This window comes from Serinus canaria, chromosome 4, assembly GCF_022539315.1.
Source record: "Serinus canaria isolate serCan28SL12 chromosome 4, serCan2020, whole genome shotgun sequence".
Lineage (NCBI taxonomy): Eukaryota > Metazoa > Chordata > Aves > Passeriformes > Fringillidae > Serinus > Serinus canaria.
In genome coordinates this window covers 44,104,039-44,248,217 of record NC_066317.1, presented here as the reverse complement: position 1 = coordinate 44,248,217, position 144,179 = coordinate 44,104,039, and the positions used below count along the sequence as shown (strand labels likewise).

General features: G+C 38.1%; 4 protein-coding genes across 14 annotated transcripts in view; 3 read left to right on the top strand and 1 right to left on the bottom strand.

The window, feature by feature from the left end:
- Positions 1 to 1,300, bottom strand: part of NMU (neuromedin U) — a 12,864-nt gene extending 11,564 nt beyond the window's left edge. The window contains exon 1 of the mRNA XM_050973856.1: positions 1,159 to 1,300. Coding sequence (XP_050829813.1) covers positions 1,159 to 1,300 — 142 coding nt within the window. The remainder of the gene's footprint in view (positions 1 to 1,158) is intronic.
- Positions 1,301 to 54,384: 53,084 nt separating this feature from the next.
- EXOC1L (exocyst complex component 1 like) lies at positions 54,385 to 61,731 on the top strand. The gene is made up of 3 exons (XM_030239228.2): positions 54,385 to 54,505; positions 58,038 to 58,168; positions 59,194 to 61,731. The coding sequence occupies exons 1-3, from the start codon at positions 54,385 to 54,387 to the stop codon at positions 59,455 to 59,457; spliced, it is 516 nt and encodes a 171-aa protein (XP_030095088.1). The 3' UTR covers positions 59,458 to 61,731.
- A 3,357-nt stretch (positions 61,732 to 65,088) lies between these two features.
- On the top strand, positions 65,089 to 91,495 carry EXOC1 (exocyst complex component 1). 5 transcript variants are annotated; one of them, XM_050973631.1, is made up of 20 exons: positions 65,089 to 65,110; positions 66,989 to 67,122; positions 67,967 to 68,097; positions 68,950 to 69,109; positions 70,797 to 70,984; positions 71,608 to 71,835; positions 72,091 to 72,223; positions 72,401 to 72,510; positions 73,063 to 73,116; positions 77,306 to 77,455; positions 78,548 to 78,653; positions 81,497 to 81,541; positions 82,674 to 82,837; positions 84,540 to 84,650; positions 85,117 to 85,193; positions 85,675 to 85,903; positions 86,912 to 87,095; positions 88,277 to 88,476; positions 89,862 to 90,056; positions 90,836 to 91,495. In XM_050973631.1, exons 2-20 carry the CDS (start codon positions 66,999 to 67,001, stop codon positions 90,986 to 90,988), a joined length of 2,742 nt encoding a protein of 913 aa, XP_050829588.1. In that variant the 5' UTR covers positions 65,089 to 65,110; positions 66,989 to 66,998; the 3' UTR covers positions 90,989 to 91,495. The 5 variants fall into 5 exon arrangements, with proteins under 5 accessions (XP_050829588.1, XP_050829587.1, XP_050829589.1 ...); XM_050973630.1 differs by lacking the exon at positions 65,089 to 65,110 and adding an exon at positions 65,129 to 65,309; XM_050973632.1 differs by lacking the exons at positions 65,089 to 65,110; positions 81,497 to 81,541 and adding an exon at positions 65,130 to 65,309.
- Positions 91,496 to 92,372: 877 nt separating this feature from the next.
- CEP135 (centrosomal protein 135) lies at positions 92,373 to 127,466 on the top strand. Of its 7 annotated transcripts, none has more exons than XM_050973843.1 (28): positions 92,373 to 92,496; positions 92,980 to 93,103; positions 96,294 to 96,361; positions 97,971 to 98,135; positions 99,102 to 99,292; positions 99,816 to 99,983; positions 101,373 to 101,514; positions 101,925 to 102,009; positions 102,969 to 103,097; positions 104,215 to 104,430; positions 104,997 to 105,062; positions 106,037 to 106,187; positions 107,128 to 107,321; positions 107,787 to 107,930; positions 108,445 to 108,588; positions 110,842 to 110,919; positions 111,081 to 111,232; positions 112,987 to 113,102; positions 113,173 to 113,327; positions 113,786 to 113,841; positions 114,819 to 114,987; positions 116,925 to 117,035; positions 118,762 to 118,947; positions 119,828 to 120,037; positions 120,990 to 121,192; positions 124,527 to 124,631; positions 124,991 to 125,137; positions 126,076 to 127,466. In XM_050973843.1, the coding sequence occupies exons 4-28, from the start codon at positions 98,023 to 98,025 to the stop codon at positions 126,158 to 126,160; spliced, it is 3,516 nt and encodes a 1,171-aa protein (XP_050829800.1). In that variant the 5' UTR covers positions 92,373 to 92,496; positions 92,980 to 93,103; positions 96,294 to 96,361; positions 97,971 to 98,022; the 3' UTR covers positions 126,161 to 127,466. The 7 variants fall into 7 exon arrangements, with proteins under 7 accessions (XP_050829800.1, XP_050829799.1, XP_018781872.1 ...); XM_050973842.1 differs by having other exon boundaries at positions 96,294 to 96,737; XM_018926327.3 differs by having other exon boundaries at positions 96,294 to 96,889; positions 126,876 to 127,466.
- Positions 127,467 to 144,179: the final 16,713 nt, after the last annotated feature.

Sequence of the window (144,179 nt, the reverse complement as noted above, 5' to 3'; positions counted from 1 at the left end):
CTCCATCAGCCCATCCAGAACAGGGCTGCAGTACCTACAGGACTTCATTCATTTCCACAACAGCACACACAGTGAAACGTTAAGGTTTTTGTAATATTCACAACATAACCAGAGGGGGAAGGGGCAAAAAAAAAAAAAAAAAAGAAGGCAAGACAGAGAAGAGAGAGAGAGAGAGAGAGAGAGGAGACAGAGAAGAGAGAGAGAAAGAAAGAAGCATGTGCTATTGACGAAAAGAGTCCTATTCAAAGGGAACACAGAGGAGGAAATCATTCTACAAAATCAACATTGTTCACAGCACATTTGCTCTCCTAACCTTCAATTCTGCCATCTTTAAGAAATTCAGCTTCTTTCAAGGCAGTAGAATGCCAGATGCACAGCCAGGGACTCGCATTTTACATCTTCTCTACCCTCTACTGCATCCCCAAACAAGCTCCTGGCAATCATTTGTGTAGGAACAGTGATGAAATACTGTGTGCCACTACCCTCCATTGTGCTCCTCTTCCTTCCCTCCCCTCTTCCACATCTTCAGAACTTATTTTTAACATATTAAGTATGCTGCCATTAAATTTCCTTCGTTATTGATATTAAAAAAAAAAACAAAACAAAGCAGAAAAAAACCCTCACAACTCGAGCAAATCACACAAAATACAAACAAAATAGAAATGGTCCTTACACAGCATTTTGTAAGGTTTTTTTACAAGGTGCAAGCAGCTAATCTATCTGAGGTGGGAAAACAGAGTCGAAAAGAGATTCTGGTTTGTTAAAAAGTCCGCTAGATGTTTCACAAGAGCCTCCTGCTACAAAAATAGCAACTTTCAGGATTCCTCACCTGATAAATATTGCTACAGGTTGGAATGACTGCCAGAGGGTCCTAATCTGCCCTGTAATTTTGTGACACACGTTGTTTCATGTATTTTCTTACCTTTTAAAATCAGAGTAAATGATACTTAAAATGAAATCTCTTTTAACAAAAGCTTCTTCCCCAAGTTGCTGGAGTGTTTTGCCCGGACAGAGTAATCCTGCCGGGATCCGGGAAGAAGCCCCCCGGACCAAGCCCCGGAGCCGTGCCCGCAAGGCTGGCCGGCTGCGGGCCCCTGCTCCGCGACAATGGGCAGAGCTGGCGGCGCAGGAAGGGATTGCGGGCGGGACCGTGCTCACCTTTGCAAGCAGAAATCGAGGAAGCGAGGAGGACGAAGAGGAGGAGGAGCGGGGACGCGGGCAGCGCCGCGCCGTCTCCTCCCTTCCTCGGGCTGCGCTCGGGGGTGGCCGCGGGGCGCTGGTGGTGCCACAGGTGTCCCATGTCGGCCGAGCTGCTGCCGGCGCCGCTCTGCCAGCCGCTCTTCTGGGCATGTCCTCGCTCTCTGCCCCAACTTTTTAAATCCCCCCGACACGTGGGGCTCCGCAGCCCGGCTCGGGAGGGCTGCCCCGCTCCCCCCGGGCCGGCGGCTGGTGACTCAGCCCGCTCCGCCCCGGCCCTGGGGCGGGGGTGTCCCTGCTCGGCACAGAGGCGAGGCACTGGCCAGGCTCCAGGTCCTTTGTTAAACCCCCCCTTAACAAAAAATTCCATGTTTTAGTCCCCCGGAGCCCTGCAGGAGCTGCGGTGGCTGGCGTGGCAGGCAGCGCTCCCTCACGGCGCTGCCGCGGACGCTCGGAGCGATGAGAGGAGGGCGGCCAAGGAGGGGGCTCGGACACTGTCCCGGCCCGGTGTGAGGGGGAGAAGAAGCGTGATTTAAAGCGGGTCGATCCGACCCACTAGCTGATCTGCCCTCAACTAGCCGAAGGTGGAAGTAAATCTCGTCGAGCTTGCGTGTGGGAGAAGCCGTCGGTGGCTCTGGCGATGGGCACCTCTCTGCCTCGGCACCTGCCGACTGGCCACCGAATTTTCTGAAGACTCCCGGCTGCAGAGGTGTGACTGCCTCCAGACTTTTCTGTGCCTTAAATACACACACAGTGCCGCACCACGAAACACAACTCAGCGATAGGGTAATATTTAGCAATTAAAATCCTAATACTGTGCTTAGCAAGGTATTTTACTTGTAACACAGCTGCAGACCTTGGTCCCAGTTGTTATTTATGCCGGTAGATAATGAAAGTAACTACATTCTATGACAGCCAAAAGTACACAGACTGCAGATCTGTTGAGGCACTTGGGCAGTTTAGTCCAGCCATCCCTGAAGCACAACAAGGTTCTGGCTTACCAGCGTGGCTACCCAAAGTCTGCCGTTCCTCCTGCTATCAGATCCAACAAGTGATGATCACCACTGCCAAGAGTGAGCAAGATGCTCAGGCTAGTGCCGACCTGTTCCTCACACCGAGCCCAGCAGCAAGGTCTGACTTTGAAGTATGGCCCCTGTCTGACTGCCTCTGCTTTCTCCCCATTTGCTCCAGGAAGATCCTGCACAACTGAGGTGCTGCTCCGATGCTACAGAGATGGTTTCCAGATGGGAGATCCCAGTTTAGAGTCTACCTCAATGATTTGTTTCCCCTTCTTTTTACATTCACTCTTTTTTCTTTTTTTTTTTTTTTCTCTTGGTTGCTTTTTTCCCTAAGGAAATTAGTACATCACAGTCCAACAATGTGACAACAGCACAATAGTAGAGATTGTCGTTTTCCAAAATAACTTGCAGTTCTTTTTTACCATTTCAGTGGGTTTTGACTGGGGACTAAATAGTATGTGGTGAAGTAAATGTGCCTGACAAGTACCACAGTGGCTGTTACTGTGAAACAAAGGAAAACTTTGATTTATAGCCATAGCATTGGTGTCTGCTCTTTGCCTTCACCTTTACCTTTAGATGTATGTGAAACAAAGTGGGCTCTGCCACCCTGGACACTTTGATAGGCCATCAAATTTGCAAAAGCTTTGCCAAGCAGCATGCTGAGATGCTGTAGAATACTTTTAGCAATAGAAGCATCTTCTTTATCAGATTCAGTAGCAAAGCTTTTCTTTTTATGTCTGGGGACAGAGCTAATCCTCATGTCAATGGAGAGTCAGTTATCAAACCAGTATATAAACTAAAGAAGGCTATATTTTGTATGTATGATTGTATTTATATTTTTTTTAAAAACGGTCTTAATTGAGGGATTGGATTTAGTTCTGGTTTTTCATTAATAAAAGCAGGACACATTTATTTGAAGAAATTATCATAAATGGGGAGTCACCAGTGATGAAAAGTATCTTCCTAATCCATCTTGATTCAACTGCATGAATCAGTGTCCCAAGCTTTAGCCTAAGGAAAGATTTAATTTGTTATGAATTTTAATTATTACAGTCTCGTTAAATATTTAATAGAGGGTGAAATAAAACAAATTACAGTCTATTATGATTTGAGCACTGGATACCTGTAAGTATTCTGCACCTGTTGAATGGTGCAGAATGTTTTAAGAATAGTGAAAAAAAGATACATCTTAAATTAAACTTTCGTTTCAGGTGAAAGGGTTCTGATTTGCCCAGAAGCTCCATTTTTGCACAGTGTGTTTTAGTACTGGAAACTGAAAAATTCTGCTGAGCCCACTTGCACAAAAACCTATCAGGAGACTTTGAAGATTATGAAAAAGTATTTCCAGGTAGAAAATTTCTGGTCTTCCAGAAATTCTCTCCTGCTTGGATTCGTATTGCTTGAAAATCCTTCATCTGAAATGTGAATTTTATTTTCAGTAGACTCCTGCTAATGGTCAAAAGCAGCAGCCATTACACATTCAATGCTATTTGTGCCATGAGTTACAGTGTCTGAATCCTAGCAGGCTACACTCCTCCAGTACTTCCAACCCAGTATGAACTCCATTTCATTTTAGACTATGCCTTTTTGCAAAAGCATCAGTGTAGTTTTGCATTTCCTGATACATGGTTGAGGTAATCTGATTTGGACATAGTTATAATCCTCCTTGTAATATACTAGAAAAAACAATATAACTACTCACAAAAATGTACATTTGCACTAAGGTCAGACTATATATTATACCAAGATAATATTTCTACTGAAATTGGTGCAAATTTTGACAGAGCAAGTTCACCAAGCTTGAATCTGAGTTTATAGGAAGCCTGCATGTTTTATGACAGTCATCTTTATTCAAGGAACTCACTGAAATTCAAGTAAGCATTCTTGTAAACAGGAGAAAAAATACGTCTTTCTCTATTGTATCTGGTTTTGTTTTGTTTAATAGCTTGATGAAATTAATGTTACACTATTGCAGGAACAAAACACATCCTCATTAAACGAATAGCTTGGAGGATGTTTTGGATGCTGTAATTAGCTTCTTTGAAATATTTATGTTCTTCCTAATGTCGCTTGAATAAATGTTAATTATGGCTAGTGGAAAGGAAATCGAAGAGCTGAGTATGTGAAAACATCATCTTCTCTGTGTGTGCAAAGGCAGGGTCAGGAGGTACGTCACTGGATCCACGCGCTGCACACACGCACACGCAGCCTCTCAAGAGGTCAATGCTTGCTGGTTTTTCTACCACTTTAATTTAATAAAGATTATGAGAAATCATCCCTCCTACATCTGAATGCAAGCACTAGGACTGCTTTTATCCATACACCAAAGTATTCCAAACTTACTGGAGGGTGCTTGAAATGGCTCTCTGTGTGCAAGCATGAGGATGTTTCTCACAACTTCAGATGGGTCCATTAATAAGTTGTTAATCCTTCTGTAAAATGGGAAAGTTGTGCACACGGATTTTGTTCTTACTTGTTTATGTTCTAGAGACTTTAATTTTCTGTAGGCAAGTCTCAAAATTAATTAATGGCTGCTCAGATGCTGTGCTTCTTCAAGGTATTCTCTCCTTTTATTGCTAATAATGAATAGAAAGTTTGTGTCAGAACAGAAAAAAGATCCATAAAGAAAAGTCACTGGAGTCTCAGTTCAAGAATAAGCATCTCTAAATGGGCTTTTATTACAGTGTTGGCCTAACACAAAGAGATAATCACTCAGTAGTAGTCTTTAGGGATGTCTCCCTACAAATAGAAAGCAAACAACAAAACCCAAGTCATATTGAGCATGATAGTCTCTGTATTTTCTCAAAAAAATCCTTTTTTATTTTATCTAAGATGATGCCTCAGCTCTTCCTTTATGAATAAGTAAAACATAAATGACCCTCTAATAAACTAAATCTTGCCTGAACTACTGGAAATGAGGACAGAAAACCCAGGCTCTGTGCTAAGAGAGACTCCACTAGGGAACAGTGATGGGACTGATTGCAGCAAGTGTTCAGGGCTCTCTTCGAGAGTTATGGAATATTTTGCATAAAAAATTCCTTGCATAAAAGGGAGATGACTGAACCCTTTAATGACTAAAGAAAATCTGTATGACAGTGACTAAATTCAGGAAAAATGTGATAATCTTTCCAAATGGTGGCTACCTGTGAATTCCCAGAAAAAAGTGTAATTTTTGTGGACTTGAGGTTGCTTTAGACATGGAACAGGCCACAGATGATAAACCTTTCTCCACCAAACTTGCACCTTTTTCCATATTTTCCACCAGCATTCACTATTCTATACAAACATGGGACTGTGAACAGAAGAGATTATTGTTTTATGAAGTCCTGATGATTGTAAAAAAAGTATAAATTTCTGTTCAAAGGAAAGCAATAATTATCTAATATAATTACTATGTAAGAAGTATGGTCACGTGAATGTTTTTGGAAAAGGTTACTCTTCAAGATACTCTCATCTCACTTTTCTCTCCTCAATATTGCTTTCAGAATCTACAGATTTTATTAACAAAAAAGACCTTAAGCAAGAAAATAGAGGAGTGAAGGTAGATGAGTAATGACACTTAGAAAACGTAATTTTGTCTTCCACACCCCTGTGAGATGAGTTGGTTTTGCACTGCGATCATTTTTCTTGTTGTGGGAGAAAACCCCATATCATGACCTCACAATGGCTTTGTGTAATTTTTTCACAATATGCACATAAATCCAACAGAAAGGAAGGAATCCTGAAAATTTGGTTTATAAGGTTCATATTTTGCCAAAAGTTTTGAATTGTCATTGGCTTCAGAAAAAAAATATATATATAATCCAGGGCTAAATTTGGTACACTGTCTAAACCCTAGGACTTCACCAAAAGTTTCCTCCCAGCTTCCTAGTGAGGTACAACTAGTGCCAGCTGCAGGAAATTTCTTTGCAAGGATGCAACAAGTAAGCACTTGCTTGAAAATTTGAATGAAAAGACCATAAGGAATAATGGAATAATTTGGAACAATGGACTAAAATCCTCTGAGTGTCTTCCAGTTTGAATCATTCAGCAAGTCTCAGCCCAAACTGTGAAGCAATGGGATCCCAGTGGTCTGTTGGCTCATGTCAGATTTACTTAGAAATTGTATTTATTAATAGAGCAGAAAACTGAAGAAAATTCATAGATATTGTTACGTTAAAATAATCATAAACAAAACCCCAATTCTACCAATCCCTTCATTCTCATCCCAGCACCACAAAGCTGCTCTTACTGTGGGTTAATCAGCAAGGCACCTTATTGTGCAGGATATTATTTCTGTACAGAGCCTGCAACAATTTTTTTTTTCATTGTACCAGCCACTGAATGCAGAAGAATGCCAAAACCCATCAGTAGAGTCTTTGCCCTCAAAACTCAAGAAATTTCTCATTTCTTAGTTTTAGGTTTTTGGAGTCTATCATAAGGAGGATTTTGTAAGGTGTCTAACCTCTCTAATCTGAGACACCATGATCAGAACTTTTCAACAGTTTTACAATAATAATCTGCAACTTAGGAAACACTAAAACCTTTTAGACACACCACGTTCTTTATTATCTTAAAAATGGAATAGTTTTCTGTGCTGATTGATCAAATATATCACTGATAATCAGTTCAGCATCCTTGTCCACTCCTTCCAGATTTTGTTGAAAACCCTCTCATTATAAATTTGGCTGGTCATAGTCCATGATGGGTCACCCAGTTACTTCCAGGAAAAACTGAAGTTAGCATTATAAAAATGCTACTTATCAGGAAGAAACATTTGGAAATGATGAATAATACAGGTTATTACTACTGCTATGAGTGGCAGCTCTCCCCATAACAGCAAATAAAATCCAACTCTCTGCACTCTCCATCTCAGATGACAGCCCTGGAGTGAGTAGAATCATTATTTCTTATTCTTATAATGGAAGTGAGCCCACAAGGGCTATAAAAAGTACTGTAACTCAATATTTTAACATACTGTAATAGGTTAAAAATGGATTAATGCTAGGAGAAAGACATGGTTTTGGTTTTGGAGGATTTTTAAATACACTTAGAAATTTAGGACAAAGTAGTTGTAATTGTCTTTAAGGAGGAGCATGCTACTGTCATATTCTTCAGGGGAAAATCAGTCTACACTTATGAGATTTTCATTCCCAAATTCTTTTAATTCTGATTTCATATTGCTGTCTTCCCAGACAAAAGTACTCTTCAAATTTACACATCATTTATGAAAAACCTCCAGTTTTACTGATGACATGAGATTTTAAAAAAACTATTATTTGTTTCTGTTGGTGAATATGATCATTGAACTCTGCAGAAATTAAGTGTGACAGAAAAACTCCAATAAAATTACAAAGTTGGGAGGTCCAATAAAAAATAATAAATCAATTCAAGAAATTCATGCTTAAAAATACAGAAATATTTTTCAAATGGGCTGAAATCTGACATCAACTTATGAAAAGAAAAATTATCAGCCTAAAGCACAGCCCCTAAAATGGAAGAAGACTGAAATACATAATACTGCATAATAGGCAAAAATATATACTAGTCAAATTTTGTCTTTTCTTGAGGAGACATGATGAAATTATCAGAAAGGGTTATTTAACAAATATTACAAGAAAGCAGGTTGTGTAGAGGTTAAAAGAGCTAAACCACACTTCTCTCTCCAGAAGATAGTTTATCATTTTTGCATGCATTGGCACAAAGGGGTCATGTACAGGTTATTTTCAGACTTGCCCTGGGCTCAGCATGTTTTTGTAGAATAATATAATGTAGTCCTTCCCAGGTGAAAAAAGAATGCAAAGCACTCTTAAATCAAAATGAGAACTGCATACAACTTTTCTGCAATAAGAAAATCGGGGCAGAAAGCAACCAACTTTTTCAGTCAGGCCCAAATCTACTTTTGATTTACATTCTGGAGATGCCAGCATTAAAGAGACTTCCCTTTGAGATTAAAGTCCTCAGTGTTGTGCTTCTGAGTAACAACCACCATGAAAAGGCCTAAGAATTTCAGTCAGGTTACTCCCAACTAACATATGCAGTCTGAAATCTATTTATACTCATTAAGGAACCAAAATTGCTTTACAACAATTTTTGACATTTAAAGTTAATATCATTTAAGGTTTAAACAAAACAAAGTTGGCCTGAGCGTGAATCACCATGCAAAATCAATGGGATGCTTGAAAACAGAGGTTCAAATAATAACAGCACTCAGTGACACATAATCCTGGGGGTTTTGTCCTTTCTGGACAGTCTTGTAATAACACAGAGAACATGGGCAGCCATCAGCTCCATCAGGGGTGACCATGAGCTGATGCTTCTGAGCTCTGCTTTTGCCAGGCTTGTTTTCACTGTGGCAGATTTTTACTGACAGGTCAGCTGCATCTCATTGCTTCCAGGAGTCATGCTTCAGGAAGTGAACACCTTGAAATGTCACGACCTTTCTCTGACAAGAAAAAATGTCACCAAAGAAAACACATTAGAAGGGAGAGACAGAGACCGGGGATCACAACTAATGAAAACACATTCATTGCACTCTAATAAAATAAGAGACTTTTAAATGGAAATGCAGTTTCTACTTGAATGGCAGGTATAGGGTACATACAGTGGTTTATCAGTCTGTCAGTCCCTTGGGAAAGAGCATCTGCTGCTCTGTTACTCTGGTTTGTCACATGTGAAGCAGAGAACTAATGGAGCTACACTAACTTTAAACTGAGACCCAGCCAATCGTTAATATATTCTGCTCTGGAAATTTTTATTCTGAAGCTACAGCTGCAGTGTGTGTCAAGGTTGGAGAGCTAACATTTCACTAGACATTTTGCTAGACATACATGACCTGACAGCTCCTGGTGTTAGTTCCTTGTGACAAATGCTCTGAATCTAGAGACAGCTTCTGATTTTTGAAAATATTAAAAGGAAAAAAAATTTCAGGTGCTCTGTTGGCATGAACCACACAGTTATGCTAAGGACAGGTTTCAAGGGACTTATATGAAATTACACTAGCTGAAGTTTAGCTCCAGATAATTTTACTGCCTGGTGGCTTAGTGCTGAACTCTCTATATAGTAATCTATGCAGAGTTTTTCTCTGTATTTGTATACAATATTTAATGATGTATATAGAATTTTTGTACCTTTTTTTTTTGGTAGAACATATGTTTTGTAGAATTTTGTACATAGAACATTGCATATACAATATTCTGTGCTGCATATAGAGGTTTTTCTCCATCTTCCTTCCAAATAGCAGCAGAAATTTTGGAGCTGATGCAGCAAAGCAATGATGCATCAGTATTGGCTTTCCTTAGTGGCCAGCATCAGCTCTGACATCTTAAACTGGAATTTAAGCATGTGACTCAAAGCTGAACAAAGTCCTGGGCAGGTGTGTGAGGGCAAGGGCAGCCACTGGGTGAACTGCCCTGTATTATCCTTTTAATTATGCAGTCATCACCATATGCAGGATCGTCAACATGGTAACCCAAACTCAAATGAAAAGTAATGAAAAGTACTATTTTTCACTGATGAAAGTGAGATCCCATAGAAGTTACATGGAAATATTCCCCAGTCTAATTGCCCAGAATACTTCTGTTTTCACTGAAGAATGCAATGCCATGCCCGGCTTCCTTTTCTGCACTATGTTCCTCTGAAACTTTTTGTGCATTTTCCAGTGCCATGGACAAAAATATTTGTGCAGGATAGTACTTCTACAGGAACAGATTCTTAAAGAGATTAACCACTCCTGGCGTCCCCCAAGAAGGAAGGTAAAGCAGAGTATGTATTCCCTACTTTTCCCAAAAACAGAGAGCAGAGCTAGAAATTATTCATCAAAGGCCAACAAGGACAGCCAGCAAGGTTTGAATGCCTTGTCTTGATTTCAAAACGTGGAAGTTTATGCCCTTTCCCTATCAACAACATGAACCACCACACACACTCTACTTTACTTAGCTATAACAGGCAGACAAAAAGGAATAAGGGATCAAAAACTTCCTTCCTCCTTCCTTCCTTCCGTCCTTCCTGCCTTCCTTCCTTCCGTCCTTCCGTCCTGCCTTCCTTCCGTCCTTCCTTCCTGCCTTCCGGCCTTCCTGGTCCTTCCGTCCTTCCTTCCTTCCTTCCGTCCTTCCTTCCGTCCAGTTCCTTCCGTCCTGTCCTTCCGTTCCTCCTCCTGCCTTGACCTTCCGTCCTTCCTTCCTGCCTTCCTGCCTTCCTTCCTTCCTTCCGTCCTTCCTTGCCTGCCTTCCTTCCGGTCCTGCCTGCCTTCCTTCCTGTCCTTCCGTGCCGTCCTTCCTGCCTTCCTTCCTTCCGTCCTGCCTTCCTTCCTTCCTTCCTTCCTGTCCTTCCGTCCTCCTTCCTTCCTTCCTTCCGTCCTTCCTTCCTCCTTCCTTCCTTCCTCCCTTCCTCCCTCCCTCCTCCCTCCTCCCTCCTCCCTCCCCTTCCTCCCTTCCTCCCTTCCTCCCTTCCTCCCTTCCTCCCTTCCTCCCTCCCTCCCTCTGTACACATTCAGGAGGCTCCCACACGGGAATGGGGAGCAGACCCCTCTTTTTGCTGTGCCCAAGAAGGTTTGAAGAGCAGGAGCACTATGACAAACTCCCTGTAACAGATGCCCTGGTTGCCTGTGCAGAATGACTGATCACCAGTGATTGCAATTTCCCCCTTTCAGATGGCATGATTTTATGACTTTCTGTCTTCATCTTCTGGCCTGTTTTGGGATTGAAGTGGTAATTTTTCTGTCTTTTTAAAGTTTGATTGAGAAGTGGGAGTTGGGATATCATCTTCCACGGAAAGTAACACACCCCAGACATTTTGAATTGGTTCAAATCACACTGCACATTTCCAGATTAAAGATCTGAAAAATTGTAAATGCCCCTGTGTGTTAGACAGACTTAGAATCTTTCCTAGCTGAAGGACACTTAGTCTTAATGCTTATTCATATAGGCTTAATTCCACATACTCTGGGTGACTCTTTCTTTCCTCCTTTTTTTAAATCTGAGTTGGTTACTGTCATAAAGCAGCTGTAAAATATTTGTTATGCCTGTGCAATGGGTAGAGTACCTAAAACTAAGAATACTGTTTTATGATACATTTATTGTTTGAAAAGGTCCTTTGATTTTATTTTTCCCCACCTTTTCCCCCTATTGTGGCAGTTTCCCTTTCTGCAGCCCCAAACATACAAGTCTTCTCCTTGGGATTCCTTGATGTGTCTGCAGCTATGTATGATTCTCTGACATGTCCACAACTACAGCCTCTGTACCTGCAATCCATTTCACTTACATGGTAAGTAGAAGATTTAAGAGATTTTCACAGCCTCTATGTCTCTTTCAGCTTACCAGTCCTGATTCATCCTGAATGACAATACACAGAACCACTTAGGAAAAGATCTTTGAGACTGAGACCAGCTGTTAACCCAGCACTAAACTATGTCCCTAATGCCACATCTATATGGCTTTTAAATACCTCCAGGGGTCGTGACTCCACCACTTCCCTGGACAGCCTGTTCCAGTGCTCAGAAACACTTTCAGTGAAGAAACTCTCCCTAATACTGAATCTAACCCCCCCACAATGGGCATTTCATAAACATTTTCACCATCTGAGTACAAACTTTGTTTAGAAAAAGAAGCCTTAGAAATAAGTGTACCCAGGAAGCATGAAAAATTAAGTTAAAGTCTCTAAAAAACCTGTTACTTTCTCACTACCCCAATGACTTCTAAGTATTTCTTCACCTTGCAGTACATCATCTCCATCCCACAAAAAAAAAAAAAAGGTTGAAAAATAATATCCCTGAAGACAGTTGGTACTAAAAGTCAAGCATGAGTTGACATCTCTTCACTAGGCAGATCTAAGTCTTTGAAATGTCTTTTATAAGGGCTGCAACCTTTTCCACTGTGGCTCTCCTTTTCTGAAATGCTTGATGTTGTTCCTCACGTTGTCAAGGAGACAGTGGGATGATTACAGCCCAAACCCAAGGAACCTGAACATAATGCTGTGTTCCAGCCATTTAAAAAGCAGTAGGCTTGTGCTGTAGGAGTTTAAAATGAGCTTTTATACTTCAGCTGTGTTCTCAGATATGTAATACCTGTGGGGAAAAATGGTTGGAAATTGGGGTTATAACAACATGTATTCAAATACTGTTCAAGAAGTGTGAGCTCTTGATTTCAATCACAAGAAACACCACACACACCTATTACAGGCCAGTTCTTTTCTTTCACATTCTCAGGATACTCCTAAGGAAGCAAGCCAGTGAGCTTTTAAAAATAAGAATTTTGTGTCTGATGAATTTTTTTATTGCCAATACTGTAAAAAAGGGGTTTTTTTTAAGTTTTTGTTTATTTTACTAAAACCAGATGAATTTTAAGAAAAGGAAATCACTTTTAGGAAGGAGAAATAGGAGATATCCAATTGGTTTTTTTCCCAAACTTATGATCTTGAATAATTTGACGCATTTCCTTGCTGCGCCATCCAATCATCCCATCCAATCAGGTGGATGTAGGAAAACCTCGGCAATTTGTTCATCTTTTCTGGTGAAATAACTGATAACAGTCTCAAGCTGCATGGGGGGAAATATAGGTTGGATATTAGGAAAAGGTTTTTCATGGAAAGTTCTGGAATGGCCTGCCTGGGGAGGTGGTGGAGTCACCATCCCTGGATGTGTTTAAACAGAGACTGGATGTGGCACTCAGTGCCATGGTTTAGTTGAGGTGTTAGGGCATGGGTTGGACTTGATCTTGAAAGTCTCTTCCAACCTAATCATTCTGTGAATTCTGTGAATAAATGTTTTAGGTGAGTTCTGTTAATAAATGTTTCTGTGAACACGGGTTTTTAGTAAGAGTATTTAGAACAGCAGAGTGTGAAAATCTCTGACTCCAAGAAGGCTGCACTATTACTGAAAAGAAAAACATTATAATAAGAAAAAACTTGAGCCATTAGTCTAAATTTGTGCATGGAGTCAGTGTGGATACTCCAATATCTGTTTTTTTCCATCTTTATACCAGATCCAAATGTAGTCCAGTGTCAAAGCAAAAGTGGGATTTTTTTAATACTGCCAAGTAATCTTGCACTATCACACCAGATCATTTTCAAGGACATCAATTGACATGATGCCAGCTACATGAGACAATGTTCTGGGCTGCAGAAACTTGATTTTAAAAATTGGAACTGAATTACATAGGTACATGGAATGCTAGCAATAGAAACTAAGCATAGTGAGAGATGAAGCATTTGGATTAAAGGAGTAAATTTGTGGCTAAATAACCAATGGAGTCTGACATCAGCAACTGTTTTCTGCATAAGAAAACAGTGGCAGATGAAGTTGCACAGTAAGTCCCCCTCCTTCCCACTGCTAAGAAATTAACTGCTTTTCCTGGTCACCAGGACAAGACCAAGATGTACCAGCTCCTGGGCTGCAGGGATTAGGTCACCACGCTGTTCTCCTGGAACTCTGGTACTTTGGGAGATACTTCATGTCCATTAGCGTGTGAATGGGGACCCTGGAGGAACTCAACCTCACTGCCTAGGTCATGCTGAGAGAAGGTTCTTTAAAGGTGAGTAACTCTGTGTTGCCTGGACAGCGTCTCTTGATCTCCAGCAAACCTTGCTTTTCCTCTCCTTTCTGACCAAATGTCAGAAAATTATATCCTGCAGGCAAGATTTATCCATTGCAAGGCTCCATGCTGGCTTTCAGTTAACTTCCAAGGAAAGGATTGATACATGTGCCTTACCTTGATTAGCTAGGAGAAAATTTATAAATCAGGTTTATGGCAGCACAAGCACTGAAGTGACTGTCAATATGCCTGTCTGCAGGATTTAGCAGTACTAATAGTGGATCTAAATAGAAATAATAACAATTTCCAACCTGCTCTGAATTTTTTTATTTGATGATCTCAACAACACACTTTGAAATTTTAGTAATAACCCATTAACATTTTAAACTATTTAAATTCTTGGTGCTGGAGCTGCAGAACAATAAATAACAGCTCAAAAGAATAATTATGAGTCCTCAGACTAATGTTCTCTTCTTTTATGACACTCAACCAAACTGCTAAATATTTAATGATGTAATGAGTAGGAGTGTAGGATGGGCCAATTGAATCTCTCTTTACTTGGCTGAGATGGCTCTTTTGTTATCCTGTGCATGTGGCATTAGCTGTCATGTATCATTAACCAGGATGGCAGATAACAAGTTTATCTGCACACTGCTACAATAGCCCATTTTCCTACAGCTAAAGGCCAAGTTTCTTTCAGATATTTTCCTCAAGTGAAGAACCAATGTCAGGTTGACTTAAGAACTGTTATTTTCCTCATTTTCTTTGTGATGATATTTTTTTCTCAGCTTGTTACAGGATTTTTCTCCTGGCTAGACAAATACAATTCCTCTTTGAAGGTAACTATTATAAACCACCTCGCTGCAACTCGCTGTGCCACAAGATTTTCAATTTTGCCTCCCTCACTGGTGCAAATGGTTGAATGTACTAATGTATTACTTCAAGCAGCCTAAATATGATACATATGAAGTGGCAACTCTACAAGTGATGCCCAACACTTTGGGCATCCCAAAGTACTTTTACAAATAGTATTCCCTTTGGACCAGCTCTGCTGTAGCTTATCATCTAGCATGTGTCATTTAACTTCCTACTCCTCTTTCCAAGAAAGAGGGGAAGTTAATGCACTCAGGCACAAATTATGCAAAGGTAACACAGCTGTGTACAGCAACAAAATGTTTGATCCTGAGGTGAGAAGGGGCTCTGACACACCTGGAGGAGTGATGCTCCTTGATTGATTCTGACTGGCTTCTCTCTCACACCTACTCCCCTTTGCCCTGGAGAGGGTCAGCAGTTAAAAAAGGAATAGAACTTGAGCACCATCTAATTTATGAGAGGAACATAAGGAATTTTCCATTCTTCAAATATAATCCCACACTGAAATCTGTAAATGAATCCTGACATGTTTTCAACAATGACAAGAATACTCTAAATTACAGATGATGAAATCAACTACAGATTTACACAGACAGAAAAGTGTAATAAAGTCTCATTCATTCCCCTGAAGACCCAGGGAGAATTTGATATACTTTGTGAGAAGGTGTTTCAGGGGCAAACTGTCCATTGAACATCCTGAGATGCTTAATAAACCCTCATCAATTCTATACTTAATAGCTCACCAGTGGAAGTCTGCAATAGACATTAATTCCCACCAAAATTCCAGGCTTTTGGTCATTGTCAGACTGTAAAAGTAATCCTGGACCTGTAATGATGTATCCTCAAACTGTCCCTATAACTTCACAGACAGCCTGGAAAAGCAAGGTTTTGGGAGGGACCCTGGAGGCAGAGGGCAGAGGGCTCTCCTGGGGCTCCAGTTGGACCTGGGCTACAGCTTATGGGCTGCTAGGGGCAGGACAGCTCTGTTAACTGGGGAGGTTGTCTCTCCTGCAGATGCTAAATACATCTGCAGGGCTGATGCCTCTTAAAGAGCTTTTGGCTCAGGACCTGAAGGCCCTGGGCCAGGTTCCCCGGAAAAACTTGGAGAATTTAGCAGAGGCTGCAGCACAATTAGGATAGCAGTGATATAAGGACCTGAGCAGGGATGCAGCTTGGAGGATAATCCTGAAGAGTCCTAGGACTGTTGGGCTGAGGCTGTCCCCACACACCCTGCCCATACAGTTAAAGTGCAACAGTTCTCTGGGAAAGAGTGCCTTGCCTAGGAAACAAAGTGTCTTGGATAACAAAATACAAAAAGCCAGTTTCTGCTGAATTACACCTGGACCTTGAGCCTAACCACAGCATAAAGAATCCAGAGCAAATCATCTGCTGTCAGTTTAGCCCACGCTTGGGTTGGTAATTTATTCTTTTGTTTTTCCTGCTACAGCTCAGAGCAGAGCATGGCCCCCAGCCTGATGAAAAATAAAAATAAGAAAGACGACAAGGACAAAACCAGTTTGGTTCATACCAGAGTAGGAAAGTTGTCCTGAATTATTTGCCCTGCAGCTTTTCCTTCACTACTGCTGTTGCACTCCGGTGTTCACGCTGTGACACTTCCAATAATTTTACATCCAGTAAACAAGTAAAACATAAAAGACCTGTACAATGTGGAACCAGCAGTAAAATGTTTGAGTTTTGAAAAAATGTTTGAGTTTCTCCCAAAATCTGTATTTCAGCACTATTTCCAGCCTGCTGCCTGCTGCTCAGAGGTCCCAGAGGACCTGTTTTACTGCTGCCTTTCCATTTGCCCAGCCTGGGAGCACCTCTCCAAGAAGGACAGCCTGTGGAGCCCTTTGTGGCAGGAGCCCAGATGCAGGAGCAGCTGCCACAGCAGCTGCCCACAAAGTCTTCCCATAGGAATTGCTGTCACTCCTGTCACTGCTCACCCCTCCTCACACCTCACACTTAAGAGCTCTTCGGGCACAAGCTTCTACTCATTACATGAATACTAATTACAGCATTACATGCAAAATTATTGAAGTTGCTGTAATACTTCCCCACTTTCCCAGCTTTGCCCTGGAGCTTAGAAAGCCTCACCATGACAACTCCCATATCTGCCTGCTCAGGGTCTTTCTGACCCAGGATAAAATTGGTTTCTCATAATGAACGCACTCAAGCACAGCCATGGAGCTTTTAGCCTTGTTCAGCAGGGGTTTTTAATATTTTGTTAAAATTAACTGCTCTGTAATCACTATCCTACAGTAAAATTCTAGAGCTCTGGTAAACATTGTCTGAGTAAAAGGGTACAGGTAGCTGTTGGGAGAGTCCCTCCCAAGTACATCCTGGGATTTTGACATCTGAAGTGTTTCAGGATGTGTTTATCCCATGGAGCACTAAAAGTTCTCATCCTGGCTATAGGAGCCTGACTTCTGTGCTAGTGTCCCTGGCCAGCTTTCACTTAGGTCACACCTTTCAGGCAACAGAAATGAAGAATCGGTGCAGGTTTAATTTTCCTTGTGGATTCAAGACACAGCTGAGATACACACCTAATTTCAGGAGCCAGGAAGGACTAAAGTCATGAACTTAAAATACTTAAATGCTTAAAATACTCTTGCAAATCCACAGTTTGGCAGTGCAAGTTCCCAGCTTGAGAGAGGCCAAGGTTGACATGGACCAGGACTACAGGAGGATGCCGTGTAGCAGATGCAGCAAAGCCACACCAGAGACAGCTCGAATCTTCCAGAAGCACACGTCCACAGGAGGCACAAATACACCCCAGAGCCACCAGGCAGGCTGGACATGCTGGTGTGGTTTAGTCCAGGGCCACCTAACCTGTGGACATCTGCTGACCTTACACATACACAGCAAGTGTAGCTACAGCACTGGTCTCTCAGTCTCTCCTAATTGTTATTCCAGGCACGATCCTGTGGGATACATTAATAATAAAAATGGTTTTTTTAAATTACACAAATCTCTCAAGAGGCACCTTCTATTTCTAGAAGCACATTGTAAAAAACTCCTTAAGCTTATTCCTTCAAGAGACTCTTTGAAGGTCTCATCAGGAAAGAGCAGTATTTGAGTTATTTAGCTCTCTTTTTTTCAGTGGTACTATTATTTTTTGAGGGCATGTTAATGGATCCTGAATGTAACTTTTGTCTTGCCCAGGTTCTGGTAGTGGATTTGCCTAAAAACCCATGACATTTCAACTGAATATTCTTTGAGTGAGAATCATGAGGAAAGGGGGTGCAATTCCAACTTCAGTAGCCCTCATTTCATGATATAAAGTAAGACAAAGTAGCTGTCCATGGCAACACATTGTCAAGAGGTTTGCTCACCTTCCTCAAGGGCCAATAATTTTTATAGACTGACTCACAGTGGACAAAAAAAGAATTTTTATTTTCCAGGGTCTGTCCCGCCTCTCATAAAAAACCTTTGGATTTACGTGATTCCTATATCTGGGAAAGCAATTTATCTCACTTTTTATGAGGATACTGGAAAACAGGAAGTTGTGTGTATCTTCCTAGCACAGGCAGGATCTTTATGAACACACCTTTCAGGGTGAAGCCATAGTGCTTGAGGCTATTTTTTATAAAGAGTGAAACTGTGCATACAACCTACAAACATTATGTCAGCACATGCATCCAAATCATATGATGGCTTAAAATTAATGGCTGGAAAAAAAAAAAACTGTTGTCTTTACTCTGAAAAGAAGCTGCTCAGAGTTGTGTGTGCCACTTTTTAAGATAAGCATGAACGTTCCTGATCTGCCTTTGTTCCCATGCTCAAATGCAGAAAGATTTTGGATTACATATTGAGATGTCTCCTGCCTGACCTGCAAGATGTAGGATGCTGTGGTAGCTCCTGCCAGCTCCAAATATGTTTCCTTACAATTTTCCTTGTACTATTATTGAGACTGACAATATTATGACATCAAATTCTTCCCCTGACCCTCTCCAGTTTTCTTTGCATTCTCCCAGAAAACAACACAAGTCTGTGTGGTTCAGAAAGACTCATTTCATACATTGGAAGAAATTGCTTTTCTTTCCAGTTACTGGTATTTTATGACTACTTTCACATAACACAGGTGTTCTGGTAAAAAATCCACTGTTTCCCAGTTGTTCACATTTAAATATCACAGCTTACAATTTCTACATTTACACAGCTACATTTACAGTAACTTTGCAAACTACTTCTAGTCAAATGCTGATCCAACTCAAATATAGCTGAGCTCCACAATGCCCCCCCCCCCCAATTCCAGTGACAATTTGCTCTGGCAGGATGGTAGTCCTGTGATTGCCTGAAGCAGATTCCCACAGTACTGCTTTGAAATAAGTCATAGCATGCAGAGACTGAACCTAAGGATACAATCTGAGGAGAGTCAGCGAAGACAGAGGCTAAAATAAACGAAAAGGCATATTAATCATCATTTACTGTTTTATGTCTGACAGCACACAATAGCAAACAGGATATAATTGCAAACTCATTTTTACCTACCAAGCAGCAAAAACCTCAGAACTCCAGCCCATGTCATTATAGAAATATCAAACTGCATGTAGAACAGCTGAGATGTTAAACTAGCAATGCAAGGTATTTTAAGTAAGTGTTGTGGTTAGGAAAGTATTATGACTCCCTACAGAGATAGGTTAAGCTAGTGCTAGATGGAGTGGGAACAAAGAAAGTGTTCTGAAGCAGAATGGTTCCTAACTTCCCTTTGCACAGTAATTGGACATGCAACCCTGCCACAGTGCAGAGGAGGGAAAATGAGCCTTGCAGGGTACATGGAGATATGTAGACTGGTACAACAGGAGTCCAGGAGTCAGGATTCAGTCAGTTTGTGGCTGCTGGGCTGTGTAAAGCTGCAGATGTTCTCCCTTGGGTACTCATGGACTAAGAGCAGGGGGCCAGGGCAGCCATGCAGCCACATCTTAGCCCACCCTACAAACTCTTCCACCTCCAATGTAAGCACTACTAAAATAGTAGTATTGTGCTGGGCATCACTGGCTTGAGAAATCTGCTGGTTTTTCTGCTGGTTTCAGCTGTGAATCCCTAGGGACCCCTAGCCCAGCTGACCCACAGTGTTTTGGGCAATGACAGCCCAAAGGGATAATTACCCCTTTGCCCTCTGCTGCTCGGTCTGTGTCTGACACTGCATCAGTGATTTAAGTTCCACATTCTGATCAAGCAGATGTCAGCCCTGCTCAGCACACACATCACACCCCACAGCTTGCACCAGGGGCACAAGCACCAGGGTTTGGGCCCAGAAATGAACTGGACAACCTTCCAACCTGGGTGAACTGCTGAGGCAGCAAATGGAGTGGTTCTTAATGGAGGGGAAAAAAAAGTGACTTTTCAAGGAAAAAGCCTGCTGTTCAAGCCCTACCCTCAGCCATGCTGTAAGCTCAGAGAAACACAAACTCTGTCTGAGATGGTCTGCTTTTGCCTTGTGGCATGCATGCACAGCTGCCAGCCATCACCCCTGAGAAACACATGTATGGTCAATCATCTTTCTCCTCTGTTTTAGTACCCATAAGGTCTTCATAATATTAATATGAAGTACTTCAGCATTGATTTCATCCACAAATAATTTGTTGTTAATTTAATAGCTAACTTTCTAGACAAAAATCTGTATTTCAATCCCTATTAAACTTGCATTTTAAAATTGCAATATGCTAATTTGCTAATGTCTGCCTCCTTTTGAATCTTGGGAGCATTGAATACTAACTCACATCTTGAACATTGCAACATGAAACATCATCTACTAATGAAACTGGTAGGAAAAGCCATGGTGAGCAATGGAAGGGAATCACTCCACAGCTGGAGTGATTCCTTCAGGAGGACTTAGGAAAATGTCTCAATGCACTGTTATTATTTGCAATCCTGCACTTATTTTTGTCAATGAGGCAGCACTCACCTAAGAACTAGTACATGCAGCAAACAAACAAGGGCCAGAGCTCAAATACATGGAATCAGGAAGGTAGCAACAGTTTGGGGTTTTTTTTTTTGTTTTTTTTTTTTTTTTTTGGTTTTTTTTTTTTTTTTTTTTGTTTTTTGTTTTTTTTGTTTTGTTTGTTTTTTTGTTTTGGTTTTTTTTCTGTCTGGAATATTTATTTTGGTTGGAAAGGGCTGATTTGTTGCAAGCAAAACACTTGCACTTTGAAAGTTAAAAGTTGCAAAAAAACCCCAAACCATGGCTCAGGGAGAACAAGGAAATTAGGAGCATGGCAATCACATGGTTAATATGAGCCTGGCATCAAGCTGGGTTTTGGGCTTGTAGACATTCAATGTTAATAATCTAATGAATATTATTTTTGTTGCATCTCTCCACCATTCTGCACTTATTAAAAGAAGGAATACATTATTAGCTTTTATGCCAGCCTTTGTTCATTGAGCATATTGTATATGTACAGTGCACAGACACTGTGAAGAGCCTAGGTGTTTTCTCTGAAAACAGTCAGATCCCAGTCTCTTTTCCTCCTTTCCCACAGAAGTATTAGTCCCTGAAGCAGGATGTAGCATCCACAGCATCAGCTTTACCAAAGAGACAGATTTCCATATAAAGCCACAGGAGACTGTACATAGACAGTATCTCTAAAAATCCTGTTCATCAAGTTTGTATTTATTTTTGTGAAAGCAGTCAGGATGACATGAAAACAAAACATTCCCCAGGTTAATGAAATGCTGAGCACTTTAAAACAATTTTCCCATTCCAATAAGGAGCAAAGAAGTTTCTAAACTAATTTTCCTAAATGCATATTGCCAAGCTTCACAAGGGAAAGCTTTTTATTATTTCACTCCTCAATAAAACATTTCATTCAATAAAACAAAATTGCTTTCAACTTAAAAATCCCCACAAATCTGGCTGACAGCAATCTTGGTAACATTCTAAAGGCTTACAAACTGCAGTAGAATAGAGGCCACTGCTTTCAGGGACCGACAACTGGTGCAGAAACAGCACCTTGTGATCCACTTTGTAGCTCACATTGCAGCAGCAGCAGCAGCAGAGCTGGAGGGCTGCAGCTGCTGCCCTGATTCTGCAGGGGCACTGATGGGATGCCTCTGTCTGTGTGCTGATGCCTGGAAGCCTCTCAGGAGAGCACAGAAGGGGTTGGATCTCTGGCAGGTCAGAGCCTGGCTGGGGGCTACTCTTGGCTTTGTAAGACATTTCCTTGACTTCTTGATTTAGGGCATTAGAAGCCAGCTGCATCTCTGACTGTAAATTCTAGTTTCATCTGGCAAGACACATTGGAAAGTGTCAGCCTACTTTGATTTCCCAGATATTTCCATGCCTCAGTCCTATGGCACAAAAACTGAAGTGACTTTAGATCCCATTTGCTGTTATATTTTATGATCATGAGAACACACTCCCCTGTTGTACCATTAATCTGCTTCCTCCATGGCCAAATTTTCTGGTTTTCAGTGTATAATAGTTATAATACTTTTAAAATTATTTTCTTGATACTGAATGGTCTATATCCCTCTGTTAAGTATAAAGCCCTCCTCTTAAACATCTACTTCACAATGCCTTCACACACGCGTACATAAGTTTACAATGGGATCTCCACCAGCTAAAAAAGCATTACAGCTGGTGCTGGTGAAGGTAGTGGGACTAAAAACCTGAAGATGTCAGCAAAAGGAAAGGTGTATGGCATAGAAATAATCTCAAATCTCAGCTATTCTAGGTATATAAAACATTACAAGGAATACCTGCAAGTTGACCATCAGATTCAAATTATTATTCAAGCCTTTTTTTTAAATGGTTCAGGAAGCAATAGGCAATACCTGTGAGGAGAGAGGGGTTGCATGATTAATTTAATTTATACCTTTGGGGAGGGACAAATAGTAAGCAAAGAAGGAGAAGAAGGGAAAATAGTGGTATGTGCTTTTAGACTGTTGTAGAAATGCAGTAAAAGCTAAACCTGCCTGGTTTAGTTGCTGTGTTATTTCTAAAAGGCTACAGTACAAAACTGGATATGATAACTTGCTGGACACTCACAGGTGTGTGTTTACTTAAGAGTATAAATTCTTGTGAATATAATGACAGAGAGATTTTTCTCAGGGTAAAATCTTCATCTACACTGCTGACAAAACATTTCAAGGCAGGTTGTGCAGTTTCACAGGTAAAAGAAGTATTTTATAAGAAATATTTTATAAGGTGATCTAAGAGCTCAATGCTGGGCACAGGAGAGGACCTTATTTGAAAACATGGCTCCTGAAATTGTTACTGGCAACACAACAAATCCTCTAGCAAGAAATTTTTAAGTTTTTAATGGGTAAACAAGGCTTTCACTATTTCCTTAGCTTCATAACTGCATTTAAGTTAGTGGAGTTATGAGGAGTCTCTGGCTTCAACCATCTGCTGCTGCTGAGGAAGATCTGCCCTCACTCAGAAGCTCTGCTTTCACCCTCTGGCTTCCCAACGGAGCTGTCACTTCCCAGAAATGCTGCCTGCTGTCTGATCTGCCTGCAGGGCCTCCTTACCTCTCCCTGCCAGGTCTGCAAAGGCACCTCTGGTGAGCAGAGAACAACACGGTGCTGCCATCGTCTATTAAACCAATTGAGTAAGATCTGACAAGAATAAAGTGTTTAAAATATTCATTAGTTTTTAGAAGCACATATATCTTCTTAATTAGCTTTGTCACTGGATCAAATTAACAAGGTTTTAATGACAGTTAGTAAGTGATACATTCATTAATTTAGGAAATGATTCATTTTCTCTGACTTTTTAAATTCCCTTCTAATAAAATAAATTCTGGCATGAGTTTTTCAATTAGGCCTGTTGTCCTTATTTCACATGCTGTAATACTGCAGCTTGAACACCAGGATAGGGTGAGTACATTCAAGCAAAAAAAGTGATTAATGCTATTAATTCTAAATAATTGTGCGACCCCTGAAGTCAAGTATTTATTTTACAAAAAAAAAAAGGAAAAAAAAAAGTTCAGTTTTGTCTAAAAGTTTATCAGCACATTTACTGTACTTACAACTCTTCCATACCAACCTAAAATATGCTTATGTATCATATTTCTTGCACATTTTACATATGCACAACATCAGCACTATACAAATAAAGAAAGAAAGAGAGAAAGAAAAGAGAAGCATTAATCATAATAAAGAACCATTAGTTCATCATTACCTGGCTCAACCAGCTTCCTGTCCAAATCAATCAAACTGCTCACATTAGTACCAGGCTAGAGCTTAGTAAAACATACTTATTGTGATTATTGTGTGCATTTTATCAGTATTTATGCAGAAACATGGAAGAAGATCAAGCTAGCACTCTTCAAGTAACTTTAAAAACACAAGACTTTCAGTTATGAAATCTCCAGCCTAAGAAATTGCATACAACAGTCTGGTCTGTGAGGCATAGGAACTGCAGGGGTCCATACAGTTTTGCTTTAAAGAAAACAGATTTTTATTTTATCAGATTATATGAAGAGAAAAATAAAGGTACAGTATTACAACAAGCAAATACCAGCCCTATGTATTAAGGTTGCCCTGATTACCCAGAAAATTCATGCTTGCAAAAGATGCTCTCCCTTTCAAATTCTATGGGGTCTTCCATCAGCCTTCAATCAAAATGTAAAACTTTAGCCATAAGTCTTGGCTCCAAAAATTTAGAATGCTTCCCAGATGGCTCTTGTGGTAACATCTTTCCTTCCTTGAGAAACCCTCAATAGTTAAACATCTGTAATGTTTGATTACTGAGATCTTAGAACTGCTTCCAGCTTTCAGTGACTGCTTCAAGTCTCAGCAGACAGATGCAGCCATGGGACACTTCTCTGTGGTTTTGCTTCTGACAGACAAGCAGAATCCTGCCTGCCCACTGCCCAAAGCTGTGCAAGGGCTGCTCCACCGGAAAACCCTAACATGGAAATGAGGGAAGTCCTGTCAGCCAAAGAACCTTTAAACCTGTCAGACTTTCAAGACTGTCAGACTTGGCATTAGCACTGTCACAGCAGCCCTCAGTACTGTGCCTTACAGTGGCTTTAAATGCACCTTCTGGAAAGCAGGTGTATGTAATATGCTCACTGATATGACAGTGACCCTTTGAGCTTCCTGAGATAATGCTTGTTCCTGTCCTAAAGAAAGCAAATAACCCCAGAAACGCTTGGGAGCAAAGCAATCTCCAAGATTACTTAGGGCAATTTCATGCCATAGAAGTGAAAGAAATTCGTGCTTTGCAAACTGCAAAAAGCTGACTTGAAAGCAAAATTTTTTTAACATATTTTTCAGCTCCTGGCAAAATTTGAAGCCTTGTGAGTAGAAACATATTGTTTATGTAGCTTGTTAGAAACCATATGGTACACATTTTAGTTATAGGTCAAGTTTAACTGAGTATATTTGCATCTAGTTATTAAAAAATTCTCCCTACTGTTTCAACAAAAAGTATCCTTTTTAATACTTGATTATGTTACATTTCAGTAGCAAGATCTATAATATCTCTACAGGGAGCAGTGTACTGGAGAGACTCTTTTTCTGAAAAAGGCACTGCAAATCTGTTTGAAAATGAAACACAGTTCTATGCTTGTCAATAAGCCTCCTACTCTGCTCCAAAGCACTGGGGTGAGATTTTGTTTTTGCTGAAATTGAAGTGAATTGCACTTTTTAATTGGGATCTACAGGCCTTTCTGTAATACATAAAGAAATAACAATGAAAAGTGAGCCTGGAGTGCAGCCACACCTTTGGTTGGCTTCTGCTCAGCTTTGTGAGAGGTGTTTGCACATGCCTCAAGACCCCCCAGCTTTGTCTGGACTCTGACCTACTTTGTTGTAGGTTTTTCTGAGCTTTGCAGTAGTGTGTGGTGCAAGGTGTACATGACTGCATTTGTTAAACCTATCTAGTTTAGCAAAATTACAGATTTATAGAGGTGCTGGGATAAAATTCTCTATGTCAATAATTTTATCTATCCCAGTTTTCCCTGTGATCTACCCTTTTCCAAGCCAGCAGCAGTATCTGGAAATTATGCTGTCATATGGCAAATTTAAGGAGATCTGCAAAGGAAGGGCCAATGTACTCATAAGGTGCTTGATTCAATTCTTTTTAATATCCAGAAGCCACAAAAAATTTAATTTTTTAGGGCTTCTGTCCTGCAAAATCCAGACAATTTTTTTCTAAATTAAATTTGACCCAGGGAAAGGAAGAAAATCTCCCTGTAAGGATTAGACAAATATGAAATAACATTGGAAATGACCTGCTAAATACTGTATGACGTCCAATTTCATGATACATCTGCTACTTAACTAGAACTGCATTGCACTGTGAAGGGATGGCAACTCCATCTGATCATTTTCCTGGTGTCATTCTTTACAAATGACATTCTTGGGGCAGTATCTTAGGGTCTTTAAAGCAAAAGGGGATCAGCAAAGATTGGTGAAAAGGCAATCCTCCTCCCATATATATGGTAAAAAGGGAGACTCTGGATGTTACAGTGGCAACTAGAGAAGTGGCAACTTCTGAACTGAAGTAAATTTGTGTTTTGACTTTCATGGCCAGTTGGGTAGGAAGTGGACCAAGCAAATTTGAAGCATCTGCTGTGAAAGAATAGCTCCAGGCATGCATTTGCTGCAAGATTAATTTTGCTTCTCACATTTTGTTTCTCACACACATACTCTCACACACACTTACCCACAGTGTCTCCTGTAATACAGGAATTAAATAATACCCATTTCATCCAATTAGGTATGCAATTGCATCCATTTGGACTTGTGCACATCCTTGAGAATCCAGCCATGAGGTTACATCCAAGAGGCTCCTAACTCCCAACAAGACAACAGCATGCTCAAAGCTGTGCTTGATGGTGCAGCAGGGAGTCTGTGATGATATTGTGTCTTAGGAAGAAAATTAACTCTGTCCTAGCCACAACCAGAATATTGGTGCCATCAAATACACCAAGGCTTTTTCCTCAACTTGGTCTAAGTCACAGGAACAAATTCTGGAAGGCAAAAGATAGGTGGTGTCTTCCACTGCTGAGATCAGGAAGCAGCATGGTATAACTTCAGGCATCAGCTAAGCAAGTCTCATATGAATCAGAGCAAAGTCATCTGTTGGGGTTGCTTGGCCACACCTGCTCTGCCAGAAGGCAGTTCTCTCACCTCCCTTCCCAGCACCATCCAGATGGATCCAGCTGGGTGGGTGCTCTGCCCCTGCTTCCAGCCAGCTGCCTGCAAACTGTGGAAGCCACAAAACTGCACTAGCACTGCTGTGCTGAGGGGGACAGGGGCTCTCCAGCCCAGGATGGGCTGCCACCAGCAGCTCCTGCAGAGGCAGCACATGTCACAGCAATGGGGACGGTGCCCTGGGATGTAAACTCAGGTTCTTACATCAGTTCCTGCAGCAAAGCTCATTAATTGCTAAAGGCTAAATGTGCCCCAAGCCATAATTTTCTCATAAATATGGCCATCAAAAATAGTCCAAAGTGCTCCAGAGTGCCTGCAAGCATTTAGATTCTGTCCTGGTTTCCTGCAAGGACAGGGCTAAGTCTCTGCAGTAGCCTTGAGGGGGCAGAGTCTGGAGCTGTTTGGGCATGTCCAAGACATTGTGCTATTCCACAGCATCTTATGTCATGGCTGGGAGTGGGCAAAAGGGACTTTCTCCCCTCCCAGGTCCCTTTTCCTGGGGAGCAAGCAGCAAATGGAGCAGTGGGGAAACACTGATCCCAGCTGGAGGATCTGTGCATCCTGTGCTCATTTTCCCAATCTGTGAGCAATTTTTTGCCTGTGAATCATCCCCTTTTTGTATATTTTTATCTATAATGTTGCTGTTGCTGTTTGTTTTCTTATCTCATTGCAGTGTCCAGTAAATTGCTTTTACCTCAACCTGTAATCTCTGCCTCTTGTGTCTCCCACCAGAGGGGGGAACCACTGTGGGAGGGATAGGACACTCAATTAGGAATTGCTGATCCTAAACCATGACAGATTCTTTCCAGGTTAAATGTATTCGGTAGCTGGGCATCTGCCAGGGAACAATGATTTGCCTTGGTCAGCTTTAAAGCATAGGTAAATTTCTCCCTATGCAAAGTCAAGCATTTTAAGCATTTCTTCACTTATTCCATCATTTTAAGTGATATATCACCTTGTCTGAATTACTTACAATTACTCATAGTGACAGCATAGAACAATCATTGGAGATATTGGTTTCTCAGTAAAATATTTTGTAAAATATTTCATAAAATGGTCAAATATGTTATTATGTGAAGGTTTACCTCTTATTGTATGCAAATAATGTAGTCAAATGAATATAAATATCTTAGCACAAACACAGTAGCATAAATGTAATGACAAACAAATGTTAGGAATAAAATTGCCTATTTTTTTTAACTTATTGGTTATATCTAGGAAAACAATTATCATACTGATATTTTTGAAAGCAAACCCCCTTTCATTTAGAAACCTATTACATAGCAAATATTTTAAATTTTCAAATAATTACTTGAAGTGCTTTTATAGTTTTTCAAAATGAACAAATGTGGAAATAGAAGAACACCCAGAGAAACACAGAGAAATCAGACAGAATTAGCTCCTGCCTTATCTTAAGGAGAAAAACAGTCTACATCTGCTACAAGTATTTCCACTGCCAGAGAAGTGAGCTTTAGGAGACAGTTTTCATGGTCAGTTGCACTGACTTTTCAGAAACTCATCTTATTTTCACTTCAATTTGTCTGGTTCCAGTTTCTGGTCACTGTGAGGTTTCCCACGGGCAGCTCACACCTGCCAGTCACTGGTTTGCCCAGGTGCAGATCAGCTGTGACATGGATGCCAAGGGAGCAAACCTGGCTCTGCAGGAGGACAGCCCAAGGCAGCCCCTGACTCACAGCTACAAGGGCTCAGCTCATTCCTCCACACCTCTGGGCAATCCTCCTCTCCCATTATTTGAGACAACAGCAGGCAGACCAGGTTTTCCTGCTCTTTAACCATTTCTGCTGCTCCTTCAGTCTTTCAGAATTTTCAGTGTTATTCCCTAACTCAGGTCTTGCTTAGGATTCCTCTGTTTTATACATTTGCAGAGCAATAGTAGCTTTTCTGGCTACTTGTCCAGTAGTTTGCAATGGGATTTCATGGACATTTGGCTTTCTACAATAAAGCTGCAGCACTTCCAAGTTTCCTATTTTGTAGGGTGCTATGCAATAGCCTGTAAAAATGCCCTGCCTACTCTCATATCTATTTGTGTAACTATGCGGCTTTTTTTTCAATTTATTCATTACTCGGTGCTCTTTTCCAACATCTTTAGATTTGGTTGGTATCCTAACTTTTGCTCAGACAATGCTAGTTGTCCTAAAACCTCTGAAGTGAGGACACAATACCATATTCTTATTAAAATAACTCCATATTACAGAAAATATGATCTCCCTTCTATGAACTTCACCCCACAAGAGAACAGAAATATGTGTTAAGCAATTCTTCCCTTGGCAGATTAAAATTAAGAATTGAAGCAATTGCACCTAAAGGGCTCTGGTATCATCACCAGACAATTCAGATAAATAGAATTATTTTTGCTCTTCCCAGATTTGTTCATTTTCACTTTTGTCTTTCAAAAAAGGTTCTCTATTTTGTTCTGACTGTTCCTTAATTCTTACTTTATGATCTTAAACAATACTTCTAGAGGAAGTATTTCTTTTTTAAAAAATATTTGGATTGTGGGTTCAGCATCTTGTAAAATGCACTTGAGTGACTGTTAATGGATATTTTCATTGTTCTGTTCAAACCCTCTTTCCACCTGATTTTGCTAACATTTTTGAGAAACCATTCCTTGTAAATCACCAAGCATGACTGTTCTTTGGGATGTTCATTGCACAGACCATGTCAATATAACACACTTATAGTAGAGACCAGCTAATTATGCACCTTGAGTTTTCTTTATAACTTTGTCCTTAGAGTATTCAAGACCATTTGCTCCAGAAAAGCAGATTGAAGACTTGTGCACTAGTTAATAATTCCTTGCTGGGACTGAAGTGTAACAGCTTAATTTCTTAGCTAGGAAATATAAAAATAGAGTGAGCAATGCTGATACCTAGTGGTGAAGAATGAAATAGAGCCACAGAATTGTAAAGGTTGGAAAAGATTTCTAAGATCATTGTTTCCAGCACCACTAAACCATGCAGCCCTTTTATATGGCAGGGTAGGAAGGAGACAATTAGTGAATTACTCAGGACAAAGGCTATTATTGTCCAAATCTTCCTTTTTTTTCTGTGCATGTTGGCATATGTGTGTATGTTAAAAAAAAAAAAAAAAAAGGAAGATCTCAATAGGAAGAGAATTGCTGGTGAAAGTAGACAAGGATACAAAAAAGTCTGACTGTTGAACAACAGGATTTAAGAAAAGGCCAAAGACTGTTATAATAAATGAGAACGTTTCTCCTCATGAGAAGAAACATTAGTGACAAGCAGATGAATTGAAAAATCGGTGACAAATAGATATAGGACTTTCAGCAAGAGAAACTGCTTGGGAATGAAAAAAACTTAAGGAATTTTGCCACAAAATGGTGGATTTTATTGGAAAAAGGAAAACATTTTGAAAAATCAGTTTTTACCTGTCTAAGTCTCAGAGTGACAAGGACACTTGGAGCAACAATGACATAGGATCCACAAATTTCTAATCTTGTTACTGCCAAGAGATCACACAATCTCACCATTCCTCCAGGAGAGTTTTATGTACAAACAATAAAAAGGGGAAAAACTCAAAATGTGGCTTTTGGTGGGATCCATAAGGCCACCCAAGTCCAGCTTTTCAAATGGAACCTTTGCAAAATCTTCCAATCACTGTCTGCTTGAAGCACTCAGACAGGGATCAGCATGAGTTGAAATCTGAAAGGGATGAGTGCATAGAAAACACTCTCAGACAATTTTCTTCTCACTTGCTTCAGGAGAAATGCAGATGCTGTTCAAAATTAAACAGTGCCCACAGACAGAACTCACCCTGGGAAGGTGCTTCCCACCCCCTCCAGCACTGCTGCAGGCACAGCAAAGCCTGAGCCCTGCGTGCTCAGCTCTTGGGCAGGTGACATGGGGCTGGAGGGACCAGAAGGGGTCTTGGTGTCACACAAGTCAGTGTGAGCCCTGCCACTGAAGTCCTCCAAGAATCCACCAGAAGACCTGTCCAACACAAGGAAGCTTGGTGGGGGAGGAAGCACAAGCAGAAGATGAGATTGGACATGTGCCTTAATGGGCATTTGAAGTTATCTGCATTTAAAACTCCGGAGGCAGATTGTGGAGCAGTTGAGTTATTGACAAATGGTTAATTGCCAATGACAGTGTGGACAGCAACCTTCTATTTTCATTGAGCTATGAAGCCATGAGCCTTTCTTTTTTGATTAACAACCCCATAAATTTATTGTAGCACATGCTACATGAGACAGCATCATTCATCTATTGAGAGCTGAGGCAGGTACAAAATGCAAGATTAAAGGTTTCCTGCTGAGGTCATATATTACAGCAGATTTCCTTCAGGAGCAGCAGTGGTTTCTGCTATTGACATGAATACCTGCCTTTAGTTACAAAATCATTAGGATTTGACAAGTCCAAATTATCATACTGAGGTGATGAAGTGGTTAATGGCTAAATCCTGTGAGAAATTAATACAAACAGACATAAGGAAAATTTTTATGAACAAAACTGTCACCTACTGAAGAATGAGTATGTAAGTACAGTTCTTAGAAAAGAGATATAATTATGAATATAGATTTTTGGTGTGCTTATACAATACCTTTAAAATACATTATTCAATAGACTTGCAATTTTTGTTTAAAATATTTTATTCTGTAGAGTTGCTATTCTTAATTACATTAACTTTCAATAGACTTAGGACAATAGAGAAAAAACAAAGAGAATTTAAATATTTGCTTATAAAATACCTCATCAATTCTAAGGAAAACAAGTCAAGTCAGCGATTGTTTCAGTTCCTGCTCCAATGACACCACTGTCCCACCACCACTGCTTTTAAGAGACCACAAACTGGTTTTTACCTTCTCTCTGCCCGGCTGGCTCCATGAGTGATCAGGCAGCACCATCTGCTGGGCGCTTTTTTCCTCCCTATTTTTCTGAAATAATTTGGCAAGCAGGTGGAGGCAGAGCAGATCAACTGGGGTCTGTGCAAAATCCAGCGTTCTAATCTGTTGCCCCTGGGTCTCTTGGATAGCAACTTCTTTGCATCAATAACCGTGTTCAAGATTTATTAACTAAAAGCTAATTTTTATTCAGTTTCATAGCATTATTTCAAAATATTAAGGTGACCTAAAATAATAGGATTTGCCCTGCTTTCTACAAAGATGTCCAATCACACAGAGTGGTATTTGAAAGTTTATTGCTGTTATAGGTGGAGACAAAATCGGATATTGCCTTCTATAGGTTACAAGATATAGGATCTCAAAGCTAGCCATATATAGGAAGTAAATAAAAAATTAGCAGAGAACTTCCCAGCAGGGCATGCAAATGTTTTGTAACATGTGAGCCTAATCCCAGGCACAAACCTGTTTCCACCATCTCCTTGTTATGACAGCAGCACCAGCTTTCATCTGCCACAGGGAATCCTGTAATCTTGGCACCAGATGTCACCAGCTGCATAATTAAAAATTGCAGCTGTGTGGAAAGAAACCACTCTGCTGCTGGGAACACCACACGTATTTAGTAGTAAAGAGCCTGGCCTCTACTAAATGTGGTTTTGCTGCTCACAAAAGGATATGTTCAGGGTGCACCTACTCCCTTTACAACCCTTTAAATCTTTCATCCATGTTAAGGAGAATAGGCCTGATGTGGTCTAGAGGGGAATAGGATGGGGCACATGGGCATGTACTGGAAAAATGGTCAAAACCAGTGAGCCAGCAAAACATGTAACCTGTTTGCATTTATGAGAAGGATCTAAAAGTGTTTCTGTTTGAGGTACTATGCAAATTGACAAGGAAGATTTTGTCCACACACATCTCTAGGGGCTTGGTTGCTCACCAGGGGTTTACTTTAAGATCAAATAAGCCAGAAGTTATTTCACCTCCTGCTGCTGCTGCTCATTCCCACATCTACATCAACCTCTCCTGCTGGCAAAAGCAATTATGAGGCCAAACTGGTCTGGGGAGATTACTGCTTCCTGCTGCTGCTGGATTGTTTTCAACTTGGATTAAGCCCTCAGTGCAGTTTACTGCACAGCCAACACAAATTTGTGCTCTCACAAGGGAGGCTGCAGAGGCAGGACAAGCAAACTCCTGCACATGGATAATATGCTGGTAACACACAGGTCAACGTGAGAAATTTGGACAGGATGACAGGTATCAGTAACTGCAGCAATGAAGCATCTCCCTCTCTCTAGTCCCTCCTAGTCTCCTTCATCAGTTACACCAAAAATCCCTGCATCTGCTCCAGGAATGAGAGTTTAAAGCTCTTACTTCAAGATATTACTTCTAGTACAAGATGTGCATTTGATTTCATCATATGCATTGATAAAGAGTATTATTTGATTAAATCTTCTGCCTTTACAAAAATAATATTAACAAGTTCAGTCACAAATTGCTGCCAGAACAAATTCCAGTCTTCTGGAATATGCCTGATGTATTCCAGTCTTCTTAAGAAGGAATGAAATATTTTAGCAAAATAAAATAGAAAAATTCCAAAGCCAGGTTTAAACACTTAACATTTATAAAAATAATGCTGGGAACAAATCCTCTTGCCTCAGCCTTGCTGAGTTACTGTAAAATATAAAGCCACATCACACTGGGATTTAAACTACAAGTATACATCAGTAATGTGCTAACATCTAAAAGCAAAACTAAACAGCAAATGTGGTAATGGAATATTAAGCCTTAGGGATGGACGTGATTTATGCTGCTAACCAGATACTTTTCTATCTGAGGTTGCCAAAAGTAAACCCAGAACATGCTCTGCACTTCAAGAAGGCTGAAAGAAGGTCATAAAAAAGAGATGCCAGATTCAGACAAAAATAAGATTGTAAGGAATTAGTTCTGGAACAATGTTTTGAATGCTCTCACAACTTCTGAGATTGGATCCCTTTGTTCAACTTACAACCTATGTTCTAGGAGATGGAAACATCCTAAGATCCTGACAGTGCAGCTCTGTAGGTGAAAGGAGATGCTTGGGGACCAAACAGGAAGATCAACCACCTGTGTAAGCCAAAGGCTGGAAAAAGAACGTGGACTGTGGGAGGTGCTCAGGAAATGCTTTCCCTTCGCATTCATTAACTTGGCTCCTTGTTTCTGATCAGACTTTAGAGATCCCATCATCATACTCCAGGTTTTACAGAGGGAAAAACCTGGTTTGTGTCCAGAACCTTTGCCACCCCTGGCAGCTACTACACAAACCAGGGATGCCTTTGAGAATAGAGAATGAAAAAATTGAAGAGAATGGGAAAAAATTTAAAACTATCTAATGAAATACATCAGCAAATTGAAAGAAGTTTATCAGTAAATAGAGCAGCCATGCTTCTCTAGAGTAGCCATGCTATCTCATTTTGAGAGACATTGGGGTCCATGTACTTTTTGTGCCAAATTTTTGTGGGCATCTCTGGGAAATGGCACCATCCCTTATGCACTCAAAGAAAAAAGAGTGAGAGGCCCTAAGCAGTGCTCTGTGTATGATGTTTTGAAGTGTTTGAGATGTTATGGTAAAAAGACCACACTGACCCAGTAAGAGGAATGGGGGGCATGTGGTGGACTATACTCAGAAAGCAGGGGAAATTATTATTTTCATAAAATTATTACAAAAATAAGATGTGCTGGTATTAATTGAGAGTCCCTCACAAAATCAGTAAAAGATACCAGAGACTTATGTGGTGGCAGAAGTCAGAAATCAGAAAATGGCAGGCTTAATATTAATACAGCCAGTTTTAAAGACTTCTGGATGCAATCAGTGCAGAACAGACTGCTGTCATTTTGCACTGTAAAGAGAGCTAAAATTGTGATTTTTATCTGACAAAAATACGAAAAGTGTTGTCTTGACAACCTTCATTCAGTTTAAAGCTGACTGCTTCTTTTTTGGTAACTTAAGAGGCATAAGAACACTTTAATACCAATATAATTTTCTCTTCCAATAATTTTTACCAGTTTAATCAAAGTGCAATTAAACCAAATTTTAATTCTGTTTGATGTGACTGATATTGGTATCATATTTGAAATTGGATGTACTATACCCATTTTCATTTGTTTGAAACCAGCCAGCAGCGCAGTGCAGCTTAGTATTATAAAGAATTCATAATTATAAATTACTAAGAAAATGTGTCTGGATGTCATGCATTACACTTCTCACCATGATTATTATGCTTTTGTTTGTATGGAGATGTAACTATGGTGATGTTAACACAAAGACATTTTAAAACCCCTGACTGATACAAGAAATAGGCATAAACCAAGCACAATGCAAAATTAAGATTCTTTAAAATATATCTATTGTTTTCCCTGCTTCTCTTCCATGTTTCTATTATGTTGCTCCTTCAATTGATGCATGTTTCACTACCTTGCCTTTTATCTTCAGTTTCCAAATCAGACAGCTCTCACAAAATCAGTCCTGTTTTTAATGCCACAAGTGAATTTATTAGCAGCATCTCTATGGAAGGGACATGGTTAAATTAGAGATGGATTTGGCTCACTACACAGGAATAGTTATCAGCACTCTGCAGTTGCCTATTCATTATGACCTCATTCAAACCCCAGCAGTCAACTAGAAGACACCAGTTGTTAGCAGTGGATTTAGACCTGGTTGTCCATGAAGCTAAATAAAATCCAATGAAAATTAAGAAAGACAAATAGATCATCTTACCTATAATACCAAAAGTATTATACCCAGGTCTGATTGTTTGAACGAAATCAGCTTCTTAAAGAAAATTTTACCTTGGAAAGTTACATATTGTGCAGTGTTTTTCATACAGCAAATATGCAAGTATATGATTGAGAGATATACTGAGATTAGCTCAGTATGCTGAGATTAGCTTGGTTGGTGAGAGCAAGGTGCTAATAACACCAAACTTGTGGGTTCAATCCCCATATAAGCCATTTATTTAGGAGCTGGACTCAATGACCCTTGTGTCACTTCTAACAGAATATTCTGTGTATGCTGTGAACCAGAGATAACTCTCAAGAAATGCGAAGAGTAAGAAACAAAATATCAGTAGATCTCATCCTAAAAAAGCCCCTGTCAGGTTCCTGGGACGTGTTAATTAGGATGATTATAAGAAACCAGATAACATAACATTGTTACATGAAAGTAACACGACATTTAAATTGTGACAGGCCAATATCCAAGCTAGATAAGAAGAATGAGAAAGGCTGGGATTAGTTTGGGCAGTCAGTCACCCATGCCACAAACCATGCTCTTTCTGCTCAAACTTCTCCAAACACATCACTGGGAACAACGTGGCAGCTCACAATGTGTCACTGGCCCTCCAGGCAATGCAGAATCACAGAGACCAGCCACCACCTGCAGAGCAGATGTACCCATGGAGGGCTTGAAAATCAACAATTTTCAGAAGAAAAATACTTAGTTACTCCATTTTAAAGAACACGAGAGAGATGTACAGTATGAAAAGGCCTCTTAAAAATGAGAGAATAATGCCAGGATTAAATTTTGGAAGATTTTGAATGCCCCCTCCCTTTTCAGTCTATTTTGCTGATCTTCTGCCTTATTTAGTTCATTATAATTGCCCTTTTAATGCTTTAACTTTAAAACAAAATTACATGGGTGTCTGACTGATCCCATGCAATAAATTACACATGTAACTCAATTTCTATTCATAGCTTTTATTAACAAAAAAGTGAGAGAGGCATCTCACACACAAGAGGCAGGTTTCATTCGTGAGGATACTCAAATCACAGAACTCAGTTAGAACCTTGCTGGTGAAAGCTTGTGTGTGGGCATTCATTCTCTAAATGAAAGGGAACTTATTCCAGACAGGATGGTGTGTCCATCCTGAGCAGGAGACTGTCCTACATCAAGGAGTCAGTGACCCACACTAACTTATTAACCTGAGCTGGCAGCTAAGGTGCTGCACACCCAGCATGGCCTTGGCCAGGCTGTGCTGAGCCACATTCCCTGAGGAATGTCCTCAAGGCAGGACAACATCAGCCACCCCACTGCAACACCAGAGCCTGTGGGCAGCACCATTCAGTACCAGCAATTCCATCACCTGCACAACCCCACCTTTAGCAGAAAGCACAGGAAGAAGTGCTTACCTGAATATCCTTTATGTCTTATTTTCTTGTAAGTAAGGTATATAACAGGTCATATGTATAGAAAGAAGGAGCCTCTGTCCATGAAGGGGATATAGAGAGTCATGGGAATATCCATCTGGGGTCTCTCTGGTGCTGAAAGAATGCTGTGTGCTCAGAATCTGAAGGGAATTTAGTGACCATCTATAATCCTTTTTTTTATGATGTCTTATTAAAGAACTGCTTTGTTAAGTCATTTGTTATCAGTCATTTCTTCAGAAAGAGCACTGCTCATCTAATTCTCACCTCATGAACTCTGCTGTTGGTATAGATTTAAATATGAGTTTGCACTTATTTAAGTAAAATTATGAATGAATGTACAACTTCAGTTTCAACTTTTGCCAGGAATTCTTTAACTCAAAATTTACCTCCAAATCTAGCACCTGAGTGCACTTTTCACCACCCTTTTTTTTTTTTTTTTTTAATCTCAGGAAAGGAACACCCAGCTACCTTCCCAAAAAAGTACTGTTTTAAAAATTTGAAGCACAAAAAACATTGTCATCGAAAATTCTTGGGGCGCTTACATCGATCTGGAAGCTGCTGCTCAATAACACAGTGGAGCCACAACAGAGCTTTGTGCTGCCTTCCAGAGGAACTCCATGGGCTTGGAAAAACCCCTCAAGCCCTTCATGCTTGATTTGCTCCTCCAATTACAAACTTCTTCCAATTGCAAACTTCTTCCAAGACAGCCTAGCCCAGAGGTGACAGCCACACACCGAGTAATTAAAGAACAGAACCCGAGGAGCAAAGCTTTAATTGCAAGAGCAGGTGGTTCCCCTCTGCCTGTGTGCCCAGCAGCAGGGCATGCCTTCAGTAAGACACAACCTTTACTTTAAAAATGTGCCATCAAGTCTATTAGGGAAAGCATCAATAATTAAAGTTAATGCCTGGAAACTGGCATCAGCTACGGGCATGATGACTCAAGCTCTTGGAGATCCATTCATTACATTCAACTACAAAAGCTAGAAGTTATAAAAAATGCATGAATAAATTCTTTAAGTATTAACACACTACTTCTTTAAATGTTTGCTCTGACCCAGGTGGCGCTGCTCTAACTTTTTCTGCAGCTTCTTTTCACTTAAATGACCTTAGATTATCGTAGCTGTCTCTCAGGATTAAACAAATTACTCTCTTTAAAATATATTATTGAAGGATGCTACTTAGTAAGAAATAGAAAATGGTCTCTGGCATCCTCTCCTCTAACTCATTATAAAATGTTAGATTTCACAGCAAAATTTATAATATTGAATTTAAGTCTTTAGAGCTAGATAATGTCCTTTGCTAAATTCCCTTCTATACTTGGCAAAATTAAGTAAAAACAAGCTAAATACTACAGAAGAGATCCCTGTTTTGTATTTCTAAAACTCACCAAGGTAAAGCAGCAGACACAGTGCCACAATAAAACCTTTGGTAAGAGTGGTAGCACCCAAGTGTCTTCCACATTAAATCAACAGCAATAACAAATAAAAACAACTTTGTGGAAGTTTGGGCATTTCTGATATGGTAGAGTGAAAACTTTTTGTTCTGCAATTCTTGGGTTTGAGTTTCTAGTTGGCATTCCTTTCCTGTTTTGATTAAGTTTGCTCTTAGGGTGGTATTTCAAGATTCCTTGTTGATGGGTTCATTTTGGCACTTTTTTTATCCCTGGTGGGGCTTGGCTGAAGTTTCTAAACTCACAGATTCACGGAGTGTTTTCCATTACTTTCTGCACTTGAATTTTTCTTTTCAGGGCAAGAGGTGTCAGTAGCATTTTCCAGATGAAAGAAGACCCAGATGTTTCAAAGAGATTTTGAAACTTTCTGTTTCTGGCTCTGCAGCCAAATATTCAGAAGTTGCAAGCTACTCATCATTCTTTTTCAAAAAGGTAATCTAGAAAGAATCCAAAATTCCAAAGGGATTTGGATGGAACCAGAAATGTCTTTACAGGTGAGATTAAAAATGTGAGTACAAATTCAATGCTCGTAGTACTTTTGTAAAACAGAATTACATTTTGACTCAGCATGATAACTTTGCTTTACTGGATCTCAGAAGACATCTGAATTTTTTTCATTGAACTTCTGAAGAATTCACATCAGCAATCTACACATCTGAGTAATAAACTCTTAGAACATTTGCTTCAATAAATAACTGTTTATTAAATCTAATTATTCTGTGTACCTTATTTGTTTAAATGCAATAAAAATTATAAGCCAAATAAAATTACAGAGTATAGATATTTAGCATTAAAAATAAACACTGTCTGACCTTCACATGACTAACTGTAGGAAAAAGCCTACACTAGGCCCTTAATTTCTTTAAAGAACATTTGGAGTTGAAAGTGGATTAAGATATATCCTATTTTGACTTCAAATGCATTTTATTCATGGTTTGAAATCCCTTTAAGTGACTCTCCTGCACTCTTACAGACTGCTTTGTCCAGGAGTAAAAGGGCTGCCTTTGGGAGTGAGGGGGTCTGTCAGGATTTAGGGACCAGGACTTTGGTATCTAGAATCAAGAAAGGTACAGCATTTCTGGGCTTTGGCCCAAAGGCCAGAAGATTATCACATTATCATAATGTAGTCAGTATCACAACTCCACGAACAAATTAGCAGCCCATCCTGTCTGTTTTATCTCTTATGAAAAATATCCAATTAAAGTGGTTCTAAAACCTTTCTACGATCAAGTTCCTACGCTCCACTGTCTTTATAAAGAGTTTTTGAGTACTAATGGAAATCTGCTTCTTCTTGCTCTACATTTTGTTTTGATTGCTATAGGTATGACATGACAATTTCATCACCTTAGCCTTCACAGAAAGCTGCTACAGGCACTGATAGTTTTATTTAGTCTATGGAGGAAAAACAATGAGAAGGTGAAGCAAACAATTTCTCCTCAACAATTTGATTTTCTAAATCTCTGATGATAGTTTTGTGGACTTCAGGTATTTCTCTTTCCTGTGGATCTCAAAATATATAGAGTGCTTCAGGCACCATAATCTCCAGGAATGTCTTCAGGATTTGAGTACCATAACATTGGAAAGGATGTTCCTGCAGTGCTTATGGTAGAAAATGAGCCAGGAATGTGTCCTTGCTGCAGAGAAGGTAAGTGGTATCCCAGGCTGTGCTAGTGAAAGAATTGCCTGCAGATCAAGGGGGTAATTCCTTACCCTCTAGTGAGCACTGGGGAGGCTGCCTGTGTACTGTGTCCAGTACTGGGATGCTCAGGACAAAATAGATGTGAACGTACTGGAGTGGGTCCAATGAAGGGCCATGAAGATGATTAAGAGACTGAAGCATTTCTTCTATTGGAAAAGGACTATTTAGCTCACAAAGAGAAAGCTCAGGGGCATTGCATCAATGCAAATAAATGTCTGAAAGGAGGTTGCAAAGAGGACAGAGCCAGGCTCCTCTCAGGGGTGCCCAGTGACAGGACCAGAGGGAGTGGGCACAAACTGAAGTGCAAGACTACCTCTCTGTACATCAGAAAACACTATTTTACTGTGAGGCTGACCAAGCACTAGAGTGGGTTGCCCAGAGGTGTTGTGGAGTTGTTCAGAAGCTGTCTGGGCAATGCCTGGGTAGCTGGCTCTCGGTGGCTATGACTGAGCAGGGGTTGGACAAGGTGACCTCCAGAGGTGCCCCCCATCCCCAACTGTGATTCTGTGATAACAAGCTTGATATGCTTTATGGGGACTTACTATAAAAGAAACCAAATTTGGTCTTTGCCTGAATACGACAGAATTTCCTTTGCAATTTACATTAGCTGTTACTGGACGGGGACCACTATGCAGCAATATTGCAAAAGGAGGAGTTTACAGCAGATGCTGCTGCTTTGAGATCTCTTTAATATATCTGCTGACTGTAATTGCCATTGCTAAAGTGCTGAAGAAGCTTGTCCATGCTTTAAATTTCTTCTACGTCAGTTTATTCATGCAAGAGGTGAAAACCTTCATACTGTAGCTCCAAATCCCAAGAGCTGAGCAAGCTTTTAAACTCTTTTTCTATATTCCATTACCTAGTTCACCTTAAGCAGACAAATTCCTACAGAGTTTAAACTTCAATCTCTTTCCCTATAAACAAAGAACCACAAGCCCTTGCTGACTCTATGGCATTAATAATGCATAAAGATGTAGATGGACATCTACCATGTGAGTGGAAGGCATTTCCCCATCAAAATATGCATAATGAAATTCATAAGGAGCAAAAAAAAAAAACAAAAAAACCCCAGAGGAAACATTTCTTTAAAATGGCTAGACTACCATTCTTGAGCTATGGATATATGAAATACCTGTAAATGCAACAAAAACAGTTATTGTAAAAAGTTACATTTTTCTCAAGGCCGCTTAAACTTTTAAAATGTATCAGTCATCATAAAGAGAGTCACAAAAAAGCTGGAGGGTTTAGCAGATGGTCACTGTCCCTGTATGGATGACTCTAAGCACAGATGCCTTTTAGTGGCTGGGTGGTAGCAGATGAAGAGATGAGTTTTCCTGCTGGATATATCAAGTGAACAACAGAGATCTGCAGACATGAAATCATCCTGATCTTCCACGTGTACAGGTCTAGTCTGTCCTTTGTGGAAAGTGATTTACTCTACTGTGTGGGTCTACAGCTGGCTTTTGAGCTATTAGGAGGCTTTCAAAGCAGGCAAAGCAGCTTCCCTCTGGAAGCTACAGCATTGCAAGACTGGTGAAAGACTGAAGCTGCCTGGAGGAGGAGAGGAGCCACTAAGCATTTTCTGTCTTGACTATGGTGCATTAGTTGTGACTGGACCTATTTCATCTGCAAAGGAAAGCTGTGCAAGTTCTGTCTTCTGGACAGGACTTCTGGATTAACTTCTCCTTTAGTACCCAATTTTCCAAGGTGTATGAGATTTTCTTTCTGTACACAAAGATTTTGGCATTCAGCTCCTAGAATCAGGAAAGATGTCTGTCTTAGAAACAGTTAATACTAATGGGGTGAATCATTAAAAGTATGATCTTTTCATCTCAGGGTACAGGATGATCTCCCACACTCATTCCTATCTCATGATGAAATGGGATGATTCTCACCCTCTGCTCCTTTGAGCACCTCTGTCTCAAACATCACTTTTAAATCTAAAATTAATCCAAAAACTTTGAATCTTAGAGCAAAATACATAAAAACTTCATCTGTTTTAATAATTAGGATACTCTCCAAAACTAAAATTAACATCTTTTTGGTTTTAAAAAAAAAAAAGAAAAGAAAAAAGAGGGGCAAGGAAAAATATATTTTGCTTGTTCTGTGCCTCAAGGGCTCCACTGATCTCTTTTTCCTCAAGCTCTTCCAATTCCTGGATGCAGCTTACTCTTCAGGCTCCCCAGGGTGGTGGTCACATCACCAAGCCTTATAGAGTTCAAGAAGTGTTTGGACAATGCTCTCAGGCACAGGGTGTGACTTCTGGGGTATCCTGTGCAGGGCCAGGAGTTGGACTCAATGATCCTGATGGGTCCCTTCCAGCTCAGGATATTCTGTGATTCTTTCTCCATTCCTCTCCACAGTATTTACATATGGAACAATATGATTTCTTTAACAGCATATTCTGCAGCACAGGAGATTATTGCGAATCACGTACTACTTTCACAGTTCTTTGAAGAACAAGAAACTAGTTTTCAATATTTTGGTTAAATTATTTTTTAAAAAATTCCACAAAACCATGACCATCATGAACCAATACACTTTGCTAAAACTTACAACAATCTTGCCTTTGACATTCTCAGACTGAGTTACATTATTGTACAGTACTTTGAGCATTATTCAAAGCCTCACTTATCTCTGAGAATATTAAATATTGACTTTTATTTGCTTAGCATTGACAAAAGAGTCTGATTAAAAATACTTAACCTTTCATAGCCATCTAGAACCATTATTTGATTCCATTAAATAACTCTGTGAAGTCTCTCCTTGCTTTCCTGTGTATGTCATTAAACACACCAATAACCAAAAGCACTTTTGGGCTATCACTGAAGACCACAAAGTATCCTAGAGATACACTGCAGTGTTCTAACAGTGTCAGTAAGTTCCCCCATTTCTCCATTTTCAATGGAGATAAATCAGGTTACTTACTTCAAAGTTTCCTACAGAGAACATAATCAATTAACTCCAGAACCTGGCATGTCTTGATATAAAACCTACTGCTTTCATTAGAGCAGGAATACACTGGGTAAATAGCATTAGAAAACTACTTAGAGAGAATTCTAACCTCAGGGACTCATCATTTGAATAACAACAACTAGGACACTTGAAAATGCCTTTGGTAAATAGATTAGAAATAAAAAAAAAAAGTCCTGGAGTGGGAAACAAAAATTTTGCTTATTTGTAATCTTAAAAAGAAAAAGAAATCTTCAGCCTTATATCTAAAATGACTTCTATATTAAATTGTCTTGCCCAGCTTGCCATTTCTTTCTGTACAGATGTTCTATTTGTCGATGTACAACAAATATTGCTGTTCAAGGGGCTTCAATCTCATCTGCCTGAGTTTTCCCATTCACCAATATAAATGAAGCTGTGCACACCACCACTCATCAATATACATTCATGTGTGCAAAAGTGCAGATTTCAGTATTTTGACACTATTAATATTATTCTATTATTAATAAAAGGTGCAGCAAGTAATTGTTAAAGCACTGACCTACCTTCTTTGCCTTTGAAAATAAAACCTTAAAGATTTAAGGGCTTTTAAATTATTTTTTTTTAAATTTGAAAGTACATACAAAAAATCTCCCTCTTCAGCTTTCAGAGGCAAAAGACTGAGCTTTGAAATTTTAACTGCTTCAGAATTTTCTGAACAGTACTAAATAGCATTCACCTGGTGCATATCCTTGTCTTATAATAGTGGCTCCAGCTTCACAGATAAAGGACACATACCCAAACCAAAAAACGAAACCGATGCTGAAATATCATCAGTAAATAATTATAAAATGTTGGTAGCAAAATGTAGACATTGGAACATTTCTAAGAAAACCAAGTAGAAGATTCCCTCACTGAGTCTGCATTAAGGGCTATATGGAAAAGAAGACCATGTGAGAACAGTCCACAAAGTCACTGATGTATGCACCTCTCCTGTACAATTACTATCAAACAAAACAACACCAAGACACTTGACTAGAAACTTGCAGTCACATTTACTTCAGCTGTCCCCCAACATATCAATCACACTTTCACATTAAACACATAAATACCAATTTTCACATAAAGCCTTAGCACACAGATTCTAAAAGACTGATTTTTAATTTTTTTTTTTTTTTTTTTTGGTTGAGATATTGGTCTTCAAGGTCTTTCAAAGACCTAAAAAAAGGAAATAGTAAAGTAATTGGAAAAATTCATTTATGTTTTCTTGAGACATGTCAAACATGCTGGCCATCCCCTCAGAAATGTTTACAAAGGACGAAATTTCCCAGTGTAGTGGGTCCCCTAAACCACAGAGAATAGGATAGGATAGGATAGGATAGGATAGGATAGGATAGGATAGGATAGGATAGGATAGGATAGGATAGGATAGGATAGGATAGGATAGGATAGGATAGGATAGGATAGGATAGGATAGGATAGGATAGGATAGGATAGGATAGGATAGGATAGGATAGGATAGGATAGGATAGGATAGGATAGGATAGGATAGGATAGGATAGGATAGGATAGGATAGGATAGGATGCTAAGAAGTCTCTTGTGTGGTTTGAAGGATTTCAAATCTAAATAATCTTTAACATTTTAAAGAGAATTCTATATGGCACACTGGTTTTGCCATGCAGCATAGCATTGATTTTGCTGCAGTGGATATTTATTTCTTAACTGCTTTGGACACAGTTTGATGAGGCTGTGGCTTAATTTGCAAAATATCAGAAAGATGCTTGTCAACATTTTACTTCACAAGGTGAAGAGCCTGAGGAATAACAAACATTTTTTGATGAGATTTTGGTTCTGGTTTTATTTGAAAATGCTGCCTGTTTGGAGAGTGGTGCAATGTTCTTTCCTTTAACTTTCAACAAATTATAGCTTGGAGGTGTGTTTTACTGGATAAATAAAGAAATGTTCTGCTCTTCTTTGGAGTAACTTGTTAAAAAAATCCATGTTTTTATTATAAAAGGGCTCTTTGAAATTTCAGAAATATTAAGAAGTATTTGGTAGAACAGAACACTGATTATACTGCCAGTTCTGTGAAGTTTGCAAAAATTTGGAACTGTAAGCAGTAGGAAGTGGTATCTAGTTGAACAGTCACCTTCATGATGAGTGAGACAGCTGGTGCTGTAGCCTTTTAAAAGAGGCAATATTTTTCAATATTTGCCAAATGCTATAGACCAAGTCTCACACTTACAGAAAAGGTTTATCCTATTCATGTGACTAAACAAAAACCTATTTGCTCTAAAAAGCCTGTTAATTTTGTGTCCACTAAGAAATTTGAATCAAAATTCCTTTGCTCTTTATTTTAATCAAAGAGGATTACTCTATTTATATAAATGTATTAAAACTTAGAGAGCAGAAAAATATCTTGTCCTTCTGTGTCTGTTGTCCTGCTTAATTGTGAGAAAAAAAACTTGATAATGCTGTAGAGAATATCTTTGAACTAGTCTGAAAGCCTAAAAAAAATCCCATAATCAGATATAAATCTCCCATCTTGAATACTCATTGCCCTGATATCAAAAACCTGTTTTCATGCATCCTTAATTATCTCATTTTACCTTTGTTCTCTCTCTTTACCCTCTGCAGAATGCAAAAGAACAGCAAAGACTCAAACCAAATTGCTGCTTCAATATGAGAAATAGTCACAGTTCTCTTAAAGTACTAGCACATTTCACTAGTCTAGTATTGCATTCTGGCACATTTTAGGACTCTAGTATTTATGTCTAATAATATATACTGAAGGGCCAAATTTCCCCAGAGTATACACACTGCCAGTGCTCAATACTGTCATCTGCTCTTCTTTGTACCACAGCAGAGGCTGCCAAGAGCAGCTCCCTCAAGACTGAGAAACTGGTATCAGAGAGATCAGCACTCTCATGCTCAAGGCAGGAATGACAGCTCCAAGTGAAATAGCCTCAAACATGAGAGCTATCAATAATCTTGCACACTCCAAGCAAATGCTCTTTCTCCTTCTAAATTACATTTGCATAAATATAATGGTTATGTATAAGGGGCAGCAGCATTACTGGATTAATTATTTATCAGCAGAAATCTATTTTCCTTACCTACCTGCAGCCTTGCTGGCTTCTTTGCTTGGAGCAACTATTCAGTAAATACTTAAGGTTTTCAAAATCTCTGTTCTGAAACAAGGGGAATGTGCAAGCCTTGGGCCCTGCAAATATGTGGGTTGCATCCCACTTTCCCCACAAACACTAAATATGTTTTAATTAAGTTTAATTAAAAGTTTCTCCAATAGTGATAGGGAAGTATCTGAGAAACAAATTTTTGGTTTCTTCAGAAAAAGTCCTGAGGTACATCTTAATCTATAAAACAGATTCTTTACAAAACACAATATACAGGCTGTGAAATACTTACTATTTGAATGCTTTCTACTACACAAATAAAAACTCAACCAACAGCTACTCCTGAGTTTCAGCTTTTATACAGTAGCTGATCTTTTACCTGTTGAGGTAAATGGAAAGTCCTCCCATGAACTCATGAAAATAGAGGATAAACAAAAGGCAGAAACAAATGGTTTGTTGTGAATAAAAAAAAAAAAATTCCTTCAGGGTCTTTCAGTGACTATTTCAATAAAATATATTGACAAGAAAACCAGAAAAAAAAGGTAGTAAATAATTAGGTGACACAATTTATTGAGAATACAAACTTTTCCAGATTGGCCAAATCTAGAGCTGACAGTGAGTGACAAATAGCTGGCATTTGATGGGCTGCTACATTCAGCTGAGAAGTACTCTCCAACAAGAGAACAAGAAAAATCTTGAGGCAAATGTAGAAAGACTGATCAGAGATATAAGAAGACTGTAAAAAGGTTATGAACTTTCAGTTTGCACATTTATTAGCCAAGGGTAAGGATACAGTATAAGCTACAAAATCACAAACCATTTGAAAACAGAAAGGAACCCTCCACTTCTTCTTACAACACAAGCATGAGAACATATCCAAAGATATTTTCATATAGCAGGTTTAAAATGAAAAAACATGTTTTAATCCAGCATATTAACAGAATTATGGAACTCACGGCCAAAGGATGCTAAGGAGGACAAAAGTATAAATTATTTAAAAATTAAGTTAGATAATTTCATAGAAGATAGGTCTACTGGTGGTTACTAAACATAACAGACTGAACACAATCTCAGGGTTAGAATGTCTCTAAGGCACTGATCACCAGGATCCAGCTGATTTTAGGAAAGACCACTTGCACAGGCCCAGCTTGGATTCTTTTTGTACTGATATTCCGCTTTCTTTACCACTACTCCAGAGTCAAGGCAGGATATTGAGAAGCAGTGAAAACTCTCCCTTTTGGCTAATTATTACTCCTTTTATCAGAGCTACTTTATCTTCTTGGTATCAGAGCTACTCTTCCTGTGTACTCTCACTGTGGAGAATAACTAGACAACAAGGTAAACCAGGTTATCTGTAAAATAATCACTGGCTTTGAGTAACAGAGCTCTTCCAACATGAGACAGCCTAAACTGAACATTGCCCAGGGCACTCCTGTCAGTGTATCTAGCAAAAAGAAAAGCAGTACAAAAAGTTATTATTTGAGCGAAAGAAAAATACTTCAAATTTATGCATGCACTTTGTTTTAAATGAGAACAGTTAATCCAATGGGATTATTCATTTGCTTCAAGGGTAAGCAGCTGGACAGAAGAGGAGCAAAGCAAAGCAATGAAAAACAAAATGCATCAAGGAAAACAGTGGCATACATGTTGCTATGTGTACATTATTTAAAATGTACATTTATAATTTAAACCATTATAATTATCTGCAACTTTCTAGCCTAGAAAACATTTTTACAAAAAGAAATTGCTCAAAAAGGCACACATGCATGCAATCATGATTGCCACACACCCAATAACTCCACTCTTGGGTAATGTTGATATACGTTCAAAAAGCCACACAAAGAGAGCACACCAGAGCAGTATGTGCTGCAGCAGGGGTCCATGCTCCATCAGGGCACTCACTTCTCAAGAAAATGAAACTGGGGGGATGTGGATCCTCTGGTGTCCAATCAGACATTAGTTCTGACCAAACTTCATCCGTGGTCAGGGATTCACAGCAGCCCTCACCAGCTTTGTCTGATGTCCAAGCAGGGAGTAGATTCCCCACAGCCATAATGCAACTCTGCTACAAAATCAACCACCCAGTAGGCAGAAATTCTTTGGAAACCAGGTTTAATTAGTCACAGAATAAATTAATTATTTATTTAGTTCAGTAAAAGGGCTTGGTTCTGAAATGTTATGATGTTTGGCAGACATCATGAAAATTCATTAACCTGTTGCAATCTGCTTGAATCATTGAGGTGGGAGGACGGATATATTTAATACTTTTATTCAGTATTGTTTCCAGGCTATTAGAAAAATTTACCAAAATATCAAAACAAAATCAACAGTCTCTAGCCTGGATCCACTAAACAATGCAACTGAATGAATCTTCTCATTAGGCAATATTCTCTAGTTCCAGCTCAAATTTCAGACAAGAAAAAGTTGTGAAGCACCCTGTAGTTTTATTTTATTGATCTTACACCAATATACAATTTCAGTTTTTGATTTTCTGTTCCGGAGTGAAATATAAGAATTGAATGAAGACCAAGAAAAAAATCATAATGAATCCAAGTTTTCAACACCAAATTTTAAGGAGTTCTCAAGTCATAAAAAGCAGATGTTTGGCCTGGACACCTACTCTGTTTTTCAAATACCCTGCATCAAATCTTCCTCAGTTTATGCACCCAGAGAGTTCCAAGAACATCCATTGGGTAAAGCAAAGAGAGGGTTAGAAATCTTTAAGTGCTGCAGTTTGGTATGCAAGAAATTAGACTTTTTTGACCACTACAGAAGTTGTGGCTCTGATTAGTAGCAGACCAGATAAATGAGATCAAGTTGATCCTGCTATGAGAAAAGCATATCTACTGATCTACTAGTCCGGGGAATACTCCCAATCCATCTTCAAGCCGTTTCTTCCATGTGCAGGACTCCATTAAGTGGACAATGCAGAATAGCCATTTGTCTTCATTTCAACACTCCAGGAAAAGAATGTTAGAAACTTGTTTAAAGTCAGATCACGCAATTTGCAAATGCTCATACATTTGCATTAATGTCATTACATCTGCATTAATGATCCTTGTACTGAGCTCTGTACTTTGTAATTGACCAACTGACCTCTTAGATGACAGCAGCCACCTCTGAAAGCATTTGGAGATGTGTCCACCATTCTCTTATCAGTATTTTCCCACAACAAATTAAATTTACTCTCAAAATTTTGTGTTTTATTTCTTCTCTTGATGTATTTGACATTAAGATTTCTAAGTAACTGACCAGATAAGAACTTCCAAAGATCTATATAGAATAAGATATATTTTAAGCCACAGAACTGTCAACTATGCGCTCACGGCCTAAATACAACATCCATACAAATTACGCAGTTGTATAGATTCCCGACTTTATGAATTTTTAAAAAATGGATTAGATATCCATCAGAAGTTTGCAGTGTTTTAAGAGTGCTTTGCATCACAGTGATGTATTGATTTAAAATATAAATCCACATTAATCTGAAGTAATTGACTATCTACATTAATAATAATGTTCAATTTTCATGAGAGAAGAGAGTGGTTCTTGTGCCAAGACAAATTAAATTTATTACTTGCAACTACAGAGATAGAGATGAAAATCATTATTAAAAAGTATAAAGAGGCTTTTGACAGAATATCTGTTAAAGTTGTTCTGGGTAACTCTGGAAGAAAAAATCCATTTATTAAAAAATTTACAAGAAAATGAGAACATAAAAGGGAACTTTGATTTGTGTAACAACATAATTTACTCCTAATGTATTATCAAGATACTTCTTGACTTCTTGATCAATGTAACTCTCTACTATGTGCTCTCCTCTGTATTTTTTGTAAAACATGCCACAGATGTCAAAACCCTGAGCTAAAATTTCAAAAGCTCACAGCTGTCAGAAGATTAATGTTCATTTGTATGCATAGAAACTCATAGGATTTGTCTTAATTTTTTTTCTGGTTATTTTTCCTTTATTCTTAACTTTCTGGTTTTACCTCCACAAAGAAAACTGTATGATATTGAATGTGTTATATTTGAATAGCAGAGCGCTGAATCCATCATGCCAGGATTTCACGCTGTTAATTAAATGTGGCTGCTTTTAGGAGCTCTGCTGAACAGGAACTGAAAGTCTTATTATTTAACTTAATTTGCTTACAGCCCTAATTTTTAGTTCATATATGTGTAAAATTCAACATGTGTAAATTCTTCATAGAAGCATTGGATACTTCATACTTTTGTGTTTTGTTTCAAAATATGCTTTCAAATTCCATCCATAAAACTGCATCTGGTTACTTTTATATGAAGGATGTGTCTATTTTCTGTTGAAAAGAAAATTTTGGATAAGATGTTGACATTGTATGGGACCATTTATGCCAGTGACACTCATGATTACATTTTGAAAATTATTAAGCAGTATAAAGTCAATATAAACTTGAGGAATTTGAGCATCAGTTAAATAAAATCGAGAATAAACTCTTTTACCTCTTTTCTTCCAAGAAAAGAGTACAGTACTGCTTTTTAAAACCAAGTAATTACATCATGTCATTAGAGACAACAGCCACATTTGGTGTTTAATTTTCTTTACCAGAACTGATAAAATCTTGAATCATTGTCTGTTTGAGCACCCAAATATCCTGGCATTGGTACAAGACTCTTTTAATGGGTTCCCCAAAACAGTCAGGAGAAAAGCAATTCTGCAAGAACATTTTAACCAACTGATGTCTTCTACTTCATGTATTTCTATACTCCTATTTTAAAACTGAGTGTCTCAAGCTGTTTCTTACTGAACACCATTTCTGCATGAAACTCTGCTATCTCTGCTGTACCAAAGAGTTTTCAGGACAACATAGTTAGGTTTATGCTTCACTGCACTATCTATTGGCATAGCTACAAAAACATGGGAATAACTAGCCATAATTAGGAGTCAGATCTTCTATAAATGCCAGTGGGGAAAGAGACCTGAGAAAAAATAATTCGTAAATCACAGGGAAAAAATGATGATTGTTCAGAACTAGTTTTCTGAAGTCAGCTTTGGAAACTGCTCTATACAGCCAGCTCACTGCAAAATGTCATTTGCTAAAATATCGTCTGGGATATCAAAGAAGCGGTCTGGGGACTCAAAGCTGTGAAGAATATTTACAGACAACAAAGTAATTGTTAACAGAGAAAACTGCACCTGGCTGAAACCTCAAACAGAAACAGCAGCTATCAGAAACTAAAGCCTATTATAAATTATATTTTTCAGTCTAGGGATTCTTTGCAGCTCTGAGAAATTATTCTTCATGTTGCATTTTCCTTCCCTTTAGTTCACAACATTGTCAAACAAGGAGCAATGGGAAAGATGCTTCCAGCAAACACTGCTTTGTAGGGCGTGCCAAGAACTGAGAGAAAGATCAAACGTACATCTTCTGGAAGGCTTCAACATGCAGATCACAGTGAAGTCCCACCTAAACACGGTATCTATTCTACTGTGCCTGTAATGACTACTCTGAAGCCCACCAGAATCAAAGACAATTTTGTTATTGAATAATGTGTTTTGGATCAAGCCTCAAATAATCACATTGCATGCATATCCCAATGTCCAATGGTAGACTCAAAGAAGTAGAAGGACCCATCACAAATATTTTTTATAAAGCTGGTGAATAGATTTTTACCATAACACTGTGACTGAGAAACAATGAAGATTAAAGAGATGTATCATTTTCTGATCTGCTGCTACATCTGTTAAAGTTAATATCCTGGGTACCGTAAAGAAAACTGCATTTGGACATGGGGAAAAAATTGCAAGAGAAAACCAGGGGGAAAAAAGGTACATAAGTAATTAATATTTAGCAGAAGGGTCTAAGACACTTCCCTGGTGACTACTTCTCTCTCTCTCTCTATCACTGTGAGCCTGGTTTAGAGGTTGTGTGGCTTTCACAATCATCTGTAATTCATCTATTTGAGCAGCTACATGTAAATCGCAGTTAAATTTAAATGTAAATTTATTTGTGGTCCTTGTAACAATTAGTTTATTTTTTTCTGATTTATAGCTATAAGATCCTCATTTAGGAATGGCATTATCTGAGGTAGGGATGGCTGGCTGTGACCTTGGGTGTCAGATAAGTTGTTCCTAGTCCACAGTTAGTGTATCCTTGCTGGCTGTGTGAGTTATAGCTCAGCTGTTGCCTTTCAGACTGTTAGGATTTGGGCTTATACTATCACAGCTAAGGTGGATCTGAAATCTGCTATGTTGTAACAGAGGATGGGTGAATAAAGAATCAAAAGAATCAAAAGCAATAGTGAATTACAAATTCTTATGTTTGTTGTTAAAACATTGCCTATTAAAATCATCATTGCACCTTTCTACCATTCTGCTCTTTCTATACTCAGAGTTTAATGCAGCATTTGAGAATACAATAAAGGATATTGCAGAAGAATATTAATATATCAAACCTCAGAACACTTTTGTGGAAATCACATTATAATCAAACTGTGAAAAATGAAAATCTGATTCAAGAGAGATCAGACCTATGCACCATTTTTGCCTTAGCTCCATCATGTCCAAGATGCCAGTGATGCCTCACTTGCCCTCTAGGTAGTTACTCTGATACCACCTGAATCTTTAACAATGGAAAAACTGACTGAAAATTATTCCAGAGCTGCAAGTATTTTTCTAAAGGTATTTTTGTCTGTACTTTTGTTTCTTCAGAACTGAAAAAAAATACTGAAGTATCTGAGATGCAACATGAGCTACAGACTAGCAGAGCCAAAATTTGCTTCCTAATGAGGAGTCTGGCACTGAGTATGAGCACTGAAACCTCCAGCCATGGCACTATTAACACTGGTGATGATGAAATGAAGCCTCGGGTATCAGCCTTGCCAATTCTGCCAATGTCTGGCTGACAGAGAGGGACAGTGAACTGCAAGCCAATTTGTACAGCAGTCTCATATTCAAGGCGTGGCCAAGTCATCAAAATTGTGGGCAGGAACCTGGGCATCCTGTGCCTCAGATATCCTCTGGGAAGTCTCCATAAGAAAGCATTTTCCTGATATGCAGATGTCTTGGTTTGGAAGTGAGTATCTTGCTCTTTTCCTAAAATAACACTTTAAAGTAAAGAGAATAAATTTATCCCTAAGCACTGTACTTATAAATCCTGATGCTTAGAGTAACTTTATTCTCCCAAATCAGAGGGAAATTATATATCTAAAAATCACAACTGTGTTTCCAAACATAGTTTGGGACCAAAAGAAAGCATAATAAATCATAACCTAGTTTCTTTCCAATCCTTTTCCACATGCCAACCCAATATGCTTAATATCTGAAGCAGAGGATGATTCTCCCTAATTTTACATCACTTTAACTTGATTCCATTTTGTTTCACATCATCAAAGCACCATGTAGACCTAAGTCACTAACTAATTCTAATATTGCCAATTTTTAAAATATGCTGAGATTCTAAATCTTGTCTTCACTTTAGCACTCAGTTTCATTCCAAGGTAACATTTCTTTCTATGTTGCATTGCGATCACAAAACTGAAAAACTCAGTAAGCTATTCAGCTATACTAAGCTTGAAGATAAGAATTAGAAGAGAATATCCAAACTTTAATAACCAGCCAGAAACTAGTCCAAAATGCAAAACTCCAGCACAGCCTATCATAGATAGTGGAATTAGAAGAGCGCCCAACTCCAGGAATTTCACCCACACAACTGCAGAATGGCAGGAACAACCAAAATTTCTGCAAATACATTTATGTCTGATATGAAAGACCTCACATGTGCAAACATTCTGGGAGTGGTGCCCAGGCTGCCTTTGAGCTCCTCTGGACGTGAGCTCACTTTCTGTTTATAAGGAATGGCATAAGGTAATTTTGTCCTTAACGCTATTAATAGCCAAAAAGCTATTACTAGAGGAACACTGGTGACAGCCATAATGCTATCTAATTCCTTTATAAATTCTCAGCGCTTTCATCTCCTGATAAAAAGAATTGCGTTAACAGCTCTTTTTATTTCTTTTTTTTTTTTTTTTTTTTTTTTTGTAAATTGCCTCAAGTGTGATTGTTTTGCGTCCTTCCCCGTTCGTTATCTCCTCCCCCCGGCTTGGTGACAGCTCAGGCAGGGGACCCGACGGCACCTCCGCCACTTGGCTTGACCAGTACCGGCCCCTGCGCCGGGAGCGCCCCGCCGGCGCACGGGGCGGGGAGATCGGCAGCCCGGCCTCTCCTGGCGCCGGCGGCCGAAGTTTTAACGGCGGCTGCTGGGGGCGGGGGGAAGTGTCCGGGAGGGAGCGGGGTCGGTGCCGGCCATGCCTCCCCCGCGCCCCGCGGTCCCGCGCGGGCGGAGCGCAGCCCCCGCCGTGGTGCCCCGTGGCGGCTGCGGGGCGCGGGGGGCCGGTGTCCGGCGCTGAGCGGCTCCGCGGGTGCGATGTCCTCGCTGGTGAAGGAGGACCTGGCGAAGAGGCTGTTCGGCCCCCGGCGGCAGAGGCTGCACGAGTTCATCGAGGTGGAGGGCGCGGGCGCCCAGCGCTATTACCTGTGCGCCGCAGGTACGGGGCAGCCGCCGGGCGGGGCCGGGCTCCGGGGCTCTGCGGCGGGACGAGGGAGCGGGGGAGGCGAGGGAGCGGCGCCGGGGCTCAGCGCCCCCGGGCCGGAACGGGGCAGCGCCTCGTCCCGCCGCGCCGCTCCCCGGCACCGCACGGAGCCCGGCTGGCTGCTCCCGCACCGCCGGCAGCCCCCGGAACGGCGTTCGGTCCCGCTTGTGAGTCACACCGGCTCCAGGTTTGACACCAGCGGGGAAACACGACATCTGCCCCGCACCTGAGAGCAGTGCTCTGGCCGTGGCAGGGCTGAGAGCGCCCGAACTGCTCTGAAAAGAGCAAACCCTTACAATAGTTCTAGTTAGGGTTTCTACAGATTCTTTGCTAGATTCTACAGATTCTTTCCAAACTCTACGGATTTTTTCCTGCATTAACATTGCAGGAAACATTTGTAAATTTTGTGCACTATCCCTCGGCTTGGTCTAATGTCCTGCATATTGTCCCTATTCCACTTCGAACAAATTAGACTTGTGGTTTAAATAAATCCACATTGGAGTTAGTAATTAGCACAAACTTCGAGTAAAACAAGATTGCTTTAAGTGGTAATTATCTGGCTACTTTCTAAATTTCTTTTCAAGTGAATAATCTATTTCATAGAGGTTTCAGAAAAGCTGGTTTGTGTGTGGTTTTTTAAAATTATTATTTCAAACCACTGAAAAATACTAAAAAGAGAAATGTCATCTATAAGTAGTTAGGTTGAAGTGGATGAATTCTTTCAGTCTGTTTCCTCTTCTCATTCCAAATACATATAATAGGTAGAAATAGTCTGTGTACTTGAGACATAGATGGGGTTGGCATCCAGTATTCTGTGTTCATTAACTTTCTAAAAACATGAAGTCCTTAGAACACATGAGCTGTATTACTGATTATTGGAAACCCTAAGCCAGCTATGTTTCCTGTACTCCTTTAATTTTGGTAGAACAGGCTTTGTCTGTTAGAACTATAAAAGCAGTTTTTAGGAATTAACTCCTGCATATCATAGGGCTTCTAAACAAATAGAAATACCAATCTCATTCATAATTTATGAAACTATCAGTAGAAGTATGATTAGTTCCATGTTGGGGTTCTATAAGCAGTTCACTGTTGTGAAACTTCCAAAAAGGAGAATTAACATTATGCGCCTTTAAAATCTTTCCTAAAAACTTCTTTTTCAGGTAGAGGAGAACAAACCATTAAAGAAAGCCCCTTATCAGATTTACTGATTGGAAGTCTCTAAAGACATAAAGGAAAACTCATGTAGAGTATTAAGAGTAGGATCTCTCCACCATCCAATATTACACTCTCTTAATATATTCAGGCACGGTTGAGTAAGTGGTGAGTAGAGTGGAAACCTGATTCTGAAAGATGGATTGCATCCAGCTGCCAGCAGCTACTGTGTTCTGCTGTGATTCTGTAGAAGCAAAACACATTATCTAAACTCCTATTCCGGCAATGCAACCTCTCTGTGTTTCTGTTTATTTCAAATTACCATTAAAAAAAAAAAAAAATCAGTCAAACTATAGTCAAAACTTGAGAGGTCTCTGCCCTTTGAAACAAAACCCTGTTGTGGGTAACTGAACAATATTTTTTTGCTGCCATATGGCCAGCACTATTTCCTTTCCTTTTCACAACAGCAAGTCCCAGTTCTTGCACGAAGGTGACAGTATCCTTTCACAAAACAGTTTATAAACCCCAGAAGAACACAGAGCTGAAATGCGACCCCATTTAGGGGTTTTCACAACCCAGTATTGGTACACCCAAGAAAGAATGGTGGGGATAACATTTTTGTCCTACAGATACTGGAAAAGGTGTTTAGTCCATGAAAAGCTTTAAGAAATACTTTGTCCACTATGAAGGTACTGCCATAGCTGTGCCCACTTCAAGCAAAGCTTTTAGAGCTTAATAGAGTGACATGGTAAATCTGAGCTCATGCTCTCTATGAAAAAAAATTCTTTGACTCTTTTAACTGAGTGCAAGATCAAGCAGTATGTAAAATGCCGGAAAATAATTTTTGTTTCCTCTTAACTAAAAACAGCACACCCAAGTTTCACCACAGATCTTATGCACTGTGCATAAGATCTGTCCTCTGCCCTTATGTCATAGGATTTCTGTTAGAGGGGTACAGCAGTGGCAATGTGGGGATCTGGGGGTCCTTAGGACATCCCTTTGTATTTTTGAGAGGACTTGGTATTTGGGCTTGCTTTCTTTAGTTTTAACTCTGAGGGACACAACATATTCCCTTACAAGCTGGCAAACCAACAAACAAAATGGGTGAAAGTATTAAGAGAGCTTTCTAAGATTAATATGCTAGATTTGCTTGCAAATGAAAACCATTGTACTTTCTCCATGGAAGATAACACAGTGGTGGTCTTTTGGTCAAAATGATTGAGTAATTATGATTGATAGGACCAAGGAAAAAAATTATTTGTTTTTCTCAGGCAGGGAAGCTATAGGTTGAGAGAAATTATGATCAATTTATATATTTTCCACTGTTTTTCTTTGCAATGAAAAGAAGGAATATCTCCAACATATATATACTTTGTTGTTACTTAATAATCATTTTCTAATAAGCAGGTGAGAATAAGAGCTGTTTTAACAGGAGGAAGGTAAAACTAATGAAGTTTCAAAACAGGGTTTCAAAAATTCGGGCAGTATTTGGAAATAAAAGCATTTTGCTCCTGTGTTCCTAGTCTTGTGCTGTGATGTCAAAAGGCTCCTGCCAGATGTAGGTGAGTTATTGACCTAAGCTATTCCTGAACTATCAGTTAGCTTAGGAATGTGGCCTGCCCTGCAGCCATCAGCAGCTGGATGTGTAGGAGATTGCTCAGGCTCTGGTACTTTTCACACTCGTAATGGTCTGTTGCAGAAATCCAGTCTCCTAGTCAGCACTCAATGTAATCAATTAATAATGGTAGTTATTGCAAAGACCATCTTCATGCTCTTTTTAATCTCATTTTCTGCCTAAGTTGGAAAACAGTAATTTCTATAAATGTAGCACTGGACAATTGGAAGCTTTAAGAAAAAATTTCGATGTAGATTTCATTTACATACTATATAGGGAAATAAGAGTTTTGCTTTAAAAAAGTAATGGCTTCGTAAGAGAACTTCCTTCACAGAATGGAAAGAATAGCAGAAGTCATGTAAATGCAGAACCTAGGTAAAACAGAGGTTTTGTAATTTCCTAACTGCAGCACCCCAAAAAGTCTCCTTCTTGAAGTAAGAAGGATAATGCAGACCCAGTGCCAGAATGAGGATTTCATTGCAGTGCTAGTGAATTCCCATGAAAGGCTTTTGAACAAACAATTCTTTCTTCACAGGGTGGGTAAGGTAAATCCTAAATCTGCTAAAATCTGACAGGTTTCATAGACGACAACTTGGCACTGTTCCTACTACCTGGGCAAAATAAAGCTATAAGTCCAGTATAACCCAATACAGCCCTGCCTGTCAGGGTTTAACTTTGAGAAGTACTTGCTTGCATATCTAAACTCTTTTTTTCTTGCAGTAACTAAGAGTAAAGAAGTAGAAATATGTATGGTTAAACACTGGCGAGTGGACAGAGAGGAGAAATATGAAATAGTTGAAAAGTGGTTTTTGAAAGATCTGGAGATGATTGATGGAAAAGAAGCAGATACAGTAAGTGTCACATTCTGTATTATGTACATAGAAAATAATTTTCTTGTTTTGCAATTTAAAATACAAGTATAATATGCAATTAAAATGCATTATCTGAAAAATAAAATTAAGTTACCAAGGAATTTTGGCTTTATTGCTCGTAAGAGGCTCCACATCGCATTTGCACTCTTGGAGGGGAAGAGGAAGGTGAGATTTTTTTTGTTTGTTAGTTTATTATAATAGCTTTCATCTCTGGTTGAGACCTCAGGCAGAAGATGGGTGTTTTCTAATTTGGTCATCATAACTGGTAATAAAAGTTCTCCATCTGCAGCTTCCAGTGTAACCTGCACTTAATGTAATAGATTTTAGAGTATATTTGAAAACAAAATTTCATTAAAAATTTTTATGGAGACTTTCTTCTGAAGTGTTGTGCTAAAATATTCTTCAGAAATGAATCAGCCTTTTACAGCTGGGATTATCAAAATCTGTCTCATTTTTGATTAAAGAAAAGCCTAACGGAACCTCAAACTCATGGAGTAATTAACACTGCTATAAATATTCATAATAGGTATTCATATCCATAGAATTTAAAAGAATTTATCTGCTGCTAGGATTAATTGTGTCAAAGAGTCAGAAAGCACAAAGAAATACAACTCTGGCAGAAAGGACAATCAATATTCTTCTTCTCCCACAGACATAGACAGCTATAGTCCAAGGCAAGTGCTTTTTGTATACTGTGTTTTAGGCAACATAACAAACTGATTCAGTTCAAAACAAGACTGTGCAATACCAATAAAGTAGAGTGTATTGCATGAGAAAACTTAGAAAGTTTTACTCAGAAAAAAATCCCAATGGCAAAGAACTACAGCTGCTAATTTTCGAAGTTTTAAAAGACCATTTAAGATGAATAGCAGAAGTATCTGAAGTCCTTTAGAGCCCATCCTACTGAGAAAAAGCCCTGTATGTAGCTGGGCAGATAACAACAGATTGCAGTTCTAACTCTGTAATGTGTGTAGTAATTTCATTCTCTCTCAATTTTTTTTTAGGATAATCCATATTTTGATATGCATTTCCAAAAAGTCTACAATATGGAAGCATATAGTTGTGCATCTAAATATACCTTTGCTCGAACGCTAAACAAACTGAATGCCACGTACCTTAAGAAGGACTTCAAGATTGTGAACTTTGATGACACCTACCTAAATGATGATTCAATCTGGTCATCCAGCAATAGAGATTTCTTAGTAGTTATGAGGGTTTGCTTCTATGCTTCCAACCTTTTATGTCTGTCCCTCTGTCGTTTGTCCTAAAGTAGTATTTTCTAACATTCAGGTGATTGACTGGTTGACTTTCATTGACCAGCATTTCATAAACCATCTGATCAAAAAGTTAGTAGGTGATATGCAGTGTCTCCTTTTTAATTTTACATGTAAGTAAAAAGTGGAGCATACTTTTTACATGAATAGTTGATAATTCCTTTATACATATGAAGAGGTCCTCATTCTAGCAAATACTTATACATACTAGAGATTGAAAACATAGAACCAGTAATTATCATGGTCAGCGGGGATTGCTTATGTAAGCAAAGCTCAGCATTTGCTTGTATGTTCATGGAAGTATAAATGATCTTTCATTAATAGCCTGAAATAGTTTTGCAGCATTAAGAGCATTAACAGTTGGTTCATGTCTTGGAAGTAGGAGGAAAAAAAGACATCAGTTGAGTTCTGTATGAGAATGATGCACATTTCCATTTCCAACTGTGCTGAAACACAGAACTCCATTAAAGAGATCACACCTACATCCCTACAAGAATCCAGTTCTCATCCTGATGAATAGGAGTACTGCATTCAGCTACCATGGGACCAACTTTTCACCTATGCAGCTATATTATTTTCCCACAGAACATTTAGTATTCCCTTTGGCCTTCATGCTATTTGTGATACTGTCTTAGAAAACAAATATTCTTGAGCAGCATTGCTTTATTTGTCAGACCTCTCAGAACTTCCGTAACATTAATATGTCCGTTCTTGCCCTTCAGTGTTTATGAGCAGCTATGGTTAGGGAGCAGAAATTGTCTCTAAACTAAAGGATAAGAAAATACTGTGTAAACAGTAGTTGTTGGCTAGTAGAGTTACTTCGTAGGCAAGTGATTGAGTTTTCAAAATAGAATGATGAGAGTTATTTTCAGCAGTTTCTAGCTAAGTGTAAGCATATTCAGTGCACTATTTAAAGGCACATTAGTACTTAGAGCTACATTTACCGTGGGGTGGAGTCTATTTGAGGGGTTTGGAGCAGCTCACAAAATGTAACAGCTGGACTTGTGATAGCAGTATACTATGGTAGAAACAGAGGATAAGTGGCAGCTGTGTTGAGCAGAAGCTGAAGAGGAACAATGTTAATGGTAAGAAGCATGGTGTTCCTGCCCAGTATCTGTCAGTTAGCTGGCACTAAACCACAACCCAAATAAGCTCCATTCAGAGAAGCTTCAGGTCAGAATATCCTGCAGGAGAAAATTGGCTTTTTCCTTTGCAGCCAAGGGAGTTCAGGAAGGCAGGCTGTGGACTAAACTGGGCATGGACCTGGAGCTGAGTGGTGTCAGCTCCCAGAAAATCAGAGGCTGGTTCATGTCCTCTCTCAGCACCTGCTATCTCTAACATGGGATAGCTGTGCAAGGGTACTCTGCTGTACTGTGGCTTAGACTTTGTCTTTCATGTGAACTCCCACCTTGAAAACATTTGTGTAAATGTACTTTGGATTCAAAATTGAAATAACATCAAGTAAGTGAGAATATATTTGAAAACCTGTAAAATGTACAGCTTTCTACTTTTGCAGTGTTGTCCTTTTGTGTATATAGGAAAGCCCATACCTTTGATTAGTTAGATATTTATTCTAGGCTTATATTGCAAATTACATTGGTTCTAACACAAATCTTAGTAATTATTGCTGTACAGTAAGACAGCTGTGAGGGCAGTTTATGTGGGTAACAGAAATCCTCTGGCATTTGTAAGGTCCTAAATTTGCCACCTCAACACTGTTAGAGAGAAGGAATGTAATTTTAGTGATTGTTTGCACAATACAGTTGCTCTTTTGAGAATGTCTTTGGGGTAATCCAGTGCAAATAAATGTATTGTGACATTTGATTATTAGCTACAAGAAGTATTTGCCCAACATCCAGGTTCCACAAAACCATCTTCTATAGAAAGCATAATTCACGCTACTGCTATCTATGATACATTGTCTTGTTTGAATTGTGTATTGATTGTTGAGGTCACAATGTTTTCCACAATATTTACAAATTCTTTGCTTAATAGGCACAAGGAAATGTTTTCTGGGTGGAAAAGCTTTCATCATTCATCTTGTAATTATAATAAAAAACATAGAACTCTAAAAATGAGCACTTCAGAGCATTCTTTTGAAATAAAGTACATATATACTGAATTCTTGCCCAGTAATTGTCTGTATCATTTTAGAAACTGATGATAGCTAAACAGTTACTATAATGTTCAATCATATTTAATGGACTTTCATTGTAGTTTATACATTTTTATTCTTGTACTATATAAACATGTAATGGACTATATTTGAAGACAATAAATCTGCATTTTATGTGGAAGAATATGCAATTAAAATCTCTCTGGCATTTCTTCTGTCTGATAATGTTGTATTTCAGATATTCTTAACTGAGCAGTCTGACTGAACAAAAGGAATGGAAAAACCAGAGACATTGTCTATGACAGTTATTTCAGTTACTATCTAAAGGAAAAATATACTTTAAAACATCTTTGTGTACCTAATCTAGGCACTCCTTACTTTCACACAGTTCTCTACAAGATATCAGCTACCAAGACTGTAATTGCCTGACTGTGCTATGGGAAGTCTGAGGGACACTATCACTTTGTGGTGAGCATAGCAGAGCTGCACCACAGGACACAGAATATGCTAAATTATGAATGGAAAAGACCCAACAGGATAAATAGCCCATCTTTCAGATAATGTGGAATTATTTCCTACATCACATTTCCTGACCTTAGATAAATGGAATGTAGTTTGAAATAAAATATCTGGGGATTCATCTAGTTCTCCTGGAAGAATTCTCCAAAACTGACTAGGAAGGAACTTACAGGAGGAAAGGATTAACACAATTGCATCTGTAGCATTCCTATAAAAGGTTTCAACTACATGATGGAATGATTACTTGAGATGGGGGATATAATGTAGATTTTCTTCAGAAGACAAGTCTGTTCCAGGGAGAAGAAAATACATGGTAGCCTGAAAATGAAGAGTGATCATAAGCAAATGGAAATTCATGCTCACATAACAGATGGAAAGGGAACAGAGGCTGTCATGGAAGACAGGTGATTTCTATATTTTTAAACACTTAAACCAACATCAGAATTAAGAATACAGGGAAAGCTATGGCAATGGAATTTATTTAAATTTTATTTATTTACAGCAAAAATACTCCCCTCCTGTGAGTTCATTTTTCATGGTTAACTATTATTTTCTTGCATCTTAAATTAAGCAAATACAGATCAGTGCAGAATTTTAAAAAAATTTTGGAAGTGAAACAGGGAGCATGTTCTGAACTGTGCCTTCTAGGTTATTTCTCATACTTCTTTTTGTTTTGGAGTCATACATATATTAACATACCTCTTTCTACTACAAGCCTATATTGCTTTCTCTGCCATCTACCTATTGCCCAAGGCTTTCAGTCACGTTCAGCATATGAATATTTTTTCTAGTAAAGTGAATAATTGTATTTTGTAATTTTTAATATATAATTTAAGGATATTTTTTCATGACTTAAAGTCAGTATTGGAAGATCAAACACCCTTTCTAAAGAGCATCTGTGGGAAGCTGAAGTAGGAGGGGAAAGGATGGCACTGTGCATCTTGGCAGATGATGTCTCTTCAGTTTTAATGTGTAAACCCATTTTAGCAGTAAAAAGTGCATTTGAATGTGGTTTCCTTTCTCTTTTAGCACAATTAAAGCTAAAAGATAGGAAATTAGAGCGTTCTGCCTAAAACCAACAGCTTTATGAAACATTGTCCAGTATTTTATGGCTGCCTTGTCCAGTCTTTATAGAGCTAGACAGAGACAGTTACATTTTGTGGCTGAATTGCGAAATTACCAAACTATAACTTCTATTTTGACCATGGCCCTCATGTATGATATAGAATTATACAGCATGGTTTTTTGTAAGTCAGAAAACAAAAGTACATTTAGTAAGATTTAATTGGTCAGTCCTATTTAATCACAAAATATTCTGGGAAGGGACACACAATGATTGTCAAATCCAGCTCTTAAGTGAATTGCCCATATGGGGCTCAAACCCACAACACTGGTGATGTTAGCACCATGCTGTAATCTACTGAGCTCATCTCAATTAATGCTTTTGATTAAGTGGAAATATGACACAGGAATTACAGAAACACAGTTCTACATGTTAGAAAGCCATACTGGCAATTTAGAACAATTCCTTGGAAAGGATGTTTTCTGTTCTTTATTGGCCTTGGCCACGGCCTCACAAATACATTTCATCAACTACACACTAAAATGAATAAATCATATACAATTTAAGTAATCTGGAATGATTTCAGTCTGTCCTTAACTCTGCACTCCATTACATTAACAATGCTAAAAATTAGGTAAGTGTATTGGTCATGTGGAGAACCTCTGTCACAGTGAAGGTAGTTCCAGTTTTCACAGAAATCATCAGTGACTACAAGTATCTATAGCCATTTTGGACATCAGTTCTCATGGTTAGATGCCAAATCCTAAATCTAATCTCAGCATAATTTTCCCATCTGGATTATCGCTGACATCAAAGACTGTCAATTAGTCCAGATTCTTCTACCTAGGAGCAAAGCAAAAATCTGAATGCTGTTCACAGATTAGGAATATGAGCTGAATGTGAGCCAGCTGTGCCCAGGTGGCCAAGAATGGCCAAGAATGGCACCTTGGCCTGTACCAGCAATAGTGTGGCCAGCAGGACCAGGGCAGTGACTGTCCCCCTGTGCCAGCACTGGTGAAGCCTCACCTCCAGCACTGTGCTCAGTTCTGGGCCCCTCACTTTCAAAGGGAAATTGAGGTGCTGGAGTGAGTCCAGTGAAGGGCAACAAGGCTCATGAAGGGTCCAGCAAACATGTCCTGTGAGGAACAGCAGAGGAGCTGGGTTTGTATTGCCTGGAGAGGGCTCAGGAGGGGCCTCACTGCCCTCCACAGCTCCCTGAAAGGCGGCTCTGGTGGGGAGGGGTTCGGTCTCTCCTGCTGTGCCTGCAGTGAGAGGACAAGAGGAGGTGGCCTAAAGCTCACACCAGGGAGATTCAGGTTAGATATCAGAATTTCCTTTCACCCTTAGTGTTGTCAGGCATTGGGATAGGTTGCCTGGGGTGGTGGAATCACCAACTCTGGAGGTGGTCAGAAGGTGTCTGGATCTGGTACTGGGTGATAAGGTCTGATGGTTTAGGGGTTGCAGTGCTGGGTGGATGGTTGGACTTGATGATCTTAAAGATCTCTTCCAACCTTGCTGATTCTGTGAACTGACGTTAGTCCCGATGCTGTGGCCAAATGGAATTACAGCAGCAGTCAGAGCTGGACACTGTAATTCGAAATTGATTGTGCAACACTGTAATGCACTGTATGCATCTTTCAACAGCAGGTTTACCTGCATTTCTTTTGTGGCCTCTTTTGTGCCCTAACAGGCCTAAACCCCCTCAGGGCCTCTGCCGTGACGTCATTAGATGACGCTGACGTTACTTTTGGTTCGGCCGCTGTTCCCCGCGCCCGCCGCGCCCGCTCCTCCCCGCCAGGGGGCGCTGCCGGGCTGCCCGGCCCGCACCGCGAGCCGCCCTCACGTGGGCGGAAGCCGCGGCGGGAGGAGCCGCGTCTCTGCCCGGCGCTTCCCTGCCCGTCGCTTCCCGGCCCTATCCCGGCGCTTCCCGGCCCTGTCCCGGCCCCGCGGTGAGAGCGAGGCGGCCCCGGCGCCCTTCGCCCCTTCCCCCGTCCAGGCGCGGGGGCTGGCGCGGTGCTCTGCGGGCCGGCTCGGCCGTGGCCGTGCTGCCGGGTTGGGGGCGGGTCGGGGGCCGCTTGTGCGGGACTCGCAGGTGGGAGGCAGCGAAGCGGTGTCAGACGGGCCCTCGGGAGGCTGCCGCTACTCTAGGTAGCTCTCCTGAGTTTTTCTGTTAAATTGTTATCTTGTGATTGATTTCCGGCGATGCTGTGGTTGGGCTGCGCCCTTGTGTTGTGTTCTGAGCCGGTGGGATGCGGGAGCGGCGCCTTTTCCTGTTTGCAGCCGAAGAGAGGCCGGGCGGTGCTGAGCAGCCTTATCACACTGCCATGCCCCATCTGGCGTGTCGTTCCTGGACAGGCCGCGTCCGTGATGCGATGTCTCTGACAGATTTCACGTAGCCTTTGTCTGGAACATTACAGGGAAAAACGCAGCAATGTCTAAAGGGATTTATCTGAGTCTGGTGTGGGCTCTGCTTTCTTGAAGCTTTTCTTTCTGAGGAAGGAGCTTTATTTCCAGCTCCTTAGACTAAATTCGGTGTTCCTTTGAGACAGCAGGATTCACGTGTGAAAAGCTTAATTTTGTGTTTTGTCCTGGCACACTGTGAAGGTTTTGGTGGCTGTGACTGAAAGGACCGTGTTGGTAACTCAGAAATTGAAATGTATGTGAGAGCCAGCCTTGGATCTTGGATTTATCATGCTGTGCTTTATGGGAAAGGTGTATTCTGCCTAAGCTGGACAACTTGTGTTAGCACTGACATGGGAGAGTTAGCAATTTGTAGCAGTTTGATTGTGACTTAGAGCAGAAAATAAAATTCTAAATAAGGAAGGAAAGAGGCATCTGAATCTGAAATGCAGGAGATGATCAGTATTTTGTGTGTTCATCTTATGCATCTGTTGAAGAGTAATAGGAATGTTGACCTGATACAAAAGGTGGGCCCAGCATTTGATGAAGAGAAGTTATTAGCAGCTATGGAGTGGTACGTTGCCATAGGGTGTCATATAAACAGCACGCCCTGAGCTCTGTTGACAGTACTGTTCCCACTTGGCATGGTGGCCCTTCTTTTCACAAAGTTCTTGAGTTAGTAATCTTCAAAATTACTGTAGTGGCCAAGATTTTGTCTTTTCTATGAGTTTATCAGAGAAAGCAACTCAAGCATCTTCAAGAGAACAGGCCAACCAGAAATTTAACTCCATATATTGTCTCAGCATCCAGTACTGTAGCATGTTGTGTGTACTAATGCTTTTAATGCACTGTAGAATTTTAAGGCACAGGTAATGTTGAAACTTCTGTATTTAAATAAAACCACTGGAATGTGATGTCTAATGTGCTTCTCTGTTCAGTCTAGATAAAATCTCTATGTAGTGTGAGAAACTGTTCTGAATCAAGTAAATGTTGCTAATTCCTTAATTTTCTGGAGCTTGGTGGGGCTTTGTTTTGTTTGTTGTTTTTTGAGCTCATGTGATTGAATTCTACAAGCTCGAGCATAGCATGGTCTTTTTTGCTTGGTTCCAGTTTTAACTTTTTTATGTTTATGCTTAACTACAAAGAAGCTTTTTGTACTCCATTAATTTAAGTTGAAGGATCATCCAGGTATATTAATTAATAAATTACAGTTTTCCAATTGAAATAAGTATGCTTTTTAAAAACTTTTTTCCTAAAGTGGTCTGGTCTTCTACCCAAGTCATGCCTGTCTAGATTACAAGTCATTAAGTTATCTGTAAAACTGAATTTTAAAATCCTGCGGTTACTGTGAGTACATGACTGGTTCTTTTTTTATGTGTGTCTGTTAAATGTGGTTGAGTTTATTTTTGCCTCCTAAAACCTTTCAGCTGAGAGAAAATGACTGCAATCAAGCATGCTTTGCAGAGGGATATTTTCACTCCCAATGATGAACGTTTATTGAGCATTGTGAACGTGTGCAAAGCAGGCAAAAAGAAGAGGAACTGCTTTTTGTGTGCCACAGGTACATAGGAATACCACACTGTATTTGTTGTCTTCACCTTTGCTTTTTCTTGGTTGCATTTGTTTTAGCTTAATGTACAATCCTTATTCTTGGCTTGTGTAAAACAGGTGCTTTCCATTCCTAATGGAGAAAATTAGTTATAGCTTGTACTTTCATTCATCATTGCTTCTACTATAAAAAGAAGCAAAGCCCACTATTTTTATTCACAGATCTCATTGTAATTTGAAAGGAAAGAGTGAAAAATTATTTTTTAGGGACTGATGGGCTTTTGAAGCAGGTGTTATGTAGTGCTGAAAACAGAGTTTAGTAATCATCTAAGCTGATAAGCCCAAATAAAATGCTTTAAAAAATAATGGTTAGAGTCCAACAAAAGGCACAGCAATTGAATTGAGTTCTAACGTTCCTTTAAGTGTATGTTTATTATACTTTATCTCTTAAAAATATCAGATGCTTTGGGTTGATCTGTCAATAAATTAGCTTGCTAGAATATTTTTTGACCAAAAAATGTCTGAAAATGTTTTTATTCTTCTGACAGTACTCTCCAGTTTTGTCTGTGCTTTGTCAGTTACATGGTCACAGTCCAAGATCTGCTGTATCAAAGGTATAGCTGAAAACTGGGGTCGTTACCTCATGAGCTATATAGAGATATCAGCTTAAACTGAGCTGTGGTTATTGTGGATGAAAATGTTTCAAAATGTTTCTTTTCATCAGCTAAATACTATGAAATCCCCCCCACAGATAATTTATTTGAGAAGTTGAAGTACAGCAGAAACAGATGTGAAGGTACTATGTGTGCTTTGAAATGATGTGTGTTTTGAAATGACTCTCTTACTTCATTTTATAGTGACAACGGAACGACCAGTGCAAGTAAATGTGGTAAAAGTGAAAAAATCTGACAAGGGAGATTTTTACAAAAGGCAGACTGCGTGGGCACTTCGGGACCTTGCTGTTGTTGATGCCAAAGATGCTGTTAAAGTATGTGTCACATTTTTGTTTAGTCCTCTGCTCACAACATCCCCTTCATTCCAAGTTAGACTTAACTTCCTTGTTACTGGCTGCTTTAAAAATTAGATTGATAACAGATGATACATTCCTGTGCAGCCTGTGCCTGTGTTTTCTTTCAGCCTTTGCAAGAATATAACCCTGTTACATTGAGTAACAGTAGGCTAGATATGCTTGAATAGCAGTTGTCTCAGTATCTGCCCTGTTAGTTGTAGTGATCTCTCAGTGACTGTAGAGAGCATCTGCTAAGGACCAGTAGTACTTTTTTGGTTTAAGTCTTATGTAAATTTTTTCACCCAAGCTTAATTTCCAGAGAGAGGATTTATGACTGTTCTACTAATGACAGTAATAAATTTTTCAAAATATCCAAAATGTTCTGCTACATGTAATGTTTTTTTGCTGGGACACTTAAAATGTTCTTAATGAGCAGTATATAAGGTTGAGGATGAGCTGGAAGCATACAGTCCTGATGTGATGGACTTTTCCACAGAATAACAGGAGCAACCTATTTTTGCCCTCTTAAATTAATTTGTTGTCATAAACTTCATGAAAAATCTTACACATCTCTGTATTGTGTTATTTTTGTCTTACCTGCCTGGACAAAATACTGCTGTCATAGCATGGATTCTGGTTTTTCACTATCATTATTTTAGCACCTTTATTAAGGTGCATGAGGGCCTTATTAAGTTGCTGTATGAGCTTAAGGTTAGCATGTGTGTAATTTAATTTTTATTCTGTCATCTCCATTATTAAATGTGTGGACAATCTCTACTACTTAGAGAATCATTTGACTGTGGAGCCTGTAACATATTTCATCTTTTGCAGGAGAGTCCTGAATTTGATTTGCATTTTGACAAAGTGTACAAATGGGTTGCAAGCAGCACAGTGGAAAAGAACACCTTCATTTCATGTATCTGGAAACTCAATCAGAGATACCTTAGAAAGAAAATTGACTTTATTAATGTTAGTTCACAGCTGTTGGAAGGTAAATTTCTACAATTGTATTTGAAGTATAAAGTTTAGTAATTACTGATTTAAAACAGATACACTAAAAAAAATACTTTTAATCCTGATAGGTTTTCTTGTTTTCTTATTCTTATTTCTTTTCAACTTTATATTTTCTAAGTCTTCAGATAAGCGAGATGACTATATATTAGATTTCTTGTTAGAAAACTGAGAACCAAGACAAAATACCTCATTAATGAAGTTTTAAATATTGAAAAGCTTTCTGTATTTCTAAGACATTCTGTTTCTTGAACAAAATAAAATCTACCTCCAGAAACTGGTAGGTCTAAATGTGTAACAAATCTGCTTTTGTTCACATTTGCATTTCCCCTGAATTAGAAAAAAGCTTTAAAAAGCGAGAGTCTATAGCATTCTAGAAGGTAAGGGGGTTTCATATGAGATTTCTAGTTCATTGACTGTGAGGCATCTGCTAAATTCTGCTGGACTCTGTTACAATTTATGTGACTGATTGGTGGCTAGGATGGCTTTGTATCTTGTTTGCTTATCCTGTAGTAAATATTTTATGGTCACATTATCTTTTAATAGTTAACATTTTATAGTAAAGCTTAGCAAATCAGAGTATATCACATGGAGTCTGTCAGAAGTGGTGAAACTACTGGTATTAAATATACTGATATTAACTAGACTGGTGTGCATAGAAAAATTTGAATTGGAAATGTGAAACAGGAAGGATAGCATTTCTGTGTTTTGGTGTTGACCAGAATTTGTTTTAAACCAACATCTAACAGTTCAAGTTTGTGCAATAATAAAACATTCCAACTTACTGCCACTTAAATGTATACACATTGTTCGTGCTTGGTCTAGCTAACATTCTCTGCTTCCTTTCCTCTGCTTTTCCATACCTTTTAATTCTTCAGAACTTCCTAAAGTTGCAGAAGGTGCGTAACACCTTTTTCCTTTATTCTGCCTTGTAAGCAATTTTGCTAAATAATATGCTTTTTGTTTGGTTGGTTGGTTGGTTTTTTAGTGCTTTGGTTAGCTTATCAAGTTGCTAGAGCTAAGAGAGATATTTCAAATATCCCAAACACTTTCTGGCTGGACTGTGTTAATATTCATTTGTCAGCCTTTGATTGGCTTGTTAAATTCGTAAAGCACTGTTGTGAGAAATTGTAGTTAATGAAACCATTGTTTATTTGATTTTCCCTTAACCCAGTACTGATTTTCGTGCTGTGAAACTCATCTCAAGCATCAAGATAACTTCTATTTATTCAGTGGTATATATCTTAATCAATTTTGGTATGTTTCCCTTATGCTCTATCAGCCAAAAGAGAGAGTCTAACTTGTACTGATTTTCCACTAACAGATTGAGTGTCATACTGTAATATATCCTGATGCTGATTACCAGTGTAAGAGATAAATAAACTGAGACTAGGATTTTCCTAGAAATAAAGGAAGGTGGATATTTGTATTTTGCTTATGTGACATAATTTGGAAAACATCACTGTTGGGAATCAGTTCTGGAAATTGTAATGAAGCGTGTGGAAGACTGAGGTTTGAAAAATGTGTTCCTAGGCAGCAGGTGCTTTTTAGGAGAATTTTTTAATGCATTGATTTACTTACAGGTAGTTAAACATACTTTAGTACTCTTAAAATGCTTGTGACTTTCTGGACTTGATAACGTGTTTTATTTTCCTTCTCTGCCTAAGAATCTGTTCCAAGTGGAGAGAATCAAAGTGTAGCAGGAGGTGATGAAGAAGCTGTGGATGAATACCAGGAGTTAAATGCAAGAGAGGAACAGGATATTGAAATAATGATGGAAGGGTGTGAATATGCGATTGCTAATGCTGAAGCCTTTGCAGAGAAGTTGTCAAGAGAGCTGCAGGTGCTGGATGGGGTAAGTATTCCTTCTGATGTACAGTAGTGTGCTAGCACGTTGAACTGTTCTCCTTGATGCTGACCAAAGAGCATTCTCTGAAAAGGTAGTTAACCTGAGCTGTCACATACTGAAATGTAGATGCTTTTTAGGCAACCCAGCATCCTAGAGGTCACTTGGAAAACTTAGGAGTTGCAAGGGGTACAGACTTAAGGGAACCATCAGCAACCTCCTCAAACTGTCAAGCTGTGTGTTTCTTGTATATTTTGAAAATGGCTGCTGTCATGGCCATGGCTGATCTTGCAACAGAAAATCAGACCCTATCACCTATGCTTTCTTTTTTTTGGAACTAAAAATGTTCTGGTGTAGTAGAGATTACTGTTTGGCTTTTTGTTTTTCTGCAGACCAATACTTCACCTTCAAGAACTTGAGCAAAGTTTTGGCTTTATATCTTATCTTTTTGAATGTGTCATAGATTGATGAATTTGTGTCTTCAGTAACACTATGCCTTATTTTGTTTAATCAATTTCATCAAGAGTTTTGGAAACTATTTGGCAATAATAGAGGGAGAAGGAGATATCAGAATGCTTTTGAGATATGAAAATGTCTTCTAAAGTGTTTAGAAGACTTTATTTTCTTTACAGGCAAATATTCAGTCCATTATGGCCTCAGAGAAACAGGTGAATATCTTGATGAAGTTGTTGGATGAAGCTCTAAAGGAAGTTGACCAAATTGAGCTAAAGCTGAGCAGTTATGAAGAAATGCTTCAGAGTGTAAAGGAGCAAATGGATCAAATTTCAGAAAGTAACCACCTAATTCATCTCAGCAACACAAATAATGTTAAACTACTATCAGAGATAGAGTTCTTAGTGGTAAGCATTTTTGTTATGTTTACTATGGTTGTTCATGCTAGGTATAAAATTCTTCTAGATTGTTATCCTCTGTAAAGGAACCTCATGCTCTTTAGCATGAGGTTTCTTTAAAATAGTGAGCTTATTTTTCTATTTAATTGTTGCACTATTTTCAGTGAGTTATAATGACAAAATTGTATTTATCCTTCTTGGTTCACTAGCATAGCAAACTAATATGCTTTCAGCTTATGGACAATACTATCCATTATTTTGTAGAATCACATGGATCTGGCTAAGGGCCATATAAAGGCCCTTCAGGAGGGAGATCTGACATCTTCTCGAGGCATTGAGGCCTGCACTAATGCAGCAGATGCTCTTCTGCAGTGTATGAATGTAGCTCTTCGTCCAGGTAACATTTTTGTCAGACTACTGTCTAATAAACAAAATTTATTATGGTAGCGCCTTGCCAACTAGTCTCAGATTTTGTTCTGTTGATTGAAGGAATTGTGACCTCTGGTCCTCTTGGATCCCCTATTCAATATATTACTCTGTATTTTGTACACTCTGAAGCCCTTTTTGTTTGTAGGACATGATATGCTTCATGCAGTGAAGCAGCAGCAGCAGCGGTTTAGTGACCTGCGTGAGCAGTTTGCACGGAGACTTGCCAGTCATTTGAACAGCGTATTTGTTCAGCAGGTATTATTTCTTACTATTGAATATGCAATTTTTGGTCACAAACTCTTCTGGAGAAGGAAAACAATCTGTCTAAAATTGGACATATTCTGTGCTGTAATCAGGAAATGCTAGACGGTCTTCAGGCACTGATATTGCTAAGCATACCAAACATTAAGTGCCTACAGGAGTCACTTACATTAAAAAAAAATCCCCAAATATCTCTTTTTAAAAACCCCCAAAATCTCAAATTGACAAACCAAAACCACTACTGCATTATGTGATATATAAGGATTTATTTTAATTGTAGAGCTTGATTATTGAGGAGAAAAAGCAGTGGCCTCTTTTAAGGATGTTAGTGGCTGAAAATATAGAAGGTCTTGCTGTCTGAACCTCAAAGACCATGAAAAAACCTCCAGACCAAAACCAAACATACAAAATAAAACTTCTGAACCTTGGTGTTGTTTCTTAACTTGAATTATTCATAAAACACTGTCCTGACACTTGTTTCCTAAAGTCTGGGTGGCTTTTTTAGCCTCAGCTTTTTAATTAATGTATTTTTTTATCTTCAATCAGTTTACTCAGACCCTCCTTCAGCTCTATAACAGGTCCTCCTATCATTCAGTTCCAGTGAGTACATTGAGTTTGATACAAGATTTTCTAACCAATTTTTTTCCCGAGCTTGAAATTGTCTAACTGGCAGCTGCATTTTTGACTTTGCAAAAAGAAATTTGTCTTTACTGATTATAGAGCATCAGACTTACGTCCCTTTTCACTACTATTATTTTTGTCAGCCCTTAAGCTTTGTTCATCTTTTTATGAGCTAACATTCCTCTGATCTCATTCCCAAAAGTTGCTGAGAGACAGATTGACATGCATGGAGGAAAAATATTTTCAGGAAATAGTAATAAATGTACAACAGTACGGGTATTGAAAATGTGTGAAATTGCAGTATTTGTAAATAAAAAATAGTAATTCTGGTTTTATATGTATTAGCTCAATAAAAGTTTTGCAGTTCTAAATTTTATGTATTAGACTGTGTGCAGAAAATGGAATAGAGAACACTGGATAATTGTATAGAAAATTGCATTTAGAGCCAGGCTTTTTATGGCAAAGGTAACTGCTTCCTACATTTTCTGCACTTTGCAGAAGAATTCCAGCTCCACGATATAATATTTTTTTTGCCTTTAGCTACTGTTCTTAAGAAGGTATTTTTCCTCTGTCACTTTCCATATTTTGAAAACCTGGGTATAGACTATGTGTCCCTGCCCTTAAATGAGCAAGTAGAAACTATGTTGTCTAAGTTCCGTGTAAATGCATCCACAGAATTTGAATATTGGACTTGTGTATGGAAGTGGCTGTTTAGCAGAATGTCTTTCTGATGTTCTCTTCTGAGGATTTTATTTTTTAAAAAAGGGCAAGGGATTATTACTACTGTGAAATAATATGTGTATTAGATGAAATTATTATTCTTAAGACACATTCCAGTGCTGTTGAGAATACTATTACCAATTGGCAGTTTACTTTTTTAAAATTGTGATACTAGTAGTGGCCTCACATTGTTTTTCATACAAACTTGCCCTCTGAAAAGTTTTGGCTTGCTGTTAGCTGTGAGGTATTAATCAACAGATAAAAAAATATGATTTTGCTGTTAAGTTTAAGCAAGAAGAGTTCATTAATTGCAGGAGATGAGACTCTGAAAAGCTTTTTCATTGTTGTAAAAGAGTTAAAAAAAGGGTTTGTACTTCATTTTGAGATACAGATTCAAGTGCTGGAGGTATATCAGATTCTTGTGTAATCTTACTTGTTTTGTTAGTTTGAGGAATATAGCAATTTCTTAGTCTGATGTTGAAAACCTCAGCTCCAATACTTTGTTACCTTTAACATCTGAAAAGTTGCATTATTTGTTTAGAATGTTTCTGAAAAAAGTAATTTAAAGCACTTCAGAAAAAAACTAAGATAAAGATAGAGAATTGTAAATTAAAAAGACAAATGAAAACATGATAATGTCTAGGAAGCTCTTAACATAAGCAAGACATTTTGATTTGGAAGTCATTAGGTGGAAAACATAGTTACATTGACATTTGAGCCTAAATATATTTCCTTGAAAGTATGAAATTGCTGTTTATTTTTTGAAAAGCAAAATAATCAATGCTTTATTCAAACTATGGTTGTAAGATACTAAAGTGCTTCACCTCCTTTACATTAAAAGGAGGGTACACTAAAAATTTTAAACAGAAATGCAACTTCAGATTGCCATTTGCTGCAGTGTTAAAAACCATTTACTAACAGTTAATGTAGTTGTCTTTTTTGTGTAATACTAATAATTAATTAACCTATTACTTTAAAGATTTTTTAACAACCAGCTTCATCACTCAAAGGCAACTCCAGGCTTTCTGCCTTTGAAATATGTAGTAGGTTGAAGCTTTGAAATGATGAAATAGTTGAATGACAAATTCGCGGTGTCATTTGGTAATGGTGTAAATTTATGTGTAATGAAAGAAAGCCCCTAAATGACATGGGAAAGGTAGCTCTAGAAGCTCTGTAATGTTTTAGAGCAATCTTGAACAACTTGAACTTTACTGTAACTAGAATGATTAGTCCTGGAGACTAATGAAAAAGTTGGCCTGGAGAGAGAAATTTACTTTGTGAGGGAATTTGTCATCTAGCTTTATGAAAAATGCAACTACTAAGCAGAGAAGTTGTGTGTAATAAAGGGACATGAATAAAATGGTTACATGAAAGAAGAAATGAAAATTTGGATAGCTGAGTATTTGCTAGCAGTAATATGAATGAGCATTTGCACTGATGTAGTTGATGAAAGCTGTGACAGTCATCAAGAAAATTACGTTAAACTATAATGAACTTGAACATTAGAAATGCATGGTGTAGGAATGTGACAAAGGAGGGGCTAGAGGGAGTTTCTCTGATCTTTTTTTTTTTCATAGAAACATATCAAAGATTTGTTGAGAAGTTTTCCTATATGTATCCCCAAAAGTATGCCCACATTATTGAATATGACCTCAGTAATCACAAGAACAGCTGTGTTGCTAATGCTGGCTGGATTCCAATTCCAAATTATATGTTCCAATAATTACACTTGGTTTTTGTTGAAGTCAGATTACAGGATTGTTTTTATAAGCAAAATTTATAGCGTTATTCTTCCCCATTTTCTGTGAGCATAAATTAATGAAGTTGGCCAGGACTTGGTTCTTTGGGTCTATGTATGTCAGTTTATGTAGTTAAAAGAGCAGGGCTCAGAGTAAGTTCGCACTCATTTTGGATATAAAACTGTACTGAAACAGGTTGCAAAGAGCTTGAGGATGCCCCATCACTGGAAGTGTTTAAGTCCAGTTGTTCAAGGATAGGGCTTTGGGCAACCTGTTCTAATGAAGGTGTCCCTGCCCATGGCAGGGGAGCTGGAGCTAGATGGTCTGTAAGATCCCTTCCACCTCAAACCATTCTATGATTGTTATGTAGTAGTTCAGCATTATCCAGAAGCTGGCAGTGTTCATGTTGTGTTACTTAGTGAAAGTTGGTATTTTACAAATTAAATCTTAGAATTTTTTTTAAACAAGTCTGTATTGTGGAAGAGCTTTCTCTAACAAAAGGCTTGAACTGATTAGTATCCAGTACAACAGAAAAAGGGTAAGACAAAGTTGCTTTAGTTATGATCCAATCTGGCTTCTATTCCAACTTAGAAACAGACAAAGGCAGTTGTTAAATAGTATAGCTTATTCTGCTGACTTGTCGTGTCCAAGATGGAACTGTCAGGAATGTTTCCTCTCTCAGGGATGGACATTGACTGATCTGTATAAAGCACCTGCGTGTGATGCAGGAATTGGAGACCAATTGGTACAATCTTTGTGTGCTTCCATGGCTCAGACTATGAGTTCTGTTGCTATATTTATGGCAAGCCCAGTAAAAAAAGACTTTACAGAAAATATTAAAGCTATTTGGAAATTAATTGAATAAATTATCCTCCATTCTTTTAACCCAGGGATAGTGGCTGTGTATTCTGCTGTGTGGCTGCGCAGAGGTGTTACCTTGCTTGCTCTTCGCAAATACTCAGGAAGCTTGTTCAAGCAAGTGAAAACTTAAAAAGCTAAATCATGTGTTGTTCTAGTAATATGATGGGATCTTTGTGTAAAGGAGGAGCATGAAATGAGTAGCTTGTGTTAAGTGGATTGGTTTATGCTGCTGGCTGTAAACGTTCACTGACGGTGTGTTGTGTGTCTGTTTGTGTGGAGGGAGGGGGAATGTGTGTGCACTGATGTTTTTAAGATTTGATCAAGGAAGGCTTGGCCAAAGTGGGCTACAGTATGTTGAATTGGAGCGGGCTGTCAGAGGAGAGGTGTAAAGCTCATCTTTAGCACCTAGGCCACCCATTAACTGTGGACTTGAAGATTGTATATGGGAAAAACATCTTTAAATAGAAGCAACTATTTTTTTTGTTTTAGAGCAATAATGTGGTAATCTCTTAAAATTTTTCAGGAACAATTGAATGCTTGTCATTAAATTTTTATTCAGGTGTACATTGCATTCTTTTACAAAAAGTGCCAAAGTGACTCACCCTGGAGGCAAAAAGCCTTAAAATGAACAAGCTTATTGATATGCACTGCCTGCCTTGGCTATAATAACTCAGTATCAGTGTTACGTTAGGTGTCTTTTTCAGCCTGCATCTCTAGACCCTTCTGTGCGAGGTATGTTGAGGTCTTTCTGTTTGTCTGAATGAGATGCTTCATATTAAAATTTTCAGGAAGCTTCTAATGTATCTGTGTAGTGCTCCAGATTTACTTTAATACTTTTTCTTATCAAGGGTCATGATCAGAGCTCCACTCTTGCCCAGCACTCTGCTGAATTGACATTACCCAATCATCATCCATTTCACAGAGATTTACTTCGATATGCTAAACTGATGGAGTGGCTCAAGAACACAGATTATGGAAAATATGAAGGGCTAACAAAGGTATGTGAAATGATCAAATTATACTAGAGAATGCACATAACAGACTGGGCTTGAGAGTCAAAGAGGCAACCTCTGTGTATGTACATGGCATTTTAATATTGCTATATATTAAGTATAACTTACTGGTCCTCTTTTTTTATTCCTTTTTGGAATAAAGACTTCAGTTTTTAGTATTTGTGGTCTCCTCCTCTGTTTATTGTTTTTTTTTCCTCAGTCTATGCTGAGGTATCCCAGGATATTTATCTTAATATTTATGTAAAACAAGTTTGCCATTAAACAGCCTAGTAAGAAAAAAATATTAAGCTAATTTCAAATTGGTGTGCTTATTGCCTGTGTAGCATCTCTATTTCAACAGACCTTCATTTCACTTGGAAGTGTCAAAAACTTTAGAGGTCTCTTGTACAGTAGATTAAATAGAAATGTTTTTCCCTTGTATGCATGTAACTTTTAACTACCTTGTTTAAAACTAACATGGAGTAAAAAAATTAGAAGTATAGAAAATGTTCAGGTAGAAGTCAAGGAAAAGTTAGTCCTTAAAAAACAAGTCTTTTTTAAATTAAAATTCTGTCATTCTTGAATGGAAGATTTAAATTGGACTTTGACAATAGCTTTCGAATAGTTATTCGTTTGCCTTCAGTGTAAAGCAGATAGTGAATGGTTGGCACCTTTGTGATCTTCTAATAAGAAAACATGAGAATTACATATTTATGTGTGCTTTTGAGGGAACAGTAAGAGTCTGATAGAAGAGGGAGAATGGTGCTGAATTCTCTCTCTTCTACCCTTGAAATGAATTCTGTGATACTCTACCACCAGTAATCCTATCCGTATCTACTGCATTGCATATTTTTCCTTATGAAGGAATAGTAGAAATTTCTGATTTTGATTTCTCAGTGAACTCACTATGAAAATTAATATAAACTTTTTAAATAGCACAAATATACTTTTGTGCATGCTGCATTAATATATAATGTAGTCCAAACCAGTTTGTTATTTAGTAGGACTTGAAAATGCACAGGTTTTAAGAGTTATTTACCTATAATAGAAGAAAATCGTATGAATACCTGTTAACTAATGTTACATTTTTCTTTTAAGAATTATATGGATTATTTATCACGACTTTATGAAAGGGAAATAAAAGATTTCTTTGAAGTTGCCAAGATCAAGATGACAGGCACAACCAGAGAAGGAAAAAAGTTTGGTAAGCTTCCAGAAGGCACATATCTTGCTTTGAATCTTACTATTTGCATATAAAACACTCATTATGACATCTAGAGCTAATTTTGTAATGGTGTAAAATTCTTTACTTTTGGCAAGATGGAAGAAGTTGGATGAAATAATGACTGGTAAAACGTCTGACTTCCACAAGGCCAAAGTAGCACAACTGAAATCTTGTGAAATTGGTCAAAATAAAATTATAAAATACAGTATTTCTCTGTTTTCAAATCTACACTCACTTTTTATTACTTGAATTATTCCACTTAATTACCTGAACAAATTTGAAAAAGCAACTCTTGTAATTAAAGGGAGTTTGGGCAGCATTGTTTTGTGTTCCTTCTGCTGTTATTTCTGCTTTTAATAAATCTTGGGTGGATTTTTAAGAAGCTAGTTTAATAATGCTAATCCTGCCTAGTAAATCTTACATATTTTAATGTGTATTTTCAGGGGGGTTTACCTATGTAGCCTGAGACTAGAAATCATAATTTGTTAATGTGTAGGTGTTTATATTTAAGGGATTATTTCAGCTTGGATTAGTCTAGCATGAATATAGAAGTAAAGCTTAAAAAGCAACAGTGCTATAAGTGTATTTATGTATTGTCAGTTCTGTATTTTGAGGTGCAGTGTTTCAAAGCTTGTTGGAAATATTTATATTTGCCACAGTTACCAGTTTGCAAATTCTGAATTCCAGAATTATGTGCAGTTGTAAGTAGTAAGTTCTATCAGCCGCTTTTGGGTCCTGAATTTACACTTTGAAGTTTGATGGTAGAAACCAGAAAAAAGTAATGAAAGAAAGAATGCAGGAAGGTAGTAAGGCTTGTTTGAGAGATGGAAAACTGGAAAGATAAGTCTTGGCAAGCTGTTGGACTTGGAAAGCAGAGGTGCGATAAGATGTCATTGTCAGAACGTTTGAATTCATAAATCTTAAAAAGCAATCTTACTGCAAGAAAAAAAATACCTTTAGTCTAAAACAAATTGATTTCTGAAACATTCTAAGCACTTTGTCTTGACACTTGTTTTGTGATTTGTACTTGTGAAGAGACAGCTTTTGTAGCAGTTCCCTAACTTGTGTTAATGTTATGGAGCAATCAGGCATTTTGGAGAAAGAGATCCTTCAAGTTACCAGAGTAAAAGCTGCACCTTGAGAAGACTTCTGTCATGTATTTGTGCAAATTTATTCATGTTGCAACGCCTCATAAGGGTGTGTAATTTCAAAGGCTTCTGTGTTCATTGTAGTGGTTGTACTATTACTAATTGCACATTCATTCAAAATATATCACTTCTCAATAGTAAACTTGTTTAAAGAGTAGCGTAGGTGCATAATGCTCCAGTTGTACTCAAATACTAAAGGTGATCTGTTTCCAAGTTGTGTTGGTGTGTGTTCTTGCCTTTTTTTTGTGCTTTGGGAATAGCACTGCTATTTGAATACCTCAAATGCAGAGGGGATGCTGGGAGAATTCTGGCATTCTGTGCTAGCGCAAGGTTCTTTGTCTGCATTTTTTATGGCAAAAAAACCCAGTCTGGGTCATGAGCATTCACTCTCATCTGAAGTAGTCTTTTTTCTTTTTTTTCTTTTTTTTTTTTCTTTTTTTTCCTTTTCTGATGAAGCCAAGACTTTGATACTTAAATACCATAAAGTCAGTGTTGGAAAGAATGCTACTATTGTCATATGTTTATATGATGTAGCTTGTCAAAAGCCACTAAGGCTCCCCTGATTTTCCAGGGCCTGATCTCTATAGTTCTTCACATTCTAAGTCCCATGTGTTTAGAAATTGAGGACCATGAAGAAGTGGGACCAATGAATGACAGTTGCATATGCCAAATATATCATGCCTAAACCTTTTTCATTCAAAATCGGCCAAACCCCCAAGATCTTAAAACCAGGCTGGAATTAAATTTGAATTTGATGTTACAATTATCAGTAGTGTTGCCTACTTGAGAACATCTGGTATTTAAGACATGTTTGTGGCGTTTAGAAATATATACTCATTCTATTACAGTAGGTTCTGCTTGCCTGCTCCATTTTGGGGGGCTTGTAGCATCCATCCTCATCAAGATCTCTTTAAAACCTCATATTGCTTTTAGTGTACGTATGCAAATGCCTTTTACTCTAGGGATTCCATATTTTCTACAAACACCCATTTACTTTAAATTTCATATTGAAGTCCGCTTGAGGAAACTTTAATTCTGAAAAGAACCAGGAAAAATATAAAAACCTCTTTGTAAATTTTTTAACTATATGTTTATTATTTTTATCCTCTCCAAATTTGCAGTCATCTGTTTTTGTGCAGCATGAATGCAAAAGATGTAATCTCTATGTAAATATCCTGATTTGCAACAACTAAGAAAGGTTAGCCAGTCTTACTGTCAATATGAATTATTTTGCAGTAATTGTGTGTGTTTTAAATTCGAAAGGTGGACAATATCTCAGACTCGGTAAAAAAATTCCATTAGTGGATTTTAATTTCTTCATGTCTATTATTGATATGATTTATCATGGAAACTGAGTCTGACAAATAATTTAATGGACTTCTCAGTTTGGGAGAACTTAAATACATGTTACAAAAGTGTTCTTTGAACATACTATATAAGAAAAATGAAACTTTAATACCTAGAAACTTATTCTATTTTCCATGTAGTTTAGATACTGAATTTCTAGAATAGTACCTCTCCAACTAAATGTGTTTGCAATGTAGTTACTTGCTGCTTATAGTTCTCTGCATGTTTCTTTCCAGTTAGAGCTTAACTTGCATCTTGTGCATGGTTTGTGCAAACTGCATTTTAACTTGTCTTTGTCTTTGATGCTTGCAACCTAATCCATCCCAGCTACACTGCCTCGAAAAGAAAGTGCTGTCAAACAGGAAACTGAGAGTGAGTATAACTAGTTGCATTAGTTGGTGTTGTCAATGCATGTGTGTCAATGTTACAATGTAGTGCTGCATCAGGAAAAATATACCTCACACCGAAGCACTCTGTTCAGAAGGAAATAAAGTGAGCAGAACCATTGGGCTGGCAAGCCAAAAAGGAAGCACAGCTCAAAGTCCCAACAAAGAATTTGAGAAAATTTGCACATAAAGGCAATATTTTTTGGTTTCCCATGCTACTAGTTAATAGTAAAAATGTATTTATGCCTGAGACCATGTCATAGTTTTCCATTCCTCCAGTAGGTTGAAGTGACAATTTAGATTAGATCTATAGACTTTGTCTTGTGTCTCTAGACTAATACCAACAGAGCAGTTAAGTGAAGCTTGCCGGATTGCTTATAAGTTTCTTTGTGGCTTAGATGTAAGAAGTTTACTTGGAAATCAAATAATGACAATATTTTGGTCTTTTTTGTTATTAGCTTTCTCTGTCCTTGTCCAGCATTTTTAAAAAATTTGGGGGAAAAGGAAATAAAAAAGGAAATACATGCTTCTAGGAGAAGGCCCAGCAATATAATGAAGAAATGACTGAATATTAATTATGATCAAAGGGAGGGGAGAGTATAAGCAGCAGAGTTACTGTGGGGTTGTAGATCCAGCAAAATAGCTGGAACAAACTGTAGTTAAAAGGATGTTAACAGCAGAAAGATCAAGTGCAAGATGAAAAAGTGGGTATATAAAACATTTTAATTTTTTTCCTTCCTGTGGTTCAGTTCTTCTGCTTGTGGCAGCCTTTGCCCAAAATACATCCACAAATGTGATAACTGGTCTTAGCTTTCAACTCTTCAATCCCTGTGTTACTGTATTTTAGAGTTTTGTTCCTTTTATACCTTTTTGCCATACTTTACAATGAGAATTTAAATAGATATATTGTACTTTGAAAATTGCTGAAGAATCTCAGTTACCTTATAATGAGGAAAGAATACATTTAAAGCAAAGCATTTATAGCTTAGACAAAAGTTGTTTGATTTGAATGTAGGACTACTAGCAACTCTTGATCTCATATATTCTGTAACAAAACCTATTCTTCAGTATTTTATTCTGCCTTCACTTTCCTCCTTCATAGTGTCTTTATTTCACAGGTCTTCATGGAAGTTCTGGAAAATTAACTGGGTCTACTTCTAGTCTAAATAAACTCTCTGTTCAGAGTTCAGGAAACCGTAGATCTCAGTCATCCTCACTGTTAGACATGGGAAACATGTCTGCCTCTGACCTGGATGTGGCTGACAGAACAAAATTTGATAAGGTAAAGCCAAAATATCCCATAGGATTTTTGCTTAGTTTTGTGTTAGAGGTATCTTACATGTCCTTCTATAGTTCAAAAATCTCTGTTTTTTAAATCCTAAAACATGCCAATTTCAAAGTTTGTATGTACCATACATCTAATAAAGGCAGTTCCTAAGAAATATGTACATTACAGTATTAATCTCAGAATATAAGATTATATTTAAATCCTTTATAGGCTGTGTGGAGTCTTTAAAGAATATCAAGCTTAAAAAATTGTATTTTAAGTTTAAGCCAAATATGTGTATTTAAGCAAATAGGAATGGAACTGATGGATTCTCCACTGGTTTTATTTTTTTCAATTCATGCAGTGTTCTATGGCATTTTGCCAGTATGTAAGCAAAAGTGAAAGATAAGGAAGATAAGAATTTTAGCCAGGACTTGAGCGTGACCCTAAAATTTTACTTATACTGGATTCACATTAGTTGCCATCAGTTTTAACTTTAACCAATAGCGCTGAGTTACTATTGGAGTGGCCTCATCCTAATTTAAAACCTGCTGTCCTCAGCATCTGTTGACTTTTTTTGCTGAACCGTATTAAAAGTGACAGTGCTCACCATTTCTTGCAGAATTAACTCCTCACTGCTGTGGAAGGAAAATAAGCAGTTATCAGTCAGAGATAAAAATAGTTTTGTTGTTCTCTATTGAATTACTTGATAGAGATTAATGTTTGTCTTCTGATCTTTTCAAATGATTGCTCAGTCTTTTTCTGAGAAGAAATGTATGCTTGAAACAATACTAACTCTTAAGTTATTACAAACTTGTAGCAGCAACTTGTCTAGAATTAAAAAGCTAACTTGTTAAAACAGGTTTATGCAATTATTGTGCTATTATTTTCAATTTCTCACTTGTATCTCACATCCATTGGGGATATGTGAATGTGATTTAGTATACACAGAGTTATAAGCTATTGAGCTGACCTGCTAAGTTGTTGGATTTTTTTCCTATAAGAATTTTCATCAGCATGGATTTCCTGTGTGGCTAGATTGGTTTAATTTATGTAAATTATTGCATGCCTTAATTTTTGAATACTTGCAGAGAAAATTCTAAGAGAAATATGTTTAACATCTGACTTAGAATTCCTTTTTTTATATAATTAAATTATTGTAATTACTTGTTGCCAAAGTAGTGTTTCACTTTAGTTTAAATCTAAAAATCATGTTGCATACTTCAGTACAAACCCTACTTACTTGTTTCTGTAGCAGTTACGTAGAAATTTTTTCTGCTTTTTCTACAGAACAGTTAACTTCAACATACCCAGTTGACCTATTTTTCTTCCCTGAGGCTTTTAATTTTGTCTTCCTCTGCTCAGCAACCCAGGCAGAAGAGATGGTGGCAGAACCCAAGACTTGCTATTAAAATCCAAGTGTTTCCATTATAGCACAAAAGTGCTTCCTCAGGCTGCAACTAAAAAACTTCTAGTTGTGGAAAAACATAGACTGTTCTTTTCTTCACAGTATTACATGGATAAGAAAGGACTATGTTGAAGAGGCAGCTATTACTTTTAGACATCTACTTATAAGCTGTTTCCATTTCTGTTAAGTAGTAGTAAGCCTTCTAATGCTCAGTGAAGATAAAACATATATGTAACAAACAATTAAAATTAGTATTGTTAACCGTCCATAGTATTTGGTGTGCTGATAAAATATTTTAACTTTCTTTAGATTTTTGAGCAAGTATTAAGTGAACTAGAGCCTCTGTGTCTGGCAGAACAGGACTTCATTAGTAAATTTTTCAAACTGCAACAACATCAGAGCACCTCTGGAACAACAATGGTATGATTTAGATTCTCTCTCACTGTAGTAAAAAGTATTGACCAAGCCTCAAAAGAGATCTGTTTAAAAGAGAACTTAGGAATTTTTTGGTGATTACGTGATCCAGGTGATAAGTAATTTGTTTTTCTTCATGAACTGGAAGGATCTTTATTTTGGCTAACCAAAACAAAATTTATGAAAGAAGGACTGACGTTTCCTTTGCCATGGTTTTGTTTCCTCATAAGATGACAACAAACACTCCATCATGCTATATAGGAAGACAGTGGGGAGTATTTGTGGATAATATTGAATTCGGTGGAATGTGACTGGAAAATTACCAGAAACTTTCAAACTGTTCTGTTTTCTACTCTGGAGGCAGGGGGGTGCTGGGAACTGCTACTTACATTGGTTTTGTCAGATGTAGTATCTGCTTTGATAAAGAATTAGAGACAAACCTTATCTTTACATACATTCCTTGTTCTCACAGAATGAAGTGGAGGAAATGGATGGAGTAGCTTTATCTCGTTCGCACACTGCTGGTGTTCCACAAACAGTATCATCTGAGTATGTGCTGCTATTTTTTATTACTGATTCTTAAGCCTATGTTGGAGTTTATTTAGCATATAAAACTTTTTTCTCTAAAATCAGAAATTATTCCCTTTCAGTAAAAGTGAATAGTGAACTTCAAATTTTTACCTAGACACTGTGTCGGTAAAAATAATAATTTTTTTATATAGAATGGGTGCTCCTGTATATAGTTGTTTAATTCTCTTAATAGCTTGCAAATTGAAATTTGGCACTATAATATAGAAAATATGCTTAGCAAAGTTCTGAGAGTGTGTGACAGCTTCCACAGAGAAAATACTTTTTGGAATATTTTATACTTGTGACTGTTGATTTTTACTGTGTGGTACTGACTTTCTGAAAGTCATGAGAATTGGTGAATGCAAATGAGACTACTATATCAAATAAATATATCAAAAAGCATGTAAAATACCCTAGTAAACTGTCAGAGTAATATTTTCCTCTTATGCATTTTTAATAGGAAGGACATGATCCGACAAATGATGACAAAAATATTTCGTTGTATTGAACCTGAGCTGAATAACCTTATAGCACTGGGAGACAAGATTGATAGCTTTAATTCCCTTTATATGTTAGTTAAGATGAGCCATCATGTATGGACAGCACAAAATGTGGACCCTGCGTCCTTTCTCAGCACAACACTTGGAAATGTTTTGGTGACTGTCAAAAGGAACTTTGATAAGTGCATTGTAAGTTCTTTACTTATTCTGATTAAGCTAACTGTAATATTATAGGAAGCCTACTCCTACCCAGTTTGATTTTACATTTCTATATACCTAAATTCTTTAAATTTGAAGTGAAAATTAGTAGTTTATTGCTTTTCTACTGGCCAAGCCTTCAAATAAATAGTGGTTGTGTTTCTTTTTTCCTCTCCAATCCAGTTTTCCACAATAAGTAGCTTTTTGTACCAAGTAAGACCACTTGCTCAGGGTTCTGAGCTAGGTGACATTCTTAATTCTTTGTTTAAACTTGTACTCCTTCTGAGATCACTGAAATTCATTAAGAAAAATACAGCTTTCTGCCTTTTTTACTTGCCAAAACCTTGTGGATGTACAAGGGTATGAGGTCTTTTGGCAGTAGCAGAGGCAGCCCCTACTGTCTGAAACTTTCTTTTGCTAATGCAGTTACGACCAAATATTTAATTATATTAAATATGAGAGGTGAAAACAGAGTTGTTGGTATAACTTTTGTTTTATTGTCATAAATGTAATTTCACTCAAAGCAAACATCATAAAACTGACCATTCTTGATCAGTTTAAAACTTATAATATTTGGAAACTGATTTTTTTATTACACTCAGAAATAAAATTTCTTCAAAAGAAGACTAAAGAAACTTTGTGCAGCAAAAGGAATCATTAGCTTGGCTGAATCAGAAAAGTGAAATTCCTATTAGATTACAAAGTGAAAATTGTGAACTGCTTCTGGTGCATAAATTTGGGTTTTTTCCATTGGGTGTTTGTTTTCATAATACTAAGTAAATAAAGGGGAATAAAATACCAACTTTCCTTTTTCTTTCCAATTATTTTATTAAAAAAAAAATTAATGGTAAAAAGGGTGGAAGACTAAATATATGTACTAATTGAAGGAATTTGTTTCTGTCTTTTATATATGTCAGTTTTTTCAGTATGTCTGCATTTTTTTATTAATAGTTGTTACATGATCTAGAGCCTAACACATGTTCTTGTTTTAAATTAAAGAGTAATCAGATGAAGCAGATGGATGAAGTAAAAATCTCAAAGAAGAGTAAAGTTGGGATCCTTCCATTTGTTGCTGAATTTGAAGAGTTTGCAGCCCTTGCTGAATCAATTTTCAAAAATGCAGAACGACGAGGAGATCTAGATAAAGCCTACATAAAACTTATTAGAGCTGTCTTTGACAGTGGTAGGTCTTCCAAGGCTGTCATAGTTTACTAAAATAATTGTTTTTACCTGTTTATATATAATTGTGCCCCAATTAACAGGTGGGGTTTTTTTGAAGACTATGCTGAAATTTTGGTTGTCTCTGTTATTGTGAGCAACTGTAATCTTTTTGATTGTAATATACTTTAAGATACTTTCCTTTGTACAACCTGTAACTTTGAGTTGTGACAGAGGGAAGTAGTTAAGACTCTGAAGAGGGAGGGGAGATAGCAGCACCCTGGCAATGCTCAGTCTGAAGTGGTTTCTTGTCTTTTTGTTTCCCTCTATAAAAAAATCATATAGGAAGAAAAAAAAATTGGCAATGGCAGATTTTTTCTAGTTAGGAATTCACTGTTTTGACTGGAATGAATCTTTGCTCATTACTGATACTCTGGTGCCCTGGATCACTTTCATGATGGGCATCCTGATAGTCACAGCAAAATGATTAATGGATGAACAGGCACAGAGAATTAACTGCTCTTGGTTGAAGCCATCCTCTTTCAGCCTGCTTTTAGGTGCAGTAAGAGAGGGATAGGTAGAACTTTTTTTTTGCCTGCTTGTTGGTTTTTTGGGTTTGGGCTGTTTTTTTTTTGGTAGGGGAAGGGGGAAGTAAAAGATCTGTGTGCAGTAATATCTATTTTTATTATTACATTTAGGGACTGACAGTAATTTTGACCATAAAGCTAATAAGCAAAAACTGAGATTAAGAAGTACATTTAAAAAACTCCTGCTACCTTACTGAAGATTTTTCTCCTGCTGAAAATGGGACTTGATTTTGCTGTGACTTCTCTTAAATAGTTCTATCATGTGCTGTTGATTAGGGTTACTGAAAGCATGCTTGTGAGCCTCCTCAGAATGTGACTTGTTCTTCACACCTGTAGTGAGATCATACATACTCATTATTTTGTATCTTTTTATAAGTTACTTTTTTGCCACACAGGTTTCATCATCTTAGAGCCTGTATGTATCTGTTGCTTTTGAAGCATTTTATTTAGTGATAATTTTGAAGCATTTTATTTAGTTGTAGTTCTGACTCATACAAATGGTAATCAGTTACATGAAATTCAGAACTCCTTTTTTGATAGCATTATGGTTATTGATTATGTTTTTTTCTGAATTTGTTTGTCCTTTTGGTGTTCTAAGTATTTTGCTTATTTCTTTCAGTTGAGAAAGTAGCTAATGAAAGCCAGAAGACACCCAGGGATGTCGTCATGATGGAAAACTTCCATCATATTTTTGCAACACTTTCTCGCTTGAAAATTTCTTGTCTGGAGGCTGAGAAAAAAGAAGCCAAACAGAAATACACTGATCATCTTCAGTCTTATGTAATCTACTCACTTGGGCAGCCTCTTGAGAAATTAAATGTGAGTATATTTGAGTATTGATTTAAATGGTACAGGATAGTTTATGAATGTATTATTTCCACTATTTGATCTCGTTATCACTTTCTCTATCATAATCTCTTATTATTGGACTGGAGCACATCTGGCAAGAGTACTCATGAGGGTAACAGTCTTGGATAAAAATAACAAAATTTTTCATGGCAATTAATAGTACTGACTAAGCATCAGTGTCTTAAGCAAATGGTTTTGAGGAAGAAGAAAGTGAGTGGAAAAGTCATCAGAATTTTTGGGATTATCTTTCTCACCTCAATTGCAGAGAAAATTGCTGTAGTTTTTGAGCTGTTAAACAAGAAAAGTTATAGGAAAATTCTGAATGTCTGAAGTTGAGCTAAATGTTAAACTGATTGGCAGCTTACGTTCAGATTCAGTTCTGTCCACTTGAATGTCTCATGGCTTTTTCAAAAAACAGGATTTCAGGCATCCTTTTTCAGAGACACTTAAGATGTATTCTCTTTTTGAAAATTAAAATGCTTTATTTCTGTTTCCCACTTGTGGATTGACTGACCAACATCTAGGCTGCCATGTAGCTTACTGCTGCTCAGTCCCCCCTCTCCAGTGGAGACAATAGGGAAAAAACTTGTGGGTGGAGATAAAGACCTTTTAATCAGAGAAGGGGAGAGAGAAAGAGGGGAAAAAAATGAAGTGATGCAAAAGCAGTCATTGACTACCTCTCACAAGCAGACAGATGCCCAGGCAGTTTCTGAGCAACAGCCACCTTGAAGCCAAACACCAAACCGGCCTCTTCCAGCTCTAATTTTTATAGTTGAGCATAATCTTATGTGCTATGATTTGGTCAGGTTTGACCTGTTCAGCAGTAACCAAAACATTGTTGTGTTATCAGCCCAGTCTTAGCCACAAATCCAAAACACAGCACCATGTAGACTGCTGGAAAGAAACTAGGGAGTAACCTCTGTCCTACCCAGACCTGATGCACTGTTGAGCTCAACCTGAATGTTCATGGAAATACTTCCCTCTATTTACTGAAACTTTTGTATTTACTATGTTGAGGGAACTGGTCAATGCTTAGGGAGTTCATCCAAAAGATCCAGTATTTGGATCCCTGCTTATGAGCTCATGAACTGAGGATTTTGGGGCTGACTGGTGGTTATTAGTTACAAGGTTGCAAAGTAAAGCTCGATTGCTTCAAGAAATGGTTGTTTTCAATTTTATGCTAGTACTTGGACTGCTGTATTGTTGGGCTGTGTTTTAATGTTTATGGCTCAGCAGTACTTCATGCCCAATTAAAAAACAAAAATTGGGAGAACAAAACAGTCATGAAACAAAATCAAGATTTATCCACACAGCTCAGCTTTGTGATAGTGACTAATGCTATTACTTGTTGTTAGCACTTTTTTGAAGGTGTTGAAGCTCGTGTGGCACAAGGTATACGGGAAGAGGAAGTAAGCTATCAGCTGGCATTTAATAAACAAGAGCTTCGTAAAGTTATAAAGGAATATCCTGGTAAAGAAGTGAAGAAGGGATTGGATAATCTCTACAAGAAGGTAGATAAACATCTCTGTGAAGAAGAAAACTTACTTCAGGTAAACTAAATTGTGTCTTAAAAACCCTGTAATGTTACACAGAGGCTTTTTATTACTGCTTTTGCATTTGTATTCTGTGAGAATGTTCAGCATAACTCTAAAAACATAAATTTTGACTACAGCTTTTGGGGTTTTTTATAATCCTACTCTGTTTCTATTTGTTTAATACTGATTTGGACCAGAGTGGTAGAAAAAATTTCAGAAAGAAACTTTCTTTATGATTCCCTAGCTGATCATTAATGGGTGATGTCTGTTGTGCAAAATATATTGGAAGTAGAGAATAGATTTAAATGAATGGGTAACCTGATGTGAATCTTAGCTGGTGCACTATAGCAGAATACTTTCAGTTATATATTTTCTGATAGTTGTGTTATCTAATGTTTTCCTTACACTCTGTAAACTTTCTTGCTGGAGTAAGTAATAAGTAGACTTAAGTTTGTTGAAACAGCTTTTTAAAGTCTGAAATGTGAATTATAGCACTCTTCTGGTTCAGGGAGTTTTCCTGAAAGGCAAAAGCAATGCCTCTATTAGGAGAACTTCTCCATCTTCTTTACTATTTTCTGCTTTGCACATTTATTACAAGTCATGTCAACATTACAGATCTTAATGGGTAAAAACTATCAATCTTCTTTTTAATGCAGTAACTCAATCTATTGAACTTTATTAGTAGTCTTTAACTGCAAAATGACACCTTAAGTGAGGACTGATTAATGAGCCAGTGTTTTCTAGTTAACCTATGCAGCCAATTGACATTTCCTAAAGTTTGCTTTCTTTGGCAGGTTGTGTGGCATTCCATGCAAGATGAGTTCATACGACAGTACAAGCACTTTGAAGGGCTGATAGCTCGCTGCTACCCTGGATCAGGAATTACTATGGAATTCACTATACAGGACATTTTAGACTACTGCTCCAGTATTGCACAGTCTCATTAAGTTCTAGAAAGGGAAACAGAAGCTAGCAAAGTGTGTGCCTGTGTATAAGGGAATCAAACACTATAAATGTTATTGGGTTTTAAAAGGTGGATTTCCATGTGTGTCTAGTTAACTGTTAACACTCCTGCTTCAAAAGCCTTTCAGGGCAAAATAAAACCTTCAGGGATTTGTTTGCCTTCTATTGGGCTGAAGTACTGTTTGGAAGCATTAATTCAGTGAAACACTTTGGATACAGTTTTTCCCTTTCCCTGATATTTTAATATTTTTATTTATAATTCCTTCTCTTGCCAAAAGCAGTAAGCACTACCTTCATATGCCAAAAGAATACTACTGTTTTCACTAATATTTTTCATCTTAGAAATTATGTAAGTATTGAGGACTATCAGATATTTTCCCTTCCTTGTTCTAGGAAGTACGGATGTAGAACTTTATACAGTGGGAAGATTGAATTTATGTTCTGAAATGTAATGTGGCTATGGCTATAATTATTAAACTATGTTCACCATATTATTTATTTCTGTGAAGAGTTATTTCAAAGAGGTGAAAATACCTGAAGGAGTTAATTCCATTGTTTTCCTGCTTGCTATTGAAGAGTTGTTGCGTTTCTGCAGCCACGTTGTTTTTCTTCCTTTTAGTAAATCTGATGTAGTATCAGTGTATACTAAACCTCACGTAAATCCTCTTCTGGAGCTTCAGCTGCTAGAGCTTCAGGCCCTAGGTTTTCTGTACAGCTTGGTGAAATGGCCAGGTTGTTGGATAGAGGTGGGGTGTATACAAGGTAGAAACACGTACATGAACATGCAAGAGTAGAATTTTTTTTGAGATGCAGATGCAAGAATAAAAAAAACCCAGGATGACTGAGTTTTTCCTTCTGAGTTTTGTAACAAACCTACTAGATAAAACTTAGATTTCACAGAATTGTGCTGGAAGGAACCTTAAAGATCCTCTAGTTCCAAAGGCCTTCCATGGGCAGGGACACCTCCCAGTACACCAGGTTGCTCAAAAGCCCATTCAGCCCTTGAACACTTCCAGGAGTGGGGATTCCACAAGTTCTCTGGGCAACCCGTTCAGCGTCTCACCGCCCTTACACTGAAGAGCTTTCTCCCACCCAATTTAAACCTACCTCCCTTTCACTCGGAATCCCTGGTCCCTTCTCCTGTCACTACATGCCCATGGAAACCACCCTTCTCCGTCCTTCTCGCAAGCTTCTGGGGCCGGGCTGTGGGCACGGCCGACGCCGCTGATCCCGGATCTCAGGGTGCCCGGGGCCGCAGGAAGCGTTCCGCCCGCCGCGCGAGGGCTGCCGGGCCGGGAAGGGGCGGGAGGGGAAGGGAAGGGACGGAAGGGCCGGGCCGGGCGGGCGCTCGGCGGGCGGGCGCGTCCCTCCGTTGCTGCGGTGACGGGCCGGAAGCGGCCGCTGCTCCGCGCGCCATTTTCAAAGGATTTCCAGCGCTGGGACATCGCGGCCGCTCCGCAGACGCCCCGCTTGCCGGCGCCTGCTTTTAGTGGTAAGTGTGGGGGAAAAGTAGCGTAAACCTGTTGGCAAAGCGACCGACCGCCCTTCTGTGGGTATAGATCGGGATTGCTGGAAGGTCTGCAAAGCTGATGAGCAGGCTCATAATCGAAAGAGTTTTCCTGTGCTGTAGTGGGAACGTCCGGGGTGTGGTGACAGCCTGCCCAGGGAGGACGTGGAGTCTTCCTCTCTGGTGACATTCTAAACCCACCTGGACACGTTCTTGTCACCGGCTCCAGGTGCCCCTGCCTGGCTGGATGATCTCCAGAGATGCCTTCCAACCCTAATGATTCGGGCATTCCATTACACTTTAGCAAAAAAATCTTTCTTCGGAACAAGTGTTGTCTTTCCAATGGCAAAGTGCTGAGACTTCCCAGCAAGTGTTGTAGGAATATCTTAGTCAGAAGTGAAGTCCCAGCAACCCTTGGAAGCAGACTTTCCTTAAGCAAGGCTGGCTCTTTGGGTGTGTTTTCGACAGGATGCTGCAGCAGCTGCTTGTCACGGCACAGCCCTGAAGCACCGCAGTAGTCAAATATCAGGTCCACTGAGTGCCTTTGGTACCTGGGCGAACAGGAACAAAAGGGGAAAAAAACCCTTAACATGTAAGTTCTGCTGAATGAAAAATGCATTTTGGTATTTCCCAAAACTGAGACATCGAAACTGCAGCTCACGATTGTCTTTGGTGTTAATGTTACAGACTCAATTTTAAAAAATTGTTTCATAGCATATGCATTTGTCCATAGTGATTTCTTTGTGTTCAGCTGTTATCAATGTAGTTTTGTTGTCCACATGGCTCAATGACTGCATTATTTCTTCCATGGCTGAGATCCACCTTTGCTCTGCTTTTTTATTATTACATTTTCTGATTGATAACACAAATATTGCATCTGCAACAGTTCTGAACCTGTACTCACCATCAATTTTGCTGCGTTGTTCTTTGAATAGAAGGAGGACTTCAGTCTGCTGAAGTCTGATAATCTGATACCTACAAACATCACTTCTTTCACACAATTTTATGCCAGTTGATTCTCTACTTAAAGCCTAGAGCAGCTGGATATAAGGTTTCACTATTGCCTGATTTTCACATCTAGGTTCAATTAGTGACTTAAAACAGTAGGGAACAGTTCTTAGGTGCTACATATATCTATTACATAAACATTTATATCTTCAAAAGACTCCTCACAGCCATTCAGGCATGTCATAAAATGAAGCATATGAATGTTGTCACTTTGAACAGTCTTCATGAGCAAAGGGGGAACAAAAAATGAGGCTAATTGGCTCTGAATACTCTTCAGCAAGCAATTGAGAGATGTAATCATTTAAACATATTAATAAATGCTGTTTAGCTAATGGTTGATTTAAAGTACTAGAGATGTAATTTCTTAAACATTTCCTATTTAAGAAATGGCTGAATTAAAGTACTGTTCAATTTCATCTTTTCTATTTTTCATCGAAAATGGAAATTTGATTTTCTTCACAGCAGCACTAAATTGCAAGAAATTTTTAGATTATTAATTGTGTGAATTATTTATGCAGCTAATGTAGCCTGTCTCATGGGAAATACCAGAGCCGTTTAGAGTGCTTTCCAGTACTTTGCAAACTTACAGACATCTAGTAGGTGTGACATACCTTTCATCAGGACTCGGTTGTGATTCACAAGGCTATTAAGCTTCTTTAAAGAAAAGCATATTCTGGATTGAATTGACTGGGTGCAAATAATGTAGAAAACCTGGATTTACAAAAAAGCTTTCTGAGAAAGTTGTTCACCAAATGCTTTTAAGAAAGCAGGTCTCTGTCAGAAATGGAGAAAAGAAGCTGGTGGTTAAAAGAGAGAGTAGGAAGTACTACCTTACAGTGAATGTGCAGAAGATTGTCTGCTGTTTAAAACTGATCTGAAAGAAAGGGTTAAACAGCAAGGGACAAAATTTGCTTATTTTATAGATACATTAAGTGGAATCTCAAGTACTGCAGAAGAGTTTCACTGGACTGGGTAATAAAGTGGCAATTAAAGAATAGTGTTAATAAAGGCAAAGTGATACATGCTGTGGTCTCTAAAATGGCAGTAACTGCTCAGAAAGATGTGTCACTGTAAGTGCATTTAATCTATGCTTTAGAGCAAACAAAAACCAGGTGCCCTGGTTTCAGCTGGAATAAAGTTAGTTTCCTTCCTAGTAGCCGGTGCAATGTTGTGTTTTGGATTCAGCATGAGAATGATGTTGATAACACTCTGGTGTTGTGGTTGTTGCTAAGTAGTGCTTGCTCTCAGCAGAGGACTTCTCAGCGCCAGTGAGGAGCTGCATGGAAAGCTGTGAAGGAGCATAGCCAGGACAGATGATCTGAGCTGGGCAAAAGGGTATTCCACACCTTAAAAAAATAACTCTGGGGAGTTATCCAGAGTGGGGCTGATTGTGGTTCGGGGACAGGCTGGGCATCAGTCAGCAAGTGGTGAGCAATTGCATAATTTTATTGTGCATCTCTTGGTTTTATCAGTCTCTCAATGCTGCTCCTGCTGCTGCTGATTATTATTATTATTATTATATTTTGTTTCGAGTATTAAACTGTTCCTATGGCAATCCACAAGTTTTGTCCTTTTTTCCCCTGATTCTCCTCTCCACTCCTGTGGGAGTAGGGGAAGTAAGCAAGCCAGCTGTGTGGTGCTTGGTTGCAGGCTGGGCTTAAGCTATGACAAACACTGATCAGTAATGTGAAAGAGTGGGTTAAACAGCAGGGGACAAAATTTGCTCATTATGTGGACATTAAGTGCAGTCCAAGGATGTCAGAAGGATTTCACTGGACTGAGTAATGATGCCAGAGTTAAGGAGCAGTGCTAGTAAAGGCAAAGTGATACATGATGTGGTCTCTGAAGTGGTAGTAACCACTCAGTGAGATGTGTCACAGTGATTGCATCTAATTGATGCTTTAGAGCAATCAAAAAGGCAAATGATAAGTTAGGAATCAATATGAATGGTAAAGGCTGCAGCCAGGTATCTCGGTGGCTGCTCAGAGAAAGGTCTATCAGGTACTATTATAATTATTTCAGTCCAACTTGAAGCCCTTCAAGGCCCTGCATTATAGGCTTGTATGAAAAAAATGTATGTAGGAGTGAGATTTGACTCGTGTTTTTTAGGTTTTTATGCTCTTGCTGTTGCAACTGTCAAGAGACACAGGACATTGTGTCAGACAGGTCTTGGATTCAACTGAATCAGTGCATGTCATATATTGACTTTATATTTGCAGAAAAAACAAATTTTCCTCATGTAGAAGTTACTAGATACCTTTTCATGTCATGGTAAGAATAGTGATTGATTAAGTTTAGGATTAATTAAGATTTAAGTTGTGGTAGTCTGTAATGGCAGAGGTCTGGAATTACTGACAAATAATTTCTTTCCAGAAAGGGTGTATGACAATTTTTGTCTTTGAAGACTTTAATATATATGTTAAGGTCTCTGAAATAACAACCCCAATTCTTATACTCATTCTAGGATGCCTTTTGGACCTATACTACAGCTATTCATTTCCTGGTCTTATTGTGGATCAGATGTGACTCTAGGGAATATAAGATAATACCCTTTCTGGGTTGATTCCAGTGGTAATAATGAGTTAAATAAAAAATTTCAGTTTTTAGGAAAGAGAGTGATTCAACCAGCAATTTGTCAGTACTTCCCAATATTGGATTATGTTTAGGTTATTATATCTTAAATTCCTATTGCAGGGATTTAGTGTGATTATATATGTACTTCCTAGCTACAGTAACTGAAATGCTAACATATGTCCATTTATTTTTCTTTGCAGGTACTTCCTGTACAAGCTGTGACAGGGATTTGTTCTTGATATTTCTTCTGTAAAACTTTCTCATTTCAGTTAGTAAAAAAATCTTTGCTCTTTCTAAAATACAAGCTTTTAAACAAATCTGATTTGAACTATTTTGAGGTAATTTAATCTTTTTAACTAATACAAGTCTTCTTAAGAAGATGAGCTCAGGAGTTACCAGTTTTCTTCTGTATCAATATAAAATGTATTCCTGAGTCTCAATCTAGAGACAGTAACACAATCACACTTTTCCTGATTTCAACACAGAATCTTCAACTTTAATGTAGAAATACCAAGAACTTGTTACTTTAGTCTGGCTTTCAGAGGAGTATGAAGAGCATTCCCTACACATCAGGACATTGACTTCCACTGAGTACACTGGTGGAACCAAAGTGCACCGCCGCCTCCTTCAGCCACACCAGCACAGTATGTGAGGGATTGTTGGCAATGCCATTGCTTAGTTAATGTCCCAACGACCCAAACCTCTTCAAGCAAGTATTTTTGGTAGTGCCCAGAGCAGATGCTGTGCTTGTAAGGCTGGTGATTCTTATCTACAGAGCAGTACCCAGCAACCACAGGTCCGTTGCTAGACTTCTATGTAGCTTTTTAATAAAATGAGATGAAATCTTAACTTTCCAGCGTTAGATATGAGAGAAACATGCACATTTATTATTCATGCACTTTAGTAGAACTCATTTTCCAAACCTGCATGTATTCATTTAATATCTTTTTAAAATCTGTAGGATTGTGATGATAGTTTGGGTCATCTCTGTGTTCTGTTCCTTTTATATGAGATGCAAACACCACCACCTTGAATTGGTAGTTTGGCTGCTCAGGTCTTTGCAGCTGAGAGGTCAATACTGAAACTTCTGAAGAAATGTGAGGGAAGATGTTTTACAGAAATATCTACTTTTCAAAAATATTTCTAACCATTTAACAGATGTTTTTACAGATTAAGAAACATAAGCTTTAGTATTTGATTTGTCTTCTCATTCTATGTCTAAATTCAGAAGGACATAATGATGTAAAAGTTCTTCTGCCCTCAGATGTACTTGGGAAAATCGAAATTATCATTTGGATTCAGACACAGTAATGCTGATCCAGTCCCCTTTAGATCTGCTTAGTAATAAAAAGATAACTAATCAGTCAATTGAGAAAATCCCAGCTCTCTGTTCCTTAAACTGTGTTTTCCAGAAAATGATGCAAGTATGACTGCAGTACGTCAGTATTTTTTATCATTCCTATTTTCTATCATAGAATGTAGATGTTGAAAGTTAATCTGTCTTTACCATTTTACATATTTTATGCAATTTGAGAAATGGTTGGCATAAGTTATGTTAAGTACTGGCTTGTAAACTTTGAAAGCAAGATTTATATATGAAAGAAAAAAGTGAGTTTTTCAGAGTAATCTGTCAGTTTGTACTGTGTAAGATACAGTGATGACCATGATTCAAAAAAATCTGCCAAGGCCAATACTTATTTTTAAAGGAATATTTTTAAAACTTTTCAGTTGCAGTGATCCTGTTTTAATTTACTTAAATTTTAAGGACATGCTTATGCACTGTATTTCCTATAGAATAAAAAAGTTTTTTTCCATTATTTTATCCTATATTTTTCCTTCTCTAAAGGACAGATGCTGTAACCAACAATCTTTTGCAGGTGTCCTGTTTTTGTTGAGTGTGACAAGAGCAGCTTTGGAGGTGTGTTTACAATGAGTACAAATGCAGAGAGAAGGTTTGTTAATCTCAGGAAACGTCTGAATCAACTGGGCTATCGGCACCCACTGGGGGTGGACAGTTTGCCTTTGGTGGAAAAGCTTTTCAGGTATTCAGAGGGGATTCATTTAAAAATAGTAATCATGTAGTGGGTATTGTTTGATTTTTGACATGTAAGAAAGAAGGATTAATATGAGCATTATTTTCTAGCAGTGTTATTTTAGAACTAACATAAGGTTCCAGTGTCTGATGAAGTCAAATGGGTTTGCTTAAATTATGGGAACATCTTAAGACTTAATTTAATTCAGCAGAATTGTTTCTAAGGATTTATGGCATAGGAAGATTCAACTTTTCTAACCTCATAAGAGAGTCAAGAATATTCACTATCGATGTATGCTTAAAAGGACACACTCTCGTAACTGGTTGTATAAAAAATAATCCCTATTGCCTGTCCTGTGACTTAAAATAAAACATTCACATCTCCATTTATTATGGCTTCATTTAGAGAATTTTAAATTTGTTGTCACTGCCCGTTTTTTACAAGACACATAACAGAAAAAAAGGCAAAATTTTTCAGATTTCCTTTTTATTAATCTGACAATTTTTAGCTTTGATATTATTAAGAACACAGTAATTTCCATAGTAATCCACTTACATTTGACCATTTTCTGGTTCCTTTGCTCTCTAGTATGTAATACAGATGGAAGAACATAGGTAGGCAAATACAGAGTCATCTGTTTTCAACATTAAGTCTCATTCATGTGTCTACAGATAGATTTACTCTCTCCATCACTAGCTTTGATACTTATCAGATGTAAACTCCTGATATGCTCTGTAATATTTTGATTTCTTTCTTCTTTGTCCTGTTCTTTCCTAATTATCCTTTTTTTTTTAACAGATGGTTCCTATCTTTCAGTTTTTCTTACATGACATTGATGTTTTGTTGCCTTTGTTTGAACTCATTTGTTCCCCCTCTTGGGAAAAGGGTTTTGTTTCTCAGGTCATAATAAACATTTGGATCGGCAGTGTGCAGGCTGATAACATTGCTAACACATCTGATGCTCCTTTATCCTAGTGACTTAGTTCATACAACTGAGAGCTTGCGTAAAGCAAAGTTTTCTGCTGGAAAAACTGAGAAAGAGTGCAGCAATTATGATACTGTTTTGGAACCTTATAAAACAGAGAATGCTAGACTTACCAGGGAAAATAATGATCTACATTTAGAAATCTTAAAACTGAAAGAGAAGTCTGATCGGCATGTTAAAGGTAATATACAAGTGAAGATTTTATTATTTTAATCCTTCCATGCCAAAATAAAATCGTGGCTAAATCCTTCATCTGCAGATTCTTTTATCTGTGCTTTTAAGTGAGTGTGAGTGGTCATGGAATTTAGTGCCTTTAATGAATTAAGGTTCGTGCTCAGACATTTCTTTTGCAGTCAGAAAACTTTGGAAGTTCTGCAGATTTTTGTTTCAATAAAATATGGCAATGTTAGAAGTCTTAATATACTTTTGTGTAGTATACTTTTGTACCTTGAAATGGTGTATTTTAACTGAAAATTAAATACTGCTGTTAAATGGGCCTTTGTTCCACAGTGGGTGTTATTTGTAAACCATTTATAAATATATATTTTTGTGTGTTTGTTTGTAAAAGTATGCCATATGTGTGTGTATTTGATAATTTTATGCTACAGAAAAAGAATATTGGATTTTCTTTCTGCTTATTTTGGTGCTACTTGGAAAAATAATAGTGAATGAAAGAGATAATATTGCTTTTCTCTCCCTTGAAGATTTGAAAGCTTGCTTAAGGAGGGTTGAACACGAAACAACTGACTTGAAATTTTTGAATAACCAGTATATACATAAAATTAAAGTGCTGGAAAAAGAGACCAAAGCCAAAACTGAAAAAATTCAGCAGCTTCAGGAGAAGAATCTGCAAGCAGTGGTGCAAACACCTGGTGCGTGTAAATAATCACAGATATTTCAACATTTTTCTGGGCTTTTTTTTATCTTCAGAACATAATATCTTTTCCTCTTGTAAGAGAAGTTACTGTAGTAAAATATCCAGTAGAGTTACATCACCCTTTGAACCTTTGGGCTCTGAATTCTGTCATTTCTCTGTCTGAAGTTTCATTAGGTCATCACTTGTGTTAGGGACAAATTTGAATGCAAACTTGGATTCAGCTGAAGACTTTTAATTTAAAATGTGACTAGAAAGCACTTGTAATCAACAGCTATTAGTTGCAGCAATATTATTGCTTCAACTAATTAAGAGGCATATTGTTTGTCACTTGGATAATTTTGACAGTGTAAATTGAAGTGACAAATTCAGATTTTTGGAACCAAGATCTAAACATAGCAAGATGCAAAGTATGTCTACAAGTATTCCAATCCTCTATGAACTTAAAATATTTAAAGGGTCTTTTGATAACTTAAAATGTTCTAGATGTTACTTTCAGGTTAATGTCTTTCTCCAGGGTTTCCTTTTTCTTAATTTTTTTGAAGCTAAAGAATATAGAATTATTTTCTGAAATTTTGAGACTCTCTTTTTTTCCAAGTCATTGAATTATATATGCATTTTTGGCATTTGAGGAAAATCAACAGATAGCTAGGAAAAATTAAGTTTCCTCTTTATTTTTGCATACCTTTTTGTACTTCATATCCTTTGCTTCAAAGATGATGTGTTAGGCTTTTGTCTATCCTTCTGCATACTTGCCCCTTGGTCACCAGTCTTCTAGGATTTTTCTATACTGCATTATCCAATATTGCCTGTTCTTATTTAACCATATGATGAAGGGGAAATGTTCTATCTGGAAAAAATACTATGTTTTGCTTTTTTCTAAATATGTTATCATTCAAGCTAATAGCATACTCTGCTTGCTAAGCAATAGGATATGATATGCACTGTAATGAACACAGAGTAGAAGGAATAAAAATATTACCTAACAATGCAAAGGTTAGTTCAGTCATAAAATAGTTCTCAGATGTGAAAACCAAATGCCTTTTGTGATGTCTTGATTTAGCTGTTTTAGTAAGCTGAATCACTAACAGCTTCGACAAATTTCAGCTATAGAGTATTGGGGATCTTAAACACTGGGGGAAATTACTTATAAAAGCTTTATGTGTTTCCTTATTATAATAGTGAACTTTGGCAAAACTGGTACTAACCTGCAAGAATGGTGTTGTTTAGAATATGTGAATTTTTATCAGTTTATTGCAGAAGGATTAAAATGATGAAACATGCCCATTCAGAAGCAGTGGAATAAATAAGGAAATTAATTTTGTGTTAAAGACGATGACTCCCTTGCTTTAACTCCAAGTATTGTGTGTCTGGTTTGGGCTTTTAGGTGGCAGGAGGAAAAGCATTCCCTTCAGGCGGCAGCGCATGCAGATAGACCAGCTCGTGCCCCCCTCAGCTGTCAGTGCCTACCCAGTGCCTCAGCCAGAGGACCCTTACATTGCAGACCTGCTCCAGGTGGCTGATAATCGGTGAGCCAGAGAACTTATTAGCTTTGAAGTGTAGGTGTGTCTTTGATTCTCACTGTCCTACTCCCTTTGATTGATAAGTTGAATTAATCTTCTCCCACTGGAGCCTCTCACTGGTGGCAGTAGTTGGTAGATGATCTCCCTGTATTTATCTTGACCTGTGCTCTTTTTCTTCTTTTCTCCCCTATCCTGTGAGGAAAGGAAGTGACCTTCTGTGGGGGGGACTGACAGTCAGACACAGTCAACCTGCTACAGCATCTCAAACAACAGCTTCTGCATTAATATTTTGCATGAGCAGAACTATTTCTCTGTGAAATATTTGGGTTCAGAAGCAATGAGAAAATGGCAGTATTGAATTGTGTGCATGCAGTTCTTTCATGAATTCACATAAAAAATATACTGCTATATTTCAGAATCCAAGAACTGCAGTCAGAAGTAACAGAGCTACAGGAAAAACTGGAGACATCTGAGAGTGGAATGAAAAATTACAGCAAACAGGTATGTTTCTATCATCAGTAGTAGTGGTATTGTTGTTTTATTATTAATGTTAATATTATTGTTATTATTTGGGTGTCATAGCCACGGCAATGGCCTTGTTGTCTTAAAAACCTTCTGGGGAATGCATTGTAGGGCTTATGAAATCTAATAAGTCTAGCTTGCTGATGTCAAGCAGTTTCCCTCCCCTGCCTTTGGAGACAGCAGCAATGACAAAATACTTGCCCAGTGGTTTTGCTGATAAATTTTGACTTTTGAAGTTACATTGAATAAGCTAAACTTGACAATCAGAAGTAGAATTTATCTGCATTTTTTAGTGCGTGTTAACTTGTCCAAAATAGCAATTTGATCTACATATCTTAGGATAATTTTTTCACTGCTTGGACTGGTTATATTTTTAAAATTTTTGTGAACAACAGATTTTCTAATGTTTTAATGAGAGTGGATTAGTAAGATAGGTACAATCTTTAAGTAGTCAAATTACATTAAATGTTCATACGTTATGTCTTTCAAACTCTAGGGATTGATGGACACAGTCATCTTTCTTTTTTCCTCACATCTTGGTTTTTCCTCTTCCAATATTTCATTTTTTCCAGTGACTGGAATAGTCACTGGGTTAGCTTACTTAGAAGTTTTTTCCCTAACTTTAAGTGCTAGTCTGAGTTAAGTTGTAGCATTTGTTAACTTCACTTCAAATTAAAATCGAAGAATATAATCTAGTAGGAACTGTTTCAGTTTTTCCTTACAAATTATGTTTGATTAATTTATTTTGCTTTCAAAGATTCAATTTTTTCAGAAGAACCAAAAATATAAAAACCAACAACAACAAAAAAAAAAAACAGGATAGAAATTGCATTTTTAGTTGTGTACCTTTTACCAAATGTTATGTGTGTGCTTATTTAAATGAAGGATCTATTAATGGTGTGTAAGGATATTGGAGCATTTTTTTTTGTCCCTCAAAGGTTGAGATAAGAGACAAAGAAATCGAGCGCTTAATGCTGGCATTGGATGGTGGGCGTTCTCATGAGGTTCTGTCTCTGGAATCAAGAACTAAAAGTAATGAGAAGCTTATTTCCCACTTGAATATACAGGTAATGCATTTATTACAGTTGTTTAGTCAAACCTAAAAATATCGTGATCTTAAAAAACCCACAAAACCTCTAGCTCTTCAAACCACCTCTATAGATATAAAATCAATAGATGGAACTTGCCTTTCTTTTTTTGGTGGCAGTGTTTCTTGACTAAGGAAATTTCATTTCCTGGTATGAAAGTCTGTCAGAAAGGTTTTGGTAAAGAATTCAATGAACTCACATCTTTAAATAGTATGTTAATCTGAAAGTATTCAGCAAATTTTTGTATGACACACTGTTTTCAGCAAGTTTGAAAATCCTTTTATTTAGTTAGAAAGTTATTGCATACATGCCATTTATGCTTTAGAAAATAGCAATGGTATATTTAATTATGTTAAAAGGTAACACTGTAGATATTCTCATGAGAGAGCGGGGAATCTTCCTCATGGATTTCAAATGGTCCCCACTTTTACTCCAGCACAAACTTATGAGGAAAGGATAAGCTTAGGATAAAGGTGTTTGTGTTTACTGTATTAGCATGCATTCAGTAGTGGTCTCTGAATGAGAATTTAAAGCTGGGCTAGAGTACAAATCACATAAAGCCCATCTCTGGATATGTACCATCAATTCTCAGGTTTTCTCACATAAGTTAGATGTTTTGTGTACTGATTGTGCATGATGCACATTGAAGAGTTTATTAGCTTAGGTTCACTGCTGCAAAAATATGGAATGAACTATGAGTTGGAAACAGGACAGCTGTGCTCAGTGATCCTGAATTAGTAAATCATGATGAATACAAATTGATTGTACAGGGAGTGAGCCCAGAGCTGCTTGAAGCTGGTTTTGCCCCATCAAGACTATTTGCTCAGGCTTGGTCCCAATATACCACTTTTATTTGACAAGAAATGTATGGTTGTCTTTAGATAATGGTATTCATGACTATGAGAGAGCTCATAACATTGTTTCTTTTTCAGGTTGATAAGCATTAAGTTCTAAAAATAGAAAATCTTGTCATTTTTAACATGATACCACTTTTTTACTTTGCATATAGAGATACTGTATTTCAGAAGATTGGGAGGAACTTTTGCAACCTAACTTAAGAATGCATATCAATATTTTAATGAAAAATGTCTTTCAGGTTGATTACCTTCAGAAAAAAAACAAAGAACTTGAAAATCACATTCAAGATCTCTTGGACACTAAACAAAATGTGACTAGTGAGGTAGTGGATTTAAGCAATAAAAATCAAGAACTGTGTCAAGAACTGGATGAAATAGATCACTTGGCACAGCAGTTGGAAAGACACAAAGAAATAGTGCTTGAGACCGCAGATAAGGAAATAGGAGAAGCAAAGGTAATCACTAATGTGTTACAGAGTGAAGGACCTGCTCATTTTACTTGGTTTTATATTTTCTAATTGCAATGAAAGGCTTATTGGCTTGTGAAAGGGAGATTAAAAGAATTTTTTTTTCCAGTTTTCTTAACATTTCATAGAATTTCTCACTTAAAATGGATTAATCACAACTATTTTGTATCTTTACAGTATTAGGTTGAGATGATTTTAGTTAAGGGACAATCTGTCTCTTTTATTAGCTTAGTAGGAAATAAAATGCTGAGGTACTTAATGCTATTGCTAAGTAATGCATATTTGCAACAGCAGTACATATATTTGGAGGGTTTTTTCCTGTGAGGAGTCATGCAGTTATTCATTTAATTATTGTGCTCCAAACGAGTGTGGGTGTTTATACCACAATTTTTTTGTGCTTTCACTTCATAGGAGCTTTACTACTTTATTACCAGGAACTAACTATACTTCATTTCTTACCAAAATAGTCTGCTTCCTTATTTTTTTTGTAACAAAGGGATTTTTGTCATTTTGAATATGTAACTCTTAACATATAGGTTAATTTTGGTTGATAGAAAGAAATTGAAAGAAAAGTCAGTGAAATACAGGATCTACAAGAAACAATAACAAGGCTTAAATCGGTAAGTAAAAATATTTTCAGTTCTTGTTTGTACCCTTTTTATTATGCTGTCATCCACATAATTGTTTCATTTATTATAAAAGAAATCAATTTAACAATTAGCAGGAAAACTTCTTTAGTACCATGAACTTTTGATGTAAAAATTACTAATGAATAAATGAAAGAGCTAGAGAAGTTACATCATATTGTTGAAAAAATAAACTGAAAGAAATCTCTGTAAACAGTATGGTTGACTATGTCCTTATTGTACATTCCCTTATTTCTGCTATCTGAATTCAAAATTTCCTGGTGACATAATAATTTTTTACCACAAATGAGTTATAACATCCTAGAGGATTTTCATTGTTTTGAAACTGCTTTGTCTCTTAATTGGGAGTTGAAAAATTATCCAATACTTGGCTCACTCAGAAACAAAGCATAGGGCCCAGATGAAAAACATCACTATTATCAATTCTTTGAAGACCAAACTCTTTCTAGCATATATGGCAACTTGTGTATTAGCTGAGTACAGTATTTTGTTTCAGTCTATCTAAGGAACTTGCAAGTACAAAAATACTTAATTTTCAGGACATCACATTATAGGAAAGGTGTGCCAAATAGCATTTGATTGGCTTCAGAGTTGCATTGACTGAGATGCTGTATTGTAATGCACTTTAGCACCAACACTGTTACCAAATGCACTTAAAATTATTTCTTGCTTTAGTCGTTAAATTTTTTCCCATGTTGTCCCACTATCCTACTGGTTGGTTTTCTTTTCTTGTTACTGCTTGCAAACCATGTAAAAAGTAATGCTTACTTAGACTTAATAAAAGAAATACAATGATGGCCTGCAACAAATATTAAAGCATAAAACACTCAGGTCAACCAGAAGTAAATAGTCTTGTATATTAAAAGTTTATCAAAAAGTTACATTTTTTTCCCCCCAAATGTCTCTATTGGCACTTCTAATTTTTATAATAATACTTGTTACTTCAGGAGTTGTGCTCATGTCATAAGGAGAATGAGAGACTGAATGAAGAACTCTTTGGGAAAACAGATGAAAAAGGGCATCTTGAGCTGTTGTTAAACCAGCTTCAACAAGAGAAGCAAAGGCTGACGGAAAAAACAGAGAATTTAGAAAGAAAAGGTAAATCATCAAACACAGATTCTTGGAAACTACCTTTCTGTAATTTTTGAAATAGAATACCTACCTAGTAAACATACAGTTAATAGTACTAAAAGACTTTTAATCTATATAAATTAAAAGAGGACCATAGGTCTCCAGTCATAGTTGAAGTGAAAACTCCTGTCATAGAAAGATATTTTCATTCTGCATGTGAGAACTGAAAGTTGAGCTTTTTAGTGTGATCCCACAGGACATCCTTATCCTAATTCTGTGGCAGTTTCATACAAAGTAATTTCCAAAACTCTTTAGACTCCATTTCTTGAGAGATTTATCCATCTAGGTTTTGAAAACCTCCAGGGATGAAGATTCCACACTATCTCTAATGTTCTTCAGTTGTCAAGAAAAATATTGTTCCCCATATTGCAGTTGTTTGTAATTGCTTGTAGCAATTAATTGCTGCTGTTCCTTATTTACCTACTATGTACCTGTGAAGAAACTGGGTCCACATTATCTGTAAGTCCCTTGTGGTACTGTCAGTCTGCCCTTGGCTCTCCAGCATTTCTCCAGGCTGAATAAACCCTCTTCCCTCAGCTATTCCCCATAGCAAGCATTCTGCTCCCTGACCAGCTTGCAGGGCTTGCCTTGGATTTAATTTATCTGCATCTTTCTTGTTGTAGAAGGGGCAAACAAAACAGCATTTTAAGTGCAATCTCGTGGGTGCTAAATAAAGGGGAATAATCACATCCCTATGTCAACAGAGCTCAAGGTGCTGTGAGGCCTCTGATGATCTTATGCTACTCATTTGTGTTTAGCCTTCTTTAGCCTTTAGAACTCTTGCATCCTGTTCATCAGGATTGCTGCCTGGATGGTTGGTGCAAATTAATCCATCCTAAATGTCTTTGAGGAAATTCATGACTTCACCATGGAGTTGTTTTACTTTCTTCTTTTTTTTTCCTTCCAGAACGAGAACTTGTCCTAGAAATTGAAAGAATGAGATTGGACTTTGGTATTGCCCTAGGAGACAAATCTCCATCTCGTCTGGATGCATTTGTAAAGACCTTAGAAGATGACAGAGACTACTATAAGCGAGAATTAGACTATCTTCAGAAAATGGTTAAACTGAAGCCTAGCCCAAGCCGCAGGAGTGCAGAGAGGGTAAGGTTCTTGCTGTCAAGTGAAAAAAATACTGTAGAAACAATTAAGAAGCCATCAAATATATTTTCAAAATCAGTGGCATTAAATGACTGTAGTAGTTTTCTAAATTACATTCTTAATGCGAAAAATCAACTGAGAGAAACTCCAATGAACTTGCCTTTTTCTTTCCTTGTCACATTTTACAGTAACACTGATTACTTATTGATCAGATTCTTGAAATAAATAGAACTAGATAATAATTAGAAAAAGGCTGAGATCTTATTGCTAGCATCTTTGCTTTTTCTTTTTAACAGCTGGTTCTTGTTGCTTAGATTTACACTACCAGTGCCAGGCTTTTTCTTGTGATTAAAATTATTTTGAATTTATTTTTTATGTACTGCTAATAGGAAGAGTTCTTTTCTGGTATTAATTTTTCAGATGTTTTAATTAGCAAATTTTAACATAAATTTATTGACCACTTTTCAGAGTGAAGAGCTTAAATCAATCACCAGAGAAAGAGATGAGCTGCGGTCCGTGTTAGACAGATTTGAAAAACACATGATAGAAATTCAGTCCAATGTCAAATTATTGACTTCAGAAAGAGACAGATTAAAAGTTCTTTATGAGCAGGTAAGAAGAAATTGTTTATAGTTAACATTGAAAAACCCAGTTAACACTTCTTGTACTGTTGATTATTTAAAATGAAAAACCTAATCGAACACAACCAAGGCTAATAAAATACATATCTATTTTTATTACTTGTTAATAAATTATGTATTCTAGTTAGTTTATTACCTTGAAAGCTATTAAAAGTTATTGTACTGGCATTTGTAAATGATAAACATCGGGAAAAAAATCAGTAGAATGCATGAGAAGGTTGTGTAAAGATACAGCAAAGGAGCAAGAAAGGAGTAGTTAACTAATAAGAGAACAATGAAGTTAGGCTGTACTCGGGCCAGTAAAGGAAAAGAATGATAATTATTTTGACAAGGTAAGTTGTCATGCCACTGAGTGATTCAGGGAATACGTTTTAGTTATCTAGGGAAAAATAAGATTCTAATGGGACTTATGTAATTACAGCATTTTGTTAGTGTGTACACTGTATTGCAGTTCATGTATGCTAACAAACTATAATCTTTTAAAGTCTCAGAGTGAATTGAACAGGATGAGAAGAGAAGCAAAACACAGTTTTGTTTCTCAAAGTCACATAGAAGAAGAAAGAGACATTGCACTGACTGACTTTAGAATACTAATGGCAGAAAAAGAAAGTCTTGGAGAAAAATTAAAGGTGAGCTTTATAGCTTCATTGCTTACATTGAGGCGGCATATAGAGAAGGCTTATACAATGATGTTGTGTTTGTGTTTGGCTGTCTATCAGTTCCCCTTTTCAATAACTTTGGATTTCAAACTCACTTGAGAGCTCAATGAATTTATATTATTATAAAATATCTATTATTATTATTGTTATGAATTAGCAAGTTTTCCTGTAAACACAGTCCCAAGCAGGGGTAGAGGAACATGCTTTAAAGTATTTAAGGGCAAATCTGTCATCACCTTGTGTGGGAGACCTAGATATGGAGGCCCAGCCACAGAATACTTCTTGCATATGCACTATTTTGAAGATGTTTAGGTGTCATTGTGGTGGAAGAAATCATGCACTTCACTCACAAGAGAGAAGCAGCAATGTATTTTATTCACTTAAGGCAGTGAGTTTCAAAAATTCCATCGTAAATGCTATGGTGGTTTAACAAGATTTGATGGTAGGTACATTTGAGTGTTTGCTGCATAGAGGCCAAACTGTCAGAGGGACCTTTCCGTTGAGGCATGAGGTTCAGAAGGGTCTTCTTGCCTTCCAGACTCCTCAGAGGAGTGGCTGGATCCATACTTGGTCAGTAGTTTGTGTCTAAAGGATTATAGCAATCATCCTTTATATCACTTAGCTAACATTTCAACATTTCAGTGCTCTCATTCCCAACTCATTAGCTGAGTATGAGATGCAATAAGGATTCTCTCTGCCTTAACAAGTATCCTTCAGAAGCTTCCCAGCTCAAAAGGAGATGCTGATGTGCAGCCTGCTACCATGCAGGAGAGCTCAATGGGCCGTGGGCCATGCTCTATTCATGGACTAGGATGATTGACTTCTATTTGCATACCAGCAGTATTTCAGTGGCCACATGCTCAACTAGCCCTCAGCTGCTGCCAAGCAAGACTTACAGCCCTTAGCTATGTGCTGTTAGCTCTCATCCCACGGTCCTCCTTAAGCTGGATGCAGCTATCAGGAGGGCTACTAGTGCTTAACCAAAAAAAAGGAGGGGAGTAGGGTGGAGCACACTGTCACAGTCACATATGGTTCTTATCCTACAAATTGGGGATTATATGGGCTTTTTAATTTTTGCTGATCTTCAGTTACTGTTCCATTTTTTAGCATAGTATATTTTAAATGGCACATAACTGAGCCATGAAACATAAATTCAATCCAAGTTTCAGTATTTTTGACCTTTAAAAAAATGTTTGTTAATGCAGTGGTTTTCCTGTTACGATGACCTTGATTGGCAGCCCAGGAATGTGCTGGAATCACCAACCCTGCAAATGTTCAAAAAGCATGTGGATATGGCACACAGGGATGTGGTTTAGTGTTGAATGGGGCAGTGCTGGGTTAATAGATGGACTTAATGTTTTAGAGGTCTTTTCCAACTTAAATGATTCTATGGTTCTGTGACCATGTGATGTCTGGTATTAATGTGCATTAGACACATTTATACCAGACACTCTTGTAGTCAACAGCCTATGATTTCAGGGATTTGTTTCCCTGCCCTCTGTATTGGTCATTAATATAATGATTTAAAACTTTTTGAAAATCATTTTTATGGACTTATCCCAGGACAACATATGTCAATAGTAATTGTATGATGAATGCTTCCATAGCTTGATTTTACTACCACAAAAATAAAGACCTGTTGTGTACCTGAATGCAGTGATAGTAAATCTGACCTCTTTGCTAAAGCATGTGCATGCAGTAGTAGAGATGTGTTTCCAGCTCCATCCTTTCTTCTAATAGGTGACTACCAATGTTTTATATGTGTGCCACTTGGAAATACCTTTACAAACACACTAATCTAAGGCATTTCTAGGAAGTCTGAGAGTTTGTTTCACTACAGTTATGCACAGAAGTCAGGGAACAGATAAGTAATCTTTAAAATTTTCTTCAGAGATATAGGGAAAGGCCAGTTAGCTTTGCAGTGTGCCTTACATGTAGCTCAATAAACTCTACAACAACTCACAAGTATTAATTTGGTCAGAGCCAAGTATAAATATACTATTTCAAAAAATTTAAACCAAGAATCAAACCCCGAATCAGTGATGTTATATTAAACTACAGTAATGTATTTTCAGCCAATGTTCTGTAGTTTTACAGAGAGAGCTTTGCATTTGGTCATTTATCTAAGAATGTAAAGCAATATTTTCTGAAACACGAAGCTTAAATTTCTCTGATTAAATCTAAAAATGTCTGTCTTTTTACATGTAATTTTATATTTCTCAGATGCATCAAGAAGCAGCATACCATGAAAAATCAAAGCTGCAGCATGATATTTCAGAATTGGAGAATAATATTCAAGGAGTAAGTGCTTTTTTAAGAAGTAAGCTTTTATTATTTCTAAAGTAGGATAGACTGTTCCAGAAATTAATTTTAATATCTGTTTTCAACTTAAATTTATTTAAAAGCCAAGTTGTGATAGCTTTCTGCAATAATAACCTTTGGTTATTTATTTTAAATTGCAGCTTGAAATTGAAAAGTGTGAACTAAGGACTACAGTCTCTATCCTGAAAGAAAGAATAAACTATTTGGAAAATGAATTAAATCTGAAGTCAAGTAAACTTGCCCAGACTTCTGATGATTCTTCTCAATTTAAAGCTGAGATTTGCTCACTTCAGTAAGTCTGATACAAAATGTGGTGATCTTTTACAGATGCTAGAATAATTCTGTTTATTCTGTGGCTGTATAGCAGAGTTGAGTTCCTGGGAAAGACTATAATTATAAATATTTTAAAAATCACTTGGTACAGCTTGTATGTTAAAGAAAAACAGGTGTAAGTAAGGAAAGGGCTGTGGTAGCTTTTCACAGCAAGCTTCTCCTGGACTTACTTGATGACCAAATATACTGATAATTTTTATGGCTCATTCTAGAACTGTTTCCTCCAATAACCATATTTTCTGTTTATGAATGTAGTAGAACTGAAAATTTCTAAAAGGATTCCCAAACTCTCTTTGTTAAAAAGAAGACAGGTGTCTTTGCAAACTGCAGCAGTAGGACCTACAGTGTTGAGAACTGGTATCTTATGATCCACAGACACAGTCTGTGGGGATTTGACCAGCTTGCTTAGAACTGGAGGATTCAAGTATCCTCATGTATTTCTAAGGCCTATTTAAACTTGCAGGACCACTGTTCTTTTTTAAAGTTGCTTTACTAAAGAGCTCCCATCAGGTGTCTAAATGTCATAGAACAAGAAAAAGGCTTAGAGAAAGGGAAAATGGTATTGAACAGTGTTTGAAAACAGAGGTGGAAATGATAACTGTTGATGTAAAAGATCATTACAGCATGGGTAATGCTGTAGATGGCATTTTTTGGATATTTTACAAGGGAAACCAGTGTCTGTGGGGTATCCCCCACCTGAGCAGTACCACACTGCACCCTGTAAAAGCACAGCACCTGGGGGATTACTAGGAAGAACTGAAGCTGAGCAGCAGGCCTTGCAGTTCATCTAATGCTCCCAATTGCACATAGAGGACAATAATAAATATTAGAAAGTCTTATTAGTTTCCTATAATTTCAGTGTAAAGCAGTAATATTGCAAAAAGAAGATGATGAGGGGTAAGGCTACGTTTATTTAAGCATTTGATTTTATTTTGTGCATGGTGGAAATGCTGTGTTTGCTCCCTTGTCCTTTCTTTTTCCCTTCTCAAGTTTCGCTTTGAAGTGGATGAAAGCAATCTTTATAGAGAGACATGCTGTATTCTGCATCAGTGAGGTTTTTTTAAGAATGAAAAAAACTTCTCTAGCTTTTGTGGGATCCCACTTGACAGGGATTCTTTTCTTTACCTGTTTCATAAGTAATCCATTTAGTAACTTTGGAATTTTGTATTTTTTTTTTTTTCCTAAGTCACTTTGATATTTCTTTCCAAGAAAAACAACTGTGTAGGTAGACGATTTCAAATATCTTTCAGGCTCTTTATTTTTTGAAAGTAGGATCAGAACTGTAGCTGTCAATTTGGTTGTTATTTGAAATGTGGTGGGCTGATAATCACTACTATGAGCTCCATATAAAAAACTTTATAAAGCAAGAATCAAAAGATATGAGTAGCATTAAGAAGAGTAACAGAAATGAGAGGAGGTGAATGTTTCTGGCTAAGGTGGTTACTCCACCAAGGTTCCATTACTCCATTTGGCATTGATCTTGAGGTGGACTTGAAGCGGGATCCAAGTGATGTTGGCCTCAGCAATCCTTAAGTCCTCCCTCTCCTCAAGGGAGAGGATGGTTAGTATGGCACAACCCTGCTGCTGGTTGGTGATACAGCCCTGTCAGGAGGTTATGCTGGAACTCTTCCAGCAATTGAAGCAGCTTAAGAGCAGATGTTGAAGACCCAGAATAAGTTCCAAGCTTCTTTCAACTGTATATTCATTTTTCAGGCTCTTAAATGACCAACAGCAGAAGTCTGTTGAAGATTTACAGCACAGATTGTCCCTCAAAAAGGATGAATTGCTGGCAGCTCAAGATGAAATTATAAAGCTGAAAGAGATAATAGGTAATATATAACTATTTTTGTGCTTATTTCCTGTTTTTAAAATAGAAAGCACTTACTCTTTTGTTTTCAGATAGGTTAAACCAGAGGAGCACTTCACAGGAAGAAGCAGTCAGTGTGCTGAGAAGTACAATTAGTGTTTTGGACAAAGAAAAGGACAGTCTTCAAGAAACTGTAGATGAAAAAACAGAAAGAATTGCGTGCTTAGATGACAACTTAGCTAACAGGGTATGTCCAGTAAAAGTACTGCTTGCATTCCATTTGGGGATTTTTAAAGCAGTTATACTTTAGGGAGACATTTTGCCTTGATGACAAAGTCCGTGCAGAGCACATAAACACTCTGCTTGGACCCAATGCAGTCATTTGCCAGCTCAGTAGAACTTTAATTATGAATGTTCCTGTATTCCCTAAATACTCCAAGAAAATAAAGAAGCATTTGATTGCATTTTGCATGTGGAGGTATTTATTGAGATATAAAGTACTAGCCTGAGATTACAGAATCTATAGCTGACTTCCCTCCATTTCAATGACAAGACAAGTCTTTCTCAGTAAAGAAAAGAAACTTGGAAATTATTTTAGTTCTTTACTAATAAGTAAAGGTTTACATTAAAAGTTCTTTAATGAAGTGTTCTCTTATGCTGTAACATACTAATACCTAATACACTTCTGATTTTTTTTTTTCATAGGAAAAAACAATTGCTCATTTACGTTTAACTCTCTCTGAGCTGGAGTCCTCAACAGAGTAAGTAAAGAGTAGGATGCCTTCTTTGGAGGTTTTGTTTTATGTAGTAGTTTCAAAGTGAAAGTAGATGGCTGTTTTAGTTATTTTGATGAAATTGAGTTAATTGTTTGAGTCAAGTAGAGGAGTGTACTGTGTTGATAAAGATGTGTCTTTGGAAGACACATCCTCTGCAATTGTATTGCAGGCTGCTAAGGAACAGTTACAATGGTCATTAACAATTGCTTGTCTGTATTAATTTCCCTAAACTGGTAAAGTTTCCTAGCTCTTGGTCAAGAAGTAGTTTTCTGGCGCTCCTCTGGGTATTAGATTGACCCAGGTAAGATTCAGAGATGAATTCTTTATGATTGGCAATCAAATTCTTCTAGCTTAATATACCAGTACAGTCTTAATTAAAATGTATTTATGTGTTTTTAGCTGGGCTTCCTCTGATCTTTCATTCTTTCCTCTGTTTAAGCATGACATTTTAAAACTATAGAATCTTAAAAGCAAAAATTTAAACACCAGTATTTAAATATTTGAAGACCAGTGTAACTGAATATTTGCTACATTGATGCATGAGCTATATGTGTCAAAAAATAATGCAAAAGTTCACCTAAGTTTACGGATATTTATATTTCTAGTTTTTTGTTTAATCTTTTCATTACTTTTTTGATAATTGTCCTTCAAGTGTAAATTATTTGTCTTCTTCCTTTATGGCTTATAAAATATGCAATTACCGTCATCACTACCAAACGCAAATAAACCTAGGTATCTAAAATTGCTCTTTCTCTAATAAGATACATCTTACCAGATACATCTTCAAAACTGAAGATTAAATCCATCTTATTTCTGCCGATTGACATTTTCCATACTTAGTTTACATTATATTTAGACTCAGTTTGTTATCATTCAGAGAGCAAGAATTTCATCTGATTATTTTCAGCAGTATGTGGTATAGTACAAGAAGAGACAACTTTAATAATATTTTCACTTGATAGCCAGATGCAGGACAGGCTGAGCAACAGAGACCGTGAGATAGCCAGCTTACATCGCCAGCTTGATACATCCCAGCTAGAGCTTGCAGAAATGGGAAGAGTAAAGGAAATGGCTCTGAAGGAAAACAGGCGACTGCAAGATGACCTGGCTACAATGGCCAGAGAAAACCAGGTATGAAGACAGTATGTGATACTGATGTGTTAAATCATTTATTGCTTGCTTGCATCAAAACTGCTACATCCTCAATTTTGATTGATGTGTTTAATTATTGGTATTTCTTGAGCCCGGGATGTTGAAAATCACTGGGCAGAAATCGTAAAAACAATACTTCAGATGCTTAAGTGTAGTCAATGCAGTGAGGGAGAAACAGGCAAGCTTTCAGTTTGGTAACCCTTCCTCAGATTAAAAAAGAAATCTAAATAAAATAAATCTAGAACCCTATTGTTTATAATGTAATGAAATTATGTTAATTGGTTATATTGCTTGGCAGTTGGTATTTAATTGGTAAAGATTGGATTTTATTATCTGTGGAAGTAATTATTGAGAGAGAGAAAGAAACTCCAAAAGCAGACATCAGCTTATCAGGTGAAGGTGAGAAGGAGAGGAAGGGGATTGGTAGCACATCTGAATTTGTTCTGGTGCAGTGATTCATTAATTTCATCCATCTAGTTTCCATGAAGCATTGGATTTATTGAGTGAGGTATGCCATATTTTAGATGAGGGTGTTTTGGAGATCAGGGTGTTGGAGGAATAATGGGTTGGTTTTGTGCAGCAGCTGGTAATTGCTGACCAAAAGCCTCCCAACTCCCAGTGCATGACATGGATGTCTCTGTAGTATGGACAATGTAGTATGGAGTATGTTCTGTATGGACAATTTATAACCAAAATGTTTCATGTTTAGAGGGTAAGTAACATCTTTTATTGGGCTGAGCTTTAGCAAGTCTTTGTAGAGGGTATGTGAGAGTTATCTTAAGAGTGAACCTGGAATTTTGTTGCAGCTCACTACATACATCTTGTATAGCAAATACAACTATTTCAGCTCCTTGTGAGATTCAAATACCTTTTAAAATTTTCATCCTGAGATTCAAATGTTTGTTTGAATTCACTGTAAGTGCCAACACTAAAAACAATCAGGACATTGTTAACTAAACCATTTATTTCAATCCCCCTCAGTCACCCCAGCTGAGTCTGATGCCACAAAGTATAATATAGCAACATGTTTCAAGGAAGTGATGTAGGACCTTGAACAGTTCTTGCAAAACGTATAGTGCAATATATAAATATGGGGATGTATTCTTGAAATTAGACCTACTCTTTACAGGTGCCTAATAAGATGAAATATTGAATAATATCACAATGTGTTGATGGAAGTTTTCCCAGTGTTTGGGAAGCCTACCACAGAGACAGGCAGACTGATTTTAGCATATGTTAAATAAGGCATACAGTAAAAAGACTAATGAATAGTAATATACCACAAAAAGAAGAAGGGGATGAAATAAGGCAGGATCCTTAATTTCCCCGCATTTGATCATGGACATAGAAAAAGATACTTGCAGTTTTGGCTCTCTGGGCTAGAGGACTCAGAAGGAGAAGAGTGCTGAAGTAGAGAATGAGCAGTGCAAATATCTCAAATAAGATCCATGGTGCATTTTTGATGTTTAAGTATGATCTTAGTAGTGTATTTAGTTATTTTGTCTTGTAATTCTACTTTAAAATGAATGTTATTATGTTAGAAAGTTGGCTTTCTATTGATCTAAAACTTTCCTTTACTCAGGGATACTGAATCTTAAAGCTATAAAAATTCCAGCTCCCAAACATCAGCATGTCAAATTTTCCAAAGATCAGTAGGATGTGTCATCAGGGAAGCTGCATGTTTTATGAACTGGTGGGATAGTCATTGTTTATTGTGATTATTCTTGCCTGGAAACTCTTTGGTGTATCTAAGGTAACAGGGGATATTTCTGAACTCTACAAATCCCAAAGAGCTTTGTAAGTAGAATAGAAAAAAATCTAGGGCATATGCAATTACTTTGATTTAATCTGATAGAGTATTATATAGTAATTAATTTACTGCAAAGCACAATTTTGCCTTTATGCAATCTCTCTAGGCTATCAGTACTGAGCTTGAAGATGCAATACGTGAAAAAGAAGAAATGAAAACCAGGGTTCATAGTTATATAACTGAAGTCTCCAGATTTGAGAACTTGATAGCTTCAAAGGTAAAAATATAATCTGTAGACAGTTGTTACTGCATTCAGTAGAACAGAGTAAGAATTGCATGGTTTGGGTGCTGAACTCTCTGCCTGTCCCATTTCTTTCTTTTGTTTTTCCTTATTTTCTCCGCAGTGTTTAAAGCTACTAGTGTTAATATAACACATTGTTAGATCTGAAGCACTGATTAATTGTAGCACATCACAATTTCATGGATCATGTTTCAGTTTGCCATAATGCTGGAGATTGACAAACATGTCATGTTTGAATGTTATTTTGCCTTTTGCTTTTTGGGTTTTGACCAGGCAATCAGTAAAATAATGGGTACTGTTACATGATTGTAGGCAGCAAGCAGCTTATAAAGTGATTTTAATTATTTTGCCCTTTTGGAAAAGAAAAAAAATTTATCTGTTCTGCATAAAATTGTAAAAATAGTGCTCTGGTTCAATGTCCTTTATCCTGATACTTGGATTCAAAAACATGATATATGTGAGTTAAAACTTAAAATCATTTTAAAAAGATAGGATTTATGTCAAGACAACATGAACTGGCAAATTTATTATGTAACTTTGAACTGGGAAGAATAAGTTTTGATCTGACTTCAACTTGCATGTCTAGATGAATGCATGTAAATTCAACCACTTTTTACAAGTAGAAACTGAAGCATGGAGAAAAAGTTAAGGTCAGTAGTAGGTTAGCTTAGAACTATCAATCTAAAATATTTAAAGTTTATTTTTTAAGAATTTTACAATGTGTTCAAACTACTTCAGCTACAGACGTGGCTACATCTTTGGCAAATGATAATCCAGTTATTCCAGTCGGGTACCAGGAAGCTATAGAATACACAGCCAGCAACCAATTATGAATGCCAACAACCAATTATGAATGCCAACAACCAATTATGAATGCTTGATTTCAGGGATTTTTCTAGTATTGTATCTGGATAATTCCTGTGGAGACAAGGATTTACTTTACTGCACAGTGTTCACTTGCTAAGTCTCGGGTTTCTATTTCCTAATGTTCTACCTGATCCTGTCTGCACTTCCCAAGTTCTGCAGGATACACAGAAGGAATTTCAGAAACAGTTGCCTTTCTCATTAGATTTATACTGATTTATACTACCAGCCTGCATATCCCTGCACATTATGTGAGCAGGGAATGGAAGTAAATAAGAAAAATCTATCCCTGCCTTATAATCCACACTTGGCCAAAGTAAAATTCACAAGCAACATTTGTTCTATCACTGCACAAGTGGAGAGCACCAAAGCTTGCATTTTTGTATGTCTGTGATAGACTCCTTAGGCATATATGCTCTAGTAGATTACCAGTGTTTCAGGCACTGCTGAAATACAAGTACTTATAAGAGTAAAGTAACAAAAAGAGCTGAAAATGGAATTTCTTGGAAAGGGCAGCACACAGTGTATCTCAGTAATGTGATCCTTGACAATGCAGATGCATCCAAAATCCTCTCCTGAGAGTCTTAAACTCATTAGCATCTCCTAAGTGTAATTCCATTTTAATAAAACTTAATGCCATAACTGTATTTATTTGCTGTTTGAACTTGGAAAAGATGATGAATTTTAGTAGTTGCCGAATAGTGGGATGAAGAGGATGAAGGAAGTTCTGCTTTCTAGGGGAAAAAAAAGAAGAGATATTGTAAGGAATAGGCATGAAATGAGATCAGACAGCTTGAGGGTATGTTGATCATTGCAGAGCGATTTACTGTTTCATTAGGAAAAAGAAAACCAAGAATTGTTGGAGAAGTTCCGGATGCTCCATACACAAGCTGAAGGCTGGGAAATGAAGGCTCATCAAGCTGAAGGAGAAAGCAGCTCCATACGACTGGAACTCCTTTCAGTAGATACAGATCGGAGACATCTTCGAGAGAGAGTGGAGTTTCTGGAAAAAGAGATTCAAGGGGTAATAACTTGTGCAATGAAATTCCATCTAGGACAGCGGGATACATCCAAGTGCTTTTTAATAAAGTCAATGTATGATTTTTAACACCTTTTAATTTCTATATGTGAATGTTTCAAATATGAACGCTGGAGTTTTTGAAACAGTAACTGATTAGTTACTATTAGTTTAGATGTGCTTTGCTTTGCTTCACCCCTGCTTGCCCAAAATTAAAATCCTGGCATATATTTTCATAGTTTTAGATCTCTTCTGTTGGGTTATCACTGTTACTATGGCATTGTAAGAAACTTTTCTTTAGTTGCTTCAGAACATTTGCATTTAGCTTTATGAGTACTTTGCAAGCTTAGTTCTTATGTTTCTCTGAAACTTTGAATTAAGTATTTGAAGCATTGGTGGCTGGAGTCAAGGTAAAAATCTGGTAGACATCCAAATTCAGAATCAGGATTCCATAATACTGAATCCTAGACCAATGTTGTAGAGCATAACGTTTATATTTTTGAAGCAGAGGTTTATATTTTAGAAGCAATAAGAAAAGTTCTGGAGCATAATTGTGGTGAATTGACTACATTTTGTCCTATATTTCTAATTAGCCAGAAAGAGTTAGAGACTATATTGTAAGCTGAGTTAAAAAATCGGTCGTATGTTTGGGGTTTAAGCTTTTTAATTCTTGTTCCACCCTTTTATAGTACTTGTATAATTATTCAAGTTGGTGATTAAAAATTGCAGAGATGGTTTATTAGTTGCTCTTAGCTATGTTCTAGCTAGAGGGAAAGAATATTAAGTTAATTTTATAGGGAAAATAACGTGTTTAAAAACCCAGGTTATTCAACAGGAAACTCTTAAATTTAACACTGAAAATGTATCCATATTTGGTTTTGTTTAGCATATTGTTGCACATCAAGTATATGAATCTCAGATCTCCTCCATAACCAAAAATATGTCCAGATTGGAAGAGGATCTTAAACGTGAAAATCAGGATAAGGCTTCTGTGTTGGCAGACCTCACTTCTGTGAGAGAACTCTGTGTGAAACTTGAGGCTAGCAAAGAACTTTTAGCTCGACAGCTGACGTCCAAAAGCATGGATTATGAAAGGGTAAGCAGCAAAGGCAAATTTACTTTGCTGTAACAAAGTAACTTCCTTTGCTTTTAATAGGTTTTGGAGAAAATAATTACTTCTTAGAGCAAGGTAAGTTAATTTACATCATTAATTTTGTGGTTTTATATAAATTGTAAATTTTACAATATACAGATCTGTAGCTGTGGGTTTTGTACAAAAAGAGGGAGTTTCTTTGATTCATTATCACTGCAAAATGTTACAGGTGTAGTTTTAGCTACACCTAACAGACAAGTTGTAAATATTTCTTTTTGTTTTTAAATTTACACAAATTTTATAAAAAGCAAATAGTGCACTTCTTATTTAGATAGTAAATATCTTACCCTAATGGCTTCTTTTCAATTCAGAAATTTAGATACAGCTAGAATTCATTGAATATTTTGAAATAGTTTAAAAAGTTCTAAATATTCATATTTTCTGAACCTTTTTCTTTACAGCTGATTTTGTCTTCATTTAGTGACTTGGTCAGCATTTCTGGGACTGTAATATTCAAGACCATGAGAACAGTAAAATTTGTTTATATTCACAGAACTGAAGAGGAAGACAAGTATTCTTACATTTTCAGCCAAGCCAAGATGCTAATTGTGGGCTGATCTAGTCAAATAGAATGAAGTGTAGTAAATACTATTTTTGTACTTGTGTAAAGTTCTACTATTAAAAGCCAATTTGTGTTCCAGGTACTCACCTAAACATTTCCAGCACTCAGTAATGCAGCTTCCAGTAAAACATTTGACAGATGTACAGCTTGAATAGTTTTAAATTAAGTATAGTTTAAAATAATTGTAGCCTTTACATTATTTTGTGAGCTCAGTTTCCTATTCTTTTTTATGAAACTTTCGTTCATTTCAGTTTTTGTAACAACTCTTCGCAAAATAAAATTCTCTGTGTTTGTAAATTAGTGTATTAATAACATATAAAATTTGTGCCTTAGGTTCTAGGAGAATTAGAAGATACAAAATCAGAAGGAGAGTTGCTGAAAAAGCAGCTATCCAGTGAGAGACTTACAGTTCAGAATCTTGAAACGTTATTGGCTACTAGTAGAGACAAAGAATTTCAGAATCAATTAACATCCCAAGACAAGGATACCGAAATTCGGTTACTGAAAGACAAGCTAACACTGGCTGAGAGCAAACTGTAAGTTTTAACAAATGTGTGTGTGTTATGTGGTTTGCAAAATCACAAAATCTGGGTGTTTGATACGGCTGAGCAGATTTTTGCAGCAATGTCTCTTGGCCTTTCATGGCATCATTTAAAGTTTCTTTACAGGTCTTTCATATTGCTTTCAATTAATCAGCACTTTGGTGGACATCAGTTTAGTGCAAGCAGTAAACTCAAACAGGAGTTCCAAAGGAAATATCCTCTACGCAAAATTTCAACGTGTGTTTACTTCTCACAAAAAAACCCCAAGTATATTAAATTCATGGTAAATGTGAAATGCTTATCTACTGAAGATGCTTGTTGTCCTTGCTTTGATTACATAAATCATTATTACATAATGATACATACATTTTCACTTACATAATAGTGAAGTCATAGTTCTTTAAAAAAAGCAAAAGTGCTTTTCCTGCTCTTGATATTAACTGTTGTGGGAAAAATCCTATGTCACTTATTATTCCTTTGAAATACAGAACTAAACCTGACACCTCCACTAAATGTGGCCAGCAACAACTTCTGCTGTGGATCTGCCTAAAGAAGCAATAACTGTTAGTAACTCTTGTATAGGAAAGACCGATCTGTTTGGAACAATGAAGTTGAGAGAGGAGGTACTTTGTGTGTGTGAAATTCTCCTAAGGACACATCGGCAGGAACTAGTGGTAGCTCTGCATTAAACAGCAAGAAGGAGGAGTAGCAGCCGAGTGCAGATGGTGAAGAGTAAAGTCAAACCAGAATTTCAGATGTAGAAATCCACCTGTTTAGTAAACACTAATGTAAGGAGAGAAAAGAATTGTGGAAATTAATGGAACAGGTAATACTCCTCATGAGATAGAGAATATAGCTCCCTTAAACTGTCACGAACTTGCTGACACAGATGTGCAAGAAATATGCTTTTGGTCGATTTATATAGAGGCTATAACTTGTGATAGCTTATGATGGTCCACCTCAAGTAGCAGTGTTCTCAGTGAATCTGGAGATGATGACATTATTATTGCCCCTGTGCCAGTAATTGCTTCATGTTTAGTACTGTTGAGTTTTGTTTACTTGAGGAAAAAATGTTAATTGCAAAAAACATAAGCTAATAGAATGTCCTGATTACAAAGTTCAATGTGAAAGTTAGAAAAAACACAAACCAACAAAATCCCAAAAACAAACAAACAAAAAGTAATCAAAAGGAAAGGAGTTTTTAAATTAAATTGAGTTTTTTAAATGAAATTTAATCCAGTTACTTTGTGTACAAACATAATAAAACTGTTTAACTAAGTACCTAGTAATTTTTTCACTATTTTTTCTTTTGCACACATTGTAGGGTTCATTTGTTTTTTGTAAATGTTAATACTTGCAGTGTTAATAGGGTGAGATATTTGCAGGAAGAAGGAAGATGTTCTCTTGGAGGAAGAGTAGCCATTCTGTTGAATTCTTTTCTACTGTTTATTTCAAAGGTTCTGCATGTTACTAGGCAAGTGTTCAGGTGTAAGAACTAGCTGTATATATCTTATTTTCTGCTAATTGGTTTGTGATAGTTGTAGTGTAAAGAGCAGGAACTTTAAATGCTCACAGCTGTGACTGACCTATGTAACAATTATGTTTGTGTCTTGCAAAACACAGAAATTCATTTGACTTGGCAGAATTTCAGCTCTGACAAAAATCATGTGCCAATATTTTTGAACATTATTTAAAGTTTTAGCTTTATAGTATCTGTCCTGCTGCTTTATTTAGAAAATGGCACTGCTACAGCTTTAGAAGGATTCAAGAATTAAGTTTAACTTGTGAAGTTCTCCAGTGCTGAAATTATGAGTTGTGTAAAGAATAAGTAGTTGTTACTTTGAGTACTGCATGGGTGATAGTACAGTAAATGAGGTCTTGATTGTCTAGAGTGATTAAAGAATTAAATAAACAGAGAACATCCATATAGCTCTCAAGAAGTAGTTTAGCTATTCTATCTACTGTGAAAGAGACAGATATCCTCTGAAAATTGTGAATCATTGTGTAAACTTATATGATGATTACTGTGCATAAAGGGTTTCAAAATATTTTTAAATTTTTGGAGTGATTTACTTAATGTTCTTAATTTTGTTTAAATGTCATTGACACGGAATGACCTCAGAACTCACAAACTGTTTGCTTTCTTTCTTTATTTTACAATAATGATTTTGGGCCCTGAATTCTTACCTCCATCCTGAAAGCATATGCCTGTCTTTGAAGGACATATAAGCTATCATCAAGATGTCTTGTCTTCTGCATCTGTTCTCAACATACTGGATCAAGATACCACCCTAGGAATTTTACTGATGAGTAGGGAACATGGGAAAAAATATTCTGCGGTTTTATTTGGAACAAATCTCTTGAGTAGTTTTTGTCTTCCTGGAGTCAAAGACCAGTGGGTGCCAGACAGGAAGTCTGTGACTGAGCTGGGAGTGGAACTCATTTTTCAGAACTCCATCCAGTGCTTTAGCAATAAACTAGTACAACTTTGCTTTTCCACAAGAGACTTTTGAGCTCTCCACCTCACAGTGGCTTTGAAGACTGTATGGAATGACATAGCTGTCTAGATTCTTGTTTAGACAACTTACTTTACATGCAACAATTTCTTTTTCTTCCTTTATAATGTAATTGATGGTATTTTGCGACCAAACATTGAACAAGCCAAGCTGATGATTTACTGAGATTATTATGTTAATTATGTTTCTGAAGATTTTCAAGGCTCCTTTTAATTTTGATTCTTGCACTTGAAACAGTTGGGTCCAAATACCAAGGATGTAGTCAACAAGATTTTGTACTCTGGGTTTTGCTGGTCTGGTATTTGCTTTAATACAATTTTTACTTAGATTTGGTTCAGTTGTATTCATGGCTAGCCAGATAGTTCAAGCCTACTTGATAAAATTTTTACTGAAGCCATTGTCTGTTAAGTTTGTAATTTTTTGTGGATATTTACTGCCTTTTCCTTCTTTTTTTTTTTACACAAAGACTATCTCAAATTGCAACAGAGGACAGTAAAGCAATAAACTAATGATTTAATTGTTTTGTCTGTTTTTATCAAACATGTTTGTGTTTACCTTTGTCTGAAAAAAAGCGTGATGTCGTCAGGATATAGTGAGAGGCTTGCCAACTTCTTGCTTCATTCTCACCTCAGGTTCTTCCAGAAACATTCTGTTGCATTCATTTGATTCTTGCTGCTTTGAATTTGTCTTTGATTTAGTTTGTTTAACAACATGTTCAGTATCTGGTTTTGTTTTATCTTTCTCTAACTTCTCTAAGCTCATAGCTGACATTGTTGAAAGAAAACTTTGTTGCTTCTCATGATTTTTTTTAGAAGCAGCAATAATAGAGAGGTTTCCATGCTTCGAAGTAAAGTCGCACAGATGCAGACTGATACTGATGTTTTAAAAAGGAAACTGACAACTGAGCGATTTGAACGGTAAGCTGCTGGTTTTTCAGTGAGTTCACTCTCCCTCCTTATTTCTTCTTTCTCACTTTCAAAACTGTTGCTTTTTTGAATGGCGAGGAACTTTTATGGAAAACTCTGTTCCTCTTGTCATACAAAATTTTCATCTTGAAAACTGCTTAAAGAAAAAACCTTGCAGAGTTTCTGATTTTTTTCGTGAGTTTTGTGAGTTTACCACTGCCTCTAAAAATAAAAAAAAAAAAAAAGCCTTCTCAAGAATTAGAATGCAGGGTCTTTACGAGGAAGCGAGACTTTTTGCAAGGCTCTGCTTTGTTCCTTTACCGTGGTGCAGTGCCAGGTGCTGTGTAGCTGAGGGTGCTATGTGTTGGCAGGGAGCGAGCCATCCAGGAGATGCGTCGGCACGGCCTCTGCACGTCCTCGCTCCGCGCTTCGCCTCCGCTCAGCTCCACGCTCAGGTCTCCCTCGCCTTCTCCAGAGCGCAGCGCTGCCAGAACAGCTGAGCAGGCAGCAGCTGAAAAGTAAGTGATTTGAGTGTAGCAAGGCTTTTCTGTTTAAGAGTCAGGTGTAAACTGTTTCTAAATAATACCTTTGTGATTATATGAAAGTGTTACACGCTTCAGATGTTTCTAAGTTCTGCTTTTGCTGTCTCTTCTACTATAAAATATTGATTGCAACCAGTAAATGCAAAGTGCTCTCCAAAGACCATATAATATAATGGATTCTCCTTCCTCTTTTTCTTAATGGCCTTGCACCACCTGATAACTTTCAAATATATGTTGCCTGCATATTACTCCTGTTTATTATATCCAAATATACTTTACCAGTTTATTATTGTAAATAGTTATCTCCAAACAATGAATGGTTCATATTAAGAGGAATGCCATGAAATTCTCCCGAGTACAGCAATGAAGGAAAGACACTCCAGAGAAGAGTCCAACTAAAATGCATTTGAACCTTAGACTAGATTAAACCATCTCCAAAACAAGTGCATAAAAATAATTAATGTATTTTCTCATTGTTAGTGGTCGAATCTATGAATGTCTAAGATCATGATCACTATAGTCCATAAAAAAGAAATCAAAATCGGCCTCTTACCTGTTCATTTTCACTGGCATGTTTGTTCTTTTAGAGATCATTGCTGCTTTAGATTATGCCAGTTATGTGTTACAAGCGTGATTATTGACTGTATGGAATTGTATTGACCTGTCCTCTATTGAATAATAAATTGTAGTGAAAAGGGGAAGGACAGGAAGAGATAAAGAGTAATTGTAGGTAATATGTGTGGTGTGACAGCTCATGAATCTAACTAACAGATTTTAAAGTTTATTTTTACTGATAAATACATATGGCTTGTTCTAGGCTTACCTTTGTTAACAAAAACACAAGTTTCTTGAGAACTGAGCTCAGCCTGGCATGAACCCACATTGTCAGCAATTTTTGTCTTCTCGAATTTTAGGGCAAAGCAAAAAGTGGAAACTGTAGCAAATGAGATACTGACAGTGGGGATGAAACAGCAGATATGCCTTGTGCTTTACTGGTGAGCCCCTAGGCATAACCTGTTATGTTGCAAAATGACATTTTGACTGAGGTGATGACAGATGATACATTTCTGAGAATGAGTATCTTCAGTAGAGTATTAGTCTACTAAGAGTCTTTAGTCTTTTTTGCTTTACAGTGAGTCCTGAGAGCAATAAAAAGTCCAGTTGCTATGCTTGTAGTGCACTATTTTTATCTAATATTTGTATCCCTAGTTTTAACTATGTCAACTCTGTACCATATCTTACCAGAAATTACCCCATTTTCATGAAGTGTTTATTTTTAAAGAACGTGGTTTTTAACAACTGAACTCACATGCAGTTGTTATGCATAGCTTGCCTTTTAAATGTATCAATTAGAGAAGAATGATCTCAGCAGAACTGTTACTGTCTTTTATCCTTCTTGTTTATTCCTTCTTGGGAGCTTACCAGAGTAAAGTGTACTCTGTAGTTACTGTTCTGTCGTGGTACAGCTGTCTCTCTCTGACCTGATTTCATCTTCTCAAGAAATTTTCTCTTCCTCCTCATCTCACTGTTACTTTTGAAAATCATTTTAGCAATGGGTCAGTGGTGTAGAGTTTTAAGTAATATGCTAATAGTTGATATTTGGAATAACAGAAGACCATTTGAGGAGGCTAAAGCTAATTACTACTTTTTATCCTAATATTAATTAGTAAAATATGATAGTTACCTTTATTTTGACATCTTTCTTACTCCACAGAAATGTGACCATCAAGGAATAACCAGTACTTGAGTAGCTGAAGCATTACCTTGTTACAAGGACTTTTTTATATAAATTATGAATACTTGTATTTTACCTCTGTTTTCTTCAAATCACTGATTACCTTTGAAACCTCTGAGAACGGGTGAAGTAATCAACTTCGCAAAATTCTGCTTTCCCAACTGGCAGGAGTGACTGACTTTTTCTGGCTGTTTGACAGGTTTTGTATCAAGCCTGGCCAAGTTTTCTTACTTTTTGGAAACATAATAATTAAAAGAAGGAAATGAGTATTGATTTGACAATCTCTTGTTTTCATTTTTCTATTTTATCTGTTTGTTTATCTCATATGATTGGAGAAATTTATTCATCTTAATGTGAGCTAACATAGAATAACATCCCCAACTGTGTTAAAAATGCTGAGCCAGTGTATGTTTTCTACTCATGATGATTTCCTATGTTTGGGTTTCTAACAAGTGTTTTCTGTTTTCAGGTTATCCTTTATGGTATTTAAAAGTATCTATTACCTATTTTGTGAATGCATTTTGTTTACTGTACCTTTTCTTAATAAAAAATATATCAGTTGTTCTTTATTACTGTTTCTATGCATCTCCCTTTGTTTAACCTTTGTGTGAAATTGCATTTTAAATATCCCCATATGTAACGAAAAGTGAAGAGAAAAATTTTTAAAGATGTATTGAAATACTTTAAATATTAAAAAATTCTCAAAGTATTTTATATTAAAACTTTTGAATCATAGCTGGAGATGTTTTTCAAATTTTGGTTTTAAAAGTTCAGAGCAGCCTGGAATCATTCACACAGTTAAGCTCAAGCTGTTGGAGAGGTGACACAGGACTTCATGTTGTGACATACATATTAGGTAAATGAAGTGAGAACTAATCTTGAAAATATCTGATGTGTTTAGCAGAGGAGCATTTCAAACTTAGGCTTTGAAGTAAGGTGCAGTTAGGAACATACAGTTTTCTGAATAATTACATGCCAGCAGGGTGACATGGTGTGTATTCATAAGAATTACACAGAGCACTGGAAAGGGGAGGATGCATTGCTGTATGTTGTTGCACTGGCCAAAAGGTCCTGTTCTGCTTGCCCAACATCCAGTAAAAACCTGTGATTACCAGCTAACATTACAAGCATCTCTGAGGTGCAAACAACATATTAAATAACATGGGGGAAAAAAAATTTTTTTTTTCCTTAGTTTTTTTCTAGTTTGCAACAAGATTGTTCTACTTAGAAGTTACTAAGAATGTTGTGTTAACTGAAAATATTGTATCATATATTATGTATTAAATTTTACTGATTAAAGCCAGCTTAGAACACCAATTCAAAAATACCTGAAAATACTTGTATCACTTGAGGCTTCTCAGCCATGTAGGGAACTGTGTATTCTTGGTGCATGCATCTGACACATCTTACTTGCTAGGTCTTTCATTTGCCAGTTACAGGAGTGAAGAGGATTTTGTCTCTGTTACTTACCCATTAAGACTGTTTATAATTAAGTCAGTAGTTTCCACTGATGCTAATTGGTGTTAATTATTCAGGTTGATTTAATAAGGAGGAGAAAACTCATGTCCTGCTCTTGATGTCTTCAGTGGTGACTTTTAAATATCCTGTTTTGTAAATGAACCCTTTTAAATCGGAATTATTTTTTTAAAAGCTAGTGTTCCACTTTGTTGAAAACAGTGTGTTTCATCTTACTGAAAAATGCACGATTTGGCATTACAATTAAAACCATAACACTTCAATTAATAGTAATTTCTACATGGATTTATCAGTTACAAAGAATTAGGACCTCATTGAACACAGGTGTTGTAATAAAATTGGTATCATTGTGGTGAGCAAAGCCTGTGCAAATTTCCAGTATTAAAACAGTACTAATATTTAGACTGTAGTATAGCTGTCAATTTGTCTTCTTGTTACTATTATTTTCTATACATTTTTATAAGCAAACTAGAGTAAAACAAAAGTAATTTTTAAACAACTTTGCTTTTAAACCAAGTATTTCAATTAATGAAATAGAAAACAAGCAGAAATTTGTGGAAGATCTAAATCTGTGGACTACTGCATATGCCATGTACAAAATGAGCCTCATGTGGGCAAGATGTAAATGTGGCTCACCTGGACTCTGCTCCCAGAGGCTTCCCTGCTGTTCTCACCTTTAGAAGATCAAAAGCACCCTTGGCTGTTATGTGTAGTCCTCAGCTGGGGTGAGTTACAGGGGGAGTGTGGCAGACATGAAATTGCGATAAAACTCCATATATTCAAGTTGTCTGTCTTACTCTCTGCAGTTGGGATGGGGGGAAAAACAGCTTTAGAGAAATAATAAAGGAAAACAGTAATCATTGGGGCTGTTTTTCTATGAGGAATAATGAGAGTCTAGCATCAGAAGCAGGGGAATAAAGAGATAATAAAAGGGCAGGTGTTTTCAGTTCATTAAAACCTGAATTTCTCAATTAAACATCATAATGTGTTTTTGAGAAATTTTTTTTTGGGGGGGGGGGGTTGTATCATATATTATGTCTCTAAAATTTAGGTAATTAACCTAAAGATAAGTAAATAATTCTAGGGTTCAGTTGGGAAGTCAAATTTGTTCTTTTTTTGTCACCCTCAATATAAGAAACACTGACATTCCTGTGTGATGCTAATTAAAGGAAAAAAAAAAAAAAAAGATGAGAAATTCAGTCTTCCAATTTAAAATGTTTTATACAGGAATTGACGTGGCAGCCTGACCTAGGCAAATGCTGTTATTCCTTAATGAAACCTGCAGATTTTAGATCATTCTCTCCTTTAGAGAGAACTTTATACTTTGTATTTGCCAGCAGTGTATGAAAACAGAGATGTGTGGTTTTGATACTTTAAGTGAGCCAGAGGTGCAACTTTATATAAAAAGATATTCCAGTTTCATTTCATCTTCTGACCCTTCATAGGCCACACAAAGATCATAGTAGCTGCAGCAATATTAATTTCTGGAGCTAAAGCCTTACCATCCATGCTGCACTATAAATGGTGTGGGGGAGAGAAAGCCTCGCTGCTGTGCAAGCACTGACCAGCAATAGCTGAATGGTGTCAGGGGCTGCACTGCTACCACAGGGCTTTGGCCACAGAGGCAAAGAACCACCCATCCATCTCCATCAGTCTGCAGGGCTAACTGCCCCAGCACAGCAGCTGAGCTGGCACAGGGGCTCCAGCAGATCACCTGCACAGTGGCAGCTCCTGCCCACATTTGGGCTGCAGACATGACCTGCCCAAGGTAACCAACTCCCAGCGTACAGAGTCTCCCATAAGGCTCCCAAGACAACATGGACATGGCTGTTCTTGGGAAATGTGGCAGAGAGCCCAAAGATGATTAAGGGATTGGAACATCTCTCCCATGAGGACAGTCTGAGCAAGCTGGGGCTGTTGAGGCTTGAGAAGGCTCGAGGGAGGGAGCATCTCCAAGTGTAATAGTGGGTGGGAGTGGGAGTAAAAGTGGGTGGGAGTAAAACGTCTCCCCTTGGGTGTATCCGGGGGAGGTACAAGACTGAGCACAAATTGAAATACAGGGAATTCAACTGCAACATCAATTGGCTTTTTTTTCCGTGAGGGTGATCAAATAGTGCAACAGGCTGCCAAGAGAAGTTGTGGAGTCTCCTCCACAGAGTATTCAAAATCCACTTGGAAACAGTCCTGGACAGATGCAGGTGACCCTGTTTTGAGCAAGGGTTTGTTGCACTAAACAGTCTTCAAAGGGGCAACAACCCTGGGGCTGCAGGAAACTTTCTACAATTCCCCACAGTGTGATCAGGTAAGTGCCTGCCCAGCTGTGGTGAAATTGACACTTATTATCTAAATTATGAGCTTTGACACTCTAAAAATTACAAGTATAAAAATAATTGCCATTGTTTTGTCTTGGTACTAGTTGTATCTATGTTACAACTTGGGTGAGTTTCAGAATTTATCTTGGTGGTTGCCTCTCCCACCTGTGTGTGCTGCAAGCTCAGCATCATCCAAGCAGAGCTGCCCCAGCAGCGCTGTCAGTGTGTCCTTTACCATTTCAAGGTGATAGCACAGGAATTTAACTAAGTAGAATGGCATGATGGCAAATGGAGGAGAGGGGGAAAATGAAATTATATTAGCTTCTTCTCAGTTTAAATCCTCCTGAGCAGGGATGGCTGTATTTTCATGAATACAAACACAGAAATGAGTTTCAGCATGGTTACTCAGCTGTGAGTCAGTCAAGGTCTGCAGGAGCAGATACTGCTCTTCGGGGAGATTTTCACTGTGCTTCCAGTCCAAAGGAGCCCGTTGACATCTGAACTTGTCTTTATGAAAAGACATGTGTGGGTTGCTGGACTATAGCTGTGTCTGCTATCTTTATCTGTACCCATTTGCTTTGCATAAATACATAAAGGTGCTGAATGGAAGGAAAGGCATTCCCGGCCTGCTGCTGGCTTTTACATGGACTCTTTGTGCCACCTAGTGGACCTGGGTCTTTTCCAGTGATCATGGCACATCCTGGAAACGGTGTTCGGGTTTCTCTGTAGAAATTCTAGATTTTTAGTATTTCTTAATAAGGTACACTAAACTCAAAGTACAAGACTTGCTAATAGAGCTATACGTGCCTGAAGCCCATTCATCATTTTGCTGCTGAGATCTGTGATTCTATCACTTTCCAAAAATTGTTGGTTCTTAAAAAAAATTTAAAATAACCCACTTTTACTTATTTCCTGCTCCAGGAAAGTGAAAAGTTTGACCTTTGTCAACAAAGGTCTGATGTAATTATGCAATTTGATCGATCGGAAGGAACTGGCAAAAGCTGGATTCACCTCTTTCCTTGTGGCTACTGTTGAAGTTTTCTCTCTCTGCCACCCAATTCTACCTCTTAAAAACGTGCAAGTGCTGTGGAGAGCAGTAAAGCCAAACACAACAAAACCCCTGAATCTTTTGGAGGATTGCTACAAAATTCAGCTCTGGTAATCAAGGTGCTTTGTATCTGTGTATTTTGGATAGAAATCCATATATAGATATGTAACACTTAATGTTAAAAGTAGCAGTCAATATACCTAACAGCCATCTAAATAGACCCAGTGCATGAGCTTAAACTTCTGAATTATCAGTGCCCTGTAGACTGTGGTTTTAGTTGTGATGGGACTGAACAGGGAACAGACTGTGCCTCCCAGGGCTTGTGTGACTAGGCATCTTTAGAAGACTGCAGGTGAAAAAGTGATTTCTAGAAATTAGTGTTTATTTAGAGCCATAGACCAGTTTTTCTCATAAATATCACATGGACGCAGGAATTCACTGAGCAATAGCTCACTAAGGAGTGGGAGAATATCAGTTAATTCCTACCTAAACTTACATTCTTCCTTTAAAACCTCTAGTATTGGGCACAGTCAGAGACAAAAAAAAAGGGGTAAGATAGCTCTTTGATCCTTCCCAGCATGGATCTTACCTTTTCCTTTTAAGAATATCAGAAGGACCACTTCTGACTGGGCCAAAAAATTAAGGAGCAGACAAAATCTAAAGCTGCAAGGCCTTTTTCTCCAGGGACCTCCTGAATCTGGAGAGCTGGGTGACAAAACATACTTGTGTCAGTGATGGAAGATCATGAATCATGTGACCAATGTTGATTCTAAAAGTGGAAGAGTCTGGATGGGACCGAGAGCATCATGAGCTTTTACCATGTTCTCCTTGGGAAACTCAGGAAACATGTGTCCAGCACTGGTAAAGTCTTGCAGTAGAGAGCTGAATTGGAAGAGTGGGGCCCCAGAAGTGCTGATACAAATACCGGATTTAAGGCTATGAGAAAGAAGGGAGGCTGATTTCTGTGCTTCTCTATTGGGGGACAGTTGGTTCTGGTTTTGTTTCTTGCAGTTTTTCCTATTTTTCAGTAAATTAAGGGGATAAGTATTTGCCTAGCTACAGCACGGGCTAGGTTCTGGGTTCAGACTTCGGTCTTGCTGGGAGAAGACAACAAACGGAGGTTCAGAGCGCGGTGCATCTGGAGCTGCGGACCTCTCCTCCTCGGGCAGTGCAACGGTGCTGGGTCCCGGTGAATGCGGACGGACCCGGCTTTACCCCTTCCTTGCCAGCAGCAGGGGCCGAGCGCCGCTCGCTGCGGGGCGCGATCAGAGACGCGGGCAGGGATGCGGGCGCGGCCGGGGCGCGGCGCTGCGGGGCGCCCGTGAGCGGCGGCGGCCGCGCTGCCATGGGGCGGCCGCCGCGGGGGCGGCATCCGACGGGCTGGGCGGCACCGCGCCCGCAGCAGCCACCGGCGCTTCCCTCTGGCAGCACGGATAGGGAGCACAGGTAGGACCCTGCGCCCCACCCCTTCTCCCGCGCAAGGGCCGCTGCGGTGCCGGTAGCGGGAGGGAGCCTCGCCGCAGACCGAGCTCCGCAGCCTCCCGCGGGGCTCCGCATCCCGGCCTTGCCGCTCCGGGAGCGTTCGCCGTGCGGAGCCGCCAGCTGTCGTGCGAGGCAGTGCGGGGCTGTCCCTGCCGCTTTGTGCTGCCCGCTCTGTGCTACATGTGCCCTTTGGCTCGGCAACGCCAGCGGCGAGCAGCCCAGGGGCAGGAGGCTGCGCCGAGAGGACGGCCAGAAAACCCCCTGGTAAGTAATTCCCTGCCGCTGTTGGGCTGCCTTTGTTCGGTGGAAGGTGTAAGGAGGCGTGCGGGTGATTTTCAGAAGGTGTCACTTCACTGCTACCGCGGAATTCAATGGCTGGGCTGGTTCTCTCCGATTCTTTCTGCTTCCCCTTTGTTAGCGGTTTCCCGGGGAGTCCTGTATTGTTTCAGCTTCACTGAAAAAAAGCAGGAGCTGTCAAAGAGATGACTTTGTTCCCTGCGATGCTTCTCTAGAGCAGCATCGCTTTGTTCAAGCTCCCGTGAGCCATTTGTCACACAAGTGCCGCCGCGCTGCCGTAAGGAGCGGGCTCGGCTCCTCTGAGCTCCGCTCCGCGCCGGGCGGGCGGCGGGGCCGCGTCCCTCTTCCTTTGCCTTTCCCAACAGCTGGAGCAGGTAAGCCAGAGGTAATACCATTTCACAGGGGAAATCCATCTCCCCAGTCACAAAACGTCTGTTTCAGCGGCAGAACTGTGTGTAACGCGCATCTTTTCTATGTCACGGAGAGATTTTTAATGAATGACGGTTTGGGGGTTTTTAATTAATTTTGCTGGTGTTGCCACTAGTCAGTTACAAATCCGGTTCTCTGTAGCTGTAGGATGTAAAACGTTATTACGCCTCTGCTCTGACATTTTAAGTGTAAAAATGCCCAGTTAAAACACAGTTCAAGGAGTAAAGAGAGACCTGGAAACCACAACTGTGCATCCTGAAAATTTAATATGCCTGACAATAATGGCACTGAAAATGATCTGCTGTTGGGGGGATGGGACCAGGAGAAAGAGAAGAGTAATTTGCAACCACAGGCCTAATAATAGGTATTCTGTCGATAATAGATACATAGATAATATAATTTGGTATCTTCCAAACACATTTTCTGTACCTACTTTAAATGGTATTGTTTGAAAAGAGCTGTTTTCTTAGACTCTGGGTTATTTAAGATAGCTTATAGCAGTAACATGTTTTAAGAGATTAAAGATGATAAATTAGGACCAGAACCGACTTTTATTTGGTATTTAGTAATGCATGCTCAGTAAATTCCCAACACTGAAATAAATCTAATTGCGTCTTCCATAGACAATTAAGTCTTGTAACTGTACCAAAACATTAATCAATAGGCATAAATGTTACCATGAGTTTCTTTAACAAAGCCATTGATACTGCAGTAGCCAGCAGTTCAGTGTATTACTTACTTTGAGTGGTTTGAATCCAGGTCAGGAATTCATCAAATAGACAAATTCAACTCTTCCTTGGATGCTATCAGTTTATCAGGTTAGACATTCTGTTTGGGGCTGAATGTTTCATTGCAGCAATTAGCTTGAATTGAACATTGTGAAGTGTGTTGAAATTTTATATGAAAGTGATTTGTATGTTTATTTGTGCTCCAGTTGGATAATTCCAAGAATTACTGTGGAAATATTTGTTGGTAAATATGGTCCATAGCAAAGAGGTTTCTTCTGGTTGGTATTGGGTCTACTTTTGTCCAACAGAAAAATGTCTTAGTGCACCCTATTCTAAAATTAAGTAACATTTTCAAATACCCACTTGGGCAATCCTGCCTTTTAGAGAGAATTGCTTCACACTTGCAAGCAAAAATTATTTTTTATTTATATATTGTATAACAGAATTTTTAAAAGTGCACTGGTTGCAAACACAGTTGGTCTGAAGTATGAATGGCTTGCTGGCTCCTGTGCTGACACTGACTTTTTTCTTTCTTCCCCACATTCCACCACTCCCCCCCCCCCTTCAAAATTTGTTCCTTATAGGTCTTATTTTGGTCTGTTGTTTTGTGAGGTTACACAGGTAGAAGCATTCATGAAACAGAAGGGCATTTGGTATATTTTTTTTTTTTTAAACATACAGTTCCTTGAAACCTTAACAAAATTTATTAACTACTAAAAATTTTGTTTGGCAATGATATTTCACATTAAATACAGATACTAAAAAGCAGCTGTTTTGGTTTCACACTTCTGATTACAGCAATAAAAATAACTTTTGCAGTTTCTTCTGCCTAGGCTCTTAGTCACTCTGAATAGGGTATCTCAATAGGTATCTCAGTCACTGAAAATGGATTTGTCTGTTACTAATGTAGTTTAGAGTCATTTCTATATTCCGATTATAGATGTCAGGTAAGCTCTTTTTAAATAAGAAACACATGGCATAATAAGTGTTGAGTGAAATGTGGTGATGGATTTATGAATATGAATATATTTGGTTGTTATTTTAGAATGAAGTCTAACACAAACAGAATTTTTATAGACAGTGTTAGCTTGAATGACTATGTTTTGACTTTTGGTCCTCACAAGCCAAGAGACAAGACGTTTTTTCGTATTCAGAATTATTCATTTTTGAAAATTGCTGAATCTGATTGTTGAGAGGGATTTTTTTCCCCTCCCATAAAATCAATGCAGCCTTTATTCCATAAAGGCCCAAATAAGAGAATCATGGCAAAAATGGATAAACCTACTATTGGCATGTTGGAAAAGTACAGTCAATTTTTTTTGAATCAACAGACTCAGGGCAATGTAGTTGCATAATAGCTGTCATCAGCATGATGTAAATGTTGAGATGCTCTAAACACCTGCATGTTGACACTGAGCCAATGTATTTGAACAAGATAGAATAAAGTTGTATAAAGTGCACTGTAAAATAGAATTGATTGGTGTTAACTAGTATGAGAGAAGGCAAACTAAAGTTACAGGGTTAGCTTTAATTACATTACAGCTTCTACTGGAGGGGCCAAATTTTTTTATCTGTTATTTAAATTAGTTAGTGATGGATAAAAATTTTGTTTGTTTCCATGGAGACTCCATGAGTTCTGCCTTTAGGGAACAATCAGTTGTTTTGTAGATCTTACACTTATTTTTTCCCATCATTTTCTGAAGGAACTTTTATTCCTTTTTGACTCTGCATCACACAACTTCTCTCTTTAAGAGCTAAAATATATTTTGCCAGAAGCACACAGCATTTACCCTTGCTTCACGTGAAACTCAGCATTTTCACTTATACCGGTGAAGCCTTACAAAGAAATAAAATTGACTTGTAACAAATATTTTTTAATTAATGCTGTTCAAGACCAGTGCATCACGAGTCAAATCACAGTGATTTGATAATTAAGTTTGGTGGGAAGAAAAATGTAGAGATCTTGTTGCATATTACCCTGGGTAAGTGGCTTACAGTGCTATTTTGTCACACATTGAGTGAAGCTGATTCAGATGCCGCTACAAAAGTGTAAAGTACATCGATACATTTTTAAATATAGTTCAGTTTCTTTTTTATATATGTAGGCTATGTACCAAATTATGGGAGTAAAGGTTTTATGCCTCTAACAAGGCCATTTAAGAAAATACTATCATATGCAGATGATTTTAGTGCATTTAATTCACTTCCCAATATTGCTTTCAAATGGCTTATTGTTTTAATGCTGACACATGTGAAAGCTTTATTTTCTTCTCCATTACTGCCTTGAGAAAAGCAGTAAGAAAATGATCAAAATACGTAAAAACTTTCCTCACACTTTAGTGTTTGGGAGTGCAAGCTGCTGTGCATGTTGCTGGCATGCTTGACCCTCTCTTTCTCTACTCAGCATGTTTTGAAAGTCAGCTGTCAGACTTGGGCAGCTTCATAAAGCAGCTCAGTCTAGTGGTTTGTGGTAAGGCTTCTGTAGGAGGATGCCACACGTTGAAGATTATGTTTACTGTTAAGCTGAAATGTGGAGGGAGGGTGATGAAAAGAATTGAAGTGAAATGAACCATACAAAATCCTGACTTTCATGTCGCTCTTCAAAGAAAGTTGATATTCTTCAAAGTAACATGCTGTCTTTCTCTGTGGCTTTTGAGAAAGCTGCATTTGAAACTTCAGCAGAGAAAAAAGAAAAAAAAAGAAAATAAAAAGATACAATTACAGTGATCTGTGGAACAGTTTGGGCCAGATGACAAAAACAGTGATAGGAAGCCCTGTGAATCTCTATTATCTTTGGGTATCTGTTGGCCCATAGGTGAGATAGTTGGGTTGAGTAGATTCATCTGCCAACAAAACCAAAGTGCCTTCCATGTTGTAGAACCTCTTTTCTGTTGCTTATAACTTTGGCAAATTTTAGCCATGTGCTCTGTAGCTCATCACACATATTTGTGACTCATGTTAATTTTTATTGTAATCATTAATTAATTGAGAATTAGACTAGTTGTTTTGCCTTGCTAAAAAATCCTAAGACAGTTCAGAAACATGGTACTGTTCTGCTTTTTAGCTAGGCTCCAGACTCTGCTAAGGCAGTGTCCTTTTGTCCAGTCTTCATTTTTACTGTCTTCATGAAGGTCTGCCTGAATTTTCTGTCCTAAGTCTATGAAATGCCCTTCTACAAATGAAGTTAAAATACTTAATCTACAAACTATTGTAGTCTTCATACACTTTCAACACTGTAGTTTTCACACAATTGTGAAAATTTTAGCAAATAAAATGAGAGATTACATGTTTATTCAACACCAGTGCTACAGAGTATTTTTAACAGTGACCTCAGTGGTGCTTGCTGTATCTGCAGCAGCAATTGAAGTGGAACTGTGACTATGCTGGAGACAGAATTAAAATTAAGGTTTTCAACAGGACAAAGATGTTGTAGTTATGAGCTGTAAAAGGAAGGGATTGGGCAGTAATCCTTTGGAAGAGTTGTGGTTTATGGCAGATTATTCAAGTTGCTGCAGCAATAAAAACAAACATTCTATGGTGATACATAAGATAGGACAACAGCATGGAAGACACGAGAAGTCCCCCTCAACTGTAACACCATGTCCAGGTAGGCTGCACACTTCAACAAAAATGTGTATGAATTGGAGAGTATCCAGAGGAGACAAATGAAAATAATTAAAATATTTAGAATATATGGCTTATGAATGAATGCTGAAATGTCTGGAGTGGTTTCAGCTCAAAGAATGAAGACAAGACAGGATAACTTTTTAATGTCACAAAGCTGCTGTGAAGCAATGCTGTCCATGCCTGTGCCCAACCAGATGATATGTGGTGGGCTCAGCAATAATGAGGTCGATGCAATAGAATGGATTACTGAGTTTGTATTTTCATGATTTTAGCATCATTAAACACTGTTTGAGTATTAATCAGGAATTACATAAATCTAGTTGAATTCTTTCTGGAGCGTGGTGGTGGAACAGATTACTCTTTGAGGTCTCTTGTAGTCTCCTTAATCTTCAACATCCGCGCATGCTGATGTTGGTCAGATTGTACCTTGTTCCCCCCTCAGTGCTGCGTGTGGCAGAATTGCCTGTGTGCAATGTCTCCAGGGTGCACAAGGTTCTGAGCAGAGCTGTTCAGAGCTTTTGCTGGGATCTCTTGGTTCGGATCAGCTCTGACATCCATTCCTCTCTCCTTTCATAGTGATTCTTCTGCTGGTGCTTGGGCAGGAAGTGTGAGGGAGGAAAGTACCAGGGACATGATGGATGTGGAGGGGAGGTCAGGCTTGGGGACAGGTGACTGGCACTTGAGAAAGAGGAGGATACAGAGTGAACTAGTGGGTGGGAAGTTGGGTTACTGGCAGGGACTCCAGTATCCCAGAAGACTTAACGATTGCAAAGTGGGATTGACATAGTAAGAAGACAACAAAGAGCCAAAGGAGATTAAATTAATGACTGGGAAAGTTGTGTTGGAGACTATGGGACAGAAGTAATTAAAAGCTGGAAGAAAATTGCAGAGTCTTCCTTCCTAAGATTACATTGCCTTCTAAATCTTAACATTTGTGTTTTAGGAAACCCATCACAAATGATTTCTTGGTCTTTTTAAATGGAAAATGACCACCTGTTACTCCAGAGATCAGTGGTAGAGATTATTCTGTACCATACTGGTCTTAGGTGGGTGAGCAAAATAAAAGATGTAAAAGAAGCATTTTTCAATTTATTTTGGTTTTCTTGGGGTTTTTTGTTTGTTGTGATTTTTTTGAGATTGACAAGTGAAAGAAAGGAAGTGCTAGAACTTCACAGAGCTGTCAGAGTTGTAAGTTGCTAAGAAGAAGGAGGATTTTTTTGTCCTTTCCGGATCCTGTTCCAGGCTTGGTAGATGTTTTGCAGTAGCCTACACTGGCCCATCTGGGGGCTATGACGATGAGCAGTGCCATACTGCTCTCAGCCCTGAAGCCTTGGCAGTCATTGCTTCATCCACTGCTCATGTTTGGAGGAAGGACAGACATCCTCAGCTCATACCATGTGGGTTTTGATGTTCTTCCCGAGCACCCTGTTCCAACATCCCCTGCTGACAGCACAAGGGTGGGCTGTACTAAAGAGCCCTGCTGTGTTTTTTCTGGCAAGTAGATTAATCTTTCAGCCACCCACACAGCCTGCTCAACACTGTCACGAGTTTCTGGGAGCTGGTAGCCTGATACCAACACCTGATATCTGACAAACTGTGTGCTTCAGGTTATTGTGTTTCCCTGGATAGGAGGCTGGAAAAAACCAATGGAGGTAAGCTTTGGAGCACACAATGGTTACTTCAGATGTGAGGGCTCCATTTTGGCCCAAAGTTACATCCTCTCATGCACCTGCCTGCTGGAACACCCTTTCCAGCAGTTAAAGGATAGATTCCCAATGCCTTAAAGTTCCCCATTCCTGGCACTCTTCAGGAGCCTTTCCAGACAGAGGCTGCATCAGTAAGATGGGCTGGAAGCCAGAAGGGTCACTGAAATAATTCTTTCTCAGCCCAGGTGTTTTTGTGGACTATTCTACATTGTCAGAGTGAAAGAGGAGCTGATCACCCATTTGTGACTCTGACAAGATGTTGAAAGCTGTTGTTTGTCACGCAGAACTGTGACAGTGGCATTAGCTGCTAGGCTGCATTTTGCCTCATTTTATCTACACTGTGCTTATTTACAAATTGCAGCTTGTCTGGTTTGAGAAATCACCTTTGTAATGCCCTGGCCCACTCAGCAGGTTTTGCAGAAGGTAATTTGATTCACTCTGGGTGATACATGGGAGAAAGAGCAAAATTCTCAGGGAAATTGACTAATTTTTGGCTAATTTCGGCTAATTTTTACTTGCAAATTTTAGAACTTTAGTGTAGAATAATGTACTTGGCAAATTTTAAAACAACATCCAGACAAATTAAGGCACTTCACATTCTTAGTAAGCTTTACTAAACCAAGTTTACTTAGTAAAGTTTAAACCAAGTTTAAACCAAGTTTAAACCAAACTAAGTTTACCAAGTAAACTTGGTGAACTGTAACTTATCCAGACACACTAAGGCATTGACTGAATTTTTAGTCTGGCTTCCAATATATTTTGAGAAGAAAGAAAGGTGTATAATCACCACTCTAGGATCCTGTGGATTGGGGCAGCTCAGCACATGTGTTGCTCCTTTTTTCGGCTCTGGTCTGCTGGGCCCTCCCCCAGGCTGTGCTTTAGAGTTTCCTGGATGTGGCTGGCATCATTTTGGGGCTCACCACAGGCCATGAGGTCAAGCCACCGTTCTGGTAAGGCTCAGTGGGGTTGGGGTGTGGAGCAGTGCATCGTTCCACTTACACAGAAGTCACCCTTGTCCCCCCAGCACTTCCCACTTCCCTGTTGGTTTGGCCAGTCAGTCATTCCTCCAGTCTCCTACAACCTTCATGTCTGCAGTCAGAGGGGTTTTTTGCTGAAGGTTTGTTTACATATCGGGACTTCTGTAAAGCCTTTGACATGATCCCTCACAACATCTAGACTGGGAAGAGATGGATTTGATGAGGGAGTGCTGTAGGAATGTGTTGGACCATTAAATCCAGAGTCCTGATGGGCATCAGTGGCCGATGGTGACCCTCAGAGGTCCATATGGGAACCAGTGTTATTTATTACCTTCGTTAATCATATAGACAATAGGATTGAATGCAGTCTCAGCAAATTTGCAGATGGCACCAAGCTTAGGGGTGCTGTTGGCACACCTGGAGGATAGGATGCTGTAAAAAAGGACCAGGACATTCCAAGGGGGCCCATGGGAATCTCATGCTATTTAACACAGCCAAGCACAAGGTGCTACACCTGGGTCAGCACAACCCCCACGTATCAAGACAGGCTGGGGATGAACAGATCCAGAGCAGCCCTGCTGAGAGAGAGCCCTGCTTGGGGCTGTGTTGGTGGAGGAGATGCTGGACATGACCCAGCCATATGCACTCACAGCCCAGAAAGCCAAACGTGTCCTAAACTGCATCCACTGTGTTGTGGTCCCCAACACAGGAAGGACATGGACCAGTAAGAGGAGGGCCACCAAGATGACTAGAGGGAGGGAGCACCTCTCATTCAAGGAAAGGCTGAGACAGTTGGGATTGTTCATCCTGGAGAAGAGGTGCCTTTGGGGAGACCTAATTTTGGCTTTACAGCACCTGAAGGAAGCCTACAAGAAAGATGGAGGGGGGCTTCTTACAAGAGCATGTAGTGATAGGAAAAAAGGGAATGGCTTCAAACTGACAGTAGGTTTAAATAAGATATTAGAAAAAAAAATCTTTACTGTGGGGGTGGAAAGGCACTGAAACAGCTTGCCCAGAGAAGTTGTGGATGCTCCATCCCTGGAAGTGTTCAAGGTCAGTTTGGATGGGACTCTGAGCAACCTGGTCTAGTGGAAGGTGTCCCTGCCTATGGCAGAGTGGCTGGAACTCGGTGATCTTTAAGGTCGTTTTCTACCCAAGCCATTCTTTGAGTCTCTTATATGTACATGGAGTACATGAATGTGCATATAAGGCTATATACCTTCTTAAAGAAACTCCAGTTGTTGCTGCAGGGACTTTCCATCTCCATGGATTTTCTGTGTACCTCTGCATCCCTTGAGCTAACCTGAGTTCACGTGGTCCTAAATTCCATATCATTCACTTTGTATGTGCCTTAGTTAGAAATTGTAGCTAATTTTAATAACTTTAATCAAATCCAATTAATAGAATTGCTGAACATCATAACTGACTGCAGCTAACAGCTGTCTTTTAAATGTGTCAGTAACTACATAGCATTAAGTAGTCTCAAAAAAGCAAGTGTAGATATTTTAAGTTGGACTCTAAGTATTAGGGACCATGTTTTTGCTATAATCTCACATATTTACTTTACTTCTGTCGGGGGGTTAAAAACATCCTCCTTGCCTCCAGTGTGCTCTGCCATGTTAACCCTTCCCTTGGAGGTCTTTTGGCCCCGTCTGTCCCACTGATGACTTTTGAACTTTGGGAACCTTTGACTCCCTGAGATTTGCATTCTTTTGTGTTGCTACTCATTTTTGGCATGGGCACAACTGACCCCAGGTGTCAGACCCCATTTCTCCCAGAGACCAGACTCAGTTTTGCCCAGGCACACAACTAAACTGCGTATCAAATTTGTCATGTGCATTTGTTTATGCAAAACTTTATTGCCCATGGCAAGAAAAGCAGTACTCTGTAATGCATGACAGAGTCCCAGGTGTCCAGCAGTAAATCCACAACAGCCCAAGCAAAGACTCTCTGTTAGGTACATGCAATCAGCTCTTTACAGATGGTGCAATGGACTCTGCTCTTGGTTGTGACTGTGATTATTGTGTAGATTTTACAAATTTTCATTCATTGCTTTTACCACGTGTAAACCACTAGTGCAAGCTCCCCACATTAGCAGCACTGCTGCCTTTCCATGTTATGTAGCTGCTGGATGGGGCTATTCTTAAGTTTGATCCTGCTTTAGTTAGAGAGCTATATTAAGCAGCATAATTTAATATTTGATTTCTACAGAGAGAAAGATGTGTTCCATAAATTCTACGTGGTTTTATACTGTAGAACTGTGGCTAGATCTGCATGGCTGGAGCCTGCATGTGGCATTCTGATGATACAATACTGACTGCAGCAGAAAGGTTTGTGAGGAAATGAATCATTTGGTCTGCAAAGCAGAGCGTGGCTGCTGTGGCATAAATCAAGCCTTTGTTTATGAACAAAAAGAAAAAATCTTTTCCAACTGCCCACTAAGTCAGCTTTAGTTTTACAGTTCTCTGACCTGTTAATTCTGATATAATAATAATAATAATAATAATAATAATAATAATAATAATAATAATAATAATAATAATAATAATAGTAATTAGTAGTAGTAGTAATAGTAATAAGAAGAAGTTATGTTTTGAGTGCGATATTGTGTATGCATGCCATTGGATGCATTTGTGCAGTGTTTTGCTTTTTTTGGGCAGAGCATGCCAACAAGATGTCTTATGTTCTTTATAGCCACTGCCTGCAATTCACTTAACTCTTCCTCTAATACATTTGCTTTATTTGGGCCATAGAGTCATGGAATTATTAAAGTTGGAAAGGTCCTTGAGTCCAATCTTTGACAGAACACCATGGACCATGGCCAGTTTACTGGCTTGTCAACTAGATTGTGCCACTAAGTGTCACATCCAGTTGTTTCTTGAGCATTTCCAGGGACAGTGACTCCACTGCCTCCCTGGGCAGCCCATTCTAATCTTTGATGACTGTTTGAGAGAAAAAATTCTTCCTAATGTCCAACCTGGCACAGCTTGAGGCTGTGTCTTCTTGTCCTGTCAAAAGGCTTCAAACCTCAGAATGAATTAGCCAAATAATGATTATTCTTATTTTTTTGAAAAGCAGTCAATGTTCTAAATACCTAAACTGAGACATTTAGGATTTTTCTTACAACAAAATGTTAAAATAGGAGGCTTTTTAAAAAAATTGATAACTCTAAGTGAATCTGATGGAAATTGGACTGGATTG

Excerpts from the sequence above, each read along its gene's own strand:
- EXOC1 (XM_050973631.1), top strand. The coding sequence starts at position 66,999 with ATGACTGCAATCAAGCATGCTTTGCAGAGGGATATTTTCACTCCCAAT. Across the intron at positions 70,985-71,607 it reads AGCTGCAGGTGCTGGATGGG|GCAAATATTCAGTCCATTAT; the intron begins GTAAGTATTCCT and ends TTTTCTTTACAG. Across the intron at positions 88,477-89,861 it reads AGCCTCTTGAGAAATTAAAT|CACTTTTTTGAAGGTGTTGA; the intron begins GTGAGTATATTT and ends ACTTGTTGTTAG.
- CEP135 (XM_050973843.1), top strand. The coding sequence starts at position 98,023 with ATGAGTACAAATGCAGAGAGAAGGTTTGTTAATCTCAGGAAACGTCTG. Across the intron at positions 107,931-108,444 it reads TAAAAGTTCTTTATGAGCAG|TCTCAGAGTGAATTGAACAG; the intron begins GTAAGAAGAAAT and ends AATCTTTTAAAG. Across the intron at positions 121,193-124,526 it reads ACACTGGCTGAGAGCAAACT|AAGCAGCAATAATAGAGAGG; the intron begins GTAAGTTTTAAC and ends GATTTTTTTTAG.
- EXOC1L (XM_030239228.2), top strand. The coding sequence starts at position 54,385 with ATGTCCTCGCTGGTGAAGGAGGACCTGGCGAAGAGGCTGTTCGGCCCC. Across the intron at positions 54,506-58,037 it reads CTATTACCTGTGCGCCGCAG|TAACTAAGAGTAAAGAAGTA; the intron begins GTACGGGGCAGC and ends TTTTTCTTGCAG. Across the intron at positions 58,169-59,193 it reads ATGGAAAAGAAGCAGATACA|GATAATCCATATTTTGATAT; the intron begins GTAAGTGTCACA and ends ATTTTTTTTTAG.